We start from the raw sequence: 144,179 nt of genomic DNA on the forward strand, positions 1-144,179 counted from the left end.
ATTAAGAGTACGACGTGCCCTAAAATAAGCATGTGAATTCCACCATGAGAAATGTTATAAACACCAATTACCGGTTACAGTTATGAGCACCAATGAACAGTATAGCATAATCACCTCACGCTGATGAGGCATGAGAATGGATGAGTTGACGCCTGAAATGAGAGTGATTCTGCGCTAAGTATTGCCATTTTACAGTTTCTTTATTCGAAATCAAGCGATTTTGAATGTGTACATATTTGTACCTTACCAAGTTCTTTTCTCCCCCTTCCCCTATTCTCCCATTTGGTTTGTATTTTGTGTGTATGTTTTTCATTTACAGGTACAATGAGACCTCTCAACACTTGAAGAATCAGGTTAAAATGTACCTATTCCTTCACTTATTCTTTATCACTTTCACTCCCTGGTCCTGAAGAAAGCTGTCTGACAAATTGTCGCCTATAGCTGAAACATGTCGACCATTTTAGCAGACCATTAAGTGCGCTAGAATTCATAACAAATTCCAGAGCTGCACAAACGTACCTCTTTTTAACAATAGCCCGATTCCAAATTTAATACATTTTTCGTTCTTGGATATCTGGACTATTTCTTAAACTACTTATCACCATCCTAATCACTTTTTTCCACGATCACTACTGCCTTAAAACTTAAGGTAAAACCTCCTGGTGGAGGGTGCACACAAATGACTTGACCCTGTGATTACGCACGCACGTGTGATGCAAGCGGGGACACGTCATATACCGCTAACGAAAACAAACAAGAGAGAAACACACGTGTATGAGGGTCATTTTATTGGGAGACACCCAGTTGCCAACCTGCAGACCTGAGTTTTTTGCAGGACAAGTGATCCTTTCCCCCTTTTTGATGAAATACAATATTGTACTCCAGCAGGTGCCTCTTGCTTCTCCAGTGTCACACCCTGTTGTTTTGGAATCATACAGATTATTTTTAACAATGTGAAACAGGCCTGATAAATGTCAGTCCTAGGGGTCGATTACAATCTCGGTCGAAACGGAAGCTTTCCGACCGAGATGGTTGGTTTCACTATTGACCCCCTAAATACAATTTCGGTTGTCGGAAATGAAACTGGCCAGTCATTCCAGCTGGCTTCCAACAGGCTCAAGGAGCCCGTCGGCCTGTCGGAGTCTGGCCCGTAATTCATATGGATGCATTTTTATACTGTCCATATTATGATTAGGGTTCCCTGATTTCCGCTTTGTCTGATTTTTACAGATAAACACAGACAGAAAACACTGTCTCCCCTGTCTGTATTTATTTTTGAAAGTTGAAAAATACAGATAATTTAGCTTCTTTTGAGTGATTCATCATGCTGAGATTAATCACTTTCAGGCCAGTAGCTGTACATAATGACAGGGAGCTACAAAACTCAATGATATGTCCTTTAATTACTGCATATCTCAACATGTATATGTGTTATTACACTATTTCTTTAATGTGGGTTTATTATGTTTATATTTTTTACTGTGTAATGTGCTAGAACCTGACAGGCATTTAAGTATGAGGCCACATTTATCTGTTAAATAAATGCAGAAATACACGAGTTATTACCTCATCTATTTAAACAACACAAATTAAATATGGATAAATACCAATCAGCTGGCCCAAAAATAAATATGGACAAATACAGACGGAAATGTTCAAATAATAAATACCATAAAACCGTGAGACCTCATTATGATGGGCTGATTTCCGGGGCATACTTTCCATGCCAGCTTCCGACATGGAAAGCCTGTTGGAAAGCGTGTTTGGGGGTCTCTAGCTGGGCCCCTTCTGTTGCGGCCTCCGGTTGGGGTCCAATGGGGCACTTTGATCCCAGCACTGTGTGGCAGGCACCTTGAGGTGCCTGCCACAAGGTGCCGGGAGGAACACGGCCTCCCATTTCTCTATGGGAGCTTGTGCAACAGCTGATTTATAGACACAACACATGCTCTCATCCGGAAATGTAAGTATGTGACCGCACCATGTGTGGTTGCATCATAATTAGGCGGTCGGGACTGCCAACTAGAGGTCAGTCGGTCCATGTTTCCATGACAGTGTTGGGCGGACTCAAGGGGGCAGATAACGATGCTTACTCATGGCCCCCCCCTTTGCATCTGTACCACATTTGCAGAATTATTTTGCTCTTCTGTGCAATCACAAAGCATCCATAGAGGAATTACAGCCACGCTCTTGGTGGCTCTATTCTCACATGATGAATCTCTGAATTGGTAAAGTAGTTCTCTTCTAAAAGGTTTTACACCCAGTCTTCCCCAAAATAGAGGTGTTTCTTTTATGATGATGAGTGCTTTGGACAACCCTACCCCGAAATCTCTCCTCCTCCAGCACCAATAGGATGTGATCGCTCAGTCTCGCTAGTTCCATTGTTGGTTACATATTTCCCTAGGCTCTTGAAAACCTATGTATTTCGTTCCTTTTCAACCCTCATAACTGTAATGTAATTTAAAACAGTAACCAAAGGCCTTATATTATAAGTGGCTCTGGAATTATGAGACTAAGAAGGGCCGATTGTACTCTTGAACGTCTAGTACAAGAATATTGTGGTACAGTAATACTGTGGACAAAATATCGAGGGACAAAATATTAAAGGGTAAATGCACAAAGGGACATATGCATTTGCCATTCTTAACTCCAAATAAATAAAGATATATGTATATGTATTTTGGTACACATAAGTTGAATTAGGTACAGAAAATCGTTACATACTTACCTTTTGATATTTTGTCTGTTGATTTTTTTATCAATGATATTAGTGTCCCACAATATTGTTGTTCATGAGACACATAGGAAGGCCAAATTATGGAACACAATGCAAATTATGCAGCATAATGTAGTACATTCTGTGACAATACTTTTTTGCTGTTTTATCAAATATTAATGTTGTTCTCGCAAAATGTTTTGCCTCTCTAGTACCAGTATAACACATGGGTGATAAATTCAGGTGAGTAGTTAACGTTTGCCACAGAGCAACACCATGTGTAATTTGATTCTTCTAAACTAGCAAAACATTTATTTGTAAAAAAATGTAATCTATGTAGCATAGGGTGGATTGTTTGGTAAGTATAGTAAACCCATTATTGTATGGAAGAAGTGCCTTGGGACCCTCACGGGTGACAAGCAGCTCTCTACAGATCCACCCTACATTTACATTACATTCCAGTGACCCCCATCGATAAGTGATGGTTTGTTGTGTGATCCTTTTAGTCTGATAGTACTCACACTCTCACATTGACAGGAAAAAAGCATCAAAATCTTACCTCACCCTACTTAGAAAGTATGAACTCGCACAACCTGAGAGTGCTTTTCATCATTTTGATCATGTCCTCAAGCTGGTAGATAGAGAGAATGGAAACAAGAAGGCTATTTAGACATGACAACATGTATAACAGTTGACTTATTTTTCTCAAAAAATGCAAATAGTGGGCATTGCCAGTAAATGGTTGACCCCAAGGAATAGGAGCTTTTTTCTCCATTGATTAAAGCCAAGGCCAGTCAAATTCTTTGTCTAGTCTAGAAGTGAGGATAGAAAAAGCTAAATTTGCTCCTATTGTGAAAGGGAATTTTTAGCCCATAGATCCTTGCTCGCCCACAAATTGGATCAACCCCAGTGTATTTTGTTTTGCAGAAGAGGTTAGTCTTGTAGTCAGAAGGGTAATTGTTTTAAATAATCTATTTTTCCTTTAGGAGATAAATTCCACCTCTGTACATTTACACTATGCACTAAAACCAGTTTTGAAGTTAAGAAATCAGCTCTAGCTCTCTAAGGGTACCAGTGGATGAGAGACGGATTGAGTTGCTACACCATTCACTCCTTGTTAATAACGTAAAGAATTCCTTGATTTTCTGAGAATGGAGTATAGTTTCCATGGGAAGTTATTCGTGTGATATCATGTGGATGTACTTTGTTTGTGAAGATGGTATGGAAGAAACAGAATTTGAGAGAGAAGGCACATGAACATGATGGTATTGTATTTTAAAGAAAACTCACATGTTTCTCAGGTGAAAAGTTGGGGATCTGGAAGTCATCCCTGTATTCTGGTAGTGGTACTTCTTCAAGCAGATTGTCTGGATCCTGAAAATATAATATAAAAGATCAGCATTACCAAGACCGTTGTAAACAAATATAGACTGTCATGAGTCTTGAAGATGAAAGTCATGAAAGGCTGCACACCTCAAGCAAATAAAATACATATGTACAAGAAACAGCATACTATGTTCACTCCTATTTTGGCATTTCACATCCTTAGCACCTTGTACTCATCACCTAAAAGCAGAACATATGTGTGAGTGAAATATTGCTTTTGTGAGTAATGGATCAAACATGCAGTAACAGTGAATAATAGTGATTTGGCAGTGTATACGTGTGCTGCTACCATACGTGCTCACTCTGCTCTTTACCTAAGAAATCTTGTATGGCTCTTTCAAAACAATACAGTTTCTACCTAATCTGATAAATACCATCCTGGCTCCCAAAGGGTTCGCCTACCATTGACAGATCACTCACCTCCACTACATTGTAAAGAAATCAAGAAAGAAATTACTGGGGGGCGTGGCCAAGCAGCCTTAGATGGGAGCCGCATTTTGAGCGAGCTACATGCCAGCTCCTAGAACCTTGCTGAATCCGAACCTTAGGTGACCTATTTTCAGTTGCAGGCACCAGTGCAGTGGCCCTATAATCACCCCCTTTGGCCCACCCGAACCTATCCAGGGAGCCCTGGATGGGAGAGCCAATTTCTGCAATCGACGACCTGTAGATGGGCCTGCCAGAGGCAAACACCACCTGGAGCTGTGAACCCACAGTGGCAAACCCTCTCTGTATCGACTCCTGGAGCGTGAGAGGAAGAGAAGACAGGCTCGTGGCTGAGGTGTGGCACATTGCTGCTTTCACTTCCAGGTGGTGGCCCGTAACAATGTAACGGGCACCTTTGAGTGGAGGAGATGGACTGGTTACCACACATGGCTAGGACTGAAACTGCAGCCTGGTTGAGCCAACTATGGGGCAACCTTTTCTTGGATGCAAACATCCATGTGGTGCCCACTACACTTGTCCCCTTTGGCCAACCTAAGCCTATGTAGGGAGTCGGGGATGAGAGAAACTTATGAGGCAAACAACGACCTGCCGGGAGATGGACATTCCGCCAACAGACACAACCTGGAGCTACAATCTCACTGCAGCGACTTACCTCTACCTCTGCATTGACTCTTGACTCTCAATGGAGAGGATACAGCCAAATGGGAGGGGAGTGGTAGGGACCACCTTTCATTTTAAGCAACCCCCCATGGGCTTGTGACAGCCCAGCTGATTTGGTGGCCCAGAGTAGAAAAGAGGGGGTGGGCAACATGAGAGAAATTCCCACAGAATACTTCAGAACCTGCATCATGGATTGTGAGCTATCCTCCTACTTCATTCTGGAAAGGGTGCACAGGGCACTGGCCCTAAGGCCACAGCCAGGAAGACCGCCTAGAGGCATTACCATCAGTATACTATACCTTATGGACAGACTATATCCTGCGGCAGGCACAACAACGTCCATTGCACCAACGCTCTGACCCGATTACGCAGGTAAAGTGCAGCCCCTTCTTACATCTTTCTTAGAGGTTAAGTGAAAAGTTAGGGCTAAGGACATTCAATATATGCTGATGTACCCTGCCAAACTGAAAGTAATGTATCAGTGGAGAACCATTTTGTTTAAGAGTCCGGAAGAGCTCTGGGACTGAGCGGCGGAGAGGAAATAACTGCCCATATCAACTAAGGAGCCAATGACAATTTGGGAGGCCGAAGGGGGTCAGCCATCCCACTCTAGGAGGAAACTCAGCAGACTGATAGGAGGCCAGCTGTGGTCACAACTGGAGGACAGACATAGGGCATCCTCCTCAGAGAGCTCTGGTGATCATGGGGGAGGGGACGCTACCAGTGGATGATGAGATGTTATTCAGTGGTATAGAGTTTGGTCCCTTTCCTTCCTTTCTTCCATGTAGAGCTACAAGTTTATTCTCATTCACTGACAAAGAAGAGACACATTGCATCTGTAAAGAGGGGCTGTCTTGGGGCAAATCACTCCCTGCTACACAAGACTATGGTGATTACTTTATTTTGATAGAGTACTATGTTGTATTGTATGTTGTTCCTATTCAGGTTGCTTGTTTTTGGGGCAACAGATGCTTCCTCTTTAGTTAGGTCACAATACTACGTCTCATGCAAGACACATTGCACAGGCCTTAGTCAAACGGGCTCTTTTTAGTCTCTATTTAGTTACAGCACTATTAGAAAGTAGACATTGCACTTACTGCTTTTTGTGCGTGACAGCCCGTCTCTAATATACGTCTGGGGTGGGTGACAGCGACACTTTGTGCATTCAAGCAAGACCGCCACAACACATAAAGGATAGATGGATCTGAGTACCCATCTAAATATATCTGCATTCTGATGGTCTTGCTTGGGCGGGGTGGAAGGGAGGGTCTAACACGTCACTTGAATAGGCAGTGTCCTGTCTTCACAAAAAGGACAGATTATCCCTGATGGACAGGACTGAGTTGAAAGGAGAACCTATGCACTTCAGAGGGCTGCTTTGAAGTCACACCCTCAGATCAAAGGCACTTTTGGGTATAAGTACTGGGTCTTTGACCCCCACCCCGAAAATCAGACACTTCTAGATCTTGAACTGAATCTATCAGAAGGACTGTTGTGGTGCTGAAATGACTCATTTTTAGACTGCAAGCTTGAAAGGCCTGCTTCTATCTTGCGTTGCCCTGATGTCTCTGCCTTACCGCCAAGTGATCTCCAGGTGCTTGTGGCTTGCCTCCTGTTGCTTGAAACTCAGGGATATCAAAGTCCTTACCCCTGCTCCTGTGCCTTAACTTACTGAAAGTGGTCCGGTTAGAGGCTACACGCAGGTATCGAACGGGTGCCAGGCGTTGCGGGCAGTGTGCCATTTCTGCCTCCACCCCCCTCCCAAGACCTAGTAAATTGTAAAAAAAAATTGATACTTGTATAGCGCACTACTCACCCGCAAGGGTCTCAAGGCGCTTGTACGAATACTGCTGTGGAACCCATCCTGGCTTTCCCTGTGAGGCATCCACTCCTGGGCACCCCCAAGGTGGAGGCCAGGCATCCTTAGCGTTGTGGGGGCCGTTGTGGAGATTAAGCAAGCTATTGCCCAGAGTTGCAGAGTGGGACTCTATGATTGGAATAGGCACCGAGGCGAGAATGATCAGGTCCGTGGAATTTTGAGCCCAAGACCCACCGAGGCAGGGAATTGAACTCTGGTCCTGGGCTAGACCTCTGCATCAGGGTCTGCCGCTCTAACCGTTGAGCCACACTTCTAGTGGATCTTTTATTTTTCAAACTATACAGGTTCCTCTGATTATGAGGTAATTTTCCCACAACTTGTTGGTTTGTTCATTTTGCACCTTTTTTTACACTGATTTTTACCTTTCACGTGGGGTGGGCCTTAGCGTGCCCATACAGCTGAGGTACACTCCCCATGGTCCTGACAAATGCCCAGTAAATCACACATCAAAGGCAGAAACATGTTGACCCCACTTTAAGTGGAAATAGCCAAACAATTAACTTGGTAGTTTCCTAAACACATTGCTTTTAATATGTCAGATTGGCCACAGAATAAAGTTTTTATGTGAGACACAATCTGGACATTTTTAAACCCTTTTCACATTTACATAATCTTCACAACTAACCAGCTCCGCAGTAATCCTGGCATTGTAGCACACCGTGGAGGCATTCGGGTTTTCCCGGTGGGCCCGATGATGAAGCATGTCACCAACCAGGGTGGTGAGTGAGGGCTTCCTATACAAATCTAATAAGACTTGCATACTCATCTTCTCTCCTTTTGTGCTTCTATACATTTATTGATTTACACTCTTTCATTGTTTGAAGCTTACTGGAAGTGGCCCAGATACTTGCAACATGGAATTTGGCGCATCTCTTGTCTGTGTGTAATAGAACCGGCGATCAACACTGTTGCTGGAGTTTAATTGCCACATCATATTTGAACCAGCACTTTGCCTCTAGAGATTAATGCATCGGACAGCGCATCTCCGCCACTACAGCTTGGTGAGATTGAGGCATCCCCTCGACTGTGTGGCAGAATCTGGTGAGGCACATCACTCAACACCTCTCGACTCAAGCACCCATCTTCCGAACTGACACATCGCCATCACTACGTGGAACAGATCGACCCATCTCACTGTTTGTGACCAGGAAAGGTACTTTGATCACTTGGTCCTGCATGGGTCCTGTAGCTGGCCTGCCCTTCCACGCGGTCAGCCTGAACGTTGACCCGGTCCAGCACGATGTAAAGTAACTGTTTTAATGCTACTTGCTTCTAAGCGCTTCACTGCATGTATTCCTTTAACATTTAATATCTCAACATCTATACATTGGATTTTTGTCATTCTGGTCTTGTTTTGTTTATAATAGTGTTAGTATTTCTAAACCTGTATGGAGTCTTTTTGTGGAGTATTATTTCTGTTGCTGTGTGTTGCCTCTTTATATAAGCCTCACTGCTCTGTGCCAAGCTACCAGAGGGGGAACACAGGTTATCTTTTAGTGTGGATCTAGCTTACCCTGACTAGGATTACCGCTTCTGCTTGGACCGGCTGCATTCTTTTGCCAACCAGACACCCAATTTCTAACACATGAGACCAATAGGAAAGCTGGGACAGGAATATGACCCCGTTGACATGCAAAATTAAGGGAAATATGGTGGGATAGATCTCCCCCCGATCATGATGGAGTATAGAGCCAGTCAAGTCAAGAATAACTTTATTTCAGCTCAGAGAACCATGAAAAGATTTACAAATTAATATGATTAAAATACAATATATCTAATCAACAAGAGAGACAGGGTCAGGACGTTACTCTTTTACCCCTGGGATAATCATTTTCAACAACAAAAGAGCAACAATGAAAGATGCATAACAGAGACAGATAAAAGGTTTTAAATACTTATATCCCAAATAATTAGTGCGAAATGGTGGTGGACTATGACACAGAAAAGAACCCTCATCTACCAACAAAGTTGGCGATTGGTTTCATCATTGGGTTCTGTCCGGTCAGAGAAGGCATAGTGAATGTGCCTAAAGAAAAAAGTGCCAGTGAAGTTAAAAGGAAGCCAACAATTCCCTATACCAATTTTAATAGAGGACCGGGGGGACCCAGCCACGAAACATAAGCAGACTCCCTTTACCGGGTAAGCAACAGGGTTAGGCTGTATGGGGAGTTTCTCCTGCCCACTGTTCCAGCCATTTTAGCCATTCCAGCCATTCCATTCATTAACTGGAGGTTGCCTACTAGGAAGAAGCTGTTGTACCGGGTACATGCCCAACGGAGACGGTAGGGCTGCAGGGCACTGAGATAAGTTTGGGATCTGTAAATAGGGAGACATCTGGCAGACATACCATATGATGTTCTATGACCAACTTGAAGCTAAAGAGGATTTACAGAGATCCCAGTTGTTTATTTACCTACTGTGCGGACATGCACTGGTTAGGCACACAGGCCACATAACAGCGCTCACAAGAGTACAGTCCATTAGAAATCTGACTCATGATGTTAGCTATTGGTAGGAAAGGCAGATCTTGCTTATACAGAATTCTGGTGCTAAATGTCCCAGACCGGCTAAACAAATTGCAGGAAAGATATGAGTCAGACCTGCAGCCCTTGGATGATGACAAATGGATTAAGGTAAACAATGGCAGCCGAAAATGGGTAATATTGCCTCACCTGAGATTAGACCAGGTTAAAGAATATATTAAACCCCTGAGAGGCTATGAAGGATGGGGAGGGACAGCTGCCCTGAATATTTTCGTTATGGACAGGCCAGAAGCTCCTTCATGCATGTGGTATGGAAATGCCAGGTGATTCAGGTGTATTAAATCCTGCTATAGCCTAACCTACAAAGGGTATGCCAATTTCTGATAGAACACAATCCCACGTTGGCTATCATGGAAGTATTTCTGGGATGGGATGGGTAAGGGGACAAAAACTGATGATTGGGACCGGTTGTGTTTTGCTAAACGTCACAAAGCAGGCCCTTGGAGATGCTGGCCCCCACAATCTCAAAGTAGCCAAGAGGGATGGTATAACTGCTCTTTAGCTGCGGAAGCAGTGTACAGATCCAGAGGGTAACCACAAAAGTATGATAGAATCTGGGCACAGTGGAAAGTACAGCACAAAACACCCAGAGCTGGCCACCCATAGGAAGTTCTTGGTGGAAAGTGCACAGTTGTCCATGGCACATATCCATCTATAGTGAACCGGATTGGTAGCAGCAGACTTAACTGACGTCTACTTCATGGTATTCCAGAACTAAATGGGATGTTGTGCAAGGGGGGAATGGGATGGAGTGCTATGGAGTGATACAGTAGTGTGATCTTAAATGTGTTGAAAACTCAATATTTTTTTTTAAAAAAAATAAAGAAATTACTATCCAGCTACAGGAAAACTCAACAAGAATTTCCTCTTGTGCAATAACTGCTCTTGAACCAGTGTGAAATTGCAGCAATGAAACTCAACCAATCTCTTCACCTTGCTGTCAAAGCTGACCCTGCAGTTGTGCCAGCTGGACTTTTCCCCAACTTTTAATATTATTGACTGAAGTCCTACAACCTATCATGGGATTTTCAGGCTGTCAGAAATCCCTCAATACGGTGAGCTGTATGGCTACCAGGTCAGTGGAGTACATGCTTCCACTGCCCAGCCCAAATGGAGTTCATTATTTGATGGGCTGGCCCATCTATCAACACTCCAATATTTCTGAAGTTCAGATTATACAAATATCTATGCAAACATACATGCAATACCAGTGTAAAGTGTTAGAGTAACTAGCTAGAGCTGGGACTGCTGTTGGTGCTGTTGCATTTCTCTAAGCTATTCATCTAATCTGAGCCTTTCTTTGTCTTGCTTTTGTTAGCCACTGATCATCTTAATCACCATTGTCATACCCCCAGCCAATGAGCAGAGACCTTCACATATATTAGCTTGCATGATTTTACAATAGGTCTCAAATTTGCACGGGTTAGAGCTATAGACGTAAATGGCAATTTCTTTTACTTATGTTTTTTGGTTTGGAGTGTAGTGGATGTATGTGGTGTCCAGTGGAATTATGTTGGTTGTATTCAAGTTGTTAGTTTTGAAATTGTGTGGGGTGGAAGTGTGTGGTGTATTTGTGTAGTGGAATTGTGGTGCATTGTGAATAGATAGGGGTGAGAGCTGCACAAAATAGATAGAAATGGATGATAGTTAGAGAGGGATAGGTAGTTTGTGCAGGAAATGGTGATTGAATTTGAGAGAGAAGAGCAGAAAGAGTATGTGAGAAAGAAGGGGAGAGCAGGCCACAGATACATAAAAGGGAGCACATGTGTATGCGGAAAACACCTGAAGAATAAGAGGAGAGTGTGGGTTTGAGCGACAGAAATTTGAGATAGAGGAGCAGAAAGTGTATGTGAGAAAGAAGGGGAGAGGAGGCCATAGATGCATAAAGTGGGGCACATATGTATACAGGAAAGTAAGACACTTAAAGAATAAGAGGAGAGTGTGGGTTTGAGTGACAGAAATTTGTGAAAAGGCATGGTATGGAAACTGTGCTTGAGAACTCAAGTGAACCGTATGAGAGAGGCGGGAAGAGTGCATGAGAGAGCGAGAGAGAGCAGTGAGAGAGAGTAAGAGAGAGAGAGATAGAGGTACAAGTGGAAGGGGCACTAATAATAGGGGGGAGGCGAGAGGTGGACCAGTGAAGAGCGTGAGGAGCTACAGGAAGGTAGCGGATGTGAGCAGGCAGTATAGAGAGAAGACAGGGAGCGTGAGGGAGGGATGGGAGAGATCAGGGGTATTGTAAGATGAGAGGGGGTACTGGGAGTCTGAGGGAGATATGAGAGAGGCAGTGGGTGCACAGGGAAGTGATGACAGGGTTGATGATAGTGCAAGGGAGTGAGTGATTTGTTAGATTGGAATTGTTTGTTGTGGAATTGTATGGCATGGTGTGAAGTTGTGTAGAGGAAATATGTGGCATGGTGTGCTCTGGAATATGTGGATATAACTGAAGAGTGATGATGGTGGCAGCAAATGGGAAGCCCATGGGCAGGCTAAAGCCCTTCCAGTAGATGCAGCATGTCTCGGTTTGAGACAACCCATATGCTCCGTCTAGAGCTGAGGCCTAAAAAACATGAATTTATCCAGCTGCGTGTTTACCATCAGAGAGATACTAAATAGTGCTGCAATGCTTTGCCTGTACAAGGGCATATGTGTTCTCTTCCGTGTTCTCAGAGTGAGACAGAGAGCAAGATTGAATGAGCAAGCAGACATTGTAGTTTATGAATAGGTCGTAGCAGCATTCCCGACAAACAAAATGGCTGTGTGTGTTTTGACCACGGTGTGGGGGCAGTTGACAGATTTGTAGATGCAGAAAATATGGGTGTCACTAAATGTTCTATATGTCATCCTGCCCTTGGAAGAATGCCCACAAAGGTAATCCTAGAAAAATCACATGTACATACAATTACGGTATAATCGATATAATAACAGAAACATATGTAACAGGTTTCATTGGATCAGATAATGAGTGTAAAATGACTTTGACAGTTACCAAAATGTTTATTGTGTAGCACCTTACAGTTTGCCACTGATTTCCATACACATACTAACTGTTTGACCTACATTTACTTTCTGAGAAAAATAGGCAATGTTCATGTTTTATTGACCAGGCAGTGCACGGAGTGGGAGGCCACTTCAGTGCGGGCCACACTTTGCAGGAAAAGGCCCTACCTGCAGAGCCCAGGTGGGCGGTGGAAAGGGACAATTAAATGCTCACACTTTCAATTCCACTACAGTGTGAGGGGTGCAAGGCCAGAGGAGTTAGAATCATAGAATAATGAACAAGACTAGCCTCAAAAGAATTGAAACAAAGATTCCAGCAATTTGCGGCAGCCCCGGCTGCCAGGGCGTGTTATACACATTTCCAACATGATACGACTAATGCTGAATTACCATAAACATAAAAGTCTATCACAGTTGGCAGCTCATCATGCTCAGAAAGAAAAAAATTAAATGTAGAAAGTTACTGTTTGTAGCATGCTTCATTAAATAAACCCTGGCCTACGACGAAAGGCCTATGCAGGGCTTCAAGTGGTATAAAAAAACTGGTGGGTCCCTCAAAGGGGCGTGGCAAGAAGATTATGGATGTGGCTTAAAACATGTAAGCTAAAAATATGTGCTTATGTATAGTGTGCCTCCCCACTAGTATTTTGGAGCTGCTGTCATTGTACCCAGATATATAATACAGCAAGTTACATGGCTGATACAACAAGCCCAGGTTGTCAGCTTTGTCAATGGTGTGTATTTCCATAGGCTATATCTGAGGGGGAACATTTCCATGCCCTTTTCAAATAATGTGTTTCCTTTTAAGTCTTTTCTCTCTCAATGGGGGCTGGTTATCAAAGGGAGGATTTGAAAAGGTTAGTTTAAATAGGCCATCTTCTGTTTTTCCTGAGTTTAACGCAGGATATCCAAGTAAAGCCCTTGCCTTTCTCTCAAAACTTTTTTTCCTGCACAACTTATTTTTAACAACCTTGGTGTTTAACAAAATATATGCTTCAATACCTCGATTACACACTCAAAGCATTTCTTCCTGCAGAACAGTTGTCATGTAAAAATATATGGTTTACATGTAAAGCCCTTTAGTGCCCTAGGGCCAAGTTTACACTATTTAAACTGCCAGAAAAAAAAGAAAGAAAAAAGCATAACGTGACCTTGGTGTGGCCTGGCAAGTCATATGTCCTTTTGTGCAACAACAGCATGTAAGCATAATCGTTGCCTTAATTGCAGAAGTATACAAGCACATGAAGGGCAGAAACCTTCCCTAGTAGAGGACAAGGACAGTTAATGTCATTTGTAGTGAACACTGTATAATGCACTCTGCATTATATTGCTGTTCTGCAGAGTATGTTGCAATGGTAAAAGACCCATGCTTCCCTGTAGCAAGGAACTTCCCCTAAGCAGCGGGATCAGAGCAGACATTCCAGTTAAAAAGAGGAATCAGACAAAACAGAGGTTTCTGCCTGGAGGGTGCGGGCAAAAATGGAGACTCCGTTAAGGACCAGTCCCAGCACTTGCTTTTTAGACCTGCTGGTGCACCAGCAAGACCCAGCCCACTTAAAGCCCTCGGCCTATGTGATATCTATTTGTGCCTGGGTTGTTAAAAACATTATCTGCAAGACGTGCGGCAATGCTATGAAACTACAAAAATGCAGTTACATGAGCTATAAATGAAAACATACATTATTAATATTACGGTGTTCAGGCTGTTAAACATGAACATGTGCGCAGAGTCAGAAGGAGGAGAGCAGAAAGAAAGTATACGAGTAAACTGAATGTTTCTGCTGGGTGAGAACGAAACCTGCAGAGAAGACTGCAGCCCTATGTAGCGTGTACGGTGTACCCCATGTTTTCACATCTTGCTTGGTCCCATCTATGATCTTACTACCAGGTCATATAGGCAGGCTTGCTTCCAATATGATCTGACTGAGCGCTCCTATTTGATTTTCACAACTTAGAAGCGGTGTTTTAGCCAACACAGCATTGGGCATTGTCAGAATTATGCTCTCACTACAGAAAAACAGCTTTTTACACGACAGGCATTGTGCTGTTGAAATTCCAATTTCTTTGCGATACCCCTTAGATCAATGAAGCAGCGGCCATAAAGGGGCACCTGCTGAACAACGGAAACACCACAAATGGAAAACAAACCTGAGCCAATAATGTGTTGAGATAAAAGCACAAGATAACAATAAAAAAGAAGCATTTGCAAGATCAACGAGAGAGTGCGCCTGTAACCACCGTGCACAGTAGCTCTAACCAATGGAAAAAGTATTCCCAAAATGAGTACCTAAATTGGCCACTGTGTTAACACATAAGTAATTGGCTGGTGCTTTCAGGGGGGGTTCAATACAGTAAGAGGCATGATGTATTCATGCCACGGACGAATGGAGTGGCGATTGGGGCAGCTAAAGGGAAGCCTATGGGCAGGCTGGTTAGAGCAGTGCACATGCGCTGTCTAGAGCAAAGACCTATGAAGTAACCACTTTTGTAAGTTAAGAGCTTTGCAAGAAAGCGGATCTTTAACCTGTCGGAAAAAGTAATTTCATCCATCTAGTGACGGCTTCATGCAGCTTCTGGGCACTGCTAAACTTCAAATGAAAAACCTAAATTTCATCACACTTAATATCATTTATAAACTTATACAGCTTATTTTTATTTCATTTAAAGGGTGCAGCTCATAGGTTTCATGCCTTAACAAACACATTTTTTGTCATAGCTATTGGCGCATTTATTGGAGTGCAGCTTCCACTTGCCCTGGTACGCAATGTACTGTGAAATAAGTGAGGGATGTGTAATGGCTGTTGGTTATGATAAAGTTTAAACACAATTCTTTTTCTGTGCTAGACAATTGTGGTGGCGCAGGAAACATAAATTATTCACTCAAAGTTGAATTATGGTGTCAAAGAACTTTTGGGCAGCACTACCTTATTGCCCTTGTCTGCTCAAAAGACTCTTGTCCCCTGCCAGTGGTATTTAGGTTAAAATTTAGAAATTAAATATTGAGGAAAAAAAAATTGAGGAAAAAAAAAAAGAAAAGTGAGAAACTGATATTTCAAATGTTAATGCTGTATAAGTATCTGAAAATGATTTTATAGGATTTTATTCTTGTTGTAAGGTACACAAATCCAAAATCCTATGCCTAACCATAATGCTATCACTATCACTTGCCCATTACTATTATGTACTATAACCGAAACCCAAACCCCCTAACACTAGGAGGATAATATTCCCACCACTTTTCATAGACCGGAACCTACTTCATTCCAGCAAAGTATGCTGAACAAAATTATTTACCCTAACCCTGTATCATGCCCATACTTCATCTCTAGCCATAAAGTTATCCCTAAGACTAACATTAAACAAGAACTGTTCAGTAACTGGCACAATATGCGCAGCCTGAAGTCAATCTCTATCCTTTATGCTTACATTAACTCTACACCTAACTTTAATGTGTACCATTACCCTAACCCTAACTCTCATTCACACACACACACACACACACACAACCTCAAAGGCGGCAGGAAGGCCACGAAGAAAATGCCCATCAAAACCAATGATCCAGTGAATATTGCCTTACCCGGCTGCCTAAATCAACCCTGGCCTCAGTGTCACCCAGCCCCCAAATACAATGATCCTCCCTGGCCTTGTCCTAGGCATAGGGGATATGTGTGGTTCTCTGCCCCTACAATGCAATCACACTGCCGTGTGTCAGGGTGGGTTGTTCACGTTGGCCTCATGAAGGCCCATCCTCAGACAGGAGAGGTAGTCCTGTAACACAACACACCAGTGCTGGTGCCGGTTGCCTCCTGGCCCGGGCCAGTCACCATTTCAGTAGGAGTTTAGAATACAGTAAGCTGTGCTATAGAATATGGACTCAGCCGTATACCTTTCCTCAATGTAACTGTATTCTGTAGATACAGAGTCCAGCCTTTACCCAGGCCTGTTGTTTGATATCGAGTACCCCTCCCCCCTTGAGTCCAGGGTCTGGTCTTAGACCCGGTCTTGTATTGAACACCCACATTCCTAAATGTAAGTTGTCTTAGAGGGTGGCATTTCCGTTGGTGCTCTATTACTTCTGAAGTCATGAGTAAATCAAAGGAGAAAGTAAAGGTTGAATGGCTTGTTTTTATGGTAAATTTAAGAGATTCTTGCATTTGGTATCATAAGCCCCTTCAAAATAAATTTTCTAAACAAATTTCTAAATTTCTTCAACAAATGTTATATACACATGAGGAATGGAAGCTGCACTGGCCATTTATTTGATACAGTTTTGTTTTCGGAATTGTAGACTGCCTACGTCTTTAGACATATTTTAGCTTTTCTTTCTCGTAAACTTTTATCTAATTGTAAAATACATTTAATAAATGTGAACCGCCGCTGCTGAGGAAAGTTTGAAATATGAGACAGAAAGAGATGCATGGTTCTTACCAGCTCAATATCAGAAAGACAACCCTTGTACGCTTCAAGTACCTGCCGGCATGCAAAAGGATGAACCTTGGCACATGTTTGGAAACCAATTACTATGCCCTGCAAATAGGGAAAGACAACTCTCAGCCTCAGGGAGACAATAGACATTAACCAAACACAGACATTTAGTACAAGAGATTTCAGCTTGTATTGGTGAATGATTGTCAACTAGTAAAGCAAATATATTCAGTGGCCTGAAAGCATGATTTAAGGATACCTTTATACAGCTATGCTGGAGGGCCATTACCATGCTACTTAAAAAGCATCTTTGGACAATAAGATGAGAGTTTTGTCACTATTTGTTTTCTGTCACTTTGTTCTCTCTGATGTTTCACATAAAGGAACTGCAAGGACAGTTCAATACACAAGCCTTCTTTACAACAAAGGAGTGCGATTTCTTTAGAAGTGGTGCTTATCCTTTCTTCCTCATGTCTACTGTTGTCTATTTTGAAGGCCTTTCTGAGAGAGTCATTTCAAAGCCATCACATAGCTTTATGTCTTTCACCGCTTTATCTGCTACATTGATTAAACTTGATTTATCTTGTTCAAACACTGGCTTCTATCAAGAGAGATCACCTAAAGAGGCTCCTAACTATCCCTGATGAAATGCATTATTAGTCACCTGAAAAAAGGAGCTCTACATTCAGTTTCTGCTAACTTAGTCCTCATCTACTCTGTAGAGGGGTTTCACTCTACTATAATTTGCATATGCACGGAGTACAAAATCACACTTTTGGGTGAGAGGAAGTACTGAGTGAGGAATGTTTCACCGGTCATCAATAATTTACCATCAAGCTCTATGAATGAAGTTACAAATCTACACAATGTCCATCCAGATGCTCCACAGCCCCATATGACTACCTTCTCAACTTGTTTTTGTTGTGGTCGTACAGGGTGAAATACCCTAGGGAAATAAATCTATGATAATTGTAAGAAATGCACTTGGTACTCACTGCATGGTAAGGCGTAGCGATGAACCTAGTAGTTTCGAACATGCCTCGAAGGAAGGGTAAGATCAGTGCAGTATCATCACAGCTGGCCATGCACTTACCAAGGCACTGGAAAATAAAACCCTAATATGGGAGTGAATTAAAGACAGTCTGAGTTAAGAATAAACAGCATCTCCTGCTCACTCTATAAAAGTCTTACTTATCTTGGAGTATTCATCTTTGATTCACTCTACGCACATATTTGTCTCACACTTTCAAATAGCACTTAATAAGTTGAGTGAAATGTTTGTTATCTTATGTATAGTATAGTTATATTTTCTGGACATTGTAGAGATTTGTATATGGTCCTGAATATGACTCAAAACAAGGAAGTGAGGGGTAATGTGAGCCAATGAAGGTCCATTACCTAGGCTCTGAAAGTGCTAATGCAGAAACCAGTGGAAATACTGCTCCTTTCAGAAAGCAAAGTAGAAAGAAAGGCGGACAAAGAAAGGGGAATACTAAGGATTTTTTCTTGCTGCCTTCACAAATCCATGAGCATGTAATGTCTCATCATCAAGGGTGTTCTCCATAGGGCTGGCAATGCAATGCCCTGTGGGCCCCACGAAGGGTCGCTTTAGCAGAGATCTTTTTATTTTTGCCATCTGATGAAAGTGCCAGTGTGAGGGCGTTTTGAATGTGTGAGGTTGAGTGAATGTGTATAGTGAAATGAAGAGAGACTAAAAAGAGGTATTCAACTGGACTTTAAACTGATGGTTTCCTTGGCAGGTTTAAATAAAACATAATTTGGTACGGGAGACTACAGGGAGGTTATGTATCCAAGTAGCCTAAATCTGTGAATGTGGTCAGGTCAACGTGTTTCTTGCCTGTTAGCCCAAAAAGTATCTGTACCACATCTTCAGGACCTAAAAAAGGGAGAGCTAACCCTACCCCACATCTAAGATGTGATATAAAGTGTAGGTAATCCCCTAAAAGAAAATACCTTTGTTCAAAAAGTTTAAAATTGATCGTCCAACTTAGAAAAAAAATGAGAAAATGAAGAAAACACACAGTAAACAAATGTTTTGCATGTATGGGTCAATGTGTCTCCAGGATCGCTTTTCCGGGACACTGTATGTGCATGCTATTGTTATGGCTGATCAGTCGCCACAATGTGAAGGAAGTAAAAACACACTAGTACATGCAATATAACAGAACAGGCAAGTGGACATACCGGTAACAGACAACATAAAACCAATCTGTGTTGATGTTACACAGTGTATCACAAGTCGTCCTCAGGAGTGAGTGAAGGGTCTTACCCTTTGGATCAGTGACCTATAGGTCAAAAGAAGAGTGTAGTACTCAGCTGCTAACTGTGGAAAGAACAATAAAGAAACAGCAAGTCAAGGGGACCCAAATTGCCTTGGGGTGAGAAAAAAAAGAAAAAACAGAGAGTTTTCAAGAGATGCAACCATACTCATGTGGTTTCTGTACAGAGAGCGCAGTAGACCTACCATCCTCTGTTCATCTGGATTGAGACTGAGCAGGGGAGAAGACCCGTCTTTTAAGGTGCAGGTAATTGTAGTGATTGTCCTTGGGTGGGGTGCATGCGACCGTGGGAAGGAGTGATGACGCACTGGGCCCCTTGAGATTCCAGAGCCATGATTCGCTTTCAAGTGTATCCAGAAACTGAAGGACCTCCTGGTAAACACCAGACCTCATATTCAACAGTCTCACATGCCGAACACCTTGTGGGCCTTACCACCTGTCACAGGGCACTATCCCTGTGGGTCCTACGGGGTATGCCCACTGACTAAACATTCCTAAGAGGTCAGGTTGGGTCCCTAATTCGCCTGGAAACAGAAAAGTCACAGTAACTGCAGTACAAAAAACTGTGCTTACCTGATCACCTGCCTTTGTGGCCTTCATTACGCGGCAATGACCACGAGCGCTATCGAACCAAGAATAATGGAGCACTGGAGCAATATATGCTGCAGACACAGCACTACAAAAATGTGCCATCACTTTTCCAACTCTAACCACTCTCCAGATGACCTCCGGCAGATAATTTTGGAAGCAATTAATTCATGAAGCCCTTTAAACCTTTTCAGAATGGAGCAAGGGTGGATTTTATGCCTCTCCACCAACAGCAAAGGTTTGAAAGTTGAAATCCTCTAGTGCGAGGTGTAATTCAGTCCCCTGTGAAATCAGATACTCTCTTACTATAGCTGGATTGACATTTTCTTCATACATGGGATACTGGTATACCATATCACCATTGACACCATGTCACATATGAAATGCCCGGCTATGGAGTCCCAGACACCACACTAAGCAGTGCTTATGATAAGCATTTTGCGACTTGGCATTGGTATCTTCTTCAGTAACACAAATGATTCTGTTGATACCAATGAGGTGGTACCCTCCAATAAGAAACCATTTAACTGTCTTAGTCTACTGTTTGAGATGAACAAGTTACTTACCTTCGGTAACGCTTTTTCTGGTGGATACAGTATCTGCCTGTGGATTCCTCACCTTGTGAATATCCCCCTACGTCAGCAACGTTCGGAAAATTCTTGGTAGCTCGCCGGCGTAGACAACGTCACAGGAACGCACAACATCGCGCGCGGCTCCGCTGACGTCACCGACTCCATAATAGGCCTACGCCGGCGTGATGACATCAGTTCCGCCCTTTTTTCCGTGCCTTCGAGGCACACGGACGGACCAAAACAATAGATATATACACAGTATACACAGTACAAACTAGTCAAGTTAACACACATAGTGTGAATATAACATAGTAAATCATGTACAAGAACACACTTCCTTTGAGGATAACATGTATACATTAAAAAAACATTACCAGAAATTCAGGTATGGAAGAGTGGACAACGGGGAGGCGGGTGGGCCTGTGAGGAATACACAGGCAGATACTGTATCCACCAGAAAAAGCGTTACCGAAGGTAAGTAACTTGTTCTTCTGATGGATACATCTGACAGTGGATTCCTCACCTTGTGAATGGATTCCCACAGCAGTCCCCACTCCCGGAGGATGGTGTCCACTCCTCTATACCAGAAAGTCCCGAAGGACAGTACGCGCAAAGTGGCCGTCCCTCCTCACTTCGGTATCCAAGCAGTAATGCTTTGCGAAAGTGTGGAGGGAGGCCCAAGTTGCCTCTCTACAAATGTCCTCTACAGCAACACCCCTAGACAAAGCAGATGTTGATGACTTTGCTCTAGTAGAGTGAGCTCTTATACCCTCTGGAGGTTCCTTACCAGCCAGGTTGTAGCAGATCTTGATGCATAGAATAATCCATCTTGAAAGTGTGCGCTTGTGCACAGCTCTTCCTTTTCTACAGCCATCAAATCCAACGAACAACTGGTCATCCACTCGATAGTCCTTTGTCTTATCAAGATAAAAGCTCACCGCCCACTTAGGGTCCAGACGGGGAAGCTGTTCCTCCTCCTTGGAAGGGTGAGGGGGAGGATAGAAGGTAGGAAGGGTAATAGACTGTACTAGATGGAAGGGAGTTACCACCTTAGGCAGAAAAGCAACCCTGGTCCTAAGAACCATTCGTTCAGCATGAATGGTCAAGAATGGGGGCTTCGAACTAAGAGCTTGAAGCTCACTTACCCTCCTTGCCGAGGTAATAGCAACCAGGAAGACCGTCTTAAAAGACAAAAGTCTCAAGGGACTCTTGTGCAAAGGTTCGAAAGGAGAACCCAGTAAGCACCAGATTCAAGTCCCATTGAGGTACAATAAAGGGAGTAGGAGGAAATGTATTCGTAAGGCCCTTTAGAAATCTTAAAACAACAGGAGACTTAAATAAGGACGGCTAATCCGGCAGGCAGAGAAATGCCGACAAAGCCGAAAGATAACATTTGACTGTAGCAACAGCAAACCCTTGCTGCGCTAAAGAAAGAGCAAATTGAAGTATAGCTGATAAACGAGCCCTCAAAGGATCGATGGATTTCTCCCCACACCAGGAAACAAACCGAGACCACCTATAAGAATAGATAGACTTGGTGGAGTCACGTCTGGCCGATAGAATGACATCCACCTCATCATGTGGGAGAGAAAAGGAATTCAGGTTGCCCCGTTCAATCTCCAGGCATGAAGGTGTAATGTCTGGAGGTGGGGGTGTAGAGCCTGCCCCTCCATCTGAGAGAGGAGATCTGCCCTGAAAGGGAGACGGAGCGGCGGGCACGAGGAGAGGTGGAGAAGATCTGTGTACCACACTCTTCTTCGCCAATCTGGGGCGATCAATATGACTTGGGCCCGGTCTTGGCGAATCTTTCTCAGAACCCGAGGAATCAAGGGTATGGGAGGAAACGTGCAAAGGAGTTGTGAGCCCCAACTCAACTGAAACGCGTCCCCCAAAGCTCCGGGCATCGGATACTGGAGACTGCAGAATGACGGGCAGTGAGCATTCTCGTGGGTGGTGAACAGGTCCACCTGAGGACTTCCCCACGTCCGAAAGACGTGACAAACTACCTCTGGATGAAGCCTCCACTCGTGGTCCGCCTAGAACTGCAGACTGAGACTGTCTGCACGCATGTTCAGAACTCCGGCCAGATGATTTGCCATCAGACAAATCTGATGGTCCTAAACCCAGGACCAGTGACGCAGAGCCTCTCTGCAGAGACACTGCGACCCGACTCCTCCCTGTTTGTTGACATACCACATCGCGGTGATGTTGTCCGTCAGGACTTGAACCGACCACCCACGAAGGGCAGGGAGAAAGGCCTTGAGTGCTAGACGTATCACCCGCAACTCTAGAAGGTTGATGTGAAGCAACCTTTCCTCTGGAGACCAAAGACCCTTGATCTCCAGATCCCCCATATGAGCACCCCACCGTAGAGTGGATGCATCCGTTATCACCGTGGCAACCGATGGAGGTAGATGGAAAGGCTTTCCTTGAGACAGATTGCCTTCCACGCTCCACCAAGATACATCCGCTGCAGCTTCTCTGGAGATCCTCACAGACTCCCTGGGCCCGATTCACAGAACTAACTTAAGAGAAAATCCTAAACTTAGTACTTTAGGTATTCACAGAAGTTAGGACTTTGTCTTAAGTTTGTCTTAAGACAGACTTAAGACTGACTTAAGACAAAATCCTAACTTAAGTCTGTCTTAAGTCTGTCCTAAGTCTCTCTTAAGACAAACTTAAGACAAAATCCTAACTTCTGTGAATACCAAAAGTAGTACGTTTAGGATTTTGTCTTAAGTTAGTTCTGTAAATCGGTCCCCCTGAGATCTCTGTTGTGTTGATACCACTGCCTGCGGAGACACAACTGGAGGGCCCTCATGTGCCAGCGTGCATGGTTGACCAACAGAATGCAGGAAGGCATCAGACCGAGCAGGCGAAGGACCTTCAGGACTGGAACGACCGCTCCATTGTGAAAAAAAGCAATCATTCCCTGTATGTCGAGAATCCTTTGAGGTGGAGGGAATGCTCGACATACAGTTGTGTCCAGTACCGCACCTATGAACAGGTTGCGCTGGGAGGGCACCAGGTGAGATTTGGGTACATTTATTGAAAAACCCAACCTGTACAACAACTGAGTTGTGACTTGCAGATGATGGAGCACTGTCTCTGGAGATTCTGCTTTGATCAATCAATCGTCCAGATACGGGAATACAGGTATCCCTGACCTTCTGAGATGTGCTGCCACCACAGCCATGACCTTGGTGAAAACTCGAGGTGCAGTAGTAAGACCAAACGGAAGGACCGCAAACTGGTAATGTTGCGATCCCACCGTGAAACGGAGATACTTTCTGTGCGACTTCAGGATAGGAATATGGAAATAAGCATCCTGCAAGTCGATCGACACCATTCGGTCCTCTTCCAGCAACGCCTGAAGAACCTGAGCAAGGGTGAGCATCTTGAACTTCTCCTGTTTGAGGTAAAGGTTCAAGATCCTAAGATCCAAGATTGGACGAAGTCTGCCACCCTTCTTGGGAATCAGGAAATACTGGGAGTAGCATCCCTGACCCCTTTCCTGCTCCGGAACCACCTCTATCGTACCCTTTCGTAACAGTGACAGGACTTCCTCCTGCAGGAGAAGTAGGTGGTCCTCTGAGCAAAATCCTTGGCAAGGAGGGTAATCTGGAGGAAATTCCCGAAAGGGAAGAGCATACCTATTCTCTACAAGATTGAGAACCCAAAGATCTGATGTAACCGATTCCCAATCCCGTAGAAAATGGTAAGCCGACCCCCTGCAGGACCCGCATGATCCAGAATGGCGGATCTAGGGCTGCTTTGCTGATGGTGAAGGGGGTTGGGCAGAGGAGGAGGAAGATTGACGTCCTCGAGGACGAGCTCTTTGTTTTCCCCTGTAGGATTTATATAGTGGATTTTGCTGTTGCTGCTACTGTTGAGTTTGACGGTAGGGATGAAAGGACGAACGTCCAAAACCTCTATACCTCTTAGTCGCAGAGCCTCTGGACTAAAGCCCCAAAGATCTGGCAGTAGCCCTACTGTCCTTAAATCTTTCCAAAGCTGCATCAGATTTTTTGCCAAATAGTCCAGCACCATCAAATGGCAAATCCAACAAGGCAGCCTGAACGTCCACAGAAAAGTCAGATGACTTCAGCCAGGCAGCCCTTCTAGAGGCAACAGAAATAAATTCACATAATGCGAGCAACTGAATCAGCAGTGTCAAGACCACTTTGAATCACTTGACGTGCAGCCGCCTGTGTATCGGCCAACACCTCATTAAAATCCTTCCTGCTGTCCTCAGGAATTTTAGGATCCAATTGCCGTACAGAGTCCATCAGGGCATGTATATATCTCCCCAAGAGACATGTGGCATTGGTCGATTTTAGAGCCATACTTGCCGAAGAGAAAATCTTCTTCGCAGTCCGATCCTGTTTCTTGGACTCCTTATCCCCAGGCACTTGAGGGAAAGCACCAACAGTCTTCTTCGAACAGGCTGCCTGTATAACCAGACTTTCAGGCAAATGATGCGAGGATAGAAACTCAATATCACCAGGTGCTACCGTATACCTCCTTGCAACACCCTTAGCGACTGCAGGAGCTGTAAGAGACCTGTTCCAAACCTCCGATATAAGCTCAGTCAAAGCCTCATTAAAAGGAAGCAATGGTTCCACAACTGAAGATGGGGCATGGAGGACCTAAGTCAAAAGATTAAACTTGTATTCAGCTGTAGGCAAAGTCAAATTTAAAAGATCCGCAGCTCTTTTGATGACCACATGGTATGGTGCAACGTCCTTTGAAGGGGCATCGGATACAGAGGACAGCTCCCATTCAGGGGAAAGCTCCAAACCACTAGCATCCCTCAAATCATCAAAATAGTCCTCCTGAAGCTCACCTTCTTCCACCTCAGCCTCAGCCTCTCTAAATCTTTGCTCCTCTATAAGGCGCTGAGCTTCTCGCCTCGATCTCTCCTTCCAGAGTCGCGCCGTCGGATCCGTGACCGACTCCGACGGAGCCGGTGCCGAAGTTGAGATCGGATCCGGAAGCCCAGGTCGCTGCTCACGAGGTCGAGCCGGAGCCGACGACGATGGAATCGGCATCGACGACCTCGGAGGCGCCGAGAAATGCCAAGGCGGAGCCGGCACCGGCATAAATGGCATAAAAGGAGCTGGAGCATAGGAGTGGGGAACTACTAAATTATATGCCAATGGACCCATGGGACCCGGAGGTGCACCATAGGGGTACAAAGCTCTCGAGTAGACTCCATACATTGTGTTTAAAAACAAAGTAGGGTCTTGACCTGGAGCTGGGAAGGGCGGGTAAGGACCCACAGGATGCTCTCTCGGAGGTTCCAGATTCGCCTCCTCTTCCACAGGCGGATGGACTGGAGTCATCGAGCCCTCAGGTAATGGAGCCTCTTCTTCCTCTCGAGCCGGGGACGGCGCGGAGAGGGATCCGATACCGGAGCCGGAGAACGCACTGGCGACTCCAAGGGCGAAGCCTCACCTTCTGGAACACCAGGTGAAGGAGACACCTCATCTTTTCTATGCCTCCTCTTAGGCAACTTCGGTCTCGACTCCAAGACCTTACTGGAGTGATGTCGAGATCATGCCTTCGCTTCTTATGCTTCTTCTTCGTTGACCTCGAAGCATGACCAGATGATGACCTCGAAGGTGACGCCTTGCGGGACCTCGACCTCGACTTCGACCTCGCCCTACTCGAACGCGATCTCGAAGTCTTCTTTTCCTTTCTACCTTTCAACTTCGCCACCAGAAGTTTTGCTTCCCTCTCTCGAAGAGCCTTCAGGTTCATCTTCTTACACGAAGAACAGCCTTTGACATTGTGGTCCGAACTCAGGCACCAGATACAATCCTCGCACGGGTCCGTAATCGACATCATCTTGCTTCACTCCCCACATGGCTTGAACCCGGTCTTCTTGGACGACATCTTCAGCGAGAAACAAAGAAGCAAGAAGACACCAAACAGAGAAAACAGTAACAAAGTTACTAACAGCTACAGAGGTTCCCCGAAACCGTTAGCATCGACGACGTGGAAAAAAGGGAACTGATGTCATCACGCCGGCGTAGGCCTATAATGGAGTCGGTGACGTCAGCAGAGCCGCGCGCAATGTCGTGCGTTCCTGTAACGTCGTCCACGCCGGCGAGCTACAAAGAATTTTCTGAACATTGCTGATGCAGGGGGATATTCACAAGGTGAGGAATCCACTGGCAGTTGTATCCATCAGAAGCCGCCTTACTAATACCATTGACAACTTTGGTCGGCATGCATTTGACCGCTACAGACTCCAAGATGTCCACCACGGAGGGATGATACTTTTGCTACACAAGCACATGAGGGGCTTGCTCCAATTGGCTCCAGCCTACCTCTTCTCTTTCCTCTTCTCCTCATTTGACATTTCCCAATAGTGCTCACCAAGCATCCTAATCCATTGGGAATAGACCACTTGGCCGCCTCATGTTACTTACTACATGAGGTGGCCTAGATTTCCAACATGAACACAGATGCCAATATGCCTAGATTCCACCATGAGGGATCGCTAGGAGTTATGTGCACCTGATTTGCTCTCCATCACTGTATATGCAAGAGTACTTAGGTTAACTATACTTTTCTCTTACCATTACCCTTGATTAACAAAACATTCAACTGTCTTAATTTACTACTTAGAGGCCACCTTACAAAAACCATGGATGACTTTGGGATGCCCACCTTTTAACCATTGCACACTCTGGGATAGGCGCCACTGAGGCATGATACCTCTGTTACATCAGCACGTGAGAAGCTCACTCCTTTTGGCTCAAGCTCGCCCCTCCCCTCCTCTCCTCATTGTCCACTAGGTCATCACTCCTTCCAGCTGCTGTACACACCACACCTGAGGACAATCGCTCCAATTTCCCGTACCTTCAATGACAGGTCTTCTCCTCTGCTCAGTCTCGAGCCAGGTGAGCAGAGGAGGGTAGGCCTCTTGTGCTCTCCGTGCAGAAACCTTGTGAGTATGGTTGCTTCTCTTTAAAACTTTTTCTTTTTCTTTTAACACTAAGTCATTTGGGTCCCCTTGATTTACTGTTTCTCTTTACTGACCATCATAGCTCTTTCCACTGCCAGCAGCTGAGCACTACCCTCTGCTTTTGACCTATAGGGCATAATTAATTGATCCAAAGGGTAAGACCCGTCACTCACAATGGAGGACAACCAATAACTTATGATACGCTGAGTAACGCAAACACAGATTGGTTTATTTTGTCTGTTCCATGTATGTTCACTTGCTTATTCTGTTATATTATATGTACTTGTGTGTTTTTCACTTCTTTCACGTTGTGGTGACTGGTCAGCATGCACATGTCTACCTTTAGAGACACTATGATACAGTGAGTTGGAAAATCGATTCTGGTGACACATTGAACCAAACATACAAAACATTTGTTTACTGAGTGTTTTCTTTATTTTTTCATTTATTTTCTAGGTTAGATGATCAATTCTAAACATTTTGAACCAGGTATTTTCTTCTAAAGGAATACCTTAGCAGCATATCATGTCTTAGGTGTGGGGTCGGACTATCCCCCATATTTTTGGTCCTGACCAATCATTGTGGAACCTTTTTTAGGCCATCGAAACCTGACCACGCTCACAGATTTAGTCTACTTCGGTACATCACGCCCCTGTCTTAGCCCCAACCAAATTATATTTTTTTAATCCTACCAAGGGAACCATTACATTACACTTCAGTTCGGTATCTCTTAGATAGTTTTAGTCTCCCTTTACTTCACTGTAAACGTTTACTCCACCCCTCACATTCAAAATGCCCTTACACAAGCACTTCTCATCAGACAGCAAAAATAAAAAGATCTCCCTTAAAGTGACCCTTCGTGGGGCCCGTAGGGCATTATAGCGCTAGACCTATGAGAAGCAAGCCAACTATGAAGCATTACATCCTCAGTGATGTGTGAGGGCACCAAGAAATAATCCTTAAGATTCCCCCTTCTTTGCCCGCCTTCCTTTCTTCTTTGCTTTTTGATAGGAACAATATCTCCACTGCTTTTTGCATGAATATGGCCTCACATCCCCTGAATGGGGATTGACTCTAACATGAAGGCTACTTATTGGCAAAAGGAGATCCATTAGGGAAATGACTATAGCCCTGAAATGTTGTGGCTTTTATTGATTCAAGTGGAGAGGATTACCTCAGGGAGTTAATCTCCATCTTCTTCTTAGTAGGTCAGTCCTTCCAGGGAGTGGGAGAACCATCCCTGATTTTCCCAACAGGCTAAGCCCAATGCTGTGTACCCATATTATAAAAATTACCTTTACTAATGGAATATACAGTTCTACCCTTCTCCGACTTTGTGTTAAATTGACTTCCCCAATGGTTCAGTACTGACCCTTGAGAGCACTAACCTCCTCATTCACATGATGGGCAAAACTGTCAATCTGTTCGGTGAGTTCTTCCATAAAAGAGACATGCCATTCTCTGTATGGGGCTTGTTTTAGGATAGTCCCCAGGAACTGCAAGGAAAACAGTGAGAGACTTTAATGCAGTAATAGAAATGTAAATGCAGTATCCACGGCTGGCGTCTGCAGTGATTTTGAGAAGATACATTTGTAGCCCTGTGCAACAACAGTCAGATTTATGAGTAATGCAATGATCACTGTAGAGCCTGTAATTTCCCTGGGTAAAACATGCAGATAAACTCTGATACATGTAGGACTAGGTGTCGTAAGCATGCAATTTCCAGTTTTATGAATGTCAACTTGGGCCAATAAGGTTTTTAATGCTTCTGGTAAATATTGCATATTATGGAAATGTTATGTACCGAGTACGGCTGCTTCCCCTCTGTGCCCAATCATAATCAACACCATAGTAACGATCATAATCCATAGAAATATTAGGGATATGGGGCGAATAGTGCAACCTCATAGCAGAACAGCACTATGATGGGGTGAATTTAATATCTGCATATATTCACACTGAATGAGTAGCTTTGGAAAACAAAGAGACAAGCGTCATGTGTGACATTCATTAGCAATTCATCCTTACTGAAACAAGCGTGCATTTCCACTTTGCCAAGTCAAAGGTTCTTTCCGTGGAAGCTGAAATAGTAGTTGGTAAAAAAGAAATATATGTAAGTAAAAGTGAATAGCAAGCAACATTTCAAAGGCAATGTGCTTACATACCAAGCACTAGCAGAAGTAGATTCACACAATTCAAAGTGTGCAAAATGTGTTTGTTGGCTCAGCCTGTCCTGGGAATTGAGTTCAAGGTCATTAGTTGCTCATGTGCCCTTGATGTCATTCTTAGCTCCTTATATCTGGTTGTAATTTTAGGTTTATATATTCTGGTTTCCTTTCTTATATAACAGGAAGGTCACCACACCACTTGTTTGCAGAAAATCAGTTTATTACAGAGCTACTGCCAATAAGCATTTCAGCTGTCAGATGAAGCCTTGATCACGTAGGGGATCGCCGTTGTGGTTCAGAGTAAAAAGGTGCATATGTGCTCTAAAATTACATACACATAGAAAAATACTCCTTTATTATATCAAAGACCAAAATATTTGGAACACTTCTTAATTTGCTATAATACCCAATGTACCCCAATATTGTCCTAGGTAGTCGAACAAGCTTTTACCGACATTTGTCCTACCTTGCTCTACATAACAGTTCTGGCCCTGACCTTTTACCTAGTTAGGTGCTGCATAAATGTTGTGTAGTTTTCTCAAAAAACTAGCCTAATTTATTATGCATGAGGATTCTTAGTATCACAGCAGGATTACAATCTTGTGCATAATAACTCTGTATAAGGGTCACCACTATCGTCATCCTTGGCTGACATGCCCACAGTACCATGGAACATCTAGGTAGAACCCCTGATGGTACCTTTCAGGTATATAAGTAGAACATCTTTGCTGGGCAAGCCGGAGGAGAAAAAGATTCTATGCTGACATGCTGGCACGAGACGCTGAAGTCCCTGCATGCAGATACTCCAGTTAGCAGTCGTCTGACATTACTTGTGGGTTGTCCACTCGAGACCAAGATGGGGTCCTTTGCTTTCTCACATCAGGTATTGGGTTTTGCTCTTTCCTAGGAGGTTCTTGGCTATACACCAACATACATGCTAGGTACACTTAGGTACATCTAGTTAGGGTTTGCATCGTAGGAGTACACACTATTAACTTCATGTATTTATATGTCTGCATATATTCACTATTTTAGCACCATGGTAGAATTCTACTTTTTATTTACTCTATTGGTGCTTGTAATCGTCTATATCTGTTTCTGTCTCGTGGTTGTTGCAGCACATGTATTTTATGCTAGATGACTCTGGTTCAATAAATATTTATTGAAAACGCCCCCACCATTTAGTCTGTGTATCTCTCTGAGATAAAGTGAGCACAAGTGACCAAGCAAAAAGTATTGTACTGTTTCCATGATCCCTGAGGGGTCAGGGTTCTCATGTTCGATAGTTGCCAGAAACTATTTTCTCCTTGGTAAGGTTGTGGGGCTTATAGTGGCACTGTGAGCTAGCTGGTCTACATACTAACATATCCTTTGGGGGTGTCTGGAATCAGTCTGGACACCGATCCCTTAGTTTATGTTGTCTAAAACGTGGAGATCCTTTATAGATTTGTAGGAACTACCCGACTAATTCACATAAGTGACATTATAATTTGCAATTAATTCTACCTTAAAAACACAATAAAACACTTCCGCATGATATCTGCTACACAGGCTGAAATATAAATCTTGTTTTTCAGAAAACAAGGGTGTCCAACCTTACAGAAATATGTATCAATCAATTTATTAACAACATAATATCACCAACTTTTCTAAATGTTCCTCCATGTGAACTTCTCACATAGTAGGATTCAATTATGCAACATTTAAAACATTACTTTTAACTGCAACATATGGTTGTACCAGAGTTCTAACATTTTATTTCATATTAATTGCTGTGAAATACCCTGTTCATCCTTAGTCATCACACAAACAACTGAGTAGACTAATCTAACCTACCATGTACCCTGACTAATACCTACTTATAATACAAACACAGAGAGAGCGTTTGGTGTTTAGGAATGTGTGTGCAAAATCTCTTCTGTATTGAGGCCACCAGGGGTCTTTGTTTCAAGTTTAGTCATTAGAAGAGTTGGTGCTACTTAGTTGTTACAATAAGTCACAATTGAAATAAAAGAAAAGGTGCCAAAACAGGTAGTGCTCTAAAATAATGTTGACCTTGGATATACTGAAGACATTTTTTCTATGTTTATGGAGTTTTTTGGCACATATGTACTTTAAAACACTGAATCAAGATGCCGCATTCTTATGTGATCAAGGCTGCGTCTGACAGATGAAGCGCTTCATGGCTGAAGCTTTGTATTAAACTGATTTTTTCGGCAAACGAATGTGTCAACTGCCTTTCTGTTATATGCGGAAGTAACCCAGAACTTGCAAGAAGATACCTGACTCTGTTTCTGTTATTGCCTCATTCGGTTTGGAGTATGGCATCGGCCAGCTACAAAGAAAGACTGTGACTATTTCTTTTTTTGCTTACTTATACAAGCCTTCAGCCAGACCTCCTCATCTGCTGGTCTAACGTGTCCTATCATTCACATTCTCTTTTGTCCTCCGCAGCATACATCATGGGCCAATTCTGCCGTTGGCTAACTTCACTGTGAACAATGGCGTTCTGCTTTTTCACAAGAAGCACATCCACACACAAATTATTTTCATTTAGTTCCAGGGACAACAATAAGAATGTGACCTTTTGAGACCAAAACACTATTTTTTATCTTGGTATGTACCTGGCATCACCTCCCACAATACAAGTTTATAAAAACCGTGAAAAAAACATGAGTGGACAAGGTCTAAAAGCTACGAGCCAACACCAGACTTAATGGCTTTGTCATTGGTCAATGGTTGTTTGAAATGCCATTAATACTTGTTTAAATTGTGTGCTCACTGGTTCATGCTTTGGGGTCTCACCTTCTAAATATGTTATCAGCGGCGGGATCTTCATTTTGAGGAGTTTTGCTAGAAATGGGTAATTTGCAGGAATCAGGCGCTTGAGAAAAGCCAAGACTGAAGTTCCCCTTTCGACATCCCAGCGAGGATATGAAGAAATTACCTGAAAACCCACAACAAAGAATTCAGAAATTGATTCTTTCATGAGTTTCTATTCTCTAGCCTTTAAAACTTCTGGAAATACTACCTTGTCCTCTACACAGTACTTAGTAGCAACCACATTTTGGCTGTTTCTGTACAATGTAAGTAGCATGTCGTACTGATAACCAATTTACTGGAAATAAATCCATCAAATTAAAAAGGATAAAAGCGTTGAATTTAAGATCTCTATTAGTAGGTTGCAAAGAAATGGCAGCAAACAACTTGGGAAGAGGGATCTGGTGGAATATGATGGGGGTGGAATGTGATACTCACCAGCAATCTTATGAAGAGTCTGTGTATTGGAATTTCTTTAGCTGTTTAGGTACAAAAAAACAAAGACATGTCATACTCAATCCATAAATTACTGAGCAATACTTGCCAAAGAAAGACATATGGCTGACACACACACTTAAGACACCCAGTAGTACCTGTAAAGAAGATGATGGGTGGCATTTCAATGAGCCTCTAGCGGTCATGAGGATGCTTTGAAATTCCTGCAAATACTGGCAAAGGCACCCCTACCACTAAGGAGCACCCAGGGGTGTACAGTACCTTGACAGCCTATGCTGCAATTCTCTTCCTCCCTCCCTTAGCGGTTGCTGTCAAGAAATGAAAGCTGGAGGAGGAGCTACCTAAGCTGCCATGCACAGGTTCCTGCTACAGCTTTCATTGAGGGATAGAAGACTCCAGTGGGATAAGAGAGGATGCGTCATGAGCCGTGGACGTGCTTTACACCCTGAAGGACCATGGAAAAATAGGAGCCATTTTCTGACAGCGGATACCCCAGAAGAAAAGAGGACTCCAGAACATGTTCTTGCATATCTATTTTCTACAAAAAACAATGGGAGAGGTAGGGAAGTACAGAAACCCTCTCTTAATCCCCAGTAATAAGTCAATAAACAAAAGAAGAGAGGTTAATGTCTCTTATAAGCCACTTAGATGGAGCCAAAAGACTCAAGGAGTTCGCACCCTATTTGGGTTTGAAGAGAAAGCCCTCACACACCGACCTAGTCAGTGTCATGCTTCATCATCGGGCCCCACCGAAGAGACCTAATGCCTCTTCGGTGTGCTGCGACGCCAGGAGACTGCGGAGCTGGTATTGTGTGAAGGGTGTGTTGTGAGGATAAATTAAGCTTAAAAAGTGTCTAAAGGGTATCTAAAAAAAGTTTATTAATGATCCCTAGGACACCAATAAAAGGGTTCTATGTGTCTGAATTGTAAAGCCAAAGGTAATGGATGGTTTAATTCAGATTTAAATATGTCAACATGTTTCAGCCTTAGTGTTGGTTTTATTTACCTAGGCATTCGTCAGGACAATGATAAACCCCGGCGGTATGGACTCTCTAATCGTCCACCCTAACCTGGGGGCGTGAAAGTGAAAAATAATAAAAAAAGTGTTTAAAGTGCATCAAAATTGGAAGAGCAAAATGCTCATTCCGAAAAATCACTCCTAGTTCTGGAGTGTCTCGGCACCTGTGGAACAAGAATACGAACAGACATATAAGACAAACAAACAATTATTTGTAGGGCTATGCCATAGCGCATTTCTGTTCAGGGTGCTCCAAATAAGTGGCAGCAAACGAAATATCTATTTTCTAATCAGGTTAACGACCTGGGGCAAGCAAGAACGAGCACATATGTTGCCTGTTCGATTCTGCTCAGGATCCTAACATGAGTGACAAATAAATAGACTATGATACCACCTGCCCAGGTCACTTGCACTTTATCAACACATCCACTGGAAAGTTGAGCGGGGAGAGCTAATTGGATCCCTGGAATTATAGCAATTACAGGTATTCACCACCAGATGCGAATATCCTTCGTAACCTCGGAGTCAGTCAAAATATTTATTTTCACCTACCATCATTGAGCATGCATCCCTGCTTACAAGTGAGGACCAATAACTAGCATTTTATTATGGAGCTGAAGTACAAAATGTTGAACCAGAAACATTGCAGAGACAAATATCCTAGCTAAAAGTAACTCCATGGAGAAATAAAATACATCCCTGTAGCGGTCTGCAAAAGTAACAACACATAAATAGGTACCATACCCAGCACGGCATGATCAACTTACTAGACAGAAGTAACATCATGGAGAGCAAGAATACTCCATGGTTTGAAGAGGAGCGTTAGAGCCCTGAGTAGCCTCATGGTGTGTGGAAACCTGGGACAGTTAGTACATTGCATTTAGGGGGTAGGAGCATTAACTAGACTAAGAGCTGAAACAAACAGGAAAGTCACTTTATGTCTGTCAAACTACAAAAAGTATATAGGGACTATTTACAAGCCCCTTGTGCCACCCGTGCATCACATTTTGAGACACACCAGCAGTGCAACCTGCTGCTCCATATTTACAAGGACAGGTAAAGCCACCCTGCGTGGCTTTTAATGCCCTTGTAAATATGGCCCCTTTACACGCAACACTTTGTGTGGAACAGTTGTGCCATGGGTTTTGCTGTGAGATTTCCTGCCCAACACCCAAGGCATCTGTCGCATTTCCAGATTTACAAGAAATAGTACACCTGGAAATGTGTCAGAATGCTACACCTCCCCAGGGGGAGGTATAGGGAGGTGCAACAAGAACAAATATTTGTATTTCTCCTCGCTGCTTACCTCTTTTTTAGCGTACTTCATACTGCGGCACATTTAGGATGAGGAAATTACCTATTGTGATTGTTTTTGTGCACAAAGGTATGCCTAACTGCATAAAAACAAAGATATGCCTTACTGCACAAAAACAATCATCCCTGTGACGCAGCCACCCTTGCACCATGGTACAAGGGTGCCTTCATAGGTGTATGGCAGCTAATTATGCACCAGCACTGGGAGAGCAAAGGGATCCATTATATCATTGAAGATATGAAGCATCCCGGTGGTTCGGAATTAACGCAGTGTGGCACAGCCAAATGGCTTGAGACACAGCAATTAGTTAATTCCTTGTGAATAAGGCTCACCGCGAGCAGCAACATCAGCACAGACACATATATCTCTAAAAGGATAGCAATAAATGTTATTTGAAATATTGACACCCACATTCTATAGTAACTCAACCATAACATCCTGAGCTAATGGACTGGTTCTTCAACTCATGCCTGATCATGACAAAGTAAGAGGGGATCTGGGGAGTGGAGGAGGAAGCATTAACCGCCTTCAATGGTAGATCCCACTGTGTCAATGAGTAGGATGCTTAAGACTCACCACATTCATGAAAGTTGATGCTTGCTTTCTTATCTACAACAAGTAGCATCTGGCACAGTGCTGGCACGGATGAAGTATAGTCATCTTCCAGCATGTAGCTCAAAATCTCTTTCCAAAATCCCTGCAAGAAAGAGCAGCGAATGTGGTATTAGTATCATTAGCATTTAATAAGGCTGCATTCCCACAGATAAACTGTCATAGCCGGTGGGAGGGTTTCTGGTGGGTCTTCTAGAGATGGGGCTACATTTGTATTATCCCCTTCCTGATACCATTCCTTGCTGATGGGGTCCAAGACAGATTGCTGGTATTACACTGATGTACCACCAACCCTGTTCAATGCTACAATCCGTGATTCTATATCCGAGCAATTATTTGCAGAGAATGAGTGAAACATTTATTCTCCAAAACCCCTGTGAGTGAGCTGCATTGTAAATTATCTCATTATCTGCTGTTATGCTCATAACAATCACAAAACAGAACTATCTTTATAAATGTGCCAGAGTGTGTAAAGCTATGGCTGGGAATGAACGACCCTGTTGATATCAAATATTGGTGCTCGATGTATCATCGGGCAAGTAGCAAACTGGAGATGCAGATTGAGTAGCTATGTTTTGCAATGCGACATATGTGCCATTCAATCTCGTTTCAAAGTGGCTATTTAGAATAATTTGGAAAACCTCCTGCCTCATTAAAAAAAGTGAGGTAGGATTCGACAATCTTCTATGAATGCCGGAAATGCTGGGAATGAGGACTGCATGTGACAGCAGACCTCTATCCCTGCAGCAGAGGAAACAGACTTTACATCGAGTCTCAAATCACGCTGTGCCTTAACAACATGGTCCAAACCACTAATAATAACAATAATAATGAGATTTATAAAGCACATAGTTGCGTCAGCTGCGTGTCCCAGCACTGGGGTATCAGTCCTATTATACAGAGTAAGAATATGAATTCCCCTAATCTAAGTTAGCGTGAAAAAACATGTTTTTAAATTCTTGCGATATCGTATTTCACATTTTTTTTGCCTAAGCCAAAGTGGTAGGGAGTTCCACATCTTGCCTGCCAAGTAGTTGAAGGAATGGCCTCCAATGTGAGCACTTTTGATTCTGGGGATAGATGCAAGAGAGGCATCAGCTGATCTCAGATTTCTTTTAAGAAGATAAGGTGTGATCAGAGGTGAAGATATTTAGGGCCTTTATGATTGAGAATCTTGTGACAGTAGCACATGGCTTTGAAATATACCCAAAGCCTTAACGGAAGCCAGAGCAGCATTGGTAGAGCTGGGGCTGATGGTGAGTGTCTAGGCAGATGAAATAGCAGCCAAGCTGCCATATTCTGCACCCACTGTCGCCTTCTTCATCATGTCTGTGACACTCCGAGATACAGAACAATGCAGTAATACAGTCTCAACATGATTAAAGACTGGACCACTGTCTTTCTGGCAGCTTCTGGCAGGAAGACAAGATGTTTTTAAGGTATTTAAGATCCCAACACATTGCCCTGCAAGACTCGTAATTGCTGTACGTGCCCTAGTGTGTCTTTTCAATGCATTACTTTATCAAGCAAGCCAATACAACCACTTCCCTGAAGGAAAGCGTTGTTGGACTAATGTTGTACTTTAAGTCCAACTCTTTCCCTACAGTTGCACAGACTGGAGTTGGAATAGTAAATACTATTCCAAAGTCCAGTGCTTTCCCGAAGGCAAATCATGGTATTTTTTATTTATTTTTATTTTGGAAGTTTTCTATAGCGCTGGCCAGACCCGAGGGTGTTGGAGCGCTTTACAACAAGATGAGGAGGTGACAAAAATAAATGATAAGGCAAGGAAAGAGGGTGGAAAAGGAATGCATTTTAAACATGCATTCATGGTTCAGATCACTATGTGCATATTTCCCACATACAAACCTGCAGCAGAGAGAGCTTTACTAAAACATGCTATTATGTGAGTTAGAGGATAATGAAGATAACCTGGGAATTGAGGAGTCTTTGGACATTCTGCAATTTATATTTTGTACACTTCTAGTTTATTGACCCACCTTATTTCACATCCTTCTCACTTACCTCGTCAGTATTTTTATGGCGTAATGCAATTTTATTGAGGAGCTGAGAGATTTGGATGTGGATGGTCTCTTCTTCAACATCAGATTCAGGATCCATGTGACTAGTGCCCTGTGAAAATGTGGAAAAGCAAGAGAAGTAAAGTAGCATATATTTTCGCATCATTTTCACTGTGTTTTCTCTCCTCATGGAGGGTCAAGAGATTTGAGAGTGAAAACATCACAATTTTCAGCACAGAGAGAACCTCTTGGCTCAAATCCAAATGTGAAATTAAAACCACTAGCCGCAAACATGTAAATAAAAATGTATAAATGAGGTTATGCACCCATGCTCCGCTCTACAGAGAATAAAAGTATATGGTCATTTGGCGTAGAAGTGTATAGCATTCATATACAGTCAAAATACCGGTGGACTAACTTATCATATGTAAGGTTCTGATGCACTGGACACTACATCTGAGACATTGCACCTCTGGCACCACAAGGTAGTCTCTCTTGCTCACTACAAAGATTGTGATGCCCCATGAGCCCTCCCCTTGCTGCTTGATGGGGAAGTATGTGCTACATTATGGTACTTCTTACACTCAATAAGACAAAACCGGGAACTGCATTTTTGGGAGGCAGTGTTGATATGAAAAACTGATTTGAAGTATGTTTGTGCTACTTTGTGTAGGATTTGGTAGTTTGCTAACTCAGACCCCACAATAGTAAGGGTATACTAGGTTAAACTTTTCACAATAATGGAAAAGCCATAGATTGGGTGTACTGGAAGAATAACTCTTAAGGTGAAAGCTAGAAGTAAATTCGCTTGAGGGGTTTGGTTCACATCATGGGCACCCTGGAATAACAAGACATGAAGAAAAGGCATGTACAGTGTTGGCACTGATGGGCAGCTGCTGAATTTCAGGTGCAAATGTAAGCAGACAAATGGATAAGGGACACCCATAAAAGTGACGGAGGGAGAAAGACGCACGGGAGTGGAAGTAGGGAACATCAAGCTCAAATGAAGAACATAGAATGTCAAGGTGAGACTATGGGAACTAACGAGAGGGACATGAGGTCTATATTCCACCACCAGGGGCAAATATGTGACACTGCCGATGTATATTATATGGCAAAGTAACTACATTGGGACACAAGGGGGCTAAAAGGTCCACTTATTTCTTGTGTGCTGACTACTGTTGCTGTTCCCTAACACATTCACCTACCCAAATATGTACCTCTGCCACTTACCTGCTCTTTGATAAGGAGGTTGGTTTTTTTAAGCACATAATCCATCACAGCTCTTCCGTTCACATCATAAAAACCTTTGGCTGTTAAACTGGACATTAAACTTAAAGTGGCAAGAATAACCTATAATTGAGAAAAAAGGTAAGCATGGTTAGTGAGAAACCCTTTTGGTGTATGAATAGGAGAAAATCACACATTCCAGTGAGAAAGTAGCAAGGGAGTGTGAGAAAACCATGCATTCTCTCCTTCCTTTTGTCCACAGAGTAGACAGATATACATTTTTATGTGTGGAAAGCCAGTACCTGGATACAACCTTTTAAAGTATGTTGCAAAAAGGGCTATTATGACAATCTTAGAATGAAACTAGAGTCAATTTAATTAAACTGTTTTTACAGAGTGTCTGACTGAAGTGTGATTGAGGGAATATTCAAATATTCCAGGTGGGCTACACCTTCTATAGGTGCCTGAGATTTGATAAAATATTTACAAAAAAACATTGCAAAATAAGCCTAGGTAGGTTACAACCAACAAAAAAGCTCTCAGGACCTGATATTGATTACAAAAATGCAAATGAGAATTCAATAGGCTGTGGATTCCACTGCTGAGGGAATAAAAAAAAACTAGAGTTGTCTGTGGGAAGAATGATGGCCGCTGTCTAACTCCACCTGTAAGATTGAGCAGACAGACATCCCCACACGGACAGCAGATAACAAATGGGATGCAGTACTTAGAGTTCATTGTCCCACACCTTGTTGTTTGGTTGATCCATATCACTTTCAAGAAGTCGTTTTGGCTCAAGACCGTAAATAGTCACAGTCTCCTGTATCCAGTTTTGAGTTAAAATTGACATCCCTAACATGGTTCTGTACGCTGTATATTTGCACAATCTGGCCACTATGGCTTCAACTACCAAATAATATATCCATGCTTGATTTCTGTGATTCTAGCATTCCTAGCAGAGTCCTGTCTCTGATGTTCCTGGTTTAATCTGAAAAATATCTAAGGATAACTTGGTTTATATCGTGCCCTGAGGTTAAAAATGACAAACCCAATACACCTCTCAAAGAGAATCCAATAGAGACAAAGTTATGGCAATACAGCCTTTTGTTCGTTATCAAAAGAAAACAGCTTTGTTGAATTTCCTTTGTGCCTATGTCCTGTGCTTGCTAACATGCTGAACATGGTGATTCTGATACTGAGTTACTTGCTTTCTCCATGGCACTGAAGTCAGGCACCTTGTGGACATACATGGCATCAAGAAATTCACATATATTCCAATTTCTACATAAAATACATCTTTTATATCACAATCAGACTTTTCAAACGTGCACATTGAATATTATCCTGTATTATCGATCCACGTTTGGTGAGATTTCGCTGAGACATAGCCCAAATATTATTCATGGTAGAGACATTTGAAATACCTTACACCACGGTTGTTAAAGATTTGAAGAGATATTAATATTCTGAACTTCAAAACCCCTTATTTGATCATCAACATTCTCCTCCTCAGTGAGGGGTATTACAGATCAATTCAATGTGAAATACAGACCAAATATGTTAACAGCATACACAAACTTTCTTTTAACACACATTTATTAAACAATTAGGGATCAGCAACCTCTGGGATTGGGTCTGAAAATAATGCATTGACACAGACTAAGGCAGGAAAACTGGGATATGTCCACTTGGATAGGGAAACAATGGAACACAAGACACACTGAACTGACAGAAATGGCTGGAGGTTGCATGACCCAACACCTTCACTGAAGACTTGCCTTGGAGAAAGTCAACAGATTGTGGTGTGCAAACCACAGCTCTGAGTCCATGTAAGTAGGACTACTGCACTATGCAAAAAACTGCATAACTTTAATTAGATTGAGTTGCTAATTATGAAAGTGCTTTAACACACGTATAATAGCTTGATGGTACCTTGCGATTGTCATCCTCAAGCACGTGACGGACAGCATCCAGATAAAAGGCACCTTCTGAATCTATTAAATAAAGCCATACACCAAATGTTCATAACACATAGATATTGACTTTGTCTAGTAAGATCAAGATTAATACATAAGTAGTGAAGTTTCCACTATCAACTGTGATTACCACCCTGAGGGTCCTGTCTTTCAGTTTTGGTTTGTGAGTCTGTGACTGTGAGCCCCATGGGGCTATCAATGCCTTCCTGTTTTGCCGTGCATGTCTGTGTCATCATGTACCACTGAGCGTGTCTGTCTCGACCTGCTCCATATTTTATTTCCCTTTTTGTTCCTGTCCAGTGTCTATGTCCGGATCGGTTTTCACAGTGTCCCTGTCCCATTCATGGCTCACAATGGGAACAAATAACCGAAAAGAAAACAGTGGCACTCCTTTATTTCTTCACCATGATTCACATAATTGAAGTTGATGTAAGCAAGACTTTATTCGTAAATTGCAGTGCTCTACCAGGAAAAGTTGGCAGTTAATGTAGCTGAAGAATATAAAATTGAAGAATTCTGCTTATAGCTGCACCATGTTGGACAAGTAAGGGAGTACGTTGGGAATACAACTTAGGGCTCCGGATTCTATGACAAGCATTATATCCCTTTAACTATTTTCCCTGCCTAAATCACACACTGCCACCCACCCACTGACAGTCTTACCAGTTTCCGAAAGGAGCTTGCAGAGCAGCTGTAATGTTGTGGCACGGGACTCTGCACCTATCTGCATCAAGCTACTTTCGAAATATTTAAGGACCTCACTAGAGTGAGAATGGGCTGCAAGAGTAAAGTGAAAAGATAAAATAGACACAATTGAAAAATAACACAACATAAAATTATGCAAGAAGGAACTCAACGCTGGGGAGCAGCCCATCAAGGCCATTCTTCAACGCATGTCCAGGAGGTATATTATCAATGGTCTGCAACATTTAATGATGATCTTACGAGCACATGGTACTCACGTGACTACTATAGCTGTATATAGTAAACTGGGCACCATATTCCAGTAGCAAGCCAACCAATGTACTGGGAGGGGGGAGATAAATACTGAAGCAATAGTAGCTTTTAAGACGATCAAGTTACGTGCAGGGCAGTGTACAGAAATTAATGTTACAGAGGACCTGATCCCTAGTAAAGGCCAATATATACTTGCAGTATCACAAATATATACATACATACATTTATGACCAACTCACCCAGTGACAGGATAATAGCCGTGGACAACTTGAGTGGCTCTTCTGTTTCATCGGAAACCCCACTTGAGGGTGTGCAGATCTGCCAATAACAAAGCCATAATAAATAATAATGGAAGCTAGGCTATCTGAAAGCCAATCCCATACATCCAGACAGCAAATAACTTCCAGTGGGGGAATGAGAGCATAGGAGTTTGTCAGGACTTATGGGGCCAAGATCCATACCACACGACAGAAAAATTAATTGTGTGGAATACAGCATATTCAGGGTGCCCGATATTGGTGGAAGTGCAAATTCTCAGTTACCGCTCTAAGATGGATGCCTTAGTTTCCTATGGTTTTTGGATAGTTTGTAGACTCAGAAGTCTGGCAAGATAGCAGAAGGTAGTGGTTCTTAATGCTTTTAACAAAGCTGGCACTAGTGGCAGCTATTCAACGTAATCAAGACGAAGGCTGTTGTTACACTTCATCTTGGTTTATCTCTGGGGACGGTAAAGCTGTTCCCCTTTTGCGTCCTACGGTGTCTGGCCAGCATAGTGGGTTGCATGATTTTCAGAGCAGGCCTTTTTTGCTTCACTTTTTGCCCATTTTCCGTCCCAGTTCTCTAGTCAGCAGAGTGGGGAGCGATTGTTTCTGTGGGTGGCTTCATTAGGGCCTTTTTCTGTTCTCACCGCCACTCGCTGTTTCTGCTGTACCACTTCATTTTTTTTTCTTTACCGGCATTCAGTTCTCGCACTTTGGTCCTCATCAGAGATGCTTGTCTTTTGTTTCCCATTCATTCCAGATTCCACGTGCCAGCATTGCTATTTGGAATTTCATGCTTATGGCCGTCAAGTTGTGCACCTGTTTTCAGAGGGCCTTCTTATATGTGGACTGGGGTCTTGAATGCTTCAAGTTTGGAGTGTAAGGATATTCCAGAAATGTTGTGTTTTTGGATTATTTGAACTAAATTGTGGGGTAGTTTCGGCACATATTGACTTTAGGAACCTTAGTGGGATAAATACTGAATTTCCCTTGATTGATGGCATTATTCAAATGTATATGATATAGCCTTATTATTATTAAATATAAAGATTTAAGATTGGGTGTACTGTTGTTTGGAATGTCATGAAGATTCCAGTATATGTTATATAGTAAAGTCTAACTGGACAATTGAACCTCTGAGATAAGCTTTGTTAGTATTATGTTTCTGTTGTAAACCATTGTTATTCGGTACAGTTTTTTTTTCTTTCAGGTCTCCATCCTTGGTGTTCCCCCTGGGTCCCTTCCCTTTCCCTGTCACTCTGTTCCTCTTTTACCTATTATCAGAGCCAGAGCTGCCGGGAGGCAGAGTTATGGGGGGTTCTGTCAGAGGAGCTCTCAACACTGACATATTTATATCCATTGTCTTCTTTCTTTGCATCCTAGAAGCAAATTGGTTCATATAGGATTTTTATGGATTATAATTTAATATTTTATGCAAGAGAGTTCCCAAATGTTGCCCTTTAAAAACACTCCTACTATAAATTGGATTAAGGTAGAAACTTTATTTGTTACAATATGTTACACAGGAAATGTCTGGCACCTCCCACTGAAATACTTTGTTTGTCCTCATGTATATACTTACCAGGTGATGCAGGACGGCAAGCACGGTTGGCACAGTTCCATTCAGCGCTCTGCAACTCTTAGTAACAGCTGCCTTGATGCATAACTCAAGGGTCTGCAAGGAGATAAGAAAATTGAGATGAGGCCAAAGGTCAGTGTGTGCAAATGATGATGGTCAGTGGTGAATTACAAACTTCAAAGTGTAAATTCTGTCTGAATGCAAGAGTGAGTTGGTGTGTGAATGAGCTCTCTTGTGTACTAATTCTAAACACATATGACCACAAGTAGATTTGACAGATGACCGTGCTTATGTCCATTTTTTTCTTTCCTGGTTGCTCTGTTTTCTTGACTCACAGTGCCTTAAGATCTCTCAGATCCACATAGTGATTTCTATAGAGGTTATCTGTTGGAGTCAGATGTTGGATTTTAGTCCATCAAGGAACCAGAAGAGAACATGTTCAGCATTTAACAGGGGCATGCCCTAACACATGTAGCCTAGACTCACTTGTCATCGTAGGCCCTGTATTCTTAGCCACTGTTGATGATGGCCCTTGCCTTGGTTGTCCTAGTTCTCTTGGTGGTTCTAGTTCTCTTGGTTGTCTGCTACTCCTTCTTATGGCACTGTATAGATCCTCTTGGCCATCTTAGTCCCTTCCTTCATGGCCTTGGTCTTCCTGCTGGTCTTGGTCTTAATGGTACCCATCAGTTTTGTTGGGATGTACGTTGTTACGACGATGTTCTTCTGGTGCTCTTGCCCTGGTGTTCTTCAATCTTTTCATTCTTCTGGTCCCAGCCCTGCTGGTCCTCATGATCTTCATTGTCCTTATGTTCATGGTCCAGCTAATCTTGGTCATCCTCTTCCAAGATTCTCTGGATCCTCTGGTGCTGTTACTCCTAGTAATCCTGGTGTTGGCCTTCAGGTTTTTCATGGTGGTCATGGTGGTGGCTGCTGTTCTGGACCTTCTAGCCTCCACTTTCTCTTCATGGTCTTCTTCCTCTTACTGGTCTCCCTCCTCCTGGTTTTCCTCCTTATTTTCCTAGTCCTCTTAGAAATCCTTTTCCTAGTCTTCCTGGTCTTGATACTCTTGGTTTTCCTAGTTCTTGGACATGGTATTGGTCCCCTGTTGGTTCAAGTTTTCCAAATCCTTCTGGTGGTCCTGGAGTTTCTAAACTTCTTGGCTGTCCTGGACCCTCACCTCCCCTTCTACTCATCCTCATGGCCATCTTCCTCCTCCTCATTCTGTGTAGGGTCTTCACAGTGGTGTAGGTTCTCCATGTTGACCTGCCCATCTTCTTCCTTCTTGTTCTGGTGGTACTGGTGCTCCTGATGACCCTCCCTTTCCACTTGCACATCCTTCTTCTCCATTCCATTCCATTCCAAAGTAGCTTTATTCGAAGTATACTCATAATAGCACAAAACAAACAACATTTAGATATAGTTAAAAATGCCTTGGCTGGATAGTTACAAATGTTTGATAAAACTTAGATCTCAGAGCAAATGGACGAGATAAAAGTTACACCCAGTTAAAATAATCAATCACGTTCAGTGGCCAGGCTAGGGAAGTTCAAATTAATGCTCACCAAAGAATGACCCAGATTTAGGTTTCAGCCTTATAGCCCACGCCCATCCTAGGTATTTGGCTACCGCTATTGTGATACATTGTAAAGTGCTGGTGCGCATAAGCCTTTCCGCTTCGGCGCTCCTAAATGTGCAAAGTAGTTTGCACACTAGAGCCAGCCAAACTCGCCTAGGGAGTGCATAGGCGGAACAGGCAAAAAGCAGGTGGGCAACTGTTTCGCTATGACTCCCACAGGCAGGACAGATGTTATCACCTGTGGGAGTCCACCTGGACATAAGGGACTTTAAAGGTAAGGAGCCTGCCCTGAGTTGGAAGTAAAGCTTCCTATCTCTCGGCCTGGTGATATTATCCCAATAGGATTCTAATCTAGGTGTGAGTTTTGTTTCTAAGAAGATTCCCACCATAGAAGATGAGTCAGAGTTACTCCAAGCATTAAAAGCAGCCCACTCCCAATACTTCTCTTTTAGGATGTTTTCAGAGGGAAAAGAAGCCTCTAATGGGTTCTCCCATAGCATTCTCATTCCCAGGCCAATCAGGCTATTCCTAACACCTCTTAACCAACCAATTTCGTGGAAGGCATCAGATTTTATTACATCCAGAAAACCTGAGGCATATGATAAGAGTTCAGGTGTCGTTCACAACCTGCGCCAATATAAAATCGGACGCAACTTGGCGACATCAATAATAGCTTTTCTACCCAAATCAAATCTAAGTGGCTTAAGAGGGGTGCTTTGTGGGAGATTGGTAATGCTACGGAGGAACTTATTTTCAGAAAGAGTTAAAGGAGCTGCTTTCTCAAACCCCCATAATTCGGCGCCATAAAGCGCGGAGCTAACAGTTTTAGATTCATGCACTTGGAGGACTGTTCTAATTGGTTTTGTTAGAGACGTTTTATGCTCCAGACTTAAAGCTCCCGTAACTTGTCGATGTTTCAGGGCTGCTAAATCTATATGGCAGTCCCACTTAAGGTTCTTCTCTAACTGTATACCCAAATAGGTAAAGGCCCTGACCAGTTCAAGTGGTTGTTTATTCATAAAAGCCCTCCCCTTAAAACTTCAATGGGGATTAAAAGCCATTAATTTCATTTTTGACACATTAACTTCCAGGCCTCGAGCAGCAGAAAAATCTTCAAAAATTGATAGAGCTCGCTGGAGGCCATTAGGAGTCTTGGAAATAATTAATGTGTCATCTGCAAACATTAAAATCGGAATTTGTACACCTGCTAGAGAAGGGGCATCCGTATTCACTGGCAACAAACGGTCCACTATTCCATTAATATACAAATAGAATAACGTTGGTGCCATGGCACAGCCTTGCCATACCCCTCGTTCAACCAGAAACTGGGTGGTGACCCTACCCTGCCCTACCCAGCGGATTCTAGCATGATTGCCCTTGTGTGGCCTCATTACGAAGGTTAAGATGTCGTCCAAAAGGCCTAATTCCCTCAACGTCACCCATAACCGGGAACGGGGGCAAGGTCAAAAGCTGAACGTAGATCAACAAGGCAGCATAAAGGCTGCCCTTGCCCAATGTCACAGTCTTCCACTATAAAAGAATACAATTAATGACTTGATCAATGGTGCTAGTGTATTTACGGAAACCCTCTTGGAAAGGGGACAATACACTATTCTCTTCAATCCAGTCTAAGATATTGTTCAGGATCAACCTCCCAACTACCTTCTGAATCGTATCTATCAAGCTGATAGGTCTGTAATTCCTCGGTTGAGTTTAACTCCTTTTTTATATACTGGAATTATCACGGCCCCTTTCCAGGAAATTGGGATCGGGCACCCTGGGCTGTTGCATTTGCCATCAACAAGATGTATCTACCCCATCGTATTTTGTCGTAGAGAAACACATCCGCAGGGATACCATCGGGTCTTGGCGCTCTACCTCCAGTAAGTGCACTAAGAGCTGCTAAAACGTCTTTGTCATTAAAAGCCTCATCAGTATAAAAAACATAACTAACTTCTTCCATTTGATCCTCTAAAGGGTTACGCGCATATTGGGGCCTAAAGTAATTAACCCATCCTTCATGAGAGACATGACTTAGGGGCTGATCAGGTTGACCCCCTCTGCCTCACTTAATGATATTCCAGAATAATTTGCTTCTTTTAGGTCCTGCCATCTAAGCTCATCCCATAGTCACTTGGCTTTATGGATAGCTTTTTTGTATTCATATCTTGCAGTACGGACAGTACCCATTTCCCCAACCCTGATAGCATTGCCAAGGGCAATTCTTGCTTGCATACATTCATTGTTATACCGCCGAAAGGGTTTGGAGTCAGCTAGTTTCTGGCTTCTATGGCGCTTAATAAAGTGGCTACTTGTACTTCTTCTCCTCTTTGGCTTCCTGGTTCTGGTCCTTCTGGTCTACTTCATTCTACTTATTTTCCTGGTTTTACTGATCCTCCTCTTTGTCTTGGGCCTGCTGGGCCTTATGTCCGTGGGGTCTCAGTCATCCTGGTCGACTGTGGTTTTTGGCTGCCTGATCCTCCAGGTTTTTCCCATGGTCCTCCTGCTATTGCTTTCTCTTCATTATCTTGGAAATCCAGTTCTGTGTGTTCCTAATCCTGCTAGTGATCTTAGTCCTCCTCCTCCTCCTCCTCCTCCATTCAGTTGGACTGAACTTTTTGGAGAGTCTTGTTCCTTTGTCCTCCTCCTCTGTTTGACCTCCCTTTCACCCTCCTGTTTCTCCCTATTCATCCTACAGGTCCTCTAGGTATCTGCCTGCTTCTCCAAGTGATCCACACTCCACTAATGTAGTCTCATCTAAAGTCAGCAAAATACACCCTCAAGCCAAAAGGGTACACTTAGATGCAGCATGGGTGGATGAACACTATTGGAAATACATTTTCCCCTTTTTTCCTGTTAGATAGTAAAATACAGACATAATTGGGGTGCTCCTCTAAAATCTGGATCCATGTATGCGCCGCTACATCTGTTTCACTATTAACAGTTGTGGACCAGGATTGCTCAATGTCCCTCTTGCACCCCTGCACACTGTGAACCATGGGAGTACAGAGGAGCTAAAAGGATAGTGTTTGCTTATGAGAATCAAAGGCAATGTGGAGGCAGGAGCTGCAACACAGAAGATGGGTGATGACTAAAAGCAGTTTTAGGAACACATTTAGCTACACAGATGCTAATGAGGAGAATGATCACCTGCAATGAAGGCTTGGAATACTCATTGGGGGAACAACCTCAAATTATGTATATGGTCAATATGCCATACAACAAAATTCTGTCATGTTTTTATGTTTGTAGCTGGTATTCACATTTTTATTACAAGTGGAGACTGTCAAAAGAAGGACTTGTAAGGAAATTTGAACATCCTGTCCTTTTAACTGTAAGTGCTCAGAACTAGCAGAAACTGTTCCACTTAGATCCTCAACATTAATCTACAATTTTCAAGCCTCAAAAACAATAGTTCTGTGGAAATGAAAATTGGCAGATTGGAGACGTAATGATTCTAATAGTGTGTCCACCAAGGTCTACGTCACTCTTGCTTTTTCAGCTAATACAGTTCGTACGTCTCTAACTACGGACTCTTTCCTTTGCTAATATTTGTTTTTATATCAACTAAAAGTAGTATTCTATAATTCCAACACATTATTGATTACCAACGTGATACATTTCCAGTGCTCCTCTTAAGACTTCACTGTTTTACCTGTATGTTCGGTCACCTTAGTGAAGGTCATTTGTAAATTTACTTGTATTTCACAGGGTGTAAGCAGCCTCTCAGACTAGAGAAAGTGCAATGGCACACTGTTTGGTATAAGAGGTCACTAGGGCTTTAGTAAGCCCAATTACTGCTTGGGACCTATGTCAGGGCTCTAGTGACTGAAGATCTGCTGTTTTGTTATGATTAACGCATCAAGATGGAGCGTCAGTATGCTCAATTTCACTTCCATAACCAATGTTACTTACCCAGTATCACAACAACAGGTGAAGCAAATTTCAGCACTGTTGATGTTTATTTAAATTCTAGCACAATTGCTTTGGTACACATTTCTCCTTTATTACTCCCGATTTCATATGTAACAAATACAAATGTGCATTTTGCTTCTCTGGCTGACTTCATGGATTGTGTACTAATCACAATTGAGCTGGTTCAGTATTTGGAATTAATGTTGGAAAACTATATTCCCTGTAATCCCTTCATCTCCCAAAACAATACACCAGCTCAAAACTGAAATAATTACCAGGCATGAATGTGTCAAATAGTGGGGAATTACTGTTCAAATTGGTGTGGTGGTTCTATTTCTCAGGGGTACCTAAGGGGCAAACTTGGAATCATACATTTTTCCTACATCCCAAAATTTCTGATACCCACAACATTGGTACTGTCGGGAGCGGAATGCCAATATGTTGGCCCAATGTACACATGATGGAGGCCTGAACCATCTCACAACTCCACCTGTGGTGTAACTAACTCACCAATGGAATCCTGTAGTTCTGTATTCAACCCTAATTTCTCAATAATGTAGTGTTTCATTGCAGCTAATCTCTCATTATGGGATACAGTGTTCATTATGAGTGGATCATTTGGGATTCGTTGAAGTGGCAAGCATGGACAGCAAATAAAGGTCACACTCACCGTGAGCAAACAAAATGCCATATCAGCAGGCAGCTGGGACCGGAGCCTTTCAACTTCATTGACCAACCAAGGAAGCTCCTTATCTAGTTGCTCCTCTGGCAGAACGGAGGCCAAATGTCCCAGAGTGGTGATGACCTGCTCCCAGACCTGTTAAGATAAATTACACCAGGTTTTCAGTTCCACACACTAGACATTAACAACTAAGAAAAGATGAGCCACATGTGGAAGTAGAGGGTTCCCTGGAGAGGCAGCTGCACTTGACATCTGTTCACTAGGAAGTGATTCTGTCATGCAAAGGCAGTGGTTTGTTTCACTGGCAGAATATTCCAATAGACAAAACTGATTCTCTAAAATAGAAATGTTATCCATGAATTTGTTTCACTCTTGTCTTATTTGGTTGAGGGTTCCCCACCCACTCTCTCTATTTTCTCCCTCTCCCCAGCTCTTTAAAAAAAATATATTTACCCTGCCTCCTATTCATGGACAGGTTGTGGTAGACATAGAAAATACACTACTGCAGCTGCGATTTTATTAAATTGCCCTAGAATCTAATTCTGTCACTTTCTTTTTCAAAAATACTTATTACACTTACTGTTCCCTAATACTTAAGTATTATAGCATGGTTTAGCTTTAATTTTGTTTTATATATCTGACCTGATAGGAATTTGATACTTGGTCGGGTACAATAAAGGTTTTTACACATTTTATTCAGCTACATAAATAGAGATCACAAGTCTGGGTCAAGAGAATGAATTTCATATTTTTTTGTATTTCATCAAATGAAGTATATATGCAAAGGCAGAGGAAGGGGCAGTCAATGTGTATGCATCAGTTATCTCACAAAACGTAACAGCTCTAAACCTTCATCCACTGCACTCTGTTCTTTCCCCACTTTACCAACTCACCTCCTGGACACTGGGGATGGTTTCAAGAAGAAATACCTTACAGGTTGAGTAGGCTTCAAAGAAAAGTGTGACTAGAGGAGTGTCTACACTGGAAGCAAACTGGCCTGATAACATCTCAATGACTGCACAAAAACAAAAACATTACAGTTAATTTCAAAGGCTTAAGTGTTGCATTAATCTACATATGTACCACCTTGTCTGGTAGTGCATAGGACATACTGAGCAAAAACAGTGCAATGCGTCTGCTGATAGGAAATTATTTTTAGCAGGTATTAGACTCAATTCACATAGGACTTTTCTGACTCTCATAGATACTGTAAAGGTATCCATTTCGATCATGCATCCTATTGCACTTTTGAAGCATTCTAGACAATATATGATAATAATTCCACATTACTGCAACTCATTGTATTGAACTAAAATAGAGGAAAGGCAGAATATGTGTCAACAGAGTACCTTTTACATTCAATTAGCAACAAAGCAATTTAGTTTGTACAGTTTTTTTGTTTATGAAATAAGAGTGGAGAAATCAGATTTTGGAAAAGTTATTACTGTATGACGATATTTGCCCTCTTGGCAAATGAAAAAAAAGTATGTAAAAATATAAAAGATGATGCATCCGAGCATTCCTTATCAATAATTTTGTGAATCATTGTATGTGGTTAACAAAGAAGTGCTGGTTCAGATATCACCAGAGTAAAAAAGTGGTGTCATGATTTTGCACTATTCTGCTAATCAGGCAGGAAGACACTACACTGGTTTTAATCTCACATCTAAATAAACACTGATTCATTCAATTTCCTATATTAAGCATAGCAAAACGTGTGAAATCACATTGCCCCTTTTTTCTGTCCTAATATTGAAAATGTTTAGTTGGGAGCAAATCTTGCTTCCTGCATTCTCTATTTTTCAAGAGGCAAAAATGGTAAAAATATATTTACTCCATGATTTGCACCAGTCTTCTTTACTTAACACTGTGACTAGTTTGCAATTGTGTGAGCTCTAGGTTGCAACAAGATGTCTGTGCCATTGAAGTGAACAATTACCTCTGGGAAATGATGTACAATTTCTACAGGTTTTAATGCTCCACTTCCTAGGGAGGTAAGTTCACAACATAAGGCCTGATTCAGGCTGTGGCAGATGGGTATCCCGTCACACACGTGATGGGATAGCCCGTCTTATTACACATACAATAGGATACAACTTGTCCACCAAACTCTAAATCACGCCCTCAGTTTTTTATTACTGAAAAGAATAGGGTGTTTCCCGGAGGTGCACTATACAGATTAGAGATGTGTTCCAGTCGTTATATGGCAACCTTGACACAGCAGCTCAGCATGCCAGTTCAATTGGCAAATATACCAGAAAGTAGTGGAGTTACACATTATGCAGACCAATGTTGCAGTTAAGGTCTGATTTGTGCCACAAATTAAAGTTTAATGCAGATAAGTAATCAGTTGTTGAAAACAATGGGATGAATAGGGACTGTTATTCTCTGCACCAATCAGACATAAGAAATTGCATCTCTTTGCATGAAGAGTGCTCCCAGGAAATGTCACAAAAGTGAACTTAATAAAGGTGTCCTCTCCCCACACTCTCCCAACCATCAAACCGAACCCGACCGCTCCACCAGCGCAGGTGCACACCAAGGCTAAACCAATATTTCTGGTTGATTGTAGAAGCCGTCTTCATTACAGGAACGAACGTTCTGAGCATCAGATCTAGATATGGTTCCATTTCTGGTCCTGTAAGAGAAAATAGGATAAACAGTATTAATTAAACTAAAGACTAATACCAACTTAAGATGATGAGCGTGCTGCAAAGGTGGTGTTGGTCATGAAACATATTGTAAAAAAATCTTGATGCATAGCTTTGTATATTTTCCACCCAGCAGAACATAAAACGTAATGCAATAAGCATTAAAGAACGTTTCACATTGTCTTTTCCCAGGATTCACTCGCACCTTTTTATGACGTGATGAAGGAGTTCGGCATTATAGCAAAGTTGCTGCATTTACAGAAATTCTAAATCCTTGTACAAATAAAGGCTTAATAGTTAAGTAGCTGGTTGGTGTAGAGCTGTTTCAGTTTTTAACAGTTTTTCCTCAAGAGACATAATGAAACAAAACCTGTAAGGGACATCTGGTGCTGGTATGTGGTGCTAAAATGTGAATCTACAATGTGAAATTACTATATTTCAACAAATCTAAAATAATATGTATCATTTGAACATAATAACCAAAATAGCAGCAATACATTTGCATCTTTCAAAAGTGGCTATCAGTGGACCTGTATTTAAGATGCAACCATTCACTTCTAAGGCCGCTTGCTGGAGTTGCATATTTTGAAGCCTTCTGATGGCATAAGCACGGAGATGCTTGTTTCTTTAATTAGCACTGTACAGAAAGTAATCATTTTAGAGCTTATTTGAATTACCATTATGACATGGGATTGCAACACATAGTGGTGCTGTTGTATTTCCTTCCAATTAATTGTCACTTCCTTAAAAAATTAATCGTTTTAACTATACGGGCTGAAATGGCAAAAGCATGGGCATGGGACTCTATTCTGAATGCCACAATCAGTTTGAAATATATGTGGAAAATAACTTAAATATACCCTGTGGCTTCTTTCCACTTTCAATTTGCATTGTATATGCAATGCTAGTGATTGATCCATTCTCAATCACCACTGTAAAATGCATAAATTCACCATACTGTTATGGGTTTTGTACAAAATGTAGAAATACTTTAAACAAGCAATGGAGTAAGGGAACTGAAAGAACATGTTGCCGCATGCTTCAGAGCCCACTCTGTGTATTTGAGTGTTGTGATGACATGAGCCATAGACAGATAAAACTATTTGCAGACAGACCTAAAATGAATGTAGAATCCGGTAGACTGCCACAGAGCACAGTGTTTGACAACAACATAGCATTTTTTCAAATTACCGTATTGAATTGCCATTTGATGAATGGCCCAAAACACAATCTCCTCTCGAATAGAAGGCACCGTAAACAGATTTACAATCTTAGATGATATTGACTGTGGTATCCACTTGGTAAGTGTAATATGACACATTAAAGCCATCCTTTCAAGTTCAGGCGCATTCTCCTAAATTTGCAGAAATAGAAAATATTGGTAATTTGAAACATTTGTGACGAACAAGAGGAGAAAAACAAATCCAAAACAAGTATTAAGTACCATGGATCAGGTATAGAGGGAATATTGTGAAACAGGGGATGCCTGAACAAATCAATACCGGCTTGATTATGAGTTTGGCGGATGGGATAGGCCGTCACAAACGTGACGGATATCCTGTCCGCCATATTACATGTTCCAGCCATAGGATATAATGGAATTGTAATAAAGCGGACAGGATATCCCTCACGTTTGTTATGGAGTAAACCTGTCCTCCAAACTCCTAATCAGACCCTAAGACTCAATTATCAATAAGATAGAAGCGGAGCAAATGACAACAATGTAATCACTCCTTGAAATAGACCAAGTAGAACCAGCAGTTGCCAAAACAGATTGAAAATAAGGCTGTAGCCTGAGATTTCTTGACCCCTAGCAGCAAGAATGTTTACAGGATAAAAATGGGTCATAAGAAAATTATAAATATATTGGTACCTCCAATGAATGAATAAATAAGTCCATCAAAATATCAGAAATTCTTGTCTTTTCTTAATTTCACATCAAAAAGGCTTTTCTTTTCTATAAATGCATATCTTTCTGCACTGCAGAGGTATCCAAAAGTGACTGATACCATTTAGGATGTGCACCAAATGTATTGCTTGGTACAGGCTGAGAGGTGCGAGCTATTCGACCTAGTCGCCTTCTGTATTGGCATGGGTCATATATCATCAGAAATAATTAATTCTATTTGGCTATTCTCTAGACCTGGATTACCTTAGTGTTTTCTACTTATAACATATCTGTACTAGTGGTATGAGTTTGTGAAATATTTAACCTCTTTTCAACACAATACTGGCCTTAGAGACTGCAATATCTTTTTGAGCGGAACAAAAGGTAAACTGACTCTAAAAACACTGAATGATTATATTTACAAATATTTTACCTATTTTAAGACTAACACAAATGTATTTTAATTACTCTAATTAGGACCGACTGTCTTAGATAAAAATACATGGAAATACATGATAAAGCACAATGTCAATAAATCAACAGTACTGTAATGGTATAATACATGAACTACATGCTAATAACAATGTGGTGTGTTACGAAATAGGTCTACAGTTGTTTCGTCTCCTTGTATATCTTGATAAAAACATGACCTTGCTAGTGAAGTCCTGAAGTGTCAGAGGCCAGAGAGGGTGCAACAGTGAAAGATGTGTGGCACTTCCAAGCTGCTGTTCTGTTTTGTACTGCCAGCATATCGGAACACATTTGGAGGTGGGTATATTACTTAACTTCATCTTCATGGGGATGACTAGGTTTCTGAGACTCTCCGTAGCACCTCCCAAAGTGTGCCTCGGTAGGTGTGCTACCTTTGCACCGCTTCCCTTAGAGTTAGACATCTTCTGCGATCCAGTTTGCCTTTGCCAGTGCTTAGTAATTTAACAGAAACACCTGGACAAAAGTGTTCCCTCATTTGTATGGGCCCTAACCTCCTAGCAAATGGTGTAATGCATCTTGACACAGTGTGGGGGTGAAATGGGTGCAAGTACAATGCTTGTTACAAAAGGCCCAGCACATGCCTTGGCAGAATCTGCTGCAAAACAAACACCACCTACCTCCTGTGGTTTTTGCCAATCTAGTCCATGATTTTAAATCAGTGCAGCCCCGAACTCTCCTCCCCTTTCTTACTCTCTCTTCTCTCAGTTTCTCACAGACATAAACAACTACACACACAAACCAGTACAGACATGCACACACATTTCTGTGTGTAAATGAGGTACTAAAATGGGAAATTCATTCTACAAAATACAAATCAAGATCTATGAGAGAGCTTTACCCTTTGAATCTATTAGTTTGTTATATACAGATTGACTCTATTTTGTGTTCTCAGCCCTTGCCTACCTGTGGTATGTAAAGAAGAATCCGAGTCTCAGTGTTACAATATTGCTACCTTTGTCAAGATATTTCAGAAGTTCTTTAGGAGTGAAAATATGGAATTTGGGGCCTGATTTTGTATTTGACAGGCAAAGCAGTGTCCTCCAGGGTGTCAGAGGACATTGTGTCCACCACCCCAAAGGTATTTGAGTTGTTATGTTTCAAGCTGACCCCTTGCCCAGCGATCATCTCTGTACTTTGAAAGTAACCACTGTCACAACGGTTTCCGTCAAGATACAAAAGGTTTGGTGGATGGCCATCCTCAGTTTGACAGCCGTTCACCAACTATTTAACTTTTTTTTTGAAACCCATGAAGCAGCAGTTTCTGAAAAACAAAAGATTCATTACCTCCCAAGGTGTGGAGATCATTATTGTTTTTTCCTGTCCCTCACAGGCAAGTGTTTTTGCAGTGATGGGCAAAAGAAAATGATTCTAGGCTTTGGTCGACTGAGCCATCAAGAAATCGACTGATTGAAAAGTTGTAGTCTGCCCACCTGTAAATAAGGCAGGTGGACAAAAGCTTGGAGGGCAGGGTACTCCGTCATATTTGCAACGGTATAACCTGTACGCCAACCTCTAAATCAGGGGCCTAATGTTTGTTATAGTCTTATTAATACCTTCAGCGCAGCGCAAATTTTCACGCTGAGCTGAAGGTTCTAATGAGCCAACGAGCTCATGACGGAACGGTTCCGTCATGAGCACAGCTCAACCGATGCTCATGACGGAACCGTTCCGTCATGAGCATCGAAGGGGTTAAAGGCTCTGAAAAATATATAAAGGGGTGAAACAATCATAGACCTACGTTGAAATCCACCGGTTTCTCTCCTAGATATATATTGAGCATCATATTGTTACAAAGAAATATTTACTTTGATGAATGCTCATTTACTTTTTAGTTGATCTATGTATTTACAGCTTTCTTTTGCTGTTAGTTGTGAAATAAACCTCTCTTTCTTTTACTGTCAATGTGCAGCAAAAATAGAGTGGATAACATTTGAGATTTTATGACTTTTTCCGTTTGACCAGATTAATGTTTTTCTAATGTATTAGGTGTGTTAGATGTATTCATAATTCAAAAACTCTGAACACAATATGCAAAAAATGTATTTAATAGTTACAAAAATCACAACCAAGTATACCATTATTTTGCAAAAGAATCAGAGATAAAGCAGAACAGTTTTATTGTTGCATTTTTTATGGGTATCGGTGTGGGATGTTGTGTTTATGTTTGAGATAAGCTGTATAGAGTAAAGTTTGTGAGACTTATGATTTGGCGGGTATTGAGAGTGACAGTGGTGGTGCAGGAGTTGTTGGTCAGTATGTAGGTATAAATTATAGGATGTCTGATCTGGGGGTTAGAATTTAGCACGAGGCAGTTGATTTATTTGAGGGTAACATCGGAAGGGCTCTGCATTCAACCAGGAGTAACCTTGACTTCTGGGCCTCCCTGCATTTGTCGGTTGCGGGGCGTGTGGCATTATTAAAAATGATAACCCTCCCCGTTTACTTTATTACTTTGTTACCCTGCCGATTTGGATACCTGTAAAGTGCTTTGCCCAATTCAACTCCATGGTTTCGAGCTTCCTGTGGGGAACGGGACGAAGAAGAGTGTCTCTGCCGACCATGATGCGCCCGCGTCGGGAGGAAGGCTTTGCAGTGCCGGATTTTGAGGCCTACTACAATGCGGCCCAGTTCCAATGGTTCGCACAACGGCTGGCAGGGAAGCTGGGAATGGAGACAAACCAGAGAAGAAGGGACCTAGAGCTTCGTCACTTGAGTCGGATTTTGCTACAGCTCACGATGCGGGAACATGAGGTATCCAGGGATCTATGGGTCCTGAGGCAATGTTGGTATGGGGCTATACGACGCAATAAAGGGAGCCCGGCATATGCCCCTGAGATCCCGGTGTGGTTCTGTGAGGAGCTCCCCCATGGAGGAGATTGACAGCGGCTACATGACTGGGAGGAATCGGGGATCTCCTCCATTGGAGATCTGTATGAAGATGGTGCACTTTTACCATTTCAAGACCTCAGTTGATTCAATAACTCTGACGGACACCCTCCTTAAATGCACACAATTGCTTAATACCCATGGTGATTTGGATCAGGAGTATGCGAACATTATGCAAAATCTTAGCCAGGCCATCTTTCAGATAGCACCCAAAAGGAAACATAAGATCAACAGAGAAGTTAATGGGGCCCCCTGGTTCAACTCTTCTCTGAGGGAATGTAAAAGAAAGCTCCGCCATTTAGAGAGATGCTGGAGGAAAACAAACGATCATATAGAACGGGACCATTATAAAGCATCTCTTAAGCTTTATACAAAGTGCATTCTGTTAGCCAAAGCGGAATACTATGAATCCTGAATTAACAACGCAGAAAATACACAGGAAGAAACTTTTAAAATTTTGACAGAGCTAAGCAAGAAAGCAAGAAAATCAGAAACACCAATAGACTGTAACACCCTCCAACACTACTTCCTCGACAAAGTGAAAACTATACTCTCTGACATTAATAATACCTCCAGCAGTTGCTCCTTAATGCTGCACTCTCAAATCCCCCCTCAGAACATACCATCTCTAAGTTTCCCCAAATAGACACAACAGCTCTTGGGCAGCTTATGAGTCTCCTTCGTTAGTGAATCTAGACTGAGTGACTCTGTCCCATTAAGAGCCCCAGCCAAGCCAACCGAGTCATTTTTGCTTCTAACCGCAATGTTATTATCATTACAAAGCTTCTGTGGTACAACTGGTTCAGTATCTTGGCAACCCAGTTCAAGGGGTTCACCCCACTGTTGTTCACTCCTGCAGGATTGCGCCCATCCTTTTTACCAGCGCCGTTAGCCAGATCCATATTGCTGCCAGATATTAAATTGTCCACTGCAACAGCGCCATACAGAGAAATCTGCTGAGCACCTGAACTCTCCTTCATGATGACCGGGGGGACCAACAACAGCTTCAACACCCAATGTTCCTAGGAGCTTGTCTGTTTGGGGATTCGGAATACCCTGAACACCCGTTTTCCCACTCTTCCCACCTTTGCCTTGTGAGAACATTTGCGGGATAGTGAATTTTGCAGGACTGACCATGCCTGTAGAGTTACCACGGGCACAGCTCTCGCCTTTATTTTTTTTACCATTGAGATTAGAGGCTTTCTTACGGCTCAGCTGCTCCGCGGTTTTTCCTATCGTTCCGGAGACAGTTCCAACGGCTGCCACTGTAGCAGCAGCGGTAGCACCATCAGCCAGGGCTTGGGCTTTCCCTCTAGCTCCTTTAGGCGGCATTATCGGTGTTCTGCGATATCCTGTTCTCGACTCTCCAGTAGTTTTGCCTGCAACAGTTGCTGCTTCTCGGCTCAGCGTCTACGCCCGGCCCCTTGCGGCTACAATGTATCCAAATCGGATTTTGCTGAGATAATGAAAAATAGCTGTTGCAGCAAACCTGAACATGCCAATAGTACCAGGACTGAGCTACGCACACCTTGGTAAGTGCTCAGACCCACTTTCACCCTCTCATCCTCTCACTATCCACAGTACATCTTCCTCACGGGTGTAGGAGTACAGGAGATGAAATACAGGAACCCTATGTCAAGGGTCCAGAGACCTGGTAGGTGTTTGTATGGTCACTGCTTACTAAGTCAGTGTGTACCAAAAGTGTGTAAAAAAGAAAAATTTCTTTTTAGAGTCCCCTCACTCACCGGGGTTGCCCCACGGTGACATGCTTCATCATTGGGGCCATCCCAGTTCTCTACGAAAAGGGGCGTGCTGCGACAAGGCGACTACGCTGGAGCACTGGTTTTGTGAGATGACTATGTGTGGTACATGTGTAGTGATGATGGAGTGGGTGTGGAATTAAAAATACCGTGCTAGTGGGCCTCAACAATTTATTTTGCTCCTAGTGTGGTATAAAAAATTAAAAAGGGGTAACACTGTGTTCCAACTTTTACTGAGTTAGATCAGTGTCAAGGTCAACATGTTTCAAGCTCCCCCAAGCTTTTCTTCAGGACCATACAGGGTCCAGCCCTGTATTGCCACTCCTGTTTTTCAAATGAAAAAGTATTGCTAAAAAATACTTATTTACAATGAACGCTGTTGTTAATAAACATGCGTGTTGTTATACATACGTTTTGTATTTCACTTCGATTTCTGTAAAATAGAATAACAGTTGTTATTTGATGGACAACCCCTTCCAAGAAGGGGAACAACTCACATGCATCTCACTCCAACTAGGGCGTGAGTGTGCCCTTGGCATCATAATGATGCGTGCTGGTTTTCAAACCGGTGTAGAAAAATAAATCACTGTGAATAAAGTGGTTTAGTGGTTTCACACACAAAACATATAGACTTAATGTGACTATTGACAAGACACACAACACATACACACGAAATAATATGGCAGATGGTTATATTTACATAAAAGAGTGTATGATTACACCCCATGGTCTTAGGCAAGGGCAGGAACGCCTCGTGGAAACATTGCTGAAAAGGATTATCAAGGTTTAGAGTTAGAAGGCTCTTTTCCTGTTTGCCCTTTCAAATTGCCGGTTTCCTTGCAGTCTATCGCAGTTCATACACTTACTTCCTATCGGCAGACCCGCTCGGTACTACCTGGTGCTTCCTCACCCGACCGCATACTGATCTAAACCCGGGCTCGCGGTGTATTTAGAACACGCGAGCTTCCGGGTTGCCGGGAAGCTAGAGCGCTCACTTGGGGCGGCCATCTTGGTGGGATGTGATCGCGCTCGGCGCGAGTGTTATCAAAAACTAGGGATAGTTACCGAATATTGCTGGGTTTAGGGATGAGAAGTATTCCAGAGTGATACTGTTAACTGGGGCATTTGTATACACTAATTTAGAACACAGGTTTTTTTCTCGGGTAGATGAAGTTTTTAACAAAGGACTAGGCTTTATTCATGAAAAAACGGGTATTTTTTGCATTTGGTAGATAGGAGGGCTAGTACCTATCTTTGTTGGGAAGTCTGTGCTTGGTCTTTTAATTTTATGGAAAAAGGTATTTATGGTGACAGGGTTTGTTATTCTGGGGGTGGGGGGGGGGAAAGTATTACCATGATATTGAAGCAGGTGTGGTTCATACTATCCCAAGTTAATTCATTAAGAATGGTCTATGGGCGAAAGGCTCCCCATGGGATTTCATCATTAAGTCCCAGGGTGTCCGTATGTAGACGAAACACCCATCTTTGTTCTTTTTCGTGGAGGATTCGTTCCTGATTATCTTTGTTCTTCACTGTTTCTATGACCACCCAGGTTAAATCATTAGGGGTATGGTTCTGTTCAATGAAGTGGGCGGTCATTCTTGTTGTGGCTCGCTTGCACCTGATGTTGCTTCTGTGCTCTACTATGCGAGTACTGACCTTCCTAGTGGTCATTCCTACATAGTGAAGGTTGCACGTGCAGGTTATTAAGTACACAACACCACTGGTATTGCAATTCGAAAATCCCTTCAGTTCCCATCTCGTAGTGTTGTTGAAAATTACGTTTTTGGTTGGGGAAGTCAAATGACAAACACTACAATTGTTGCATGGAAAATGACCATCAGGTAGTGGTTGGGATCTCACTGTCTGGGTTATGGGTGTGGGACGGGTTTGCACCAAATAATCCTTCAAATTTTTACCCCGCCTATGACTGAACATGGGAGTGGGTATGTGAAGGCCGCCGCTGTTAAGTATTGGCCAATGTTTTTTGATTATTTTGGACACACTGTCAGAGACTTGATTGTACGTGGTGATACAGATTGGTTTTTTGTCCTCAGGTTGCGTTCTCTCTTTGGGTTCTAAAAGTGCTTCCCTATTGTTGTTAGCTGCCCGTTTTTTAGCCTCTTTGATTAGTTTGTCTGGGTATTTTCTTTTCTGTATCTCAGCTTGTTGCTTAAGTCTTCCGCTTGGGTTAGGTAGTCGGATTTCTTGCTACAGTTCCTGCGCAAACGGAGGAATTGCCCAAATGGCAGGTTTTGTTTGAGATGGCGAGGGTGAAAACTGTCAAAGGTTAGGAGGCAGTTTCTTGCTGTCTCTTTAAAATGGGTTGTTGTCACCAGTCTGCCTGACTCAGCATGAATGTTTAGATCTAGAAAAACTAGATCGGTCTTGCTAATTGAGCAGGTAAATTTGAGGAAGGGATCCTGTGTGTTAAGCCAGGAGAGAAAGGTCTGTGCTTCTTCTTCTGTGCCTTGCCATATCAACAAAATATCGTCGATATAGCGTTTCCAATGTAGGATTTGATGTCTGTGTGGATTCCTTTCATTCAGTATTTTGTTTTTCTCCAGTTGATGGACGTACAACCCGGCTATGCTCGGCGCAAATGTACTGCCCATACTGGTCCCATGCTGTTGTTTATATAGGGTAGATTCAAAGCGGAAGAAGTTTTCACACAGTGCTAGTTGGCAGCATTCAAGTACTACATGGCGAGGAGTATGGAATTCCCACTCATTTTCGTACAATACTTCTTCTAGAATCTGTAAAGTCTCTCTGTGTGGCAAGCTGGTATATAGACTTTCGACATCCAGACTTATCAGAAGGCTGGATGTCGCGTCAAAGGTTAGGTCTTGTAACAGGCACAGTACGTCCTTGGTGTCCCTCAGATAGGTGTCTGTTTTTTGCACAAGGGGTCTGAGAAAGGCATCTGCGAATTGTGAAAGAGGCTCTAGAATTGAGCCTATCCCCGAGACTATGGGCCTCCCTGGTGGGTTCTCCAATCTCTTGTGTATTTTGGGGATAGTATAGAAGTATGGTATTGTTGGTTTTTTGTTTGTTAAGAACTCAATTTCTTTTTTACTTAGCCAATCGTTGGCTTGACATTCCTCTGTCAGGTATGCAATTGAGATTCTTAGACGTTCTGTTGGGTCTTCATCCAGTTTGGCGTAGTTCCTTGTGTCCCCTAGTAGACGGAGACATTCATTCCTGTAATCCGTGGTGTTTTGTAATACAATTGCCCCGCCTTTGTCGGCTGGTTTTATGGTAATTTGGTTGTTTTTTGACAGTTCCTGTAACGCGGATTGTTCAGCTTTGCTGGTGTTATGAAATACTTTGATAGTTCGTGGGTCTAACTCCTGAACCTCTCTCATGATCGCTTTTTCAAAAGTTAATACTTCCACAGGTAGGCTGTGCGATGGAGGGACAAAGTTTGATTTTTTATGTAATCCTGTGTCACTCTTTGTTTGTTCTGTGGGGTCTTTGTCTTGAAAGAATACCTGTAATTTGATTTTCCTCAGGAATTCTTTCAATTCACAGCATAGTTTGAACTTGTCTGTGGTTGGGGTGGGTACAAATCCTAAGCCTTTGTTAAGCACTTGGATCTGTATAGCCGTGAGGCATAATGATGATAGATTTACTACTAAATCGAGCTGGTGCTCGTGGTCGGTTCCGGCGGGCCTTTGCTCCGTGTGTGACGTGTCGTTGTCACCACTGGTTCTGCCCATTGTACTCCCTGGCTGGGTTTGTTTTTTGCTCTTTGTGCCTGGCGGCCTCTCCCTAAAAAAGGTTTCCTTTGGTTTCCTTGGTTTCCTTGGTCGTTTCCCCAGTTTTGGTAGTTGGGTTGATTGTACATGGGTGGGCCATAGAAGAAAGGCGGGGGCGGAGGGCAATAATTATATGGGTCTTGGTACATGGGCCACATCGGTGCTTGGTTGCCTCTGAAACCCCTTGTGTTACCTCTTCCTCTTCTGGGTCTTCTGTTGGGGGTGGTGCTGTAATTGCTTGATCCCCCAGAGCTATTTGATCCTGTGTCAGAGCCATCACTATCAGTGTTGTATCCAGGGTTCTTATTGCTGGTTCTGTAATCGTCCCTAATATAAGGATACACTTTCTCGTGAGCAAATGCTTTTTTATCCTTGGACAATTTGATGTATTTTGAATCCTTCAGGCTGATTTCGAATTCAGACATCGTTTTATTTAGCTCATTAAGTCTTTTTGTTAGTTCTGCTGGAGTTTGAAAAGACTTGAGGCGTATCTCCATGGAATTTATCTCTTCCTTTAGGGAATCTACTAATCTGGTCGCGGTTTTAATAATCAAGACCAGCCAGTCTCTGGTACAGTGCCAGGATATTTGTGACCAGTCCAGCTTGAATTGTTTGTCGTGCTGGAATATAAAAGGTTCATTCCTGACTATGAGGCCCCTTGGTGCTGCGTTAGCTTGTAAATATTCCGCCATCATGACGCCATGAATCAATGTTTTTATCTGTGTTCTCTTTAATTCAGTCAATTCGTCCCAACACTGGCTCGCATCACTGTTTTCTCCTGTGGGTGCTCCTGTATGTGGTAACATGGAGGCAATGGCTCTATCAACTTCATCCTCCGAGAAGGATAGTCCTGTGTTCTGTGCCATAATTTTTTATGTGAGTGTTTCTATGTGTGTGTTGTCTTAGTCCTTAGATCAACCTGGTATATACCAGTCAATTGACCTGCGTCTAAGAGAAAGAAACTCCCGCAGCCCGTGGCTGCTAAATGCATAAACAAAAAAGGGAGGGAGAAGGAGGTTAAACCAGACCAGGTCAGCCTCCAGTCTGTGTACGAAATACAGGAACCCTATGTCAAGGGTCCAGAGACCTGGTAGGTGTTTGTATGGTCACTGCTTACTAAGTCAGTGTGTACCAAAAGTGTGTAAAAAAGAAAAATTTCTTTTTAGAGTCCCCTCACTCACCGGGGTTGCCCCACGGTGACATGCTTCATCATTGGGGCCATCCCAGTTCTCTACGAAAAGGGGCGTGCTGCGACAAGGCGACTACGCTGGAGCACTGGTTTTGTGAGATGACTATGTGTGGTACATGTGTAGTGATGAGGGAGTGGGTGTGGAATTAAAAATACCGTGCTAGTGGGCCTCAACAATTTATTTTGCTCCTAGTGTGGTATAAAAAATTAAAAAGGGGTAACACTGTGTTCCAACTTTTACTGAGTTAGATCAGTGTCAAGGTCAACATGTTTCAAGCTCCCCCAAGCTTTTCTTCAGGACCATACAGGGTCCAGCCCTGTATTGCCACTCCTGTTTTTCAAATGAAAAAGTATTGCTAAAAAATACTTATTTACAATGAACGCTGTTGTTAATAAACATGCGTGTTGTTATACATACGTTTTGTATTTCACTTCGATTTCTGTAAAATAGAATAACAGTTGTTATTTGATGGACAACCCCTTCCAAGAAGGGGAACAACTCACATGCATCTCACTCCAACTAGGGCGTGAGTGTGCCCTTGGCATCATAATGATGCGTGCTGGTTTTCAAACCGGTGTAGAAAAATAAATCACTGTGAATAAAGTGGTTTAGTGGTTTCACACACAAAACATATAGACTTAATGTGACTATTGACAAGACACACAACACATACACACGAAATAATATGGCAGATGGTTATATTTACATAAAAGAGTGTATGATTACACCCCATGGTCTTAGGCAAGGGCAGGAACGCCTCGTGGAAACATTGCTGAAAAGGATTATCAAGGTTTAGAGTTAGAAGGCTATTTTCCTGTTTGCTCTTTCAAATTGCCGGTTTCCTTGCAGTCTATCGCAGTTCATACACTTACTTCCTATCGGCAGACCCGCTCGGTACTACCTGGTGCTTCCTCACCCGACCGCATACTGATCTAAACCCGGGCTCGCGGTGTATTTAGAACACGCGAGCTTCCGGGTTGCCGGGAAGCTAGAGCGCTCACTTGGGGCGGCCATCTTGGTGGGATGTGATCGCGCTCGGCGCGAGTGTTATCAAAAACTAGGGATAGTTACCGAATATTGCTGGGTTTAGGGATGAGAAGTATTCCAGAGTGATACTGTTAACTGGGGCATTTTTATACACTAATTTAGAACACAGGTTTTTTTCTCGGGTAGATGAAGTTTTTAACAAAGGACTAGGCTTTATTCATGAAAAACCGGGTATTTTTTGCATTTGGTAGATAGGAGGGCTAGTACCTATCTTTGTTGGGAAGTCTGTGCTTGGTCTTTTAATTTTATGGAAAAAGGTATTTATGGTGACAGGGTTTGTTATTCTGGGGGTGGGGGGGGGGGAAAGTATTACCATGATATTGAAGCAGGTGTGGTTCATACTATCCCAAGTTAATTCATTAAGAATGGTCTATGGGCGAAAGGCTCCCCATGGGATTTCATCATTAAGTCCCAGGGTGTCCGTATGTAGACGAAACACCCATCTTTGTTCTTTTTCGTGGAGGATTCGTTCCTGATTGTCTTTGTTCTTCACTGTTTCTATGACCACCCAGGTTAAATCATTAGGGGTATGGTTCTGTTCAATGAAGTGGGCGGTCATTCTTGTTGTGGCGCGCTTGCACCTGATGTTGCTTCTGTGCTCTACTATGCGAGTACTGACCTTCCTAGTGGTCATTCCTACATAGTGAAGGTTGCACGTGCAGGTTATTAAGTACACAACACCACTGGTATTGCAATTCGAAAATCCCTTCAGTTCCCATCTCGTAGTGTTGTTGAAAATTACGTTTTTGGTTGGGGAAGTCAAATGACAAACATTACAATTGTTGCATGGAAAATGACCATCAGGTAGTGGTTGGGATCTCACTGTCTGGGTTATGGGTGTGGGACGGGTGTGCACCAAATAATCCTTCAAATTTTTACCCCGCCTATGACTGAACATGGGAGTGGGTATGTGAAGGCCGCCGCTGTTAAGTATTGGCCAATGTTTTTTGATTATTTTGGACACACTGTCAGAGACTTGATTGTACGTGGTGATACAGATTGTTTTTTTGTCCTCAGGTTGCGTTCTCTCTTTGGGTTCTAAAAGTGCTTCCCTATTGTTGTTAGCTGCCCGTTTTTTAGCCTCTTTGATTAGTTTGTCTGGGTATTTTCTGTATCTCAGCTTGTTGCTTAAGTCTTCCGCTTGGGTTAGGTAGTCGGATTTCTTGCTACAGTTCCTGCGCAAACGGAGGAATTGCCCAAATGGCAGGTTTTGTTTGAGATGGCGAGGGTGAAAACTGTCAAAGGTTAAGAGGCAGTTTCTTGCTGTCTCTTTAAAATGGGTTGTTGTCACCAGTCTGCCTGACTCAGCATGAATGTTTAGATCTAGAAAAACTAGATCGGTCTTGCTAATTGAGCAGGTAAATTTGAGGAAGGGATCCTGTGTGTTAAGCCAGGAGAGAAAGGTCTGTGCTTCTTCTTCTGTGCCTTGCCATATCAACAAAATATCGTCGATATAGCGTTTCCAATGTAGGATTTGATGTCTGTGTGGATTCCTTTCATTCAGTATTTTGTTTTTCTCCAGTTGATGGACGTACAACCCGGCTATGCTCGGCGCAAATGTACTGCCCATACTGGTCCCATGCTGTTGTTTATATAGGGTAGATTCAAAGCGGAAGAAGTTTTCACACAGTGCTAGTTGGCAGCATTCAAGTACTACATGGCGAGGAGTATGGAATTCCCACTCATTTTCGTACAATACTTCTTCTAGAATCTGTAAAGTCTCTCTGTGTGGCAAGCTGGTATATAGACTTTCGACATCCAGACTTATCAGAAGGCTGGATGTCGCGTCAAAGGTTAGGTCTTGTAACAGGCACAGTACGTCCTTGGTGTCCCTCAGATAGGTGTCTGTTTTTTGCACAAGGGGTCTGAGAAAGGCATCTGCGAATTGTGAAAGAGGCTCTAGAATTGAGCCTATCCCCGAGACTATGGGCCTCCCTGGTGGGTTCTCCAATCTCTTGTGTATTTTGGGGATAGTATAGAAGTATGGTATTGTTGGTTTTTTGTTTGTTAAGAACTCAATTTCTTTTTTACTTAGCCAATCGTTGGCTTGACATTCCTCTGTCAGGTATGCAATTGAGATTCTTAGACGTTCTGTTGGGTCTTCATCCAGTTTGGCGTAGTTCCTTGTGTCCCCTAGTAGACGGAGACATTCATTCCTGTAATCCGTGGTGTTTTGTAATACAATTGCCCCGCCTTTGTCGGCTGGTTTTATGGTAATTTGGTTGTTTTTTGACAGTTCCTGTAACGCGGATTGTTCAGCTTTGCTGGTGTTATGAAATACTTTGATAGTTTGTGGGTCTAACTCCTGAACCTCTCTCATGATCGCTTTTTCAAAAGTTAATACTTCCACAGGTAGGCTGTGCGATGGAGGGACAAAGTTTGATTTTTTATGTAATCCTGTGTCACTCTTTGTTTGTTCTGTGGGGTCTTTGTCTTGAAAGAATACCTGTAATTTGATTTTCCTCAGGAATTCTTTCAATTCACAGCATAGTTTGAACTTGTCTGTGGTTGGGGTGGGTACAAATCCTAAGCCTTTGTTAAGCACTTGGATCTGTATAGCCGTGAGGCATAATGATGATAGATTTACTACTAAATCGAGCTGGTGCTCGTGGTCGGTTCCGGCGGGCCTTTGCTCCGTGTGTGACGTGTCGTTGTCACCACTGGTTCTGCCCATTGTACTCCCTGGCTGGGTTTGTTTTTTGCTCTTTGTGCCTGGCGGCCTCTCCCTAAAAAAGGTTTCCTTTGGTTTCCTTGGTTTCCTTGGTCGTTTCCCCAGTTTTGGTAGTTGGGTTGATTGTACATGGGTGGGCCATAGAAGAAAGGCGGGGGCGGAGGGCAATAATTATATGGGTCTTGGTACATGGGCCACATCGGTGCTTGGTTGCCTCTGAAACCCCTTGTGTTACCTCTTCCTCTTCTGGGTCTTCTGTTGGGGGTGGTGCTGTAATTGCTTGATCCCCCAGAGCTATTTGATCCTGTGTCAGAGCCATCACTATCAGTGTTGTATCCAGGGTTCTTATTGCTGGTTCTGTAATCGTCCCTAATATAAGGATACACTTTCTCGTGAGCAAATGCTTTTTTATCCTTGGACAATTTGATGTATTTTGAATCCTTCAGGCTGATTTCGAATTCAGACATCGTTTTATTTAGCTCATTAAGTCTTTTTGTTAGTTCTGCTGGAGTTTGAAAAGACTTGAGGCGTATCTCCATGGAATTTATCTCTTCCTTTAGGGAATCTACTAATCTGGTCGCGGTTTTAATAATCAAGACCAGCCAGTCTCTGGTACAGTGCCAGAATATTTGTGACCAGTCCAGCTTGAATTGTTTGTCGTGCTGGAATATAAAAGGTTCATTCCTGACTATGAGGCCCCTTGGTGCTGCGTTAGCTTGTAAATATTCCGCCATCATGACGCCATGACGCCATGACGACCAGATTAGTAGATTCCCTAAAGGAAGAGATAAATTCCATGGAGATACGCCTCAAGTCTTTTCAAACTCCAGCAGAACTAACAAAAAGACTTAATGAGCTAAATAAAACGATGTCTGAATTCGAAATCAGCCTGAAGGATTCAAAATACATCAAATTGTCCAAGGATAAAAAAGCATTTGCTCACGAGAAAGTGTATCCTTATATTAGGGACGATTACAGAACCAGCAATAAGAACCCTGGATACAACACTGATAGTGATGGCTCTGACACAGGATCAAATAGCTCTGGGGGATCAAGCAATTACAGCACCACCCCCAACAGAAGACCCAGAAGAGGAAGAGGTAACACAAGGGGTTTCAGAGGCAACCAAGCACCGATGTGGCCCATGTACCAAGACCCATATAATTATTGCCCTCCGCCCCCGCCTTTCTTCTATGGCCCACCCATGTACAATCAACCCAACTACCAAAACTGGGGAAACGACCAAGGAAACCAAGGAAACCAAAGGAAACCTTTTTTAGGGAGAGGCCGCCAGGCACAAAGAGCAAAAAACAAACCCAGCCAGGGAGTACAATGGGCAGAACCAGTGGTGACAACGACACGTCACACACGGAGCAAAGGTCCGCCGGAACCGACCACGAGCACCAGCTCGATTTAGTAGTAAATCTATCATCATTATGCCTCACGGCTATACAGATCCAAGTGCTTAACAAAGGCTTAGGATTTGTACCCACCCCAACTACAGACAAGTTCAAACTATGCTGTGAATTGAAAGAATTCCTGAGGAAAATCAAATTACAGGTATTCTTTCAAGACAAAGACCCCACAGAACAAACAAAGAGTGACACAGGATTACATAAAAAATCAAACTTTGTCCCTCCATCGCACAGCCTACCTGTGGAAGTATTAACTTTTGAAAAAGCGATCATGAGAGAGGTTCAGGAGTTAGACCCACGAACTATCAAAGTATTTCATAACACCAGCAAAGCTGAACAATCCGCGTTACAGGAACTGTCAAAAAACAACCAAATTACCATAAAACCAGCCGACAAAGGCGGGGCAATTGTATTACAAAACACCACGGATTACAGGAATGAATGTCTCCGTCTACTAGGGGACACAAGGAACTACGCCAAACTGGATGAAGACCCAACAGAACGTCTAAGAATCTCAATTGCATACCTGACAGAGGAATGTCAAGCCAACGATTGGCTAAGTAAAAAAGAAATTGAGTTCTTAACAAACAAAAAACCAACAATACCATACTTCTATACTATCCCCAAAATACACAAGAGATTGGAGAACCCACCAGGGAGGCCCATAGTCTCGGGGATAGGCTCAATTCTAGAGCCTCTTTCACAATTCGCAGATGCCTTTCTCAGACCCCTTGTGCAAAAAACAGACACCTATCTGAGGGACACCAAGGACGTACTGTGCCTGTTACAAGACCTAACCTTTGACGCGACATCCAGCCTTCTGATAAGTCTGGATGTCGAAAGTCTATATACCAGCTTGCCACACAGAGAGACTTTACAGATTCTAGAAGAAGTATTGTACGAAAATGAGTGGGAATTCCATACTCCTCGCCATGTAGTACTTGAATGCTGCCAACTAGCACTGTGTGAAAACTTCTTCCGCTTTGAATCTACCCTATATAAACAACAGCATGGGACCAGTATGGGCAGTACATTTGCGCCGAGCATAGCCGGGTTGTACGTCCATCAACTGGAGAAAAACAAAATACTGAATGAAAGGAATCCACACAGACATCAAATCCTACATTGGAAACGCTATATCGACGATATTTTGTTGATATGGCAAGGCACAGAAGAAGAAGCACAGACCTTTCTCTCCTGGCTTAACACACAGGATCCCTTCCTCAAATTTACCTGCTCAATTAGCAAGACCGATCTAGTTTTTCTAGATCTAAACATTCATGCTGAGTCAGGCAGACTGGTGACAACAACCCATTTTAAAGAGACAGCAAGAAACTGCCTCTTAACCTTTGACAGTTTTCACCCTCGCCATCTCAAACAAAACCTGCCATTTGGGCAATTCCTCCGTTTGCGCAGGAACTGTAGCAAGAAATCCGACTACCTAACCCAAGCGGAAGACTTAAGCAACAAGCTGAGATACAGAAAATACCCAGACAAACTAATCAAAGAGGCTAAAAAACGGGCAGCTAACAACAATAGGGAAGCACTTTTAGAACGCAAAGAGAGAACGCAACCTGAGGACAAAAAACCAATCTGTATCACCACGTACAATCAAGTCTCTGACAGTGTGTCCAAAATAATCAAAAAACATTGGCCAATACTTAACAGCGGCGGCCTTCACATACCCACTCCCATGTTCAGTCATAGGCGGGGTAAAAATTTGAAGGATTATTTGGTGCACACCCGTCCCACACCCATAACCCAGACAGTGAGATCCCAACCACTACCTGATGGTCATTTTCCATGCAACAATTGTAGTGTTTGTCATTTGACTTCCCCAACCAAAAACGTAATTTTCAACAACACTACGAGATGGGAACTGAAGGGATTTTCGAATTGCAATACCAGTGGTGTTGTGTACTTAATAACCTGCACGTGCAACCTTCACTATGTAGGAATGACCACTAGGAAGGTCAGTACTCGCATAGTAGAGCACAGAAGCAACATCAGGTGCAAGCGAGCCACAACAAGAATGACCGCCCACTTCATTGAACAGAACCATACCCCTAATGATTTAACCTGGGTGGTCATAGAAACAGTGAAGAACAAAGACAATCAGGAACGAATCCTCCACGAAAAAGAACAAAGATGGGTGTTTCGTCTACATACGGACACCCTGGGACTTAATGATGAAATCCCATGGGGAGCCTTTCGCCCATAGACCATTCTTAATGAATTAACTTGGGATAGTATGAACCACACCTGCTTCAATATCATGGTAATACTTTCCCCCCCCCCCACCCCCAGAATAACAAACCCTGTCACCATAAATACCTTTTTCCATAAAATTAAAAGACCAAGCACAGACTTCCCAACAAAGATAGGTACTAGCCCTCCTATCTACCAAATGCAAAAAATACCCGTTTTTTCATGAATAAAGCCTATTCCTTTGTTAAAAACTTCATCTACCCGAGAAAAAAACCTGTGTTCTAAATTAGTGTATAAAAATGCCCCAGTTAACAGTATCACTCTGGAATACTTCTCATCCCTAAACACAGCAATATTCGGTAACTATCCCTAGTTTTTGATAACACTCGCGCCGAGCGCGATCACATCCCACCAAGATGGCCGCCCCAAGTGAGCGCTCTAGCTTCCCGGCAACCCGGAAGCTCGCATGTTCTAAATACACCGCGAGCCCGGGTTTAGATCAGTATGCGGTCGGGTGAGGAAGCACCAGGTAGTACCGAGCGGGTCTGCCGATAGGAAGTAAGTGTATGAACTGCGATAGACTGCAAGGAAACCGGCAATTTGAAAGGGCAAACAGGAAAAGAGCCTTCTAACTCTAAACCTTGATAATCCTTTTCAGCAATGTTTCCACGAGGCGTTCCTGCCCTTGCCTAAGACCATGGGGTGTAATCATACACTCTTTTATGTAAATATAACCATCTGCCATATTATTTGGTGTGCATGTGTTGTGTGTCTTGTCAATAGTCACATTAAGTCTATATGTTTTGTGTGTGAAACCACTAAACCACTTTATTCACAGTGATTTATTTTTCTACACCGGTTTGAAAACCAGCACGCATCATTATGATGCCAAGGGCACACTCACGCCCTAGTTGGAGTGAGATGCATGTGAGTTGTTCCCCTTCTTGGAAGGGGTTGTCCATCAAATAACAACTGTTATTCTATTTTACAGAAATCGAAGTGAAATACAAAACGTATGTATAACAACACGCATGTTTATTAACAACAGCGTTCATTGTAAATAAGTATTTTTTAGCAATACTTTTTCATTTGAAAAACAGGAGTGGCAATACAGGGCTGGACCCTGTATGGTCCTGAAGAAAAGCTTGGGGGAGCTTGAAACATGTTGACCTTGACACTGATCTAACTCAGTAAAAGTTGGAACACAGTGTTACCCCTTTTTAATTTTTTATACCACACTAGGAGCAAAATAAATTGTTGAGGCCCACTAGCACGGTATTTTTAATTCCACACCCACTCCATCATCACTACACATGTACCACACATAGTCATCTCACAAAACCAGTGCTCCAGCGTAGTCGCCTTGTCGCAGCACGCCCCTTTTCGTAGAGAACTGGGATGGCCCCAATGATGAAGCATGTCACCGTGGGGCAACCCCGGTGAGTGAGGGGACTCTAAAAAGAAATTTTTCTTTTTTACACACTTTTGGTACACACTGACTTAGTAAGCAGTGACCATACAAACACCTACCAGGTCTCTGGACCCTTGACATAGGGTTCCTGTATTTCGTACACAGACTGGAGGCTGACCTGGTCTGGTTTAACCTCCTTCTCCCTCCCTTTTTTGTTTATGGAGTACAGGAGATACCAGCTCACACGACTGAGCTGGCGGCCGCCATCTTGCCTCTGTCAAATGATATTCTATATGTAATATTCTGATATATAGTTCTGTTGATTTCTACATTCCCACCCACTGTAAAACTAAGACAGTGTTCTCGTTATAAGAGCTGCTATATTTCTTGTAGCTCCCATGATATCCCCAATCCAACAAAATCCCTTCTATTTCCTTTGGGTAACTGATTAAACTTTTTCATGTCAGTAATATCTTGTTTTTTTTGTGCTCCATTGCGTCTCCCATGCACTACGTCTGCCAGGCTCTCTACTCACATCCATTGTGGCGACAATTTAATCATCCTGTGCAAAATTTTTCAGATACTTTGAGAGAGCCATCTTTATAAGCCTGTTAACCATTTAATTGCAACACTGCTAGTTTCCATACCGGCTGCAGACCATGATGGAACTATCTGGAATACCAAAGTTCTGACTGAATGATCAGAAGTAATTCTGCTTTGCCCTGAAGGTTCTGAGGTTTTCCAAGACTGAATGAACGATCACCATCTGTCGGTGGGAACCTGTTGCTTACCGAGTCCGTCAAGATGCTATCCAGAGTGTCAGCAGTCACCAACATGTTGCTCATTGTCACCTCCCTTTGAGTGATGGTAGTATACATACAATGTACAATGGCTAGTTCCTTCAGGGGTGTTAACTGGAAGACAAAGTACATTTCATACATGTGATTAACAGAGTCAATCAGGAACTTATTCACAAACTGCAACATACTGCAAAATGCTTATCCCAAAACCTTTGTATGAAGACCTCTGCCTCCACCTCTCTTATCTTTACTACGAGATCTTAGCCCTACACATACAACTATAATTTTGTACTACCCGTGGGAGGGATGGGAGTGAGTGGCTGGAAAACAAGTAATAGTTATTACTAAATGGGAGAGCTTTAGGTAAAGGTAGATTGGGTATATATATTCATTAAAAACCAAAGGTTATAGGGAGGTTACAGTTAGGTTCAGATTTTCCACACTCAAAACCATAGAAATTCAGCAGTTATAGCTAGAGTTATCTCAAGTAACTATAACTTGTGCCTAAGTTAATTATAACTCAACCCCACCATGAACTGTTATCTCATCAACAATTTGACAGCAAAAGTTGCACTGATATTATCAATAATATCGGAGAAGATGTCACGAGTGAAGTAAAATGTGAGGTGCATGGTGACCTTGCGAGTTATAGTTGCCTTAGGGCACAAGGTATAGTTACTCCCCATTAGTAACAGGGCCGGGCCATGGGGTCCCTAGGGCTTGAATCAGCCCGGGGAGGGGGTCTGCTTGCCCACTCGCCCTTCTTACCTATATCTGTACCCTAGAAGATGGGGTCCGAGGCTGAAAACGGTACGGGGTCTATGTGCGGCCCGCTCAATATTTTATAAAGCTGGGCCCCGGGAAATGGGGACATCAGGGTTGGCTCATCCTTGGGAAGTGGGCCACGTACGCCCCTGACCTATATGCATATGCAAAAATTACTGTGCCCTCAAGTAATACAACTGGTGCTATGTAAAGTGCTTTGATACCTGATTCGGGCCAGGTTCGCACTATATAAAACTCTGTAAAAAAACAAAAAACATGGGACCTTACCCGCCCAGGGAATTAAAGAAAACAAGCACAGGAGACTGTACTTGTTTATTTTTTTGGGATTTGGCCACAGATCCTCTGGAAAATCAGAGAACAATTTAAATCTAAACATTTTTGCCAAGACACGGTTACCTGGGGCCCCCCGCAACCAGTCCTAGGGGGTCAGAGTATTCCTACCCCGCCCCATTGCATTTTTTTCCCATTTTGTTTGTGAGTTTGGCCAAGTCCCGAGTCCCAAAATGTCTACCACTACTTTCTAGTAGAAGTGTTGGCAGCCAATCAGATCTCACTATGAGAACTGTCGGATCTGCAGACCCTCTACGTCTCTATATATACATATATATTTGTTTTACTTAAAAACTACTGAACAGATTTAAACCAAATTCCGAGAGCATGCTTTCTGCCAAATTTGGTGTAATTCCATTCAGCAGTTCGGGCTATAGTCAGGTTCGAAATTCCTATGGGAAATTACATGAGTAAAAGTTGTTTTGGGTCCTCCTACCTAATGGCAACTGCCAGTAGGTGATTTAAAAATATATGTAAATAAACAAACAACGGATCCCTATACTCTCAGTCCTTTTTGCAATGGTTGTCTCTTCAGATTTCAAGCCGTGCAGTGTCTCTGGCCATTTTATGTTGCTCAAGTGAATATGGAGAGTGGATAGATCTATGGATAGATCTATTATTCACTATAAAAACAAAGGGTACAGGAACGTTATAGTTAGGCTCAGATTCCACTTATACAAAATCTGATCTAACTATAACTTACGGGCCCGCAATGCACTGTTTATTACCTCACATATTACATCACTCATGACATGGTCAGTGACATCACTGAGGACATCACTAATGACATTATCCACAGAACCACTCACACACCCTCTCACACTCCTATATAACCTCTCATGCACCCACTCACACCCCCACACAATCACTCACAGACCCATACAAGTACTCACACAACCACTTACTCATCAATAAAGCCACTCACACACCCACTTATAGTGAAGATTCGTCAAACTACACCAAAGATATAAACAAGTTACAAAACCCCTTTCCTATGGAAACATGGTCCAATTGTCCAAACTATAACTACCTACTGGCGTCCGTCAGTAGGTAACATGGCATACATCTATATATACATATTGTCAGCATACAAATATTTATTCGGCTATAATCACAACCGTACAAGAACATAAAATCATATGTTTCTAAAATGGTAAAAACTAGTAGGCTTACCATTTTTTAAAGAAATACGGATGTGTCAACAGTAACAATACATTATATAATCTCATGCATCACATCAAGGTTAATCAGGTCTAGATTGTCTTGATCTCAAAGCAGCATGTAGAAAGCATGAAACAGCAAAAAGATAATGCTTGATCATCAGGAGCTGCAGATACATAAGTGCCAGGTATCCTTGTGAGAAGTTCAGAACTTTCAGTAACGGGAAAAGGAACTGCTTCCTAGGCAAGCTCAAATATTTGCACAACAATATGTAGGGTAGCCTGTGGAGACATATTGTTGCATCCACAGGACCCTAAGTGCCTAAAGAGACTGACCACTAGATGTGGCCAAAAGATGATGCAGCACGTTAACCTTGAATCGTACCAACAGAAATCTATCCCTTTCATTAGATAGGAAAGAAAGGAAAGCTCCATACCCTGAACTGTTTTTAAAAATAAACGCCCCTATACAAAGCGTTTCAATAGCTCTTGGTGTTCATGTTGTAATAAGGGACTTTTGAGAAACAAGTCTCTCCGTCTTTTGAGTTCCAGGGGGTACGGGGAGAAATAATTGCAGTATATGTACATCCAACCCATGCTGGTAAAAGCTGCCTTCATATAAGCAATCCAAGGGATTTGATGCATGTTGTCAAGGGTCAGACATTCAGACAAAATCAGTCTATTTATTTGGCATCCCTCCCCAGTCTATATCTTGATCCAGCACAGCAAGGGTCTGAGAGCAACACGGTCACCAATGTATCTAAAACACAGTTCCTGACTAACAAAAAAAGCTGGGCTACTTTGTGGACCCGCAGAATACACCTTAAAATGTATTTTCTGTGAGTTCAATTTTATCGACCGTCATGTAACCCCATACATCACTGTCATATAGCTCCTTGGAGATGCACTTGGACTTAAAATACTTAACTAGAGGGTCCAGTCACCATGAGCCCAACCTCTCTGCAACGCTAGCTACAGTCCCCGTGGTCTTGACCAAATCACAAGTCTTACCCTCAACTAGGGGTTTAAAACTCATATTAGCATCAAATAGCACCAGCAGGTAAGAGAAAGCTGGGACCTTACCCAGGGTATGACTCCCCACTTTGAAGGTTTTGAAACTGGTGGAAATTCAGCGATGTTAAGAACTCTCTCCGCAAGTTGGGCTTTAAATATGATATGCTCTACCCTGCCTGTCTATGAGTTAAGGTCAATGGGAAGCCTCGCTCCTTTGACAACCCAGCAGAGGCAAACGACTTTTGCAAACACTTTGCTTTCAAGTCCTCCTCTTCTAGACAGAACATGCTACAAAGTACTGGATCACCGACTCCTGCTCCTTAGTCCCCTTAGATCTGATATGGCCTGCAGTATTTGGATTCTCCCTCAAAATAGGGACTACTTCTGCATAACACCTGTGGTCTGCCTCAGACAGTATGCTTTGCTCATCATTGCCTTCTCATTACTTTTTCCATACAAATGCTGTTTATATGTAGTTGATTCTTCCTTTCTGTTTCAGCTATTCCTCTAGGAACGGGCCACACCAAGCAAACACGTCAACTCTCCCCCATGGAGAACACTGCAGTAGCCTCATTGGGATTGTTTAGTTCTTTGTTTCTCCTTTTCGGGACTTTATGGGATGTTTTCCTATATAGTGGGGGTGGGAGGGGGGATAGTTGTGGGCCCTTTCTGCTTGTTTTCCATTCAGTTTTGTATTTGTTTGTTACAACAGGTACACTATATGCCGGTTTATAACATGGCGCTGTTCTTTTCACACCTGTTTACTCTATGCCATCTCAGAAAGGGCCTGGAGAGGTGATAGACATTACTTCCCTTACATGAAAGATATGTGGCATCAATAATCCACGTAAAGGAAAAAAGTCCTCTCATATCTGTTGCGACATAGCCTTCCTTCAAGAAACACGTCTCTTACCCAATGGCGCCCAATCATAGGTGACTACTTGGGGCCCCACGCTATTTCTCCTGTCACGGCTCCTATTCCTGTGGATTCTGCCCCCTCATGCATAAAAGCAGCCCCTATTCCCTCCATAAATGTCACTCAGACCCAAATGGATGCTATTTAATCCTACAAGGCAGCCCACTGACAAACGAGTTCTATTAGTCAACATATACGCCCGAACACTGAGTATCCAAAATTCTTTCAGGAGTTTTATGCCCATATGGGACATGCAGATGCCAGCTTTGCTCTTCTGAATGGGGATTTCAACATCGTACATACTCTAGCATTGACTCTAGTACCCAGCTGAGTGGTTATCCCCAATCATGGGAAGCACTCCACCTTATATTGCAGACGCTTATGCTCTACAGGATATCTGATGTGGTCAACAGCCATCCACACCTGGTTATACCTTTCACTCTGCCCCACATGATATTTTGATATGGCTAATTTATTGGTTCTTGTCTGCTGATGTTTCACTCTGGACTACAAAGGTAAAACTTCTACCGCAAACTCTATCAGATCATAGCCCTGCTCTCTTAACCCTACAGGTCCCCTATGGATGTAGGTCAGAGCGCACCTTGAGTATCCATCACTAAGCTCTACATGATCCTGTCTTCTGTAGCGAACTCCTTCATTCCATCGTCCACTACTTCGCAATTAATTCAGGCATGGTCTCCACACAGGCAACCCTCAGGAAGGCCTTTAAAGCATATATCCGTGGGGTGTGCATATCCAAGCATCTGAGTATCCTATGAGATATCCACTCCCAACCGCAATGCTTTTAAACCTCCAAGGTATAGACTTAAGTGCCTCCTAAGGCGGCGGCCTCCAACTCCATTGACGTTTAGTATTGTTGACTGAATTTCGCGATCTGGATGATAGGGAAATCGCATATCTAGGGAAACACACTAGGGCTCCGTGCTATGGTGAGGGGGCGCACCCGACCGCACTCTTGTGCGGATAATCCACCCTAATCGCCTAGGTAGTTATGTCAGTGAATTGCGCACCGTCTCTGAGTCCTCTGTTTTTGCTGGTGAAGATGTTCTGGCAGAGTCCCAATACTATTATGAACTCCTTTATACATCCTGCATGCCTGACAATGCACCAGAGATCCCATCATACTTGGTGGAGATCGCCATAGGTCTGGCCCACTGATGGCCAATGACAATTCTTTAGCAAGATGATTTTATGCGAGGAGGTCACCCAGGTGATCGACTCTTTAGACAGGTCCAATGGCCCTGGCCTTGATGGCCTTATGAGAGCTTTCTATAAAGCTTTCAAACGACAAGTCAACTACATCTCTTTGCAGTGGTCAACAGGATCTCCTGCCAAACACCTGCTGTAGTTACCCTATTGGATCCCGAAAAGACGTTTGACCCCTTGGAGTGGCCCTTCTTGAAAGAAGCTCTGATCAAACTGGGAATCCCCACCGCACTCATCTCCTTGGTCATGCTCTTATATCCTAATCCTGTGGCACGCATGGGAGTCAATGGCTCCCTCATGGATTTGTTCCCTATATTGAGGGGGTCTAGGCAAGGCTGCCCTTTATCTCCTCTCCTCTACATTCCCTTAATGGACACTTTGGTTTGCCACCTTCTGGAGCGCCACATACATGAGGCTCCCGCGCTTCATTTTTTAAAATATTTTCGGTTGGAGTCACGCTGGGTGTGAAAGTCCAGCCCCCCCAAAAAATGCTCTTTAGGCCCTGTGGGACCCTCTGATCAGGCCTATGCGGTCAGGGGGCTTTTACCCTGCCACCTTTTCTTCTTTTTTAATCATTTTTCTTTCTCCTCATACCAAGTGACAAGATGGCTGTCAACACTTCCTGGTTACAAGTGTTGGCAGCCAATCAGAGGCAAGCTCCACTGTGGCACTTACTGGATGTACCGAGTGGGCTAGTTGGACCCCACACTGAAAAAAACATAGGTTTCAGGGACGTTATAGTTAGTTGGAGATTTCACTCATACAAAACCATAGAAATAGTCAGTAGACCTAACTTTAACTTGTGCCCATGCAATGCACTGCTGATGACGTCACATATTACATCACTCATGACATGCTCAGTGACATCACTGATGACATCTCAAATTTTCCATTGGGCATACAAGTCACACAGTCCTTAAAATAACAAACGGAGATGTCGGTTCACCATCTGCCTACTGGCTCAACTACTCTCTCCTGATTGGATAGAAAATAGTCAATTGTGACAATAATTGCTTACATTCTCATGGTTCTGCCTATGTCGAACATTTACTTTTGCCACACTGATGAAGGCTGATTGCTGAAACGCGTATGTGGCCAATAAAGTTATGTTGAAAGCCCCGGGAGTGTTCCAGTTGCTTTTTTGGTTGTTGAATGAAATGGGTCACACCCCCGCTAATTGGAGGCACCAGTTGTGAGTTCGGAGGAACTGGTGCGAAACGTGTATGTATATATATATATATATATATATATATATATATATATATACATATATATATATATATATATATATATATATATATATATATATATATATATATATATATATATATATATAAACAAATTAAAGTTATTATAATTTAAATACATTTAACGACAAACAATTAGTAATTTTTAATTCAGAATTAATAAAAATATACATTTTACTTTCTGGTTGATTTTTTAAATAAATATTTAAATAAATAATTTGTATTAGCTTATTATATTTACAGGAAATATTTTAACATACTTTCAAGATAGTATTGCTGTAGAATTTATTTTCAATTTCTTTTAGGTTTAAAAAAATATAAAATACATTAAAATATTTTCATTAACTTATTTTAAAGATTAAAAATCCCCAATACTACACCATAGGGAGAACTCTGCCCTGGTGAAATAAGTGTGAAACGTTACCAGTGGCAACTAGTCACTTATATATTTGCCTCCACCCTCTAGTTTCAAGGATCGAGGATATGCACATTTCCACTGTGTTGTAACTTTACATGTGAAACCGGTGAATAGCCAAAAGCAGTAAAGTTACTACAAAGTCTAAGAGTAAATGTGCACGTTTGCAGGTATTTCTACTTTTGAGAATAGGGATGATAGTCTGTAATTATTGACCTTTTCCTTGTGCCACATTTTTCTCAATTATCCCTATCCAGAGTAGAAACTAGCCATGTATTCTTACGTCTCACAAACGGCTCATTTAGATGACACTCAACATAATATTGTAAGGACAAAAGTAGCTGACATGAGAGCTTTCCATTCACAGATTTGCTGTAATCGGGATCAGGGTATTTCACAATAAGTCCCTCAACGCAAGATTCTGGTTACATTTCTGGATAACCAGAGTGGGTAAATGATCTTCATTTCGATGAGGTTATGTACATTTGTTTTACAGGGATATCTTGAATACCTGGCATGATCCAGTCTTTCTGGTTCTAGGTTGTAGACCCCAAGATCTGAAGTATTTTTACAGCAAACTAGCAGTGTAACTGTTCTTTCTTCACTCCAAGAAAGAATTTGCCATGACATGTTTCGGTGAAAGGTTAGTGTCTGCCATTTTCTCCCACAGTCTCTGACCGAACAGATTTGAAATGTTCAAACAAAGGTTACAATACTGTTTTCTCTAATGACTCATCCATGAAGTACGATATCAATGTGCATACTTAATGGATGCTTTAGATGAAAATCTGTCATTCCAGGCACTTGCAACACAACACAGCGATGTAATGCATTACAATACATCTCTGCATCATACTACAACATAGCACCACAAAACACACATAGCTGCACTACAGCACAGCATGACACTGACAAACTACACAAGACTATAGTACACTGCACAAAATTATGATATAACACTGCAACACCACACAACTTACATATTCTGTACACTATAGCAAAGCATTGGACTACAAGCCAAGACAACCTAACCTTATACAACTCTACTTCACACCACATAGTCCTTTGCAGTACCCTAGGGCCCAAAAACATCACACTACAACCCTACACTGTCAGGAAACGGGCTTTTTGCATGTTCCCGCCCCAGTTCTTGCCCCTATTTGAGTACTAGTTGCTGTTTTTTCGACTCAGTGCACTTAGGCCTGTCAACCTGACCCCAGTGCCAGTGTACTGACCCATTATAAAAGATTTCTTGAATTGGATGACCCCAATTTGCAAGCACTAACTTACTTGTGAGTCCCTAGTATATGGTGTAGAGTGTGACAAAAGACAAGAAGGCTACCAGCCTCCCACTGCAGACTAGAAGGGTAGTGTTCACAATGCTAGTTTGACTATGGCATTGCCATTAATGGCAAAGCCACCCGTTCCCTTAATGATATATGTAATTCACCCCTAAGGAAGCCATATAGACCCCTATGGCAGGGAGCTGTATATTGTTAAGCAAGACATATAAGTTTATATAACCTTAGCAGCAAAACCCTAAAAGTTGTTGTTTTGATGAGGAAATTTAGTCCGGCTAACTTCTGAATGGGACTACCTTACATCAAATTCAACTTGATGCCCAAATCGAAATTAATGTCACTGTTAAAGTTGGGCAGCTTTTAAAAAGTTGACACTCTGTGCCCCAGCTAGTCCAGTGGCTTTGTGCAGGCCCGGGCCAACAGACAGCTTTCTGCCCACCTGGGCAGACATATGAACAACTCCAAGGCTTAAGCACAAAGGCAGTTGCCGCAGAGTGAGGTGTCACCTTCTCTCCCAGAAAGGCCAACTGAGGTGTTAGCCCAAAAGGCAGGCTCAAAGGAAATGCCCACCTTAAAGGGTGACAACACACCCGAGCAGGATGACTTTTGTTCCTGCAGACAAGTTGGAGGCAGGGACGGAGAGGAAAACACTGTCCTCAAACCTGTTTTCCTGTGGGCTTGATAGTAGCAAGAATATTGCACACTGGGATAGCGAAATGCCACACATAACTTGAACTTTGTCGCAACAAAGGAGTGGGCCTACTAGCCCATTGGATAGTGACCACGTTGTCCCTGTAGGCACTTTCCCAGGATAAAATAGGCACCCCTGGCATGCTAAACCTCAGTACACATTGGATTTGGAAAAATAACCCAACAAAGACTGTCCTCCTGCCCTTGGAATAGCACAAAGAGAGGATTCACTGTTGGAAGGACTGCACCTGCTGCACTTTGGACTAGTAAAATTTGGACTGTGCCTGCGGCTCCCGGCTTGGGAAAACATTGATCCCAGAGCCAGATTGAAGCAGTGACTCCAAGGGTTAGTTGGTTGGCCCCCTGGAACAGCACCATGGATACCAAAGTTGAGAAAGCCAAAACCGGCAAAGCAGTATCCTCTTCAGAGGAATCACCACTGACTGCTGTTGGGTGCTCCTAGAGACATCTCCGATGTAGCCAAAAGTTGCACTCGAGTCTGCTGGACCCAGGACTGCTATCAAAGGATTTCTTGCCTTAGAGGGACACTAGCCTCTACCAAGGATATTCGCAGTGATTGCTGTGCTGGGAGAACAGTAGCCCAGCTGCTGCTGGCCTTCGACTGTCACAAAGAGGATGCCATGGGACCTCATATGCAGTAGCCAAAGTTTCCCCACCTCACCCATGCACCAAGGAATCACCCACAGCTCACCCTTGTCGACTGCACAGCTCCAGGATGATATTTGAACATCTTTTCTGCCTGCATCCCCAGCATAGAAACCACTTCATTGTTCTCTATGGTGGTTGTTTTCTAAAGGCTGGAACTGAACTGAAAAAGGGTCTGGTGGCCAGGTCACTGCCCAAAGTGACCTTAAGTCAGGCTGAAGTTGACAAACTAACTGTTTTAAACATTAAGAAAATTTACAAACTTTTGTTGACCAGTGCTGTTTTGTGGTTGTATTGAAAGTTTTTTTTATTGTTTTCAAAATACATATCTCTGGAACCTCCAATGAAATTTGATGAACATGGATTCTAAAAATGTATAAAAATATGTTCTATTTTCATAAAGTATTGTTGTATCTCTTGTGTGACTTTCTTATTCCATTGTTTGGTGCTCTTACATGATTTGCCCTAAGTTCCTTTGTCAAGCTTTGCTGCTCGAAGCCCCAGATACCCAGGGTTGAACAAAGGTGATACAAACAAGCTTCACGGGACCCAAGACAGTTTTTGTGACTGTATTCCATGATGAGGCTTCTACTGCCATATCATATAATACTCTGAAATTCTCACATACATAATATATCATACCATGAGACAACCACATGTTTAAATGAAGCACATTGCCACTTATTCCCTAGAATGCCCGGTAAAGCAATGGAGAATCACAGTTACCTTTTTTCGATGTTCCAGGATTTTACAACATAACAAGATGTTCTCATTTGAATTTGCAGAAGCAGATGTATGCAAAAAAGCCATAAAGATGTTTATGTCCATGCGCCGGACAGCTTCCATCAGTCGAACTGTAATGACAACCCAGAGAAACAGACACATGTACAAATAATGCCCAAACAGAGGTTACTTGACATTTTTTAGAAGTTTAGAAAGAAGTGTCACAAGATATTTTTATCTTACAGCAAAATTTGCATGAAATACTAAATTATGTTTCATGTTATTTTTTTACAGATTGATTATTTCTGGAATTCAGCAGTAGGTCTTGCCACATTGAGATTGACCTTTGTATTCATTTTAGACTTTTACTCCACCTGCTGGGATCGTAATTGGTTTTTGTACCTCATTCCACATGCTTACCGGCACTTTGTTTTAGCTTGCTAATCAGGGTGGCAGCTGTTGTGATCTTCCCTACCCGCCCGTTCTGCCGTGGCTTGTGCCGTTTGTTGCGGAGGGCTAAGGGACCGGACATACCTGACTAGTACTTCTTGGTTGGAAACAACTGATGTGTGCGCGAGACGCCAGACTCACTGCTATTTAAGCAGCATGACAGAGCGGATGCACAGAGGGCGTGCCGCTGGCACGCCAAAGGCAAGCCTCTCTGCGTCCATCCGTGCCTCGATCGGGCACAGGGCCACCCCCCGTGTCCGTTCCCTACTGATCTTGGGCCCAAGTTTAAAATATACAAGAGATACTCTCGTAAGTCTTAACCCCCAGAAGAAGGATTCCTGTCTGCAACTCGATCCTCTGAAAGAGCCTAAGGTGTGCCCTCTGTGTGACATGAAGTTCCTCTTCACCAAAACAAAATGCAGCTTTAACTCGCATCAAGTCCTTTACCCGCAAACAGTTTTGCAAAAGTCCCTCCAGGGCCTACTCCTGAATACACGCTCTTTAATTAAACACAACATTGAATTCACCGAGCTGCTGAAACCTCACAATATAGATATGGCATTTGTCACGGAGACGTGGGCAGATGGATACTTATTAATCAGGAATGACAGACAGGATAAGCGGGGAGGATAAATAGTGATTATTATCAAGGACACTTTGTTGATGAAAAGCTCTACTTGAGGAAGCGGTCCTGATTGTGAACTGCTTTCATTTAGAATCACCATCAGTGAAAACTGTATATTTAACGGCATACTGCTGTATAGACCACCAGGGGCTAAGAACAAGTTTGTAGAGACAAAAGGTCATATCATCGAGTCTAGTGTTGACTTTCAGGAATTTTCTATCTTAGGTGACTTCAACTACCATTTAGAAAATATAAATGACCAATATACAATCTCGCTTCTAGAGCTGATGGCCACTGTCTTGATGGAACAACTGATCAAGCATCCTGCCCACGAGGATGGACACACCCTAGATGGAATATTCATATCTAATCCTCAATTGAAAGTGCAGGAGAGGTTGCCAATCCCATGTTCTGATCATAAGGCCATTCGGTTGGTACTTACCTCGTCCCATCATCTTACTCGTCCTCATTCTGCTCTTAGGACTTTTAAAGGGAGAAATTGGAAGGAAATCAGCCCACAGCAGCTGCAATTAACATTAGCTGCCTCTAAACCGACACTAATGCCCGAAGTAAACACATCCACCAATATTTTACTAATTGGATAGCAACCGCAGTAAATATTCTAGCTCCAGAAAAAACATTTACTAGCAAATGGTTGAAGAAATCAGAACCTTGGTCTGGGACTCACTGCGCATCCAGAAGCAACTATGCAGACAAGCTGAAAGGCGCTGGAGAAAAACTTATACAGAAGCCAAAAAAAACGTTTATACACAGTCACTGACCGAATATAAAAGGATGATTCTGGAGAAAAAAAGCAGCTATTACTCTGATAAATTGAGCAGGCGGGCAACTCAAGTAAATTACTTTTCTCAACTTTAAAGGAATTAGTGACACTTCCCACCCCACTAGCACTGAATAGCAATGTTACTTTCTGCAATTAACTCGCAGATTCCTTTAGGGACACAGTGCTTTCTATCTATGATTTCTTCTGTGGAAAAGGCAATGAGCCTCAAGTGAATCAACCCTCTTCACCTACGCGACATCCTGGCCATGGCTTGAATGCTTTTATCCCCCAAATGTAGAACAGGTTTCGCAGATAGTCAGATTGGTGAAAGCAGGGGCTCCTAAAATATTCCAACAGGCAGCTGATGAGATCAGCGAGCAACTCTGTCTGATTTTCAACGAGATCCTTATGTCCAGCATTTTCCCAGAGGCTTGGAGGAAGGTCTCCATCCTCCCCCTGCTGAAAAAACCTAGACACCAGCAATCACAATAATTATCGGCCCATAGCAAGGATTCCGTTCCCAGCTAAAGTTTTGGAAAAAATAATAAATCTCCAACTTACGACCTTTGTTTCCTCAGAAAATCTGCTGGACTCTTCACAATACGGCTTCCGGCAAGGGCATGGTACAGAGACGGCCTTGGTCATGGCAGCAGAGGAGCTTCGCTCTATGCTGGTTTCCGGTGCAAAGGCCGCCTTGATCCTTTTGGATCTTTCAGCGGCCTTTGACACCGTGAACCATGGCATCCTCATTCTAAGGCTTCAGAAGTTGGGAGTGTCAAGCTTAGCACTAAGCTTAATCAAATCCTACATTAACAATATGCGACAGTAGGTTCAGATTGATGATTCTTGTTCAAAACATTTTTTCACTTCCTTGTGGGGTACCGCAGGGCTCATCTTTAAGCCCTAAGCTGTTCAATCAGTATGTCACCCCCCTAGCTGACGTCATCAGGCAGTTTGGCTTCTCGCTAGTGTCCTACGCTGATGATACCCAGATTGTAGTATCCATCTGAGTCAATCTGGAAGAAACGGTGGCCAGCTTTAATCAGTGCATGACCTGCATGGATCACTGGATGCGGGCAAAGTGCCTAAAGCTTAATGGAAGTAAAACAGAGGTGCTTCTGCTGGGCTCAGACTCCACCATTTGGTCTCAGAAATGGTGGCCCCCAGCTATGGGAATACTTCCCACCCCAGTGCGTAAAGCTACAAATCTAGGCTTCATCTTCGATGACAGTCTCACCTTCCAACATCAAACCAAGGTCGCCTCTCAGGTACATTTAACTCTAAAACTAATTCAGAAGGTGAAACCTTGTATTCCCCCACCTGCAGTAAAAGCATTGGTAACAACGTTGTCATTGGCCAGACTGGACTATGGAAACGCCCTTTATCTGGGCCTTCAGAAACAGCACTTGCTTAAACTGCAGCGTCAAGTCAAAATTGTCAGAACAGAAGGTAAGTAGTGTTAGGGGTAACAGATGCTGAAAACAAGAGCAGTGAGATAAAGCAGCATTAGACAATGTGGAGGTAGGTGTGGCTCCCCGAGGGCCCTGTATATCCAGGTTGACACATGACAAGTATTTCATTAAGAAGAAAGCAACAATTAGGTCAGGTGGGGGGACATTAGGTCCTGTCTAAGAAGTGAACACCAGGTCACTTGACAAAATATATCCGCTTAACCTGACCCACCACCAGTAGGTACCAAAAAAATGGGGCGAGGCCTAAAAGGTGAAAACATATATGTGGAAAGGGGACCAAATGAGATAGCAAAATAATGGTGGAATTATTTGCTCACTTCTAATAAATGTTGATGACCAACTCCAAGGATCTACTTAAAAGCTTCCCTTCATACATTTCATATATCAACCTTTTCTAAACTCAAAACCTAAATTGAGATACAAAGCTAAATGTTTGGTATTTTGCATCATTGCTCTATAGGTTGCCTCATATTTCAAATTTATTCAAATATATCAGTGACAGCTTAGTTTATCTGCATGTTAAACTATATTTCGAGCCTTTGCATAGTGCACATTTTGCCTTTGGCTTTGTCCTATGGTGCTGTCCGCAATCTGGTGGCTTTCCACGTGATGCAAGTGTTAACAAAGCAGACCAGCCTCTGCTTTGCTTTATGGAGTAAAGATGTGTTATTGGTATTGTGGGCTGGTCATACTTTGGGTGAACTGGATAGTTAAGGGTTAAGGCTGTATGTGTTCACCAACAGCGCATACATTCTCTAAATAGTTAAGTATAGGTGTGCATGTGCTTCTGTGTATGTCTGTGTGTGTAGTGTTTGTAATGTTGGTGCTTTTGATTGTATAGTGTATCTGAATCTGTGTTCAATGTATGCTAATGTTTTCTGTTGGAGGAGCTACTGTGATAGCCATCGTACTGCATGCCTGCAGTGTGTGGCATGCTGAATATGTGGGTGGTGTTCTATTTAATATGTTGTGGAACTCTGTGAGTTTCGTAATCAGTAGGGCTACTGTAACTCACATGCTTGCCAGCTAAATTACATATCTTGTCTGTGTTGAGTTTGTGAAACATGTTCCGTCTTATGTGTTCTGTTGGAGTTGTGTGGCGTTTCCTAAGTGCAGTTGAGACCCCCATGATAACTGATCATAGATTCATCTTGAATGTGTTGAATTTATGTGATAGAGTGCTTGGTTTTAGTTCGGAGCATTCTGTGGGAGAAAGACAGACTGTCTTGCTCAGGTTTGGTTATTTCCTGTATCCTACTTCTATGTAAATCTAACTGCTTGAACTACACCTTGCACGTGAGGAAGCCTACGGAGGGAAATGTAAAGAGAATTAGCAATCCCAACAAAGCTTTCATAACTATGCAGACGTAATAAAAGTGCCTCTCATGATAGATTTTAGAGCTGTTTTATAATGAGACTCCTCAAATGTTATGCTGTGTTAAAGCCCCCGGCATACAAGACAGCATATACAGGAGCTCTCTAACCTATCCAAAAGGACACCAATGGCATTTGATAATCACAAAGAGCCTTTGGTCAGAAATTAGGGTTACTTTTAGTGCACAAGTATCTCTCGATTGAATGTCAATTTCGATTACAGAGTCCCATATGTCTGCACAAACTGAAGAAAGTGGCTCCTCAGATGGTCCTACGTTCATGCCCCAAGTTGCTGCTGATTAAAATTATAACATTAAATACAATATAATAACAGAGTATAAACTAACATAACATAACATAACCTATTAATCTACTAGAGTTTAAAAGCCATGTTTGCTTGAAAACTAATCAGTTTAAAGATGGATACAAAAATGTCCTGAAACTCTGTAGCTGCACGTTTCACTGCCAGTCCTGTAATGCTCCTGGTGAAAAAGGCCCTCCAACTTGGGTCTCCCTATTCCCCCAATTGTATAGTTGTTGCCTGCCTTTCTCTGTTTGCAAAATGTGAATATTTGAGTCAGGATGGTTGATGGGGGACCATGCATGGTCAATTCAACTCATCTATGTTAGACTTCAGATACAGCTGAACAATTGTTCATGTTATGTGACTATACATGTGAATTCATGATAAGGTTTTTTTTACCCAGGAATGGTGCAGCTGTTTGTGACTTTTGTATCAAATATAAGAGATTAATATATATAGATTTAGAAGGCACTGCTATGGCAGGCACTTCTAATTTGCACATGTAGCAAATCACTGCATTTTGTTAGTGAGGCTTACAAGTTGTGTTCCTGCTCCTATGCTCCCCATTGGAATGTATTTTCTCCAGGTCACTGTTTTGGACAATAACTTCTGAAGCTATTTGCCACAGCTATGAAAGTTCTAAAATGTCAGCATTTTTGGTGGCCCAGCCTACAACTGTTCATTTTGCGTTATATTTCTGGGGTTAGGTACCTCCTATCCACAGCCTAGGAGTTCTGTAAAAATGTGTCTGTACTGAACAAAGATTCTATTTGTGAGCGAGCCCAAGCTTCTCCTTTTGCCATCAGCATACACTGTCCCTCGGTCTCTGTGTGCCAGGTACTTCCAAAGACACCTGCCGTCTAACGTAGCTCTGCGGCCACCAGCAGCATTTGGCTGCACATTTTCGCAGCCCACACTACACTTGATCATCTTTATTGTTCTCATAAGGATTTGGGGGGCCCTGGGTAAGACATAATTTTAAGGGCATCTGTACAGTACGAATTTGAAATGTATTACCCATTTCCTACTATTTCAATCCTGCTTGATGCCAAACAATACTAAATCATATGTCACACTATAACAGGAGCACACAATAACAGATTCAATATGTCCTGACAGGGATCCCAAAAGTCCTTAAAATGACTCAAAGGAGTCAGTAGTGGCATGAGGTAGAGAGTTTTAACAGAGAAACAGAATAGTCAATGATCAAATAGTGAGAAAGTTCACTTTCCCATGGGGCCTCTTGGAAGGTGGGGGCCCTGGGCAATTGCCTAATTTGCCTACGCCTTAAAACGTCTTTGACCATCTTGCCTGGTGATCCAGTGGCCTCCAAGCCTACCACGCCCATGCAATAAGGCTCCAATAATTTGTCAGTGCTGTGTTTGGTTGTTGAATGGCCATTCTGCCGAGGTGGTGCCAGGATTTGAAACACAGCCAGTACCTCCCACCACAATGACTGTGGCCCAACACGCTCAGAAATGAAATACTAAATGATCAATGCCGGCGCCATACATTGTAACATTGAGTGACTGCTGCCTCCATATCCGCATGTACTTGAATATTGAGGGGTTGATTCACCTGCATTTCACGTACTATATTATTACATATTAGCTTCAAGGACAGTGTGTTCATTGCTGAAAATGTACTTTTTACAGAAATGCATCCCTTCATTTCATTAAAACTATAAACAATCAAAGAACTCACACAAAGGGGAAAACTCAGGGGCAAATTTACAAGAAAGTGACCCAGGGGCATATTATCAAGGACCGGTGTTAAAATTATCGCCGTTTTATCGGCAGAAAATGGGCTTGATAATACGCCCTTGTTGATTCCCATAAAAGCCCATGTTCTGGTATTAACATGGGCTTCTATGGGAATTAACAAGGGCGTATTATAAAAAGCCCATTATCGCCGTTTTATCGGCAGTTTCCTGCCGATAAAATGGCGATAATTTTAACACCGGTCCTTGATAATATGCCCCTCAGTGCCTAATGCAAGCCACATTGAGTCACTTTCAAAGCACAGGGATGCAACATATTTATAACAATATGTCGCATCTCAGTGCTTCCCTCTGCGCTGGCGTACAAACTGCACCCGTGAGCCGTGCGTCATGGGGAAGATTGTTTTTGTTCAGGAAGGGTTCCCTTCCTGCACAAAAACAATCTGAAATGCCGTTTTTCAACTTCTATGTGCGCTGCATTAGCACCCATAGAAGTTGAAAGACTGCATTGTTTCAATGATTGTTGATGTGCCGGAAGGTAACCCTTCATGAACATAAACAATCATTAGAGGTGATTTTCTCTTTCTATGTGTGCTGCAAAATGCAGCACACATAGAAAGAGGAAAATAAAACGAGGAGAAATTAATACATTTCTCCTTGTTGCGCCTCCCTACGCCTCCGCTGGGGAGGAATAGAATTCACACTCAATTCCAGATTTATGATTCCTTGTGAATCTGAAAATGTGTCTGGTTCCATGGGTGCTGCGTGTGAACACCCATAGCAACACCCATGGAAAGTCCCTTTCATGCAAAGTGCTGCGTGTAAAGGGGTCATATTTACAAGGACAAGCAATGTCACACAGGGTGGCTTTTCCTGTCCTTGTAAATATGGAGCGTTACCATGCGCCACAGGTACAACACAAAAAATGATGAACCGGTGTGTCAAGGGGCTTGTAAATCTGTCCCTCAGAGTACATTTATGTTTAGTGGCATGAGGTAATGAGGAGTTTTGCTTTCGACCACTTACCTCCCTCAGGGACTGGTCTGCAGCAGCAGATTACTGCCCTCAGGCGGGCTCGCATGCGGAACTACAAGAGAAACAGAAAGAATCATTTGGTCTTTCTCTCTAAAACCAGATTTCACCATTTCATCATATTGATTTACAATGTTACACCTTGTGCCGCTCAGCCATTTTCTCGTTGAAATGTAGTAGCTAACTACTAAAGGGAATCCGCTATATTCAAATGCCATGGTCGGGGAACAGTCGGAACACTGTGGTCTAAACCATGAGTGTTCCAAGTCCGCTAGATCTACAGCTCATGCCTTAACCACACATATGCCCTAAGCACGCATATGTGTGGTTAAGGCAATATGCATACTAACTGCTGCCTGCTACGGACAGAAGCAAGAAGACCTTGCAGGAAGCGGTGAGTTTATTTGTGCTGGGTGTAGTTTTGGGCTGGGGGGTGTTTTGTTGTAGTTTAGTAGGCTGGTGGGGTTGGGGTAGTTTTATAGGCTGGGAGTGAGTCAGATTTTGTTTTGCCGGCTGGAGGAGGTGGGTCTGGTTGGTTTGTTGGCTGGTGGGTGGGTCAGGAGTAGTTTTGTGGGCTGGGGTTGATTCGGTGTTGTTTCACGTTCTATGAGCCTCCTCGGTGAGCTGCCCTATATCTCACTCCTGCCTTGAAGGGGAAATAAATTGTTTCACCAAGTGTAACTCTTTCACTTCACATAGAAGGCCTGTAGTGGAGCGAGCTCTAAACATGATGTTTGTACAACTATGGGAAAGAGATCACACCCCTACTTTTTTTTTTGAAGAAACTAAATTGATTGTCAACAAAATTGAGAACATCTCAAATGACAACTCTTTTCATGAAAGTGAAAACTTTAAAGTAGGCACTATAATTTGCTCACTACTTATCCTCCCGAACTTTTAAACTAACATTGTAAGTTGGGAAGAAACCACGGCGCAGATCTAAAAGAAACTAACGCAGCGCGATAAAGCAAGTCATTTTGCTGTGCTGCACTGCGTTAGTTTCAAAGCACAGGGATGCAACATATTTACAACAGTAGGTTGCATCTCTCTGCTTCCCCTTGCGCTGGCACACAAACAGCTGCCATGCGCCGGTGCAGGCATCCTTGCACAGTGGTGCAAGGATGCCTGCGTCATGGGGAGATTGTTCTTGTGCAGGAAGGGGCACCTTCTGACATTCTGACACATTTCCAGATTTACAATTTCTTGTAAATCTGGAAATGCATCAGTGGACATGGGTGTTGCGTGGGAACACCCATATCAACACCCATGTCCCGCCCCTAACACGCAAAGTGTTGCATGAACTGGGGCGATACTTAAGAGCACAGGTTAAGTCACGCAGAATGACTTTACCTGTACTTGTAAATATCACTCAGCAGGCTACGCCACAAGTGCCTCATGCAACTAGATGCACCGCGGCACATGGGGATTGTAAATCTGCTCCCATATATTTAGGTCCGATCATTTCTCAGTCATCAAACAAAAACATAGTTCAAAGGTCACTACAAAAACTCTTCTCGCTCCCTGTGTTTTTAGTAGGTGACGCTATATTGTTTCCTCTCCTGTTTTAAAAGATTGCATGTCTTATGTTTTACCTTTGTTCACCTGCAGCTTTTTTTAGAATCGGGACTTAACATGTGAATTTTCACTCAAATAGCAGTACTCATCTCTATTTCAGAAACTCAAACCCTGATAATGACAACTAAGCATAATACCTCATTTACACTTACAGGCATGAAATCAAAACTCACATTGCTGGACATCCTGAATTGAGTAAAATTCAAATTTCAACTGTGGTTGATGGTGCTCACTCAACCAGACTGTAGACAATTAACTAGGAATCAAGAAAGAAAAGTAATGAGTTGAGTCAAGAACTTCAGTTGTCACAATAATTTCAGAGCAAAGGATTCCATGAGCTGTGAAAGTCGGAGGTCAGTGGCATAGCCTCCCATAGTAGGAAACAGTATACAATATATGCTTTATAAACACTGGAGATTAAAGACGGGTCTGTGAACTACGACCTTATTTTTTAACATGAATAATTTTTGATGTCTAAAAGGGATAATAAGAGAAAGAACATTATCTCTATATCCAGGGTTCAGTTCAGGGGAGGCGAGAGGAGAAAAGAAAACTTGACTCTCACCGATGCTGTCGTTATACTAAATCCCCAAATATCAAAATATTTCAATATCATTTCACCAAAGAGAATGAGAAAACACCTTCACTGCAATGTGCTGTACAAAAGAATTCCTCACTTCTCATCCCTAAAACCCAGACCTTAAGTTACTGTTTTCATAAAAGGATTGGCCTATATCAGAAACTGTGGGGATTCACATTTTCATCAAGTCACACTTCCTTTCTATAAGTGACTACTAAAAAATTGTCTAGACTTCGGATGAAACATGTTGGCCCTATGGAACCTTGTAAATGATTTTTAACTATCGAAAGTGCTTTTGTTACATGGAATCAGCTTCATTTTGCTATATGAGAATAATGCCCTAAAAGATCACCTGCTTGTGACACAACTATTCTCTGTCTACTACAGCGTCATTGTTTAAACATATTTTTGGTTGCTTTTCAAGTTGCAAGTTAATTGTATAAGTATGAAGGAAATAGATGGTAAGAACAGCTCAAGCTGGCACCTAGGCTGTTCAAAAAGCCTTTAAAATTACCTAATCAACTAATTTATAAGTTACTGGAGTAAGTATGTAGATGAATCAAAATAAGGAATGGGCAGATCTCTTGGAGGGATTGTAGTTGGCATAAGAGACTTGTAGGGGAGCATTACACTCCTCCTGTTCGCAGAATGGATGTGTGGGTGAGAGTAAGCATGGGCGAATTTTGCGAATCTGGCGTTCGCGAATTTGCGGATTTGCGAACTCGCAATCCGCAAAATCCGCGAATTCTCGCGGATTTTTTTTTTTTGTGTTCGCAAGGATTTCTGCCAGTTCGCAAGGGTTTTGTACCAGTTCTCAATTGCGAATGTACATGTCGGCTCGCAACGGTCGCGATTATGTTGTTTCTACGTCTGGTTCATCATCACAGGTTCCCAGCACCCTCTGTTTCACCACTGCCACCCTCTGTTTCACCCATGCCACCCTCTGGTACATCAATGCCACCCTCTGGTTCATCATCACTGTAGATTATGGGGGGAAAAAGCAAGCACACCTGTCCTGCTTCAACTTACATGAATTAATTTGGGGTTGATTTATTAATGTGTCACTGTTTTAAAATTCCAGTCTGCACCTGCTTCCTTATCTGTAATTTGCTTTCTGTTGCAGTGCAATTTTTTTTCCAGGACCTTTGTGGCCTACTTGTAGCTATTCTATGATCCGGCTGTGAGGGTCAGAGCAGGGTCATACAATTGTTGCAACTAGCAACTGAACTCTGGAGGGGCCCCAGTCAGGAAGCACTACAGGGAATGGTTACTAATTATGAATTTGAACTTTTGCACCTGCTGCTGAGTGCTTTCAGTTTAGCAAAACTCGTTTTTCTGCAGAACAGCAAATGTAATGCCAACAAACTTACTTGTGAAAGTTTATTTCTAATCCAAAAGTGATCCAAAGAAAGTCAAAAGGCCTCAAATCCAAAAAAGGGCTGGCAAATGTCAACCTGAGGAGTTATTCTGATAAAAATCATCATTTTCAGAAGGTCTATGCTGCTTGCTAGTGGATTTCTTGTGCAGAATTGCAAATTTTGTAATTTCGCGAGTGCGAGATTGTTGCTGCCCGCCGCACTTACATGTTCGCAATTGCGAACTTACACCGCACGCCGCAAAATTGTATCACCAAGAAAAAAAAATCCGCTGCGTGCGAATTTGCGGATTTTCAGTAAATTCGCGAGCGTTCGCGGATTGCGAATTTACCGAAAATCCGCAAAATCCGCGAGCGGAACGGATTTTCCGCCCATGCTTAGGTGACAGTGATATTTTATGAATGCAGGCCACCCAGTGCCCCTCTATGGGTTATTTGTGTGTGTGTATATCTTTGAACTGGATGTGAGGACAGACGTATTGTGAGAGTTCAATGAGTTGGAGTTGGAGGGTGGAGTTGGAGGGTGGAGTTGGAGTTGGAGGGTGGAGTTGGAGTTGGAGGGTGGAGTTGGAGGGTGGAGTTGGAGATGGAGGGTGGAGTTGGAGGGTGGATTTGGAGGGTGGAGTTGGAGTTGGAGTTGGAGGGTGGAGTTCGAGAGTGGAGTTGGAGTTGGAGGGTGCAGTTGGAGTTGGAGGGTCCTATTGGCTATGGCAATGCTTGTTGGTAGCAAGCAAGGACAGTGCTGTTGTGGTGCTGAGTGATGATGTGGTTGGGTTGAGTGAAGTGGTGGTGTATTAGAGTGATGTGGTGGTGTCCCAGAGTGAATTGGTGGTGCTGAGTGATGATGTGGTTGGGCTGAGTGAAGTGGTGGTGTATTAGAGTGATGTGGTGGTGTCCCAGAGTGAATTGGTGGTGTCCCAGAGTGATGTGGTGGTGTCCCTGAGTGATGTGGTGGTGTCCCCGAGTGATGTGGTGTTGTCCCAGAGTGATGTGGTAGTGTCCTTGAGTGATGTGGTGGTGTTCCTGAGTGATGTGGTGGTATTCCCAGAGTGATGTGGTGGTATTCCCAGAGTGATGTGGTGGTGACCCTGAGTGATGTGGTGGTGTCCTCGAGTGATGTGGTGGTGTCCCTGAATGATGTCGTGGTGTTCCTGAGTGATGTGGTGGTGTCCCTGAGTGATGTGTTGGTGTTCCTGAGTGATGTGGTGGTGCCCCTGAGTGATGTGGTGGTGCCCCTGAGTGATGTGGTGGTGTCCCTGAGGGATGTGGTGGTGTTCCTGAGTGATGGAGGGTGGAGTTGGAGGGTGGATTTGGAGGGTGGAGTTGGAGGGTGGAGGGTGGGTTGGAGGGTGGAGGTTGGAGTTGGAGGGTGGAGTTGGAGTTGGAGGGTGAAGTTGGAGGGTGGAGTTGGAGGGTGGAGTTGGAGGGTGCAGTTGGAGTCGGAGGGTGGAGTTGGAGTTGGCGGGTGGAGTTGGAGGGTGGAGTTGGAGTTGGAGTTGGAGGGTGGAGGGTGGAGTTGGAAGGTGGAGTTGGAGTGTGGAGTTGCAGTGTGGAGGGTGGGTTGGAGGGTGGAGGTTGCACTTTTATGCGTTTTAAGCCTATAAAATAGGAAGAGCTAATTGAGAAGCTGAAAGAGATATTATCATGATCTCTTCGGGATATCTGAAAGATGAAGATCATTCACACAGTTTGTGAAATTATTTGAATTAAACTTACAGAATTAATGTATCAGGCCAGGTACCTAATGGGTGGGAAAATATTGCTGCCTTTGGAGCATAATTAAAGTTGACGTCAATCACCGACCTGTATAATTTTTATCTTTGCCACCAAACTGATGCAAAGCCTGGCTAATAATCAGTTATCAAGTTATTTGGAAAATAATTGCTCAGCCTGCAACAATCAGGTTTTAGACCAATGCACTCCTCTGATTAAGTCTTGACGTCCCTGTTGGATGCCCTCCATCTGTTGCATTCCTGATTCTTTTAGGCCTTTTGGCTTCTTTTGAGTCTGTTTCCTATCCGGTGCTTAACGCGGATAAAATCAAACTTAGTAGTGGGCAACAAACTAAACAGCTGGGCTAACAACTGTTGGCTGGATAATCAATCATATAAGTCAAATATCACACGAGTTCCTCCAAAAGTTTCTTTAACCAATAAATGATGAAGTCGGCACAATCTGGAGTGTTATCAAAGGGTAAAAAGCTTTAGAGCAAGGGGATCTGGAAAGCCCATCTTGCTGCAACGGATGTATGACGCTTCAACGCATGCTTTTACAACGCATGCCATTACGACGCAGGTTTTACAACGCAAGTCGTTACAACGACTTGCGTTGCGGGGCCCTGGATAGTGAATAGTTTAATTTACTATTCCAACTCCAGTCCCCATGGATAGTAGGGAAGGTGTTGGATAGTAATTAAACTATTCCCTATCCTAGAGCGCCCCCCAGCGCAATGCGTTGTAATAACTTGCGTTGTAAAAGTTGCATCGTAATGGTAGTGCGTTGTAAAAGATGCGTTGTAAAGGATGTTCCCCTGCTGCAACATTAGGATTCAAGGTCTTGCGTGAGTGGGAAAAGATATTCAGACTTACATTCAGAAGCTACTCCCACACATTGTGAACAACATCGTTAACATGCACTGTACATACATATGTTTGAATGTTCCACACCCATTACTGTACCCATATGTGATGAGTTCCAACATCTACAGGAGTCCTGCACGTGTCTTGCATAATTATGTAATGATTATTTTGCCTCCCAATACTGTATCCCTCTTACCCAAAATTGTGAAGCGCTCTGATACCCGTAAGGGTCACTTTGGCGCTATACAAAACTTTATAAATATATGTTTGTGCCTTGCGCACCAGACTCAAACATTTTACCGCTGACCTGACTCTGTGAAATATCTAGTCTGTTATGTGACTTGTTCACCAGCCATTTATATTTTGCTATGTATGACTATAAGGGAGAGCCATTAGCATGAATACCGAATTCCAAATCCTGTTATTGCTATGACAGAAAAACTGGGAGAAAAAAGTTGTTTCATATTGTTGCAAACTGATAAATCAGTTCCAGGTTATCCTGCCATGGCTCTCAGAGAGCCTGTCAGCATTGGATGAAGAGCAGAGAGCACAACTTGGAGCAAGGAAGGAAATGAAAGCTCTAGAGAGAAATGTGGTAGGGTAGCCAGAGGTCAGGAATAATGTTTTTATATTTTGGCAGGAGAAAGATTTAAAGAGAGGTGTGGTGGGAGGCAAAATACCAGGCTTATCAGTGAGTAAGGCAATGGCTTTTGCCTCAGGGTTCTGAGATGCACCACAGACATGGCCAGACTGGGCGTAGCGGGCACTAGGTTTTTCCCCGGTGGGCCACCAGTGTGAGCGATGGTTTTTGGCCTGTGGGGTGTTGTTTTTGTTACAGGGCCGTTTTTGCAGCACAGCTATAATATTGGACCCTGTAACAAAATCGTCCGAAACCTGCACTGGCAAACAGGTCGGTCGCACCCCTAACCCCCCAGGCGGTCCGCCAAGCACTTTGTCTTGTTTTGGTTCTCAGTCCAGTCCTGATCATAGACAACTCAAGCTTCCATCTCATCATCTATTTGATGCTACCTAGGACCGCTGCGTGCAAAACATGGCAGTTGTGTTAAATGATCACTAGTCCGAAATGTTTAGTTGATGCATGAGAAATTGCAAGAGATCTAATTCAATAATCAGCTTCAAAATGTATTAGTGGGTTAAACAGATAATTTCACTATAAATAATATTCCGCTAATAGGAACAAAACAACATGTAAAGGGTGATGGCCCTTTGTGGTTCAACTTAAATTTGAATAACTGTAAAGTGTCCTTTATGGCTAAATTATTTTGGGGAAAATATCCAATTGATGATGGCATTTTGATGCAATAACTTTTTTTTGCAAGGTGCACATGAAATTCCTATGGTCTTGTTTAGCCTAAGAGTGTTATGTTAAAATGTCTGATTTAAGCACCATTAGCGACAATCATTTGAAAAGGTCTGGATAGAGATAATTGAAAACCCTGCGTCACTGCCCCATTCTGAGGTCATCCATGTGGGCTCATTTAAAACAATTCCTTGCACCTGAGAGACCTTCCAGGCATGTACTGATAACTCTGCTTTGGCTTCATTCATAAACAATTAATTTAAACTGACCAAGCGTTAGAAACTGAGTGAGAGGGGTGGAAGCACCACTCAAGTAATAAACATAATCCTTGTCTGGTTAACCACAAAAGTCACTAAGTAAACCTGTGCTTACACGGAGGAAAGAAGGAGGGAGGGGAAAAAGGAGGAAACAAGAAAAAGGGGGAAGAGAAGGGCACAGGCAGCAAAAAAAAGTAATAAAGTGGTAACACAACGCAAGACAAATCCCAAATCTATTGATGTTGCTAGAGCTTCTCTTTGGCAGTCATTGCAGTCTACTGTGCTGATGCTGGTTATCTTGACTGGGAGTGAATGTTTGATTCATTCAGCTCTCCGTCCATCATTTGTTTGCTGAGCACTTTTGCCGTAAGTGGGATGAGTAAGCCTAGATGTGTGTCCTTTACTGACTGTGCCACTGTATTTAAGCGAGCCTAGCTGATGACGGGTGATGCTCTGAAATTGGCCCTATGATACTTTTTTCTGGTCCAAGGAAGGCCTTGCTTGACAATACAGGCTGGACCGTTCCCATGAGAAGCAGGATCAACACTGATTTGTATATGGCTGGATCTAAACTGGCATGGCATGGAGAGCAAAAGGGCAATGGCTTTAACCCACATTTCTTAACTGGGGATGAATGTTTGGTTCATTTAGCATTCCTTCCATCATTTGTTTGCATAGCACTTTTCACCCTAAGTGAAACGGATATGCCCAGGCATGGGTCCCTTGCTCACTGTCGCACTGGATTGAAGCTACCATGGCTGATGAGAGGTGATACTCCGAAATTGGTCCTAGGATGCTTGTGTCTGGTCCAAGTATGGCCTGGCTTTTCAGTTTGGTCTAGACTGTTACCATGAGACGCAGGTTCAAGGCTGTTTTGCAGTTGGCTTGGTCTAAACTGGGATGACATAGTGAGCACAATAACGATGGCTATAACCCAGATCACTTGACTGGGGGTCAACATTTGATTCATTCAGCATTCCGTCCATCAATTGTTTGCTCTGAACTTTTCACGTTAAGTTGGATGAGTACGCTCAGATGTGTGTTCCTTGCTGACTGTGCCACTGGATTCAAGCTAGCTTGGCTGATGAGGGGTGATACCCCGAAACCGGTCCTAGGATGCTTGCTTCTGGTCCAGAGAAGGCCTTGCTTGACAGTTCGGGCTGGACTGTTTCCATGAGGAGCAGCATCAAGACTGATTTGTATATGGTTGGGTCTAAGCTGGGGTGGCATGGTGAGAAAAGGAACAATGGATTTAACCCAGATCTCTTGAATGGGGCTGAATGTTTGATTAATTCAGCATTCCAGCCATCATTTGTTTGCATAACACTTTTCACCCTAAGTGGGACGGGTATGCCCAGACATGGGTCCCTTGCTCACTGTCGCACTGGATTGAAGCTAGCATGGCTGATGAGGGGTGATACTCCAAAATCGGTCCTAGGATGCTTGTGTCTGGTCCAAGGATGGCCTGGCTTTTCAGTTTGGTCTAGACTGTTCCCATGATAAGCAGGGTCAAGACTGTTTTGCATATGACTGTGTCTAAACTGGGATGGCATTGGGAGCAAAATATCTATAAATTTAACCTAGATCTCTTGATTGGGTATCAATGTTTGATTCATTCAGCAGTCCATCCATCATTTGTTTGCGTGGTGCTGGATCTAGGAGCGGACATGAAGAGCAGGTCGTCGCAGGAGAATCACGCTGGAAGGCATTGCAGATGGTTGTCGGGTGACATGAGGAGTCCATTCGCAGTCGCACAGTGGCCAAACACTTCAGAATCTTCACCTGGGACTCAGGACTTGCGGTTTCAGACAAGAAGGGAACACTCTAATGCTAGCCAAGGGTCCATGACTTGGATGGGCACCTACTGGGGATCAGAGTTCACTCCAGCAGAGGCCGGCAGCAGGGCTCAGGCAGGCCCAGTTGGTGCTGGTCAGCTTTGCAGTTGCAGGGAGGCTCCTGGAAGCATGCCTTGTCCCTTTAGCTCAAACAGGAGGTCAGTCAACTGACTCTTGGAGTCACTTCCATGGAGCCTGAGTCCAAGTCAAGCAGGTCCAATCTTCCATCTTCAAATGGCAGGACAGTTCTTCTTCCTAATCTTACACAGGTCAAGGAGTGTTCTGTTGAGAGGTTTTGAAGGTACCACTTTTATTTTCAGTGCCAGTCTGCAGGTGAGGGACGTCCCATTTGTCTAAATTTCACTCTTTCCTATATTTGGCTCAAAACTGTCCAGGGTGACAATGAATCATGCCTTTAAGATATTTTCATTATCAGGGCATGTAAAACTGAAGTAAACCATTGCTACATGTTAAATACACTGCACCCTGCCCTATGAGCTATTAGGGCTTGCCTTAGGGGTGACTTATAAGTATTAAACAAGAATGCTTAGGCCTAGCAAAAGGCATGTTGTGCCTGGTTGAAATGACAGTTTAGTTAAAAACTGTACTACAGATTTAGTGGCAAAAGTAAGATATGTTTTGCAGTGCTACCTTAGTGGGGGAGAGGGGGGCACAATGAGTGCTACAGCCCACTAGTAGCATTTAATTTACAGGCAGTGGGTACATTTAGTACCATGTACTAGGGTTTTACAAGTAAATTAAATGTACCAGTCAGGTGTAGGCCAATTTTACTCTGTTTTAAAGGGAAAGCACAATCAGTTTACCAGTGATTATCAGGAGCAATGTGCACAAAGTCCTAAAAGCCAACATAACTGTGTTCAACGAAGGAAGGCAAAAATCTGGGGTGACCTGGCTTAGAGGGCAAGTTCGATCACCAACTCATTCTGTTGCTGCTTTTAACATTTAGAACTCATATTACCAGCCCACTAAATAGTAATATTTCTGCAGGTTGTAAGGCAGACCAAGAGATATTGAAACCCCTCACACCACCAGACACCCTCACACTCACACCCCCTCACCCTCACACCCCCTCACGCTCACCCCCTCACCCTCATACACCTCCTCCCCCTCTCACACCCCTACACCTTCACACACCCTCACACCCTCACACACCATCACTCACCCTGACCCACCCTCACACACCCTCGCTCACCCTTACACCCTCACCCACTCACACCCTCACCCTCACAACCCTCTCACCCTCACTCACCCTCAAACCTCACACCCCCACATACCCTCACACTCACACCCCCTCACCCTCACCCCTCACCCTCATACACCTCCTCACCCCACCCCCTCACACCCCTACACCTTCACACACCCTCACACCCTCTCACCCTCACACACCCTCACTGACCCTCACAACCCTCTCACCCTCAGCCCATCACACCCCAACACCCCCTCACCCTCACACCCCCTCACCCTCACCCTCACACCCCCTCACCCCTCACCCTCGCACCCCCTCATGCTAACCCTCACACACTCTCACCCTCACACACCCTCTCACGCCCACATCCCCTCACCCTGCCTCACATCCTCACACCCCCTCACCCTCACACACCCTCACCCTCACACCCCATCACAGCCCCTCACCCTCACACACCCTCACACCCACACCCTCAAACACCCTTACTCACCCTCTCGCCCTCACACACCCTCTCACCCTCAGACACCCTCTCACCCTCACACCCCCTCACCCTCACACCCTCACAGCCCTTATCACCCTCACACCCCCTCATCCTCATACACACTCACCCTCACACACCCTCACCCTCACACTCCCTCACCCTCACACACCCTAACCCTTGTCACCCTCTCCCTCCCTCACCCTCACACCCCCTCACCCTCACACACCCTCAGACACCCTCACCCTCACACCCCTCACCATCACACACCCTCACCTTCACTCAGCCTCACACACCCTCTCACCCTCACACACCCTCACCCTCACACCCCCAGACCCTCATCCTCAAACTCCCTCACTCACCCTCTCATCCTCACACACCCTCTCACCCTCACACCTCCTCACCTTGACACCCTCACACCCCCTCACACCCCTCACACCCTCACCCTCACACACCCTTACACACCCTCATCCCTGTTACCCTCACCCTCCCTCACCCTCACACCTCCTCACCCTCACACCCCCTCACCCTCACACCGTCACCCTCACACCCCCTCACCCTTACACCCTCACCCTCACACCCTCACACCCCCTCACCCTCAGAACCCCACATGCTCACCCTCACAATCCCACACCCTCACCCCCTCACCCTCACCCCCTAACCCTCACACCCCACACCCTCGCACCCCTCACCCTCACACACACCCTCACCCTCACACCCCCTCACCCTCACTCCCCCTCACCCTCAAACTCACATTTACACCCCCACACTCCCTCACCCTCACACCCCCTCACCCTCACATCCCCTCACCCTCACACCACCTCACGCCCCTCACCCTCACACACTCTCACCCTCACACACCCTCATCCTCACACACCTGCACACACCCTCACACACCCTCACTCACCCTCACACACCCTCACTCACCCTCACACCCCCTCACCCTCACACCCTCACCCCCCTCACCCTCACATATCCTCACACCACCTCACCCCCTCTCACCCTCACAAACCCTAACTCACTCTCACACCCTCACCCTCGCACAACCTCACCCCCTCACCCTTACACCCCCTCACCCTCACACCCTCACCCTCACACCCCATCACCCTCACACCCTCACTCACACACCCTCAACCTCTCACACCCTCACCCTGACACACTCTCACCCTCACACACCCCCACCATCACACCCCCTCACTCACCTTCACACACCCTCACCAGCACAGCATAACAAAACATAGCATAGCATAACAAAACAAATCATAGGATAGAAAAACAAAACATAGCATAGCAAAACACAACAAAACATAGCATAGCATAACAAAATATAGCATACCAAAACATAGCATAGCAAAACACAACAAAACATAGCATAGTATAACAAAACATAGCATAGCATAACAAAACACAACAAAACATAGCAGAACAAAACATAGCATAACAACAAAACATAGCAAAACACAACAAAACATTCCATAGCATAACAAAACCCCACAAAACATAGCATACATAACAAAACATAGCATTGCAAAGCATAGCAAAACATAGCATAGCATAACAAAATGCAACAAAACATAGCATAGCATAAAAAACACAACATAGCATAGCATAACAAAACAAAGCTTAGCATAGCATAACAAAACATAGCATAACAAAGCTTAGCATAGCATAGCATAACAAAACATAGCATAACAGAACATAGCATAGCAAAACAAAGCATAGTATAATAAAACACAACAAAACGTAGCATAGCATAACAAAACATAGCATAACAAAACATAACAAAACACAACAAAACATAGCATAGCATAACAAAAGAAAGCAGAGGACAGCAAAACTAAACATAGCATAACAAAACAAAGCATAGGATAGCAAAACTAAACATAGCATAACATAACAAAACAAAGCATAGGATAACAAAACAAAACATAGCATAGCATAACAAAACATAGCATAACACAACAAAACATAGTATAACAAAACACAACAACACATAGCATAACAAAACATAGCAAAACACAACAAAACATAGCATAGCTTAACAAAACACAACAAAGCATAGCATAGCAAAACAAAACATATAATAGCATAGAAAAACATAGCTTACCAAACACAAAAAAACTGCATAGCATAGTATATCGAAACATAGCATAGCAAAACAAAGCATAGCGTAATAAAACACAACAAAACATAGCATAGCATAACAAAACATAGCATAGCATGACAAAGAATTGCATAGCAAAACACAGCATAGCATAACAAAACATAGCATAGCATAAAAAAACACAGCATAGCATAACAAATCAAAGCATAGGATAGCAAAACATAGCATAGCATGACAAAACAAAACATTGGTTAGCAAAACAAAACATAGCATAACAAAACACCACAAAACATAGCATACATAACAAAACATAGCATTGCAAAGCATAGCAAAACATAGCATAGCATAACAAAACGCAACAAAACATAGCATAGCATAACAAAACACAACATAGCATAGCATAACAAAACAAAGCTTAGCATAGCATAACAAAACATAGCATAACAAAGCATAGCATAGCATAGCATAACAAAACATAGCATAACAGAACATAGCATAGCAAAACAAAGCATAGTATAATAAAACACAACAAAACGTAGCATAGCATAACAAAACATAGCATAACAAAACATAACAAAACACAACAAAACATAGCATAGCATAACAAAAGAAAGCAGAGGACAGCAAAACTAAACATAGCATAGCATAAAAAACACAGCATAGCATAACAAATCAAAGCATAGGATAGCAAAACATAGCATAGCATGACAAAACAAAACATTGGTTAGCAAAACAAAACATAGCATAGCATACAGCATCACTCCGCACCACCACAGCATCACTCATGGGCACCACAACATCACTATGCGCTACCACAGCATCACTGAACGCCACAGCATCACACGTTCACCATCACAACATCACTCAGCGCCACCACAGCATGAATCTGTGCAACCATTCAACAACACCTGGTTCAAATATGTTCGCTCAATGTTTCAAGCTTTATTACAATTGTAACAAAAAGATGTTAATATTTCACTTCTGTTCTTGGATTTTCGTCACAATAAAATGCACTGAACATAATCTTCACAAAAGTTATTTACAACATTTTAAGCTATTGCCATTATAAGGTACAATAACTTTCGTTTAAGTATTAATTATTGAAAAAAAATTAAAAGCCATTGTTATTTGTAATATCAACACATGTAAGTCACGTAAATACAACACATATTGCATTACAAATGCTATAGGTGTCACATTTGCAAAAGTTATAACTATTGTCATTGTAAATGACAAAGCTATTAATTTCGCTATTTTCAAAAACAAAACATAAATTAAAAAAAATTGTAATTTACAATACCAATAGCTCAAACTTTCCTAATGCGAGACCTATTGCATTGCAAATGCTTGTTCTAATTGATAGGTCGACAAGCCCAGCCTTAATGTCAACACATATGAGATATCTCTAGATGGTAAATAGTGTTTGAACAGAACACAAATAATCCTTCTTCTTTTCCCCACAGCCTGTACGTTTTTCTCCTATACCTCACCAATACCCAAGTTCATAACACAGGTGTACAGCCTGACAGCCCTCAAACACAAGGCTCACATGAACAGACAGAAGGAAGAGCAGAGTTTAATAACAACAATACCAGCCCAACAGTGCAGCAGCAAACACAATTTACCAGAAAACAAAATAGCTAAGCAAAAACTAGAGATGCCTGTAAAATGTTGAGGACAATAAATCAACAAAAGTAGTTTTCACTTCAAAACATCAACTGTGAACCACTAAGGAAATGTTTGACAATGAAAGAATTCCATAAATTAGGTATATCGTAATATGTACAGACTTCAGCCCCTAACAATTAAAACACTTCAAGCTCAATTACCACCTTTATAGATGTTTTGAAAATACACAAGCAAGCACAACCAATCACAAAAAAATTAAACAAGCAAACATAAATAATATACTTTTTTTGAAATGAGAAATCATCTAAACTGGTGCTTAGTGAACACAATTCTATGGGTACTTAGTTTAAAGCTAAAAAAGAAGAGGATCGGAGAGACATCTATGATTGTCATAGGAATTATTGTAGATAACAATCAAACTACATACTCAAGAGGTGCGTGTTTGAGTGTATGTGTTTGTGTACCTAGATAATTCACATTGTTTACTGAGAAATAGATGCCTGGAAAGTCATGTGTGTTCCATTGAAATAAATTGAGTGCAATGTTACTATGAAAAGTAAACCTGCATATTTTTCATGCAGATTAATATAATATCTAGAAATACTCATCAGCATACCTCATATGTAAAACATGTTCCTCTATATTATTAAAGAAATGTAACAGCAGGGTTTCTTTAATCCGAAATCCACAATTTTAATCCTCTTCACCATAACCTTAAAAAGATTCCTGAAATACTTACCTCATACCCTTAAACCCTATACCTTATACTCAATGTGTTAATCTCTATTACCCTAATCCATTAACCCTATACCCAAAAGTGTCAATCCTAATACCGTATGTCTCACAATGTTAAACCCTAGCACCTATAACCGTCATAACCCTAACTCCTAACCTTTTCACTCCTTAACATTATGCCCAAAACCCTTAACACTTAAATCTGCACCTCAAAATCTTAACTATTATCCCCTAAACCTCTAACTTTAAAACCACATTACCTCACGTCTATTCCCCTAATGCATAAACAGAACTTTAACGTAAAGTTTCATCATTTGTCCCCAGTATGTGTGTGTGTTTATGTAAGTGCGCATGGATTCTGAAAATACACAGGCCTTTGGAGGTAGCACAATGTCTATATTCTATTTAAGTTTAAAATTAACATAATGTTTTAGATTCAAAACATCACAGATATCCCATCCATCAAATTCCAAGTGTATTATAATCTAAAGCACTTGTAACATAGGGGAAGAAGTATCTGTCACCTTTTGGCTGAGTATCCCATCCACAAACCTCTAAATAAGACCCTCAGTCAAGCACTCTAACACATAAATGACCTTACCAGTTGTAGTAGTATTCAAGCTCACTAATAAATTTCAGTGTTTAAAGAAATTGCAGCTCTCACAAGCTAACACAGCTCCAACTGCCTCCTTCCAAGTCTCCAAGGAAAGTGACCACTGCACCAGAGATCTAGAACTCTCAGCCTCAGTTTCCTAGGCAGCACTAATGGAGCCCTTATGACACTATCAGCAACCATCTGCTTGTTATGTTTCTATTTGTGCTCCTTGGCAATGTCTGATGATGTCACATACACAGAATCTGGAGAGGTTGGAAGATGAATTGAGAATCCTGGTGTGTGGGAAATAAAAACAAACAAAAGAAGCAGGATTATCCTTATTTAAAATGCAGAAAGGTCATCGTTCCTCAATATGGGAATTCCCACAAGATTTCGAATTCAGGTAAGCTTTGTTCCAGTGGCACAGTGTCACTGAAACCACGTCTGGACATACACTGTGTTACAGGAACAAAGCTATACCTATTTGATGAGCCCTAACCAGGGTAAAACCACTCCTGGGTTGCTTGGTTCCGGTTCAGGGAGAACTTAGCCTGTTCTCATTGGAGTAGAGCCAAGAGTGATTTGCATAAGGTTGGATCCAAACTGAAGTGGCATGGTATGGAAAATAATGATGGATTGGGATGCAGCCCAAGTAATTACCAATGAATGAGATTAATTCAAACATTCCATGCATTACTTTTCTGTACACTTTAATGAAAAAGCATACATTGTTTATTAACCATGTACTTCATGGGAAGGGTTTCCTAATTTACAGTTATATTTGTTGTAAATTCTTGTGGAGTATTGCTATTTTTCTTTCAATATTTTAAACCATTTGAAAATGGTTGTCATAACCAAGCGTGCAGTGTGCAATTTGCACACTTTTTGCATGTTGTAATAATTTTTGGCCACTATTTTCTGTTGCTTTTATTATGAAGTATTATGATAGCAACATTGTTTGATATATCTTTGCTTTATTTCCTGCCTAATGCCTCTGCACTAAACCTGGACGGAGTTTGCGGAGTTGCACTATGCGGCACTATGCAAACTGCAAACAAATCTCCGCCGCACCACGCAGAGCTATGCGAGTGGCGGAGTATGATAGGAAAATGCTGATTGCAGTGATTGGACAGTACCGGATGCTTGTCCGCACTGTGCAATCATTGCGAACGGCACCATGCACAGTGCAAGTGGTCCCTACTTTCCTTTTGTGCCGCTCAAGTAGATTTGTACTCGAGCGCCAGCTTTCTTAACGGGAACAGGCATCTCCTAACAACATGTGAGGTCCCAACTGGTTGGCTATGGATCCTAACGACGCCACAGGTACCTGGAATGATTTTGCCTTCCTATGTCCCCTTCTCAGGCAAACAGTGTTGCCTCCTCTCTCCCAAAGTATGTGGGGCGATGAGTTGTAGTTTCACTCAGCTACCAGAAATCAAAGGCTCTCAGCGTTGCTCCAGACCGAGAGGGCGGTCGTCAACCAGCGCCCTGCTTCCTGGCGAAACATATACACCCAAACTTTCTTCCAGGTAGGAAAAAAGGGACGACTCAGCTCCGGAGATTAAAAAGGCTTTAATAGCTCTTGTTTTGCACAAGTATCTGAGGTCCATAAAACGCTTAGGCAGATGTGTTTCAGCCTTCAAATGGCTTCATCAGTGCCGGTTTCGATGGGCTCCTTCTTCCAGGGGGGCCAAACGCACAGATTTATATATCGTGGCCACTCCCCATCAGGTGGTCTCTCGCCCCTCCTCAGCCTAACGATGTTCAGGTGTCCTGCACTCAAACCAACCAGGCAGACGCATGCTGGGGCTAAAAAAATTGTTTTTTTTTACAATATCTTTGGGGCCCTTTGATGAATTTTCGCAACATTTTCAAAACTAATGAGGTGCTCCGTTCAGCTACTGTCTTGAAAGGTTTGGTATGAATTGTCAAGTGGGGGCCGAGAAAAAAGGAGGGTCCCAAAATCCATTTTCTCCATGTTCATTTCCATAGGAAACTTTAGACAAGGCTACAGCCTGAACTCCTGAACGGAATTGAACTAAATTTAGCAAGTTCAGGCTGGACAGTTTCCATGAGGAGCAGGATCAAGACTGATTTGTATATGGCTGGGTCTAAGCTGAGTGGCATGGTGAGCAAAGGAACAATGGATTTAGATTAATTCAGCCCTCCAGCCATCATTTGTTTGCATAGCACTTTTCTCCATACGTAGGATGGGTATGCCCAGGCATGGGTCCCTTGCACACTGTGCCACTGGATTAAGGCTAGCCTGGCTGACGAGGGGTGATACCCCTAAGCAGATACTAGGATGCTTGTTTCTGCTACAAGGATGGCCTGGCTTGGCCATTCGACAGGACTGTTCCCATGAAAAGCAGGGTCAAGACTGTTTTGCATATTGCTGTGTCTAAACTGGGATGGCATGGGAAGCACAATAATGATGAACTTAAACCAGATCTCTTGAGTGGGGGGGTCAATGTTTGATTCATTCAGCATTCCATCCATCGTTTCTTTGCGTGGTGCTGGATCTAGGAGCGGACATGAAGAGAAAGTCATCGCAGGAGATTCAAGTTGGCAGGCATTGCAGATGGGTGTCGTGTGACATGAGGAGTCCATTCAAAGTCGCAGAGTGAGCAAAAACTTCAGAATCTTCACCTGGTACTCAGGACTTGTGGTTTCGGATAACGAGGGAACACTCTGATGCTAGCCAAGGTTCCATGACTTGGATGGGAACCTATTAGGGATCAGCGTTCACTCCAGCAGAGGCCGGCAGTAGGGCTCAGGCAGGCCCAGTTGGTGCTGGTCAGCTTTGCAGTTGCAGAGAGGCCCCTGGAAGGTTGCCTTGTCCCTGTAGCCCAAACAGGAGGTCAGTCAACTAACTCTTGGAGTCATTTCCATGGACACAACAACAACAAGTGAGGAGGGTCTGAGGGCAAGTTTACCGACCAGCCAGATATACGCCCCTAACACAATATATCACAACAATTAATATCTGGGGGTCAAAATTAGAAAAGCAAGTTTGACAGTAAGAACCACTATACCGGACAGTAACAGTGAGAAATGATAGTTGGAGAGTGGTCGAGTCAAGACTCAAGGGTACCAGGAGGGAAATATTGTTCCCATCAGAAGCCACACTGTACCGCCCTTATTATCATCATATGGGATCTCCTTACCCAGGAGACAAGACGGCCGGTAGAAATTACCGTGACCGAGATGTAGTATGAGGTATGAGAGCATTTCTCACTGTTACTGTCCGGTATAGTGGTTCTTACTGTCAAACTTGCTTTTCTAATTTTGACCCCCAGATATTAATTGTTGTGATATGTCATTTCCATGGAGCCTGAGCTCAAGTCAAGCAGGTCCGATCTTCCATCTTCAAATATCAGGGCAGTTCTTCTTCTTAATCTTACACAGGTCAAGGAATGTTCTGATGAGAGGTTTTGAAGGTACCACTTACATTTTCAGTGCCAGTCTGCAGGTGAGGGACGTCCCATTTGTCTAAACTTCACTCTTTCCTATATTTGCTCAAAACTGTTTAGGATGACAAAGGGGAGGCAGTGAATCATGCCTTTAAGATATTCTCATTGTCAGGGCATGTAAAACTGAAGTAAACCTTTGCTACTTTTTAAATAAATTGCACTCTGCCCTATGTGCCATTAGGGCTTGCCTTAGGGGTGACTTATAAGTATTAAACAGGAATGCTTAGGCCTAGCAAAAGGCTTATTGTGCCTGGTTGGAATGGCAGTTTAGTTAAAAATTATACTACAGATTTAGTGGCAGACGTAAGATATGTTTTGCAGTGCTACCTTAGTGGGGGACAGGGGGGCAAAATGAGTGCTACAACCCACTAATAGCATTTAATTTACAGGCAGTGGGTACATTTAGTACCATGTACTAGGGTTTTACAAGTAAATTAAATGTACCAGTCAGGTGTAGTCCAATGTGACCCTGTTTTAAAGGGAAAGCACACTCAGTTTACCAGTGATTAGCAGGAGGAATGTGCACAGAGTCCTAAAAGCCAACATAGCTGTGTTCAGCGATGGAAGGTAAACATCTGGGGTGACCTGGCTTAGAGGGCCAGGTCGAACACCAACTAATTCTGTTGCTGCTTTTAACATTTAGAACTCATATTACCTGCCCACTAAATAGTAATATTTCTGCAGGTTGTAAGGCAGACCAAGAGATATTGAAACCCCTCACACCCCCACACACCCTCACACTCACACCCCCTCACCCTCACCCTCACACCCCCTCATGCTCAACCCCTCACCCTCATACACCTCCTCACCCTCACCCCCTCACACCCTCTCACCCTCACACACCCTCACACACCATCACTCACCCTCACCCACCCTCACACCTTCGCTCACCCTTACACCCTCACCCACTCACACCCTCACCCTCACAACCCTCTCACCCTCACTCACCCTCAACCCTCACACCCCACACACCCTCACACTCACAACCCCTCACCCTCACCCTCACCCCTCACCCTCATACACCTCCTCACCCCACCCCCTCACACCCCTACACCTTTATTATTATTATTATTATTATATTTCTTATATAGCGCCAGAATCGACCCCCGAAGGGGTATCTCCGCGCTTGCCTTGGGAACCCGTCCTGATTTTTCCCTGTGAGATAGCCCCTACAGGGCATCCCCAAGGTGAAAGCCAGGCATCCCGCCGCAGGGGGGCCGTTGTGGAGATTAAGCAAGCTTAATGCCCAGAGTTGCAAAGTGTGAACCCATGATTAGGTCAGGCACCGAAGCGAGAATTATCGAGTCCGTGGACATCTGAGCTCAACACCCTGCCGCGTCGGGAATCAAACCCTGGTCCAGGATCTGACCTCTGCTTCAGGGTCTGCCTGCTCTAACCAGTGAGCCACACTTCTCCACTCCCTCACACCCTCTCACCCTCACACACCCACACACACCATCACTCACCCTCACCCACCCTCACACACCCTCACTGACCCGCACACCCACACACCCTTACCCTCACAACCCTCTCACCCTCACCCCATCACACCCCAACACCCCCTCACCCTCACACCCCCTCACCCTCACACACCCTCACCCTCACCATCACACACTCTCACCTTCACTCATCCTCACACATCCTCTCACCCTCACACACCCTCACCCTCACACCCCCAGACCCTCACCCTCAAACTCCCTCTCACCCTCACACACCCTCTCACCCTCTCACCCTCACACCTCCTCACCTTGAAACCCTCACATCCCCTCACACCCCTCACGCCCTCACCCTCACACACCCTTACACACCCTCTCACCCTCACACACCCTCACCCTCACACATCCTTACCCTCACACCCCCACACCCTCACACCCCCTCATCCCTGTTACCCTCACCCTCCCTCACCCTCACACCTCCTCACCCTCACACCCCCTCACCCTCACACCCTCACCCTCACACCCCTCACCCATACACCCTCACCCTCACACCCCCTCACCCTCAGAACCCCACATGCTCACCCTCACAATCCCACCCCCTTACCCCCTCACCCTCACCCCCTAACCCTCACACCCCATACCCTCGCACCCCTCACCCTCACACACACCCTCACCCTCACACCCCCTCACCCTCACTCCCCCTTACCCTCACACTCATCTTTACACCCCCACACTCCCTCACCCTCACACCCCCTCACCCTCACATGCCCTCACCCTCACACCACCTCACGCCCCTCACCCTCACACACTCTAACCCTCACACACCCTCACCCTCACACACCTGCACACACCCTCACACACCCTCACTCACCCTCACACACCCTCACTCACCCTCACACCCTCACCCCCTCACCCTCACACACCCTCAAACCCCCTCACCCTCACCCCCTCAGCCCCCTCACCCTCACATATCCTCACACCACCTCACCCCCTCTCACCCTCACACACCCTAACTCACTCTCACACCCTCACCCTCACACAACCTCACCCCCTCACCCTTACACCCCCTCACCCTCACCCTCACACCCCATCACCCTCACACACCCTCACTCACACACCCTCAACCTCACACACCCTCACCTTCACACACTCTCACCCTCACACCCCCCACCATCACACCCCCTCACCCTCACTCACCTTCACACACACCCTCACCAGCACAGCATAACAAAACATAGCATAGCATAACAAAACAAATCATAGGATAGCAAAACAAAACATAGCATAGCAAAACACAACAAAACATAGCATAGCATAACAAAACATAGCATACCAAAACATAGCATAGCACAACACAACAAAACATAGCAAAACACAACAAAACATTCCATAGCATAACAAAACACCACAAAACATAGCATACATAACAAAACATAGCATTGCAAAGCATAGCAAAACATAGCATAGCATAACAAAACGCAACAAAACATAGCATAGCATAAAAAACACAACATAGCATAGCATAACAAAACAAAGCTTAGCATAGCATAACAAAACATAGCATAACAAAGCATAGCATAGCATAGCATAGCATAACAAAACATAGCATAACAGAACATAGCATAGCAAAACAAAGCATAGTATAATAAAACACAACAAAACGTAGCATAGCATAACAAAACATAGCATAACAAAACATAACAAAACACAACAAAACATAGCATTTCATAACAAAAGAAAGCAGAGGATAGCAAAACTAAACATAGCGTAGCATAACAAAACAAAGCATAGGATAGCAAAACAAAACATAGCATAGCATAACAAAACATAGCATAACATAACAAAACATAGTATAACAAAACACAACAACACATAGCATAACAAAACATAGCTAAACACAACAAAACATAGCATAGTTTAACAAAACACAACAAAGCATAGCATAGCAAAACAAAACATATAATAGCATAGCAAAACATAGCTTACCAAACACAAAAAAAACTGCATAGCATAGTATAACGAAACATAGCATAGCAAAACAAAGCATAGCGTAATAAAACACAGCAAAACATAGCATAGCATAACAAAACATAGCATAGCATAACAAAGCATTGCATAGCAAAACATAGCATAGCATAACAAAACATAGCATAGCATAAAAAACACAGCATAGCATAACAAATCAAAGCATAGGATAGCAAAACATAGCATAGCATGACAAAACAAAACATTGGTTAGCAAAACAAAACATAGCATAGCATAACTAAACACCACAAAACATAGCATACATAACAGAACATAGCATTGCAAAGCATAGCAAAACATAGCATAGCATAACAAAACGCAACAAAACATAGCATGGCATAACAAAACACAATATAGCATAGCATAACAAAACAAAGCTTAGCATAGCATAACAAAACATAGCATAACAAAGCATAGCATAGCATAGCATAACAAAACATAGCATAACAGAACATAGCATAGCAAAACAAAGCATAGTATAATAAAACACAACAAAACGTAGCATAGCATAACAAAACATAGCATAACAAAACATAACAAAACACAAAACATAGAATAGCATAACAAAAGAAAGCAGAGGATAGAAAAACTAAACATAGCATAGCATAACAAAACAAAGCATAGGATAGCAAAACTAAACATAGCATAGCATAACAAAACAAAGCATAGGATAGCAAAACAAAACATAGCATAGCATAACAAAACATAGCATAACATAACAAAACATAGTATAACAAAACACAACAACACATAGCATAACAAAACATAGCAAAACACAACAAAACATAGCATAGCTTAACAAAACACAACAAAACATAGCATAGCAAAACAAAACATATAATAGCATAGCAAAACATAGCTTACCAAACACAAAAAAAACTGCATAGCATAGTATAACGAAACATAGCATAGCAAAACAAAACATAGCGTAATAAAACACAACAAAACATAGCATAGCATAACAAAACATAGCATAGCATAACAAAGCATTGCATAGCAAAACATAGCATAGCATAACAAAACATAGCATAGCATAAAAAACACAGCATAGCATAACAAATCAAAGCATAGGATAGCAAAACATAGCATAGCATGACAAAACAAAACATTGGTTTGCAAAACAAAACATAGCATAGCATACAGCATCACTCCGCACCACCACAGCATCACTCATGGGCACCACAACATCACTATGCGCTACCACAGCATCACTGAACGCCACAGCATCACACTTTCGCCATCACAACATCACTCAGCGCCACCACAGCATGAATCTGTGCAACCATTCAACAACACCTGGTTCAAATATGTTCGCTCAATGTTTCAAGCTTTATTACAATTGTAACAAAAAGATGTTAATACTTCGGATGTATGACGTTACAACGCATACTTTTACCACGCATACCATTACAACGCGGTATTTACAACGCATACCGTTACAACGCATAGCGCTTAAAGGTGCTGGATAGTGGTAAGTATAATTTTATATTCCAACTCCAGTCCCCGTGGACACTAGGGAAGGTGTTGGATATAAAATTATACTTATTCCCTATCCTAGAGCGCCCCCCAGCGCAATGCGTTGTAATGGTATGCGTGGTGATGCCTGCGTTGTAGTGGTTGTGCGTGGTAAAAACTTCGTTGTAAACGTTGTATACCTAATACTTCACTTCTGTTCTTGGATTTTCGTCACAATAAAATGCACTGAACATAATCTCCACAAAAGTTATTTACAAAATTTTAAGCTATTGCCATTATAAGTTACAATAACTTTCATTTAAGTATTCATTATTGAAAAAAAAATTAAAAGCCATTGTTATTTGTAATATCAACACATGTAAGTCACGTAAATACAACACATATTGCATTACAAATGCTATAGGTGTCACATTTGCAAAAGTTATAACTATTGTCATTGTAAATGACAAAGCTATTAATTTCGCTATTTTCAAAAACAAAACATAAATTAAAAAAAATTGTCATTTACAATACCAATAGCTCAAACTTTCCTAATGCGAGACCTATTGCATTGCAAATGCTTGTTCTAATTGATAGGTCGACAAGCCCAGCCTTAATGTCAACACATATGAGATCTATCTCTAGATGGTAAATAGTGTTTGAACAGAACACAAATAATCCTTCTTCTTTTCCCCACAGCCTGTACGTTTTTCTCCTATACCTCACCAATACCCAAGTTCATAACACAGGTGTACAGCCTGACAGCCCTCAAACACAAGACTCACATGAACAGACAGAAGGAAGAGCAGAGTTTAATAACAACAATACCAGCCCAACAGTGCAGCAGCAAACACAACTTACCAGAAAACAAAATAGCTAAGCAAAAACTAGAGATGCCTGTAAAATTTTGAGGACAATAAATCAACAAAAGTAGTTTTCACTTCAAAACATCAACTGTGAACCACTAAGGAAATGTTTGAAAATGAAAGAATTTCATAAATTAGGTATGTCGTAATATGTACAGACTTCAGCCCCTAACAATTAAAACACTTCAAGCTCAATTACCACCTTTATAGATGTTTTGAAAATACACAAGCAAACACAACCAATCACAAAAAAATTAAACATGCAAACATAAATAATATACTTTTTTTGAAATGAGAAATCATCTAAACTGGTGCTTAGTGAACACAATTCTATGGGTACTTAGTTTAAAGCTAAAAAAGAAGAGGATCGGAGAGACATCTATGAGTGTCATAGGAATTATTGTAGATAACAATCAAACTACATACTCAAGAGGTGCGTGTTTGAGTGTATGTGTTTGTGTACCTAGATAATTCACATTGTTTACTGAGAAATAGATGCCTGGAAAGTCATGTGTGTTCCATTGAAATAAATTGAGTGCAATGTTACTATGAAAAGTAAACCTGCATATTTTTCATGCAGATTAATATAATATCTAGAAATACTCATCAGCATACCTCATATGTAAAACATGTTCCTCTATATTATTAAAGAAATGTAACAGCAGGGTTTCTTTAATCCGAAATCCACAATTTTAATCCTCTTCACCATAACCTTAAAAAGATTCCTGAAATACTTACCTCATACCCTTAAACCCTATACCTTATACTCAATGTGTTAATCTCTATTACCCTAATCCATTAACCCTATACCCAAAAGTGTCAATCCTAATACCGTATGTCTCACAATGTTAAACCCTAGCACCTATAACCGCCATAACCCTAACTCCTAACCTTTTCACTCCTTAACATTATGCCCAAAACCCTTAACACTTAAATCTGCACCTCAAAATCTTAACTATTATCCCCTAAACCTCTAACTTTAAAACCACATTACCTCACGTCTATTCCCCTAATGCATAAACAGAACTTTAACGTAAAGTTTCATCATTTGTCCCCAGTATGTGTGTGTGTTTATGTAAGTGCGCATGGATTCTGAAAATACACAGGCCTTTGGAGGTAGCACAATGTCTATATTCTATTTAAGTTTAAAATTAACATAATGTTTTAGATTCAAAACATCACAGATATCCCATCCATCAAATTCCAAGTGTATTATAATCTAAAGCACTTGTAACATAGGGGAAGAAGTATCTGTCACCTTTTGGCTGAGTATCCCATCCACAAACCTCTAAATAAGACCCTCAGTCAAGCACTCTAACACATAAATGACCTTACCAGTTGTAGTAGTATTCAAGCTCACTAATAAATGTCAGTGTTTAAAGAAATTGCAGCTCCCACAAGCTAACACAGCTCCAACTGCCTCCTTCCAAGTCTCCAAGGAAAGTGACCACTGCACCAGAGATCTAGAACTCTCAGCCTCAGTTTCCTAGGCAGCACTAATGGAGCCCTTATGACACTATCAGCAACCATCTGCTTGTTATGTTTCTATTTGTGCTCCTTGGCAATGTCTGATGATGTCACATACACAGAATCTGGAGAGGTTGGAAGATGAATTGAGAATCCTGGTGTGTGGGAAATAAAAACAAACAAAAGAAGCAGGATTATCCTTATTTAAAATGCAGAAAGGTCATCGTTCCTCAATATGGGAATTCCCACAAGATTTCGAATTCAGGTAAGCTTTGTTCCAGTGGCACAGTGTCACTGAAACCACGTCTGGACATACACTGTGTTACAGGAACAAAGCTATACCTATTTGATGAGCCCTAACCAGGGTAAAACCACTCCTGGGTTGCTTGGTTCCGGTTCAGGGAGAACTTAGCCTGTTCTCATTGGAGTAGAGCCAAGAGTGATTTGCATAAGGTTGGATCCAAACTGAAGTGGCATGGTATGGAAAATAATGATGGATTGGGATGCAGCCCAAGTAATTACCAATGAATGAGATTAATTCAAACATTCCATGCATCACTTTTCTGTACACTTTAATGAAAAAGCATACATTGTTTATTAACCATGTACTTCATGGGAAGGGTTTCCTAATTTACAGTTATATTTGTTGTAAATTCTTGTGGAGTATTGCTATTTTTCTTTCAATATTTTAAACCATTTGAAAATGGTTGTCATAACCAAGCGTGCAGTGTGCAATTTGCACACTTTTTGCATGTTGTAATAATTTTTGGCCACTATTTTCTGTTGCTTTTATTATGAAGTATTATGATAGCAACATTGTTTGATATATCTTTGCTTTATTTCCTGCCTAATGCCTCTGCACTAAACCTGGACGGAGTTTGCGGAGTTGCACTATGCGGCACTATGCAAACTGCAAACAAATCTCCGCCGCACCACGCAGAGCTATGCGAGTGGCGGAGTATGATAGGAAAATGCTGATTGCAGTGATTGGACAGTACCGGATGCTTGTCCGCACTGTGCAATCATTGCGAACGGCACCATGCACAGTGCAAGTGGTCCCTACTTTCCTTTTGTGCCGCTCAAGTAGATTTGTACTCGAGCGCCAGCTTTCTTAACGGGAACAGGCATCTCCTAACAACATGTGAGGTCCCAACTGGTTGGCTATGGATCCTAACGACGCCACAGGTACCTGGAATGATTTTGCCTTCCTATGTCCCCTTCTCAGGCAAACAGTGTTGCCTCCTCTCTCCCAAAGTATGTGGGGCGATGAGTTGTAGTTTCACTCAGCTACCAGAAATCAAAGGCTCTCAGCGTTGCTCCAGACCGAGAGGGCGGTCGTCAACCAGCGCCCTGCTTCCTGGCGAAACATATACACCCAAACTTTCTTCCAGGTAGGAAAAAAGGGACGACTCAGCTCCGGAGATTAAAAAGGCTTTAATAGCTCTTGTTTTGCACAAGTATCTGAGGTCCATAAAACGCTTAGGCAGATGTGTTTCAGCCTTCAAATGGCTTCATCAGTGCCGGTTTCGATGGGCTCCTTCTTCCAGGGGGGCCAAACGCACAGATTTATATATCGTGGCCACTCCCCATCAGGTGGTCTCTCGCCCCTCCTCAGCCTAACGATGTTCAGGTGTCCTGCACTCAAACCAACCAGGCAGACGCATGCTGGGGCTAAAAAATTTTTTTTTTTTTACAATATCTTTGGGGCCCTTTGATGAATTTTCGCAACATTTTCAAAACTAATGAGGTGCTCCGTTCAGCTACTGTCTTGAAAGGTTTGGTATGAATTGTCAAGTGGGGGCCGAGAAAAAAGGAGGGTCCCAAAATCCATTTTCTCCATGTTCATTTCCATAGGAAACTTTAGACAAGGCTACAGCCTGAACTCCTGAACGGAATTGAACTAAATTTAGCAAGTTCAGGCTGGACAGTTTCCATGAGGAGCAGGATCAAGACTGATTTGTATATGGCTGGGTCTAAGCTGAGTGGCATGGTGAGCAAAGGAACAATGGATTTAGATTAATTCAGCCCTCCAGCCATCATTTGTTTGCATAGCACTTTTCTCCATACGTAGGATGGGTATGCCCAGGCATGGGTCCCTTGCACACTGTGCCACTGGATTAAGGCTAGCCTGGCTGACGAGGGGTGATACCCCATAGCAGATACTAGGATGCTTGTTTCTGCTACAAGGATGGCCTGGCTTGGCCATTCGACAGGACTGTTCCCATGAAAAGCAGGGTCAAGACTGTTTTGCATATTGCTGTGTCTAAACTGGGATGGCATGGGAAGCACAATAATGATGAACTTAAACCAGATCTCTTGAGTGGGGGGGTCAATGTTTGATTCATTCAGCATTCCATCCATCGTTTCTTTGCGTGGTGCTGGATCTAGGAGCGGACATGAAGAGAAAGTCATCGCAGGAGATTCAAGTTGGCAGGCATTGCAGATGGGTGTCGTGTGACATGAGGAGTCCATTCAAAGTCGCAGAGTGAGCAAAAACTTCAGAATCTTCACCTGGTACTCAGGACTTGTGGTTTCGGATAACGAGGGAACACTCTGATGCTAGCCAAGGTTCCATGACTTGGATGGGAACCTATTAGGGATCAGCGTTCACTCCAGCAGAGGCCGGCAGTAGGGCTCAGGCAGGCCCAGTTGGTGCTGGTCAGCTTTGCAGTTGCAGAGAGGCCCCTGGAAGGTTGCCTTGTCCCTGTAGCCCAAACAGGAGGTCAGTCAACTAACTCTTGGAGTCATTTCCATGGAGCCTGAGCTCAAGTCAAGCAGGTCCGATCTTCCATCTTCAAATATCAGGGCAGTTCTTCTTCTTAATCTTACACAGGTCAAGGAATGTTCTGATGAGAGGTTTTGAAGGTACCACTTACATTTTCAGTGCCAGTCTGCAGGTGAGGGACGTCCCATTTGTCTAAACTTCACTCTTTCCTATATTTGCTCAAAACTGTTTAGGATGACAAAGGGGAGGCAGTGAATCATGCCTTTAAGATATTCTCATTGTCAGGGCATGTAAAACTGAAGTAAACCTTTGCTACTTTTTAAATAAATTGCACTCTGCCCTATGTGCCATTAGGGCTTGCCTTAGGGGTGACTTATAAGTATTAAACAGGAATGCTTAGGCCTAGCAAAAGGCTTATTGTGCCTGGTTGGAATGGCAGTTTAGTTAAAAATTATACTACAGATTTAGTGGCAGACGTAAGATATGTTTTGCAGTGCTACCTTAGTGGGGGACAGGGGGGCAAAATGAGTGCTACAACCCACTAATAGCATTTAATTTACAGGAAGTGGGTACATTTAGTACCATGTACTAGGGTTTTACAAGTAAATTAAATGTACCAGTCAGGTGTAGTCCAATGTGACCCTGTTTTAAAGGGAAAGCACACTCAGTTTACCAGTGATTAGCAGGAGGAATGTGCACAGAGTCCTAAAAGCCAACATAGCTGTGTTCAGCGATGGAAGGTAAACATCTGGGGTGACCTGGCTTAGAGGGCCAGGTCGAACACCAACTAATTCTGTTGCTGCTTTTAACATTTAGAACTCATATTACCTGCCCACTAAATAGTAATATTTCTGCAGGTTGTAAGGCAGACCAAGAGATATTGAAACCCCTCACACCCCCACACACCCTCACACTCACACCCCCTCACCCTCACCCTCACACCCCCTCATGCTCAACCCCTCACCCTCATACACCTCCTCACCCTCACCCCCTCACACCCTCTCACCCTCACACACCCTCACACACCATCACTCACCCTCACCCACCCTCACACCTTCGCTCACCCTTACACCCTCACCCACTCACACCCTCACCCTCACAACCCTCTCACCCTCACTCACCCTCAACCCTCACACCCCACACACCCTCACACTCACAACCCCTCACCCTCACCCTCACCCCTCACCCTCATACACCTCCTCACCCCACCCCCTCACACCCCTACACCTTTATTATTATTATTATTATTATATTTCTTATATAGCGCCAGAATCGACCCCCGAAGGGGTATCTCCGCGCTTGCCTTGGGAACCCGTCCTGATTTTTCCCTGTGAGATAGCCCCTACAGGGCATCCCCAAGGTGAAAGCCAGGCATCCCGCCGCAGGGGGGCCGTTGTGGAGATTAAGCAAGCTTAATGCCCAGAGTTGCAAAGTGTGAACCCATGATTAGGTCAGGCACCGAAGCGAGAATTATCGAGTCCGTGGACATCTGAGCTCAACACCCTGCCGCGTCGGGAATCAAACCCTGGTCCAGGATCTGACCTCTGCTTCAGGGTCTGCCTGCTCTAACCAGTGAGCCACACTTCTCCACTCCCTCACACCCTCTCACCCTCTCACCCTCACACACCCACACACACCATCACTCACCCTCACCCACCCTCACACACCCTCACTGACCCGCACACCCACACACCCTTACCCTCACAACCCTCTCACCCTCACCCCATCACACCCCAACACCCCCTCACCCTCACACACCCCTCACCCTCACCCTCACCCTCACACCCCCTCACCCCCTCACCCTCACACCCCCTCATCCTAACCCTCACACACCCTCACCCTCACACACCCTCACCCTCACACACCCTCTCACACCCACATCCCCTCACCCTCCCTCACCCTAACCCCTGTCACCCTCTCCCTCCCACACCCTCACACCCCCTCACCCTCACACACCCTCAGACACCCTCACCCTCACCATCACACACTCTCACCTTCACTCATCCTCACACATCCTCTCACCCTCACACACCCTCACCCTCACACCCCCAGACCCTCACCCTCAAACTCCCTCTCACCCTCACACACCCTCTCACCCTCTCACCCTCACACCTCCTCACCTTGAAACCCTCACATCCCCTCACACCCCTCACGCCCTCACCCTCACACACCCTTACACACCCTCTCACCCTCACACACCCTCACCCTCACACATCCTTACCCTCACACCCCCACACCCTCACACCCCTCATCCCTGTTACCCTCACCCTCCCTCACCCTCACACCTCCTCACCCTCACACCCCCTCACCCTCACACCCTCACCCTCACACCCCTCACCCATACACCCTCACCCTCACACCCCCTCACCCTCAGAACCCCACATGCTCACCCTCACAATCCCACCCCCTCACCCCCTCACCCTCACCCCCTAACCCTCACACCCCATACCCTCGCACCCCTCACCCTCACACACACCCTCACCCTCACACCCCCTCACCCTCACTCCCCCTTACCCTCACACTCATCTTTACACCCCCACACTCCCTCACCCTCACACCCCCTCACCCTCACATGCCCTCACCCTCACACCACCTCACGCCCCTCACCCTCACACACTCTAACCCTCACACACCCTCACCCTCACACACCTGCACACACCCTCACACACCCTCACTCACCCTCACACACCCTCACTCACCCTCACACCCTCACCCCCTCACCCTCACACACCCTCAAACCCCCTCACCCTCACCCCCTCAGCCCCCTCACCCTCACATATCCTCACACCACCTCACCCCCTCTCACCCTCACACACCCTAACTCACTCTCACACCCTCACACAACCTCACCCCCTCACCCTTACACCCCCTCACCCTCACCCTCACACCCCATCACCCTCACACACCCTCACTCACACACCCTCAACCTCACACACCCTCACCTTCACACACTCTCACCCTCACACCCCCCACCATCACACCCCCTCACCCTCACTCACCTTCACACACACCCTCACCAGCACAGCATAACAAAACATAGCATAGCATAACAAAACAAATCATAGGATAGCAAAACAAAACATAGCATAGCAAAACACAACAAAACATAGCATAGCATAACAAAACATAGCATACCAAAACATAGCATAGCACAACACAACAAAACATAGCAAAACACAACAAAACATTCCATAGCATAACAAAACACCACAAAACATAGCATACATAACAAAACATAGCATTGCAAAGCATAGCAAAACATAGCATAGCATAACAAAACGCAACAAAACATAGCATAGCATAAAAAACACAACATAGCATAGCATAACAAAACAAAGCTTAGCATAGCATAACAAAACATAGCATAACAAAGCATAGCATAGCATAGCATAGCATAACAAAACATAGCATAACAGAACATAGCATAGCAAAACAAAGCATAGTATAATAAAACACAACAAAACGTAGCATAGCATAACAAAACATAGCATAACAAAACATAACAAAACACAACAAAACATAGCATTTCATAACAAAAGAAAGCAGAGGATAGCAAAACTAAACATAGCGTAGCATAACAAAACAAAGCATAGGATAGCAAAACAAAACATAGCATAGCATAACAAAACATAGCATAACATAACAAAACATAGTATAACAAAACACAACAACACATAGCATAACAAAACATAGCTAAACACAACAAAACATAGCATAGTTTAACAAAACACAACAAAGCATAGCATAGCAAAACAAAACATATAATAGCATAGCAAAACATAGCTTACCAAACACAAAAAAAACTGCATAGCATAGTATAACGAAACATAGCATAGCAAAACAAAGCATAGCGTAATAAAACACAGCAAAACATAGCATAGCATAACAAAACATAGCATAGCATAACAAAGCATTGCATAGCAAAACATAGCATAGCATAACAAAACATAGCATAGCATAAAAAACACAGCATAGCATAACAAATCAAAGCATAGGATAGCAAAACATAGCATAGCATGACAAAACAAAACATTGGTTAGCAAAACAAAACATAGCATAGCATAACTAAACACCACAAAACATAGCATACATAACAGAACATAGCATTGCAAAGCATAGCAAAACATAGCATAGCATAACAAAACGCAACAAAACATAGCATGGCATAACAAAACACAATATAGCATAGCATAACAAAACAAAGCTTAGCATAGCATAACAAAACATAGCATAACAAAGCATAGCATAGCATAGCATAACAAAACATAGCATAACAGAACATAGCATAGCAAAACAAAGCATAGTATAATAAAACACAACAAAACGTAGCATAGCATAACAAAACATAGCATAACAAAACATAACAAAACACAAAACATAGAATAGCATAACAAAAGAAAGCAGAGGATAGAAAAACTAAACATAGCATAGCATAACAAAACAAAGCATAGGATAGCAAAACTAAACATAGCATAGCATAACAAAACAAAGCATAGGATAGCAAAACAAAACATAGCATAGCATAACAAAACATAGCATAACATAACAAAACATAGTATAACAAAACACAACAACACATAGCATAACAAAACATAGCAAAACACAACAAAACATAGCATAGCTTAACAAAACACAACAAAACATAGCATAGCAAAACAAAACATATAATAGCATAGCAAAACATAGCTTACCAAACACAAAAAAAACTGCATAGCATAGTATAACGAAACATAGCATAGCAAAACAAAACATAGCGTAATAAAACACAACAAAACATAGCATAGCATAACAAAACATAGCATAGCATAACAAAGCATTGCATAGCAAAACATAGCATAGCATAACAAAACATAGCATAGCATAAAAAACACAGCATAGCATAACAAATCAAAGCATAGGATAGCAAAACATAGCATAGCATGACAAAACAAAACATTGGTTTGCAAAACAAAACATAGCATAGCATACAGCATCACTCCGCACCACCACAGCATCACTCATGGGCACCACAACATCACTATGCGCTACCACAGCATCACTGAACGCCACAGCATCACACTTTCGCCATCACAACATCACTCAGCGCCACCACAGCATGAATCTGTGCAACCATTCAACAACACCTGGTTCAAATATGTTCGCTCAATGTTTCAAGCTTTATTACAATTGTAACAAAAAGATGTTAATACTTCGGATGTATGACGTTACAACGCATACTTTTACCACGCATACCATTACAACGCGGTATTTACAACGCATACCGTTACAACGCATAGCGCTTAAAGGTGCTGGATAGTGGTAAGTATAATTTTATATTCCAACTCCAGTCCCCGTGGACACTAGGGAAGGTGTTGGATATAAAATTATACTTATTCCCTATCCTAGAGCGCCCCCCAGCGCAATGCGTTGTAATGGTATGCGTGGTGATGCCTGCGTTGTAGTGGTTGTGCGTGGTAAAAACTTTGTTGTAAACGTTGTATACCTAATACTTCACTTCTGTTCTTGGATTTTCGTCACAATAAAATGCACTGAACATAATCTCCACAAAAGTTATTTACAAAATTTTAAGCTATTGCCATTATAAGTTACAATAACTTTCATTTAAGTATTCATTATTGAAAAAAAAATTAAAAGCCATTGTTATTTGTAATATCAACACATGTAAGTCACGTAAATACAACACATATTGCATTACAAATGCTATAGGTGTCACATTTGCAAAAGTTATAACTATTGTCATTGTAAATGACAAAGCTATTAATTTCGCTATTTTCAAAAACAAAACATAAATTAAAAAAAATTGTCATTTACAATACCAATAGCTCAAACTTTCCTAATGCGAGACCTATTGCATTGCAAATGCTTGTTCTAATTGATAGGTCGACAAGCCCAGCCTTAATGTCAACACATATGAGATCTATCTCTAGATGGTAAATAGTGTTTGAACAGAACACAAATAATCCTTCTTCTTTTCCCCACAGCCTGTACGTTTTTCTCCTATACCTCACCAATACCCAAGTTCATAACACAGGTGTACAGCCTGACAGCCCTCAAACACAAGACTCACATGAACAGACAGAAGGAAGAGCAGAGTTTAATAACAACAATACCAGCCCAACAGTGCAGCAGCAAACACAACTTACCAGAAAACAAAATAGCTAAGCAAAAACTAGAGATGCCTGTAAAATTTTGAGGACAATAAATCAACAAAAGTAGTTTTCACTTCAAAACATCAACTGTGAACCACTAAGGAAATGTTTGAAAATGAAAGAATTTCATAAATTAGGTATGTCGTAATATGTACAGACTTCAGCCCCTAACAATTAAAACACTTCAAGCTCAATTACCACCTTTATAGATGTTTTGAAAATACACAAGCAAACACAACCAATCACAAAAAAATTAAACATGCAAACATAAATAATATACTTTTTTTGAAATGAGAAATCATCTAAACTGGTGCTTAGTGAACACAATTCTATGGGTACTTAGTTTAAAGCTAAAAAAGAAGAGGATCGGAGAGACATCTATGAGTGTCATAGGAATTATTGTAGATAACAATCAAACTACATACTCAAGAGGTGCGTGTTTGAGTGTATGTGTTTGTGTACCTAGATAATTCACATTGTTTACTGAGAAATAGATGCCTGGAAAGTCATGTGTGTTCCATTGAAATAAATTGAGTGCAATGTTACTATGAAAAGTAAACCTGCATATTTTTCATGCAGATTAATATAATATCTAGAAATACTCATCAGCATACCTCATATGTAAAACATGTTCCTCTATATTATTAAAGAAATGTAACAGCAGGGTTTCTTTAATCCGAAATCCACAATTTTAATCCTCTTCACCATAACCTTAAAAAGATTCCTGAAATACTTACCTCATACCCTTAAACCCTATACCTTATACTCAATGTGTTAATCTCTATTACCCTAATCCATTAACCCTATACCCAAAAGTGTCAATCCTAATACCGTATGTCTCACAATGTTAAACCCTAGCACCTATAACCGTCATAACCCTAACTCCTAACCTTTTCACTCCTTAACATTATGCCCAAAACCCTTAACACTTAAATCTGCACCTCAAAATCTTAACTATTATCCCCTAAACCTCTAACTTTAAAACCACATTACCTCACGTCTATTCCCCTAATGCATAAACAGAACTTTAACGTAAAGTTTCATCATTTGTCCCCAGTATGTGTGTGTGTTTATGTAAGTGCGCATGGATTCTGAAAATACACAGGCCTTTGAAGGTAGCACAATGTCTATATTCTATTTAAGTTTAAAATTAACATAATGTTTCAGATTCAAAACATCACAGATATCCCATCCATCAAATTCCAAGTGTATTATAATCTAAAGCACTTGTAACATAGGGGAAGAAGTATCTGTCACATTTTGACTGAGTATCCCATCCACAAACCTCTAATTCAGACCCTCAGTCAAGCATTCTAACACATAAATGACCTTACCAGCTGTAGCAGTATTCAAGCTCACTAATAAATGTCAGTGTTTAAAGAAATTGCAGCTCTCATAAGCTAACACAGCTCCAACCGCCTCCTTCCAAGTCTCCAAGGAAAGTGACCACTGCACCAGAGATCTAGAACTCTTAGCCTCAGTTTCCTAGGCAGCACTAATGGAGCCCTTATGACACTATCAGCAACCATCTGCTTGTTATGTTTCTATTTCTGCTCCTTGGCAATGTCTGATGATGTCACACACACAGAATCTGGAGAGGTTGGAAGATGAGTTGAGAATCCTGGTGTGTGGGAAATTCCAACAAACAAAAGAAGCAGGATTATCCTTAAGTAAAATGCAGAAAGGTCATCGTTCCTCAATATGGGAATGCCCACAAGCTTTCAAATTCAAGTAAAGCTTTGTTCCAGTGGCACAGTGTCACTGAAACCACGTCTGGACATACACTGTGTTACAGGAACAAAGCTATACCTATTTTATGAGCTCTAACCAGGGCAAAACCAGTCCTAGGTTGCTTGGTTCCGATAAGGGAGAACTTAGCATGTTCTCATTGGAGCAGAGGCAAGAGTGATTTGCGTATGGTTGGATCCAAACTGAAGTGGCATGGTATGGAAAATAATTATGGATTGGGATGCGGCCCGAGTAATTACCAATGAATGAGATGAATTCAAACATTCCATGCATCACTTTTCTGTACACTTTAACCCCTTCGATGCTCATGACGGAACGGTTCCGTCATGAGCATCGGTCGAGCTGTGCTCATGACGGAACCGTTCCGTCGTGACCACACCCATTTTCATTAGGGCCCAGCACCGGCGGTAAATCTGCACCGCACGGATGAGGTTAATTAAAAAGCAGACATTGTTTATTTACCATGTACATCATTGGAAGGGTTTCCTAATTTCCAGTTATATTTGTTGTCAATTCTTGTGGAGTATTGCTACTTTTTTTACATTTTTTAAACCATTTGGAAACCAGTGGCTATCAATTTGCACAATTTTTGCATGTTGTAATCATTTTTGGCCACTATTTTCTGGTGCTTACAGGGAATGCTGCTTTTATTATGAAGTATTTTTGATACCAACATTGTTTGATATATCTTTGCTTTATTTCCTGGATAATGCCTCTGCACTAACCCTGTGCGGAGTTTGCAGAGTTGCACTACACGGCACTATGCGAACTGCAAACAAATCTCAGCCACATTACGCAGAGCAACGTGAGAGGGGGAGTATGATAGAAAAAGGCTGTTTGCAGTGCTTGCACACTGCCGGATGCTTGTCCGCACTGTGCAATCATTGCAAATGGCACCATGCACAGTGCAAGCGGTTCCTGCATTCCTTTTGTGCCGCTCAAGTAGATTTTGACTAGAGCACCAGCTTTCACAACGTGAACGGGCAGTTTCTCAACGCGAGCTGTCAAGAGTATTTGCGACCACTTGCATGAGAAACCTGATGCACCCTGCACTGAGAAATCTCGCCAGGATGTTAATTTTCCAAGCTCGCGATCGCCAACTTGATGTTGACGATCACAAACTAGGTAAAAAACTCCGCTACGGAACGCGAAGTGGAGTTTTTCGGAACTCAGTGATCTCCGCTTAACGCAGAGTGAAGGAAACTCCACAAACTCCGTGAGCGGAGCGAAGTTCACCACCCAGGGTTACTCTGCACTCACTAGCGGGTGCACCGTCGTGTGTGGGCAGGCTAGCATATATTTCAAGGCTCAAATTTCAAACAGACCAGTACTCATGGGAGTGTTTAATCCTCTTACGTATTTATCTGCACTTTACACAACAAACGTTTTTTGGCAGTCCGTCTTCTTCAATGATGAAGGCGAACCTCCAAAATACTTTTGTTAAGTAAAGAGCCAATAAATCTGGAAGGGGGGGCATAGCTTGAGGCGTCAAGATGGTGGTCGCACTCTAAGAGGGCTCCGGACCCCTTCCGTCATCCACCTCATCTTAGCCCACTGCTGGCGACCATTGGTGCCCCAGAGTCCTTGGAATGATTCCTGCACCCAACCGGCAGCGCTCTGATCCCTCGCGGGGCCGATCTGATGCCTGTGATCTCCTGCGGGCTCTTGGCTCCTAACGGCCTCTTCTACCCTAAGATGGCGGCCCTGTAGCTCCCGCGGCCTGGGTCCCCACCTGGCCGCCCCTTCCACCCGGCTTCCCTGCACTCCGCCGCGGGCGCCGACCTATCCTTGTGGTGTGCGGCCGAGCAGCGGCTGGAGACTGAGGGGTGCCCTCCCGCCCTGGAGCCTGTGGAGTTGCTGGATCGGCTCCGGAGCGAGTGGCGGGACTCGTCAACAGAGGGTGCCTGGAACCCCGGGCGGGGGAGGAATGGCGTCGCCTCTGTGCTCGCCGGCGGCTGAGGAGTGGACCCGGCATCCTGCTGCGGGATCGGATTGTGGCCTGTCCCTCTGCGTGGATCCAGCGAGGAGGCGGTGGAGGTGCTGGCAGCTGGTGCGCTGGAGGAGGTGAGGAGGCGGGGGGAACGCGCTGTGGGCCTCCTCTCCCCTTCGGCAGCTGTGTCGAGCCGTGCTGCTTCGAGCTCCGGTGCATGAGGCTGTGGTGGACGAGGTGTGGTGGTGCTGGTGGCCGAACGGGCTGCCACTGACGCCCGAAGTCGCTGTACTGCTGGTGCGGCCCCCATTGCGCCCTTGGGGCAGTCCCCTGTCGGGGCGCCCCTCCATCCCCCATTGGCCTGCCTGTGGTGATGTTGAAGGGCCGGTCTGGCCGCTTCTAGAGTTGCCTTGCTGCTGGTGTGGGCCCACTGCGCCCTTGTGGTAGTCCCCGACTGGAGCGCCCTCCCCCCCATCAGCCTGCCTTGGATCCGCAGCCATTGCCGTACTGCAAGGTGAAGGGGGTGGAGGAGCGGGGCGATGGAGGGGCTGTCAGCGGAGTCTGTGGACGTTCTTCCCCTGTGCTGGAGCTGTGGGGCGGCAGATAACGAGAACTGCATTGAAGGAGGCTGCCTGTGTACAGCGAGGTCCTGGGGTGGGGGAGAGCCCGACTCTGTGGGCCCGCTGGGTCTCCTGGCCGGCCTCGACCTACGGGCTGACGGGTCCCCCCCCCTGCCTTCTTGCTGCCTGTGTGTTGAGAGGAACGCCCTGGCTTGGTGGGAGGCAGATCAGCCACTGAGTCGGGTGGCGCGCGTGGGTGCCTGAACTCCTTTCGCCTGGAGACTCGGGCTCTTTTAGCCAGTGGGGGGCCCCTGAGGCCCTGGGCCTGCTGGAGTCACTTGGGGAGCCGACGACACCTGGCACGGTATATTATCCTTGTGACACCCGCCATTTCCGATCCTCTGATTACTTCCCAATGGGCATTCAGATCACATCCTTCCTGTTTTTTTATTTTTGGCCACCTACGGGACGCCACTGGGGGTTCCTACTCACAGTTACCTACCTCCTTTCCTCGATTCCCAAGATTGATGGGCTGACCATCAAATACCGCGACACAGGGTCGATATGTGGTGGTCTCAGGAACCATTGAAGGGTGCCCCCTGAGCCTTCTCTGCCTCTACATTCCCCCCGCTCCTACCCCCTACACTCCGGGGTCTTACTCAAGTGATCTCCTCCCTCCCACAGGGCCTTATGGTAGTCGGGGGGACTTCAACGCAGTTCTGCAGCCCCTGCAGGATACGACCGGGCCGCCATCTGGAACCTGTGTCTCCTCTATGAAGATTCTCTCAAGCTGGTCCTCGACCTTGGGTCTGTGTGATGTCTGGAGAAAATGGAACCCATGTACAGAACAATACACCCACACGTCAGCCACCCACCATACTCACTCCCGAATCGATCTTATCCTGATGCTGGCCACGGACTGCCAGCTAGTGTCTGCGGCCGTGATACTGCCAAGGTGGATCTCAGATCACTCTCCCATCTCACTCCGCCTCAGGACCCCCCTGAGGGGTCCGTGGGCGGTCTGGCGACTTAACTCCTGGTTCTTACAGGATACGACGTTGGTGGAGTCCCTTGACCAGGAGCTGTGTAATTTTTTCTCCACTAATACAGGCTCGGTCCCCTCACAGGGGACCCTGTGGGAGGTGAGCAAGGCCGTTATCCGGGGGTGGCCAGGGGATTGGTCCACGCGAAGCAGTCGGAGCGGATGGCCCAGCTTGCTCTCCTAGAATCCCGGGCGGAGCGGCTCGAGACGGCTTTGCTCAGGGGCGGCACAGGGGATTCCTCCTGACAGCTGACTGTGGTGCATGAGGAGATCCGTCGGGTGTCATTGGAATCTGCCAAGATGCTTTGGCGTTCATCGGTCGACTGTATTTACATGTGGGGGACAAGAATGGTAAGCTCCTCCACAATCTAGTGTCTTAACCCAAAGTCCACCGTATTATCCCTGAAATCCGTTCCCATACTGGGGCTCTCCAGGTGCCGTCTTCAGACATTGCTCAAACCTTCGCGGATTACTATGAGACCCTTTACACCACCCGTCCCCCAGGTGCTTCCCTAGATGACTTGTTGGACGAGACAGATACCCGACTCCCGGGCCTCTCCACAGAGGCAGCGGAGGCTCTAGATCGTCCTTTCACCCTGGAGGAAGTCCAGGACGCTATCTCACTCTTGCATCCCGGGAAGACGCCTGGTCCCTATGGGTTTTCTCAAGAGTACTACGCAACCTTTCGGGATGTCCTGGCCCCCCATTTGGTGGATCTTTTCCGCCATGTGGCGGAGGTAGGGGCATTCCCTCCCTAGTCAGATGTTGCTATGATAGTGGTCATTCCAAAGACACAACCGCCCTCCATGAGCTGTGAGGACTACCATCCGATTTCGCTGATTAATACAGAGATGAAGATTTTCGCCACTGTCTTGGCTCAAAGGCTACGACCCCTTCTGCAAGATCTTGTCCACCCCGACCAATGTGGGTTTATGCCTGCCAGAGGCACCCGCCATTGCATTCGCCGGCTCCATTTTGCTCTGGCTCACCGTGGCCGTCTCACCCCATACTTGGCACTACTCTTCTTAGACTTCGAGAAGAACTTTCATACGGTGAACTGGGAATATCTGCATGATGTGATGGACAGGATGGGTTTTGGTCCCTCGTTCCGCCATCTGATCAGTGTTCTCTACGCTAGCCCCAGAGCCCGAGTACTCATCAACAAGCTGTCCGGGGTCTTTCCGATCCGAAGGGGTACACGCCAGGGGTGTCTGCTCTTGCCACTCTTATTCGCGCTGGCGATGGAGCCCCTGGCGGCTCTCATTGGGCAGGACCCACTTATCCGGCGGGGATGGGCCTGGGACTCAAGTCAAGTAGACAAGATAGCCCTATACGCGGCTGACGTTTTGCTATATTTGGCTGACCCTGATAGTTCTGGCCCCAGGTGCCTGGCGACCCTTGCCGCATTTGAACGGGTATTCAGGACTCCGCCTTAACCCGGCGAAGTCAACCCTAGTGCCCCAACACCCCTCCCGGGACTGTTTTGACTGGCAGTCGGACATCCCCCTTAGAAGGCACTCGGTCAAGAACCTCGGCGTTTGGATAGCTCTTCTGCCAGAACTTGAGTGGGCTTTAAACATCACGCCTTTGGTTGCCCACATGAAGGCGGATCTAAAGAGGTGGCAGACTCTCCCCTTCAACCCTTATGGAAGGAGTGCGTTGTTCAAAATGATGGTCCTCCCCCGTTCTATTTACATAATGCTAAACATTACTGTCCACCTGTCGAGTAGCTGGTTCTGCGAACTGGCCAGTGTCCTCACCCGGTTTCTCTGGGGAGGGGGTAGGCCATGCCTATCTCTGGTGCACTGTAGTATCCCCCCCTTTGATGGAGGCATGGGGGTAACCAACCTTCACCTCTACTACCTAGCCACGAAGCTCACTGTCATCCATGATTGGTATACAGACGGCTCGTCCGACCCTGCATATCGGGTGGAACTCGGTGCGTCGAACTTTACACAGATCCAGGGCTATTTGTACCTCAGCCCAACCCCGCAGGCCTTGCCCCTGGTCACCAGGATGGTGTTTCTGGCCTGGCGTACGGCACTCCGCCATGTGTGGTGGGATCAGAAACTAACTTGGCAGTCGCCATTATGGAACGGGTCCTGGATGCAAGAGGTCTCGTCCTTGCAGAGGTTCCGACGGTGGGACCTTGTCAGAATCTCAGTACTCGGTGATGTTTGGGTGTGGGATCACATCCGCTCCTTTGCGGATCTGCAGCACCGACACACCCTTGCACACTCCCAACACTATAAATACCTGCAGCTCAGACAGGCCCTCCATACCCATGTCTCACCCTCTGTCTCTCTTCCAGAGTTCAGCCCGTTAGAAGCCCAAGTGATGATGGGAAATCTGGGGAGGGGAGGAGTGTCCGTATCTACCGATCCTTAGTGAATAATGGCCCCGCTTCTCTAGACCAGCTATGGGGTCGATGGGAGAGTTGGGTGGGCCCCCTATAGGAGGTGGACTGGAGGGATGCCCTTATGGCACATAAAACCCTGACCACATCCTCCAAGCTTCGTCTGGTCCAGGTCTATTATTTACACACGGCTTATCTCACCCGACACGGCTATTCCAGGCCCGGCTGAAGCCCTCCCCGGCATGCACACAATGTACATCTGCCACAGCTGACTTATATCACATGGTATGGTGCTGTCCGGCCTTGGCGCCATTCTGGGAGGGGGTGGAAAGAGAGCTCACGACCGCATTGGGCTGGGAGGTTCCTCACGACCCCATATGTTTGTTGCTTGGGGTGTTTGATGGCCTGGATGGTTCTGGGGTAGATAAGCGCCTACTGGGGACAGCTGTGGCAGTGGCCAAGAGAGACATTGCGGCACACTGGTCCCAGGCCAAGGCGCCCACGCTAAAGGAGTGGAGGAGGGGAGTGGACTGGTGCGGGATCCAGGAGGAAGCCTTGTTCGAAGCTCGGGGTACCCGGATTTGTTTAATAAAGTATGGGGTAGTGGTTTAATATGCTTCCCCCTTGAGGATCTGCCTATTTATCTGTTCATCGTATCTTTATTTCACCCTCCTTTATGTGCAATTCTGCCTCGTCTATGCTCTGCCATGCTCACCCTGAAGGACAGTTTTGCTTCGTGTCAACTGTGTGTACTGTTATTTTCTTTTTCGGACCTCAATTGAACTGCAACCAATGAATGTGTCTTGTTGTAATAAACTTTAAAAAAATGATTGTCAAAAAGAAATCTAAAAGAGGATTAAACTCTCCAGTGAGTGATGGTCCATTTAAAATTGGAACTTTGATATTATATATATATATATGGAGGACACTGGTCCGGCATTTTCACCTAGGTAATAAACGGATGGAACTGTTCGCTAATGTGGCTTTGACACTTCATTGAGGATTTTGGATTGGGTGCAGAGGTCCTTGCCTGGCGCATTCGCGGTTCGACTGGCGGTCAGGATTTGCAGAGACACATATATATATATATATATATATATATCCAAATGAAACTTGCTCTCAAGGTGAAGCGCCGCACACGAAGTTCAGATTAAACCTTCTTTTATTCAAATCGGCAATAGCAGAGGCACAGCGCACTGAATTTGGTAAGTCTCTTACAGCCTTTCGCCAGACGCGTTTCCGGGGACATTTCTCCCTTCTTCACTGGCAGGCGCAGAAGGAAAGGTACAGCTACCTTGTATCCCACATTAATTTTAAATGTTCACAGTACCGCCCAACAGGGCGTGTGGCATCAAGCATTCTGGTAAATGTAGTTGGGGGCTTGCTCGCAGCTGTCTCTGTGCTTTCCTAGGTGAATAATGCACATTACAGGTTATGCCACTTCTGCTGCTTTTCTCATGCCCAAATGAACAAGGTAACTTCGTTCCCAAGTGTTGTTCTGTTTAGTAGAACAACCAGTCCTGAACTGTCAGCAGGGGGGCAGCTTCGGGGCCGAAGCGGGCCACTAAACATCCAAATGAAACTTGCTCTGAAGGTGAAGCGCCGCACACGAAGTTCAGATTAAACCTTCTTTTATTCAAATCGGCAACAGCAGAGGCACAGCGCACTGAATTTGGTAAGTCTCTTACAGCCTTTCGCCAGACGCGTTTCGGAGACATTTCTCTCTTCTTCAATGGCAGGCGCAGAAGGAAAGGTACAACTGCCTTGTATCCCACATTCATTTTCAATGTTCACAGTACCGCCCAAAAGGGCGTGTGGCATCAAGCATTCTGGTAAATGTAGTTGGGGGCTTGCTTGCAGCTGTCTCTGTGCTTTCCTAGGTGAATAATGCACATTACAGGTTACGCCGCTTCTGCTGCTTTTCTCATCCCCAAATGAACAAGGTGACTTTGTTCCCAAGTGCTGTTCTGTTTAGTAGAACAACCGGACATAAAGCGTCAGCAGGTGGGCAGCGTCAGCAGGTGGGCAGCGTCAGCAGGTGGGCAGCTTCGTGCCCAGAGCGGGCCACTAAACATCCAAATGAAACTTGCTCTCAATATATATACGGCCTAAACGCGTCTTGACTTCATGCAGAAATAAATAATGCTGGCACAAAAGTTGGTCTACACCCGTCATTCCGCGTCTAAGCTGGAGAATATTACGAGTTCCGGTTGATATATATATATATATATATATATATATATATATATATATATATATATATATATATATATATATATATATATATATATATATATATATATATATATATTCACTGAAAAAACCATAGGTTATAGACCATATATAGTTAGGGATTAGCATTTACAAAACCTTATTTTACTCGCACAAAACCATTGAAATTCGCATATATAGTTAGTTGCACTAACTATATATCGCGCACCCGCAATCCACTACTGATGATGTCACATATTACATCATTCATGACATGGTCAGTGACATCACTAATGACATCACTGTTGACAACTTAAATGACATCACTGACAACATCACTGATGACATCATTCCAGTGATAATATGATGAACCTCTTCAGACTCTAATATAACCTTAGATACACTCAGTGTAAACAGACACTCACAGATTGTCACTCATCCATGGAGTTACTCACACACCTAGTCAGTAATGCAAAAAATCAATCCCACCTCCATTTCCTCAACTATACAGTTATACACACCTTACTTATTCAAACATATTCTAACACATATTTACTCTCTTATACAATCACTGATACACGTTTTCAATGATCCATGCAGCCACTCACACATTCACTGGCTCTTATACACAGTAATTTATATATGTCAACTCTCACATGTACTGTGTTTTACATATGTACTTACTTTGACTTGCAGCACTGAGATACTCATTCACTCACCAATACACTCATGCACACAGTCAACCACCCATACAGCTGTTTCCACATGCAGTTTTGAACCCATACATCTAGTGAATCAACTGTTCACACATCTATGCACAGAGTCACACACCTCCCAGCCACCCATACACACACACTCACTCTCCCATACAAATACTTGGGCAACCAATCAATAACCCATATAGTTACTCATATAGCTACTGATCAACACATGCAGCAGTTTACAGAACAACATATATAATGATGCACAAATTAAGACAGTTTAGTCACTAACCCATGCACTCAGTGAGACACATTTAATCACTCTCTCATACAGTCAGTCATGCACCTACTAAATCCTTCATCCAGACACTTATACATCCACTCATTCTTCAATATTAAGACATATTTTAACTTTACAGAAACATACAGTCACTGGATGATGTCATCAGTAATGTCATCACTGATGTCACTGACCATGTCATGAATGATGTAAGCTGTAAAATGTATTCTTATTTTAAGGGAAAAATATATTTTATATGTTTTTAATATAATTTCTTTTTATAATTTTTTTTTGTTTCGCTACCGGTCCGCGCACCGGGTAGCTTCCCGTTAGCTCAATTTGGTACCGCGACCCGGTCCGCGCACCGGGAAACGTTCCGTTAGCGCAACTGCCGCGATCGAACACAACATCATGACGCATCGCGCAAGAGTGACGTATCGCGAAGTCGCATGATGCATTCTATGACGTGCTGCGTTCGCGTACCAGGAAGCGTTCCGAGGCGCGACCCGGAGAGCGTAAAGTAAGCGCAACGAGACATGTGACCTGAAAATAACACTTTTCATTGGTTCAGAACATTTTTTTTTCCAAATGATGAAAGACCCCTCCTTTTTTCCTCATTCTTACTTTCTACTTTGAGAGAGGAAGACCTATTTTGGAGAAGAGAGAGGAAGAGCCATTTTGGACTTGAACAATGGCTAGCGTTGTTGCTTCAGCTGGTGCACCACCACCACCACCACCTCCACCACAGCAAAGACCACCACCACAGTACTTTTGTGGTCAAGAAGAGGAGAATGAGGAAGAGGAGGAGGAGGAGGAAGTGACCTGGTTGGCACAGGCTCAAAATACTGAACTTGCCCAAAATCTTTCAAATCCTTTACCCAGCACCTCCACTGGACAAGCCACTCAATCCAGACCTGAAGGAGACAACATGGTCCTCAACATACAAGAAAATGTTGGAGATTTGAAATTAATTTGTATTTTTTGTGGGGCAATACTTTGTTTTGGTGAAAAAAATATCACCACAATCAACAATAGAATGGAGAAACATAATTGCAGTCGGAAAAAACAATAATTAATTTCTTTTTTTTTGCTCCTGTTGAGACATTTATAATTCTCTGTTTTAAGTTTGTTGCCTTTTTTTAACGCAAAAAACTAAAAAATCAAAAAACGTTCAGAAAATTAAAAAAACATATTGTTGGAACCTGGGATGTCAGGTCACCTAGGGTAGCCTGGCCTAGGGGTAAGGCATGCACTTCTAGAGGCACAGTGTGAAGGTTGCAAACCACCCAATAGTAAAACCACGCAATAACACACAAAAATAACGCTACACCAAAAATGTGGAAAAATAAGCACTGCTTTTTAAAAATATAGCTCTACTCTTTGGTTCAGAAATGCAGTTTAGTATTTTTACAGCTTGTTTTGAGTATAGATGATATTACTTTCCAGATTACCAAATCAATACATTACTTGCATCAACAGTTCACTTCAATACATATTCAGCTTCAATAAGAATCACAACTTCAATACATATTCAGCTTCAGTAAGAATCACAACTTCAATACATATTCAGCTTCAGTAAGAATCACAATGGACCTTCTATGTTCTACAATTCCATGACATTACAGTTCAATAAAGAGGGGGAAGCAGAACAGTTGCACACTGAAGAATTCCTCTTTAACTTTCTCCACGTATACCCCTCTGCTCCATACACTTTACAGTAAAGAGGGTACAACTACTGAGCAATTGACTAGAGTAGGGAAGATCAATAACCTCAGTTATGCTAGGGACACCCTGGCAAGATTAAAACGAGGTAGGTTTCTTCCAAGCAGTCAATCCCAAAGATGGCACCCTGTAGGATGGCTAGGATCACTCCTCTGACACCTTTTTACCAAGCTCTTTAGATTCCTGTCGACCTAAAATCCTTGATGACAAACTGTGAGGCTTCTGGGGATCCCCTCCTGTATCAGAGACTCTATATGACCGAAGAGGCTCCCTGTCCTCTGATTTCCCACACCCCCACTCTCCTTACTTTGATGAGGGTCCCCTTGTCACGCTGCACAGGAATGCTGGGAGTAGGGGGGGCAAAAGGAGAAAAGGAAGAGCTTCTGTTGGGCAGTTCGCCTTCCCCGCCGATTCCCTCCGTCCAGCCACGCTCCCTTAACACAGCGCTGGGCGAGGGGCTCCTGTAGCAGAAAGTTACGAGGGCGCTTCTCACCTACTCTGTTGACGAAAGGCTTCTCCGCCTCCCGCCGGGTCTTTACCACAGGGTCCGCCGGCCTCCCACTGAGCCTGCGCGTCTCCTAGACGCTTTCCGCTTCGTGACCCAGGCCGCCTGTACACTGAGGCGACTCGCCTCTAAGACGCGCTCCTTCCTCAGCCCCGCCTCTCGCAGGCCTCGCCTTCCGCAGGCCTGCGCGTTACAGGTTCCGCCTCCACAGACAAGGAGCGAGGCAGCGCGGGCGAGAGGGACTAGTGTTCCCGCTTGGCGCCGCCCTGTCTCCGCTCCTTCGCTCGCAGTCTTTCCCCTCACCTGGCTCCAAGGATAACACTGCCCAGAACGGAACGCTCACTTCGCAGGGCCACAAAGGCTCCGCGGACACTCGGCTCCTCCTCGCAGCTTCGGGGAAACACAGGGCACAACACCAGGCTTGAATCTGCTTCCTCCACAACGCTGGTAGGTGAAGCACTGCCAGAGGGGGAAATACAGTGAGGTCTCTCAGCAGGAGCGTCCTGACTGGGATCAATGGGGCCAAGGTTTAGAGGGGGCTTCCACCACAATTAGATCGAACCTTTCAGCAGAAGAAGGTGGTTGGGAGGGATTGGTCAGGGGTTGAAGGGGGAACGTCTCCCTGTAGTGGCTGTCTGTCACAAGGACAAACTAACTGCTCCCAGTGCGTCCTCCTCCTCTCACCACTGCCTCACTCCTCCACTCTCTGGTCAACACAAAATGGCTTCCCAACCCCTGCCCTTTTATAGACAACCCCCACAGAGTCCAGTAGGGTCCAGAAAGTTCTGGAAGGCCTAAGGTTATCCTATGGGGCAGTCTAAGATGTGGCAGTTGGAAACAGTTAGGGCCCTCCATTTTGTGAATTACAGCAGTTTTCTGACAGAACAGGCCTCTGGGCCTGAGGTGAAAAACTATGAGGGACAAAAGAACACCTATCCCCTTGGCCAGCACCTATAAAAACTAGTGGACACAAAAATTATTAAAGGTATGAGGGGCAAAAAGGGGACAAAATAAATAATAAATTGGAGGGACTACGCAAAAAGCCAGACAGGTCTAACACACGTCCCCCCCAGCTGAAAGTGGGGAGAACTACCCAACCCCTTGGGAGTACTCATCACTAAGGCGGAAATACCTGGAGAGACCGTCTGCATTGGCGTGGTCCACTCCAGGCCGATGTTCCACCCGGAAGTCCATTCCCTGTAGGGAGATGGACCACCTCAACAGCTTGGGATTTTCCCCCTTCATTTGCATCAGCCAACGAAGGGGGCGGTGGTCAGTCTGAACCAGGAAGTGCGAGCCAAAGAGATATGGCCGCAGCTTCTTCAGAGCCCACACCACCGCAAAAGCTTCCCTCTCAATTGCACTCCACTTCTGTTCCCGGGGAAGCAGTCTCCTGGATAAGAATACTACAGGCTGATCCAGGCCCTCTTCATTTAGTTGCGATAACACTGCCCCAATGCCATGTTCTGATGCATCTGTTTGGACAATGAACTCCTTGGAGAAGTCTGGGGCCTTCAGGACCGGTGCCGCACACATTGCCTGCTTCAATTTCTCAAAAGCTTGCTGACAAGCTCCCGTCCAAACTACCCGTCGAGGTTGTTTCTTGGAGGTGAGCTCTGTGAGGGGCGCTACAATAGTGCCATACCCCTTCACAAAGCGACGGTAGTAGCCTGTGAGGCCCAGGAAAGCTCGGACCTCAGTCTGTGTCTTGGGGGGTTCCCAGGCCATGATTGCCTCAATCTTCGCCTGCAGGGGCTGCACAGTCCCCCTGCCCACCAAGTGTCCAAGGTACACAACCGACCCCTGCCCAATCTGGCATTTGCTGGCCTTGATTGTCAATCCAGCTTGTTTCAGGGCCTGGAGAACTGCTTGCAAATGCTGCAAATGGTCCTCCCAACTGCTACTGAAGACAGCAATGTCATCCAAGTAAGCAGCAGAGAAACTCTCCATTCCAGAGAGGACCTGGTTCACCAGCCGCTGAAATGTGGCAGGGGCGTTCTTGAGTCCAAAGGGCATCACACAGAACTGGAAGTGTCCCTCAGGCGTGGAGAAGGCTGACCTTTCCCTTGCTCCATCTGTCAAGGAGATCTGCCAGTACCCTGAAGTGAGGTCAAAGGTACTCAGATATTGGGCAGCTCCTAGCCGGTCAATTAATTCATCCGCCCTAGGGATCGGATGAGCATCAGTCTTTGTCACTGAGTTTAGTCCTCGGTAATCCACACAGAACCTCAGTTCGGGTGTGGTGCCTGGTGGTGCGGCTTTTGGCACGAGCACCACCGGACTGGACCAAGGGCTGTTGGAAGGTTCAATAACTCCCAGCTCTAGCATCTTGGCAAACTCTCCATGGATGCTAGCCTTCACCTTGTCGGACAGCCGGTAGGTCTTCGACTTCACTGGTGGGCTGTCCCCTGTGTCCACGTCATGGGTACACCGGTGAGTCCTTCCCGGGACAAGGGAGAACAACGTAGAGTACTGCTCCAGGATCTGGCGGCAGTCCTCCCGTTGCTCAGGAGTTAGAGTGGGAGAGAGAATCACTCCCTCCACTGACCCATCCTTCTCTTGAGACGAGAATAGATCTGGGAGAGGGTCGCTTTCCGCTTCCTCTTCCCCGTCAGTCACCATCATCAACATGACTTCGGGCCTCTCATGGTGGGGCTTGAGACGGTTGGCATGCAGCACCCGTAGGGGCTGTCGAGGGGTCTTAAGGTCCACCAGGTATGTGGCCTTACCCTTCTTCTCCAACACTTCAAAGGGGCCTGTCCAGCGATCC

The 144,179-nt window shown here is 43.6% G+C and overlaps 1 protein-coding gene across 1 annotated transcript; it reads right to left on the reverse strand.

Moving 5' to 3' along the window:
* Nucleotides 1-3,278: 3,278 nt before the first annotated feature.
* LOC147674000 (maestro heat-like repeat-containing protein family member 1) lies at nucleotides 3,279-94,247 on the reverse strand. Its single transcript, XM_086946440.1, has 22 exons — nucleotides 94,236-94,247; nucleotides 92,482-92,542; nucleotides 84,730-84,857; nucleotides 74,243-74,365; nucleotides 53,917-54,079; nucleotides 52,614-52,712; nucleotides 50,968-51,089; nucleotides 50,063-50,209; nucleotides 43,905-43,997; nucleotides 42,302-42,380; nucleotides 41,769-41,882; nucleotides 41,062-41,123; nucleotides 39,133-39,252; nucleotides 35,843-35,963; nucleotides 32,916-32,956; nucleotides 32,463-32,604; nucleotides 29,518-29,570; nucleotides 28,878-28,985; nucleotides 18,049-18,168; nucleotides 17,057-17,155; nucleotides 4,004-4,087; nucleotides 3,279-3,344 (listed from the first exon to the last, which is right to left on the reverse strand). Exons 1-22 carry the CDS (start codon nucleotides 94,245-94,247, stop codon nucleotides 3,279-3,281), a joined length of 2,157 nt encoding a protein of 718 aa, XP_086802566.1.
* Between the last annotated feature and the right edge of the window lie 49,932 nt (nucleotides 94,248-144,179).

The sequence above is a fragment of the Lissotriton vulgaris genome, chromosome 12 (assembly GCF_964263255.1).
Source record: "Lissotriton vulgaris chromosome 12, aLisVul1.2, whole genome shotgun sequence".
NCBI classification, from domain to species: domain Eukaryota; kingdom Metazoa; phylum Chordata; class Amphibia; order Caudata; family Salamandridae; genus Lissotriton; species Lissotriton vulgaris.

Excerpts from the sequence above, each read along its gene's own strand:
- LOC147674000 (XM_086946440.1), bottom strand. Across the intron at positions 41,124-41,768 it reads CAAGCTCCTTTCGGAAACTG|ATTCAGAAGGTGCCTTTTAT; the intron begins GTAAGACTGTCA and ends TTTATTTAATAG. Across the intron at positions 39,253-41,061 it reads TTGAGGATGACAATCGCAAG|GTTATTCTTGCCACTTTAAG; the intron begins GTACCATCAAGC and ends TCTCAATTATAG.